General features: G+C 42.9%; 3 protein-coding genes across 4 annotated transcripts; 2 read left to right on the top strand and 1 right to left on the bottom strand.

Moving 5' to 3' along the window:
• Window positions 1-65,243: 65,243 nt before the first annotated feature.
• Window positions 65,244-126,198, bottom strand: LOC147462723 (uncharacterized). 2 transcript variants are annotated; one of them, XM_086485214.1, is made up of 6 exons: window positions 125,521-126,195; window positions 125,169-125,266; window positions 125,072-125,096; window positions 106,982-107,102; window positions 106,765-106,899; window positions 65,244-65,826 (listed from the first exon to the last, which is right to left on the bottom strand). In XM_086485214.1, exons 1-6 carry the CDS (start codon window positions 125,939-125,941, stop codon window positions 65,616-65,618), a joined length of 1,011 nt encoding a protein of 336 aa, XP_086341340.1. In that variant the 5' UTR covers window positions 125,942-126,195; the 3' UTR covers window positions 65,244-65,615. The 2 variants fall into 2 exon arrangements, with proteins under 2 accessions (XP_086341340.1, XP_086341347.1); XM_086485221.1 differs by lacking the exon at window positions 65,244-65,826 and adding an exon at window positions 65,975-67,578 and having other exon boundaries at window positions 125,521-126,198.
• LOC147462725 (uncharacterized) lies at window positions 70,776-72,133 on the top strand. The gene has a single exon (XM_086485202.1). It carries the CDS (start codon window positions 70,787-70,789, stop codon window positions 71,993-71,995), a length of 1,209 nt encoding a protein of 402 aa, XP_086341328.1. The 5' UTR covers window positions 70,776-70,786; the 3' UTR covers window positions 71,996-72,133.
• Window positions 91,899-92,833, top strand: LOC147462724 (uncharacterized). Its single transcript, XM_086527137.1, has one exon. It carries the CDS (start codon window positions 91,899-91,901, stop codon window positions 92,637-92,639), a length of 741 nt encoding a protein of 246 aa, XP_086383263.1. The 3' UTR covers window positions 92,640-92,833.
• Window positions 126,199-144,179: the final 17,981 nt, after the last annotated feature.

The following is a 144,179-nucleotide window of genomic DNA, read 5'->3' as shown; positions in this document are numbered from 1 at the left end:
CTTTTTGTATTTTTGAAGTTTTTCTGCCAAAAATTAGCAAAATTAAAAGGAAAATAGCAAATCAAACCCAGAAAATCCTCAAAAATCATAATAAATCACAAACAGCACCGCAACATATTATATGCACTCACATGCAATTTTTATGGCCAGATTTCTCCATTTTACCAATATTTTGCCTGAAAAATGACTATTTCTACTTATATACACACACCTAGGGGCTTGATTTGGTGTTTGGCCCCATATACCTGTAGATTCATGCTGTATAAGGGCATATGTACTTGGGTTACTCCAGAAAATTTTTCAATCAAACAACGACCCTTAAAATAGTCAAAAATCATGCCCTTTTTTTTGTTGTTTCTGTCATTGGTTCCGCATTTGAGAGTGCCTTTAAAATGCCTCCCCCCCTCCTAGCCGGAGTCCTCCCAGACGACAAGGTTTCGCCTCGGAGTATGTGTCGTGCATAGGTTAAAAAAAATTGTGCTAATGCCTGGTGATTAATGTGGCCCTACTTTATGCATACTCTGTCAATGCATGGGAAAATTAATGTTGTGCAAGAGAAGGGAATAAGCAAGATGCTTATTGGCATTCGCCGTCGAGGTTTCCTGCTTTCTTTGCAAGTAACAGTTGTAACTCTACTGCTCTCTGCTTAATTGTCTTTTTTGCAAAAGGCAATTGCTTTGACGACACTGTTGATGGAGTCGTAGCTGTTTCTAAGGATAGAATTGGCTGGGATGTAATAGCTATGGACCTTATGACCTTGACTTTTCATTGGTATTTTGTTGCTACCGATTTTTGTAGATGGTTTGTCTCTTTCTTGTTTTCCATTGGTTTGTCTTTCATCGGCATCCATATATGTCGGTTTTCCTTTTTGAAATGCCCTTGTCTGCTTTCCATTGTTGCTTGTACTGAAGGTAATTCCTTTGGCTTTTGCTTTGGTATCCAAATGTGAGTGACATTTGGGTTCTAGCTAAGCATTTTCTTTGGGATCCACATCTGTTTTATGACCTTGGTTTGTGGTTTAACCGTCTGCTTTGTTGGAATCCTTTTGTTACATTGTTGTTTGTCTGCCATGTCATTTCTATCTTTCCACATCCATACTTGTTTCCCGGGTTTTGGTAGCCTAGATCTTTGCATTGCGGCCGGTGACTTCATATCTGTAATTAGCATGGTTGGCTTTTACTTGATTGTTTGTCGCGAGTATCATGTTCTTTAATGGCATTTGTGCTTTGGGCTTTGTTTCCAGTGATTGCATGGCTTGCAGTTGATCATGCTTGTATTGCTGAGCAAAAGCTATCACCTGTTGTTCATGTTCATGTTGAATTTTGACCACCTTTGCTTTCCAATCTATCTGCACATTGTATGCTTTTTGCCAAGGTTGCCCCAGCATCATTTGGTGTTGTGTTCTTTCATCTGTCACCACATAGAATTTGTGTGGGTAAATATATTGATGTATCTGTACATGCAATATAGTCCATCCCAATGTTGTCAATGGGTGTGATGTGCTACTTTCCAGTACTTGAGGAGTAGGATGAAGTTGATCTGTGACTTTGAGCTGTTGGTATAATCCATAAGAGATTAAATTTTCTTGAGCACCCGAATCAAGCAATGTTGTTGATTCAACTTGATTGCAGCCCACTTTTACAGTAATTATTGGCTCCACTGTTTCCTCCTCCAACTTCATCAGTCGAATGGAATTTATTCTCAATGGTGGTCCACTTTGTTGTTGTTGTCGCAGAAGCCGTCTTTTTGCAATGCGTTCTTGTGCTTCGGCTTGAGCTTCCTCCCGTATTCGTTGTTTTTCCTTCATTCTTTGTTTTCCTTGATGAATTTGTTGGAGCATCTCCTATGTGAGTGGTAGATGATACCTCCTCAGTCGACATCCACTAATCCAGTTTGGCATTTCTTCACCTGCTAATGTAGCAAGCTTGACAGGTCCACTTTGTGATAGATCACTAATCACAAATGGTCCCATCCCTTGCTTTTTAAGTTTCTTGGCATGTTGCTTCAAGGTATAAACAAGTACGTAATCACCTGTTTTAAACTCTTTGGTACGCACATGTTTGTCAAAAAATTCCTTTTGTCTTCTCTTTTTAGCATAGATTGAAGCGACAGCTCGTAAGCGGAGTTCATCTAGCTTTTCAAGATCATCAATCCTCGAAGAGAGCTCATGCCCTGTCCATTCCAAGCTTTTTGCTAGTCGTAGAGTTGGGATTAAAAACTCTATGGGTAGTATAGCATTTAGGCCAAATACCATGTTGTATGGTGTTGTTCCTATTGATGTTTTGTAAGCTACCCTGTATGCCCATAGTGTTGAGTGTAGTTGCTGATCCCAATCTGTTCTTGATTCTGACACTATTTTAGTGAGAACCGTGCATAGTGTTTTATTTGTGGCCTCAGCTTGCCCATTGGCCTGTGGATGGTATGGTGCGGATTTCCTATGTATGAACATGAATTCCTCTAGTAGATATTCAATGACTTCATTGAGAAATGTGTTCCACGGTCACTGACAATTTCTATTGGTAACCCGTAACGTACAAAAACATTCTCATACAAAAATTGTGTTGTGGTGCGTGCATCAGCTTTTTGTGTTGCTTTGGCTTCGACCCATTTTGTGAGATAGTCCGTAGCCACAATGATATATTGGGTATGGGTGCGATATGCAGGGGGTGATATAGGTCCCACAAAATCAATGCCCCATTTTGCAAATACTCTTGCTCCCATCATTCGCCGTAATGGCATCTCATCTCTTTTTATTGGCATCTTGGTGCGTTGATATGCATCACAAAGCTTTACAAGCTCTTCAGCATCCATGTGCAATGTAGGCCACCAAATTCCTACGGTTAAGAAAATTTTTGCCGTCTTATCGTCCGAAAAATGGTCTCCACTTATTCCGCTATGTGCATGTTCTAGAATCAGCAGGTATTCGCTTTCACTTGCACAGATTCTAAGTTGATTGTCCTTTCCCCACTTATAGATTTGGTTCTCAATTAACTGAAAGTCGCGAGCTTCCATCTCTATAGCTTTTTCCCGTGCTCTTGTGATGTTCTCAGGGAACGTCCTGCTGGTTAAGAAGTCAATGATATATTGACTCCATGCAGGTGTTATGTTTACCTGAAACAAAGTTGCATGATCCACTGGTCGTTTGGCACTACATATCTTACAATTGGTGACATAAGAATGTGTATCCGCATACATAGTTGGCCAGTAAACCCCTAACTGTTTCAGTCTCTGGTGTGTCTTCGCTATTGAACAATGAAATGCACAACCCTGGACATGTGCCTCTTCAAGGTAGCACTCGAATTCTTCCAGATTTATACATAATCATAGGATTAGGTCAGATCCAAGATGATACAGCCGTCCTACTATCAACTGGAAGTTTTTTGTTTGTCGGATTGTTTGTTGTTTGAATCCGTATTCAGTATTATCAAACTCACTTCCAAAGGAAAGAATACTAACAATTTCCTGAGACCATTTGGGTACCATTTCAATTTTGAAAAGATAAGCATCTGGTATGTCATCACCTACTCCTTCAAGAGCTTCCCCGTTGTGTATCCTTGAAAGATGATCCGCTCGTAGATGGGATTTACCCTTTTTGACCACCACTGTGAAGTCAAATTCTAGTAATATAATAAACCAGCGTACGATTCTCCCTGTATTGCAAGGTTTATTTACTAGGTACAAAAGAGCTTGATGATCTGTGAAGAACACAAATTTGTTTGCAAGCAAATAATGCCGAAATTTCTTTACAGCATAAATCATTCCTAACCCTTCCCTCTCGGTGGTTGTGTAGTTCTTTTCTGCAGTGTTTAACATTCAGCTCGCATAGCAAACTGGAAAATCCATTGTTACGTCTCGAGGTTGAGCTAGAATACTTCCAATGGCATATGCTGAAGCATCAATGTGCACATGGAATATCTTTTCCCAATCTGGTGCCTTTAGTACAGGTGTTGATATAAGGTTTTCCTTCAGCTTTTGGAATGAAGTTTCACACTCCTCGGTCCACTCGAAATTGACTAGCAAATGATACAAAGGTTGTGCGATAACCGCATACATGTATATGAATCTTCGATAATATCCGCAGTGTCCCATGAAGGATTGTACTTGTTTCGCATTAGTAGGCCTGGGCAGGTCTACAATGACTTTGACTTTGTCTAGGTCTGTGGTTATGCCATTTCTTGAGACAATGTGTCCTAAGATTCGTCCTTGCTTAACCATGAATACACACTTTTCCGGGTTAAGACAGATTCGATATGTCCTACACTTTTCAAAGACCTTTTGCAAATGGTCCATATGTTCCTCTCGCAGAAGAGAGTGTACACACAGGTCATCCATGTAAATTTCTAAGAATATTCTTAGGTATTCCTTGAATGCGTGAGTCATTAACCTTTGGAAAGTGGCTGGTGCATTAGTTAAGCCAAATGGCATAACTCGATACGCATAAATCCCCCATTCTGTGGCAAACGCTGTTTTGTGTTGATCCTCCCTTGCTATTTTCAGTTGGTTGTATCCTGAAAACCCATCCAGAAAGGAATAAGCCCGTTTCCCGGCCACTTGCTCAAGTACATGTTCTCTAATTGGCAATGGATAATTATCCCTTATGGTTGCAGCATTCACCTTCTTGAGGTTTACACACACGCATAGTTTTCCATTCTTTTTGGAAACTACCACAATTGGTGACACCCAATCTGTATGTTCAATCTCATAGATGAATTCAGCTTCCATCAGTTTATCAATCTCTTCTTTGATTCGTTTAGCAAATGTGTCATTATATGTATAAGGACGTTGTTTGCTAGGTTTTGCATCCAATTTCAAAGGAATTGTATGTTGGCATATCAATGGATCAACTCCTTTGAGGTCTTTATAGGATCAAGTGAACACATCTTTATACTTCTTGAGAAGTTTTGTTAGCTGTGCTTCCTCCTCAGGCTCTAAATCGTCAGCTATATAGACCGGCTGAGGCTTTTCACCTGGTTCTGCGAGGTCTATCTTTTTTGCATTTTCAGGCCCATCGTAAGATTCTTGGTTGGTTCTTTCCCTGACTGGTGGTGTCATGATGATTTTTCTATCCTGGATAGTAAACTTCTGATAGTGTGATGGTACATTCATGTTCCCCTTTTCTGACTCCCCTTTACCATCACTATCTTCTTCCGTAGTCCATATCTCTCTCAAAGACCGTTTCAATTCTTGGTATTTCTGTTTACGCTCCAGTTTGATCCACTCTTGGTCCTTTGTTATTCCTTTTTTTTATTTTTCATATTTTTGTGATTTTGTTTCGGTTTTAGCTTTTCGTACCTGTTTTATTTCCTCTCACGTTCGTTCTATCCGATTTGTTGAGAATTTTCTTGATATTTGATCTTTTACACAATCCTCTGCTTTTACAAGCATCAAATAGTGAGTTTTACCTTTTATCTTGGGCATCAAGTTCTCTCTCGCTTTGTTTCCTGCTCGTTTCTTCCTATAGTGTTCTTGGCGTTGATAGCCGTTTTTCGGCTCTCTGTGATTGCCATAGTGAGTTATCCCCCCCTATCAAATCACTCAAACACTGTGGTTACCCTCACCCTTTCACTGTATATAGGTGCGTGTGAGTTAGGGGACTTTTCCATATCTCCTTACTGAAATAAAAAACCCTCAATTAGCTAGTCATTGGGCTAGTTGAGCCAAAAAAATAAAAAATATAAGTATATTATGGCCCATGCGTATGTAAATATTTCTTTGTATATAGGGCCTAAATAAAATATTTTTTCATAATTATTTTGGTATTTATTTAAATATTTTTACTTAGGTGTGTGTTATTTATGCTCTGTACATTGCCTCACCATTACCACAATTTTTCTTACCATTTTTCAAACTCTTTATTCCATATAGAAATATTTTCATGTAAGCTTCTCTTATATTTGGTGTAACTCCACCCCAACAAAAATCCAAAAAAACTAGTTTTATTTATGTGTATATTTTTTCACTATTGTGATTTTCCCCTTCCTACATCTATTTTGTTTTTTTTTCTAAAAAATTAGAACACCAAAAATATTTATCTTTTTATGGTAGCCTCATAATGAGAGAAATTTATTTTGATCCCTTTATATTTTTTCCACTTATATTATTTATATTTGACATGTACATATTTTTTAGACCCCTCAATATTTGATTTTCTTAGTTGTAGTATTCACTTATATCATGATCTCAACAATATCTTCAATTATAGACCTACCAAATAAGGTCAAGGGTAGGTGGCATGCATACATGCACTATGGAGGGCTCACTCTTGGAAGTATTCAAAAGAATCATCCAAAGAAGGACCCCACAAGGACCTTGTGCAGTGGAAAAAAACGATCGGTTTTGCTGAATTTTTAAAGTTCACTTGCTCTCTGAATTTGAAAAGGTGATACAAACAAAAGTTGTAGCTCATGGGCTGAACTTTTGCCTCAAATTTTTTCATATTTTTTTGAGCTACGAGCTGTGAGCTATGATTTTATTAGTGGACCCCATTTTTCCCATGCTATGCAACCACACTCTCTCATCCACTTTATCATTTTTCTCTTTCACACACACTTCTCCACTCATCATCCCCACCTCTCTCACCACTCCTCTCTGCACCCTACTCACCTTCTCCTCAACCTTGAAGAATAAGAGAAACCATGGTGAACTCATACCTCCCACACATAATTCCATTCCAAAATTGACCACCTAGTCTCATTTTTCCTCCTCCAAATTACCCATATCTATCAAAAAAACCACAAAATTCAGCCTCTTCTCTTAAAAGACAGCATCATGGTGGTTGATTACTCAGCTTCAATTACCTTGTCTCTCAAGGAAGGTCAAGAGTGGAGAAAAAATGTACCGTCAAAGCTAGTGGACCGTCAACAAGCATCAAAATTGGCCCTACTCAAGACACTTGGAGCATCAACTTTGTAAGAAATCCACCTTTTCTTACCTCTTAAGAGTTTTTCTTCCTTATTTGTATCCTACATGGATACTCCCATTGTAAATATCCAATTCCATTTGTAAATTAATACTAAATCTACTAACACTAACCCACTATGAAAAGTCCTATCACCTCCATTTCTCTCCTCTCTCTTTTCCCACCAACTTCTTGATAATTCCAAGCAAAAGAAATTAGATAAGTTGCTGAAAATCTAACCCAACCATGGTTAGAGGAGTAACCCTAGCCTTCAAAATTGCTATAAAAGGAGGGTGTAGCTAGCACAAAAAGGGGGGAGAAGAAAGAGCACTATGCTATAGCTTGAGAAGCCAAGCTCAACCTCTTGAGAAGGAGCTCTTGAGTGGAATCTCATTGGCATTAGGCATATGTATGTGTTGTATTAGGAGTGATTAGCAAGGGAACTCTATGCCATTGTAAGAGAGAGGGATCATTAAATTGAGGGTAGGAAATCTATCATTTCTCCTACTAGTGTAAGCCCAACATTTGCTGAATCAAGGAGGGTGAATTCAGACTAAGCATGGATACCTTGTCTCCCTTCCAACGTGAAGTCATGGACAATAATGATGTGTAAGTGTCTTGGTGTTTTATTTAAGTTCTTGATAGCTTGTCTCCGGGTATTGTTATCAATTTAGCCATAAATCCCACTTGCTGTAAGAGGGCGACAGGGTGGAGAGGACTCCCCTGGCCTTAAGACAGTGATTGGGGTGGCTTTTTTTCTTGTGATGTGTTGTGGTGTAATTTACTCAGGCTATGTTGAACAAATACTAATCTCACTTTGATTGGTCATGACAGATTTGTAAGAAGGCATTAGTGTAACAAGCACCCCCTTCCCCCTTCTCTCTCTTTCTTACATATATATATTTATGTTTGCTTGATCATTAACGATACACTTCAAAGCAGCCCGAGCATCAACTCTCTCTCTCTCTCTCTCTCTCTCTCTCTCTCTCTCTCTCTCTCTCTCTCTCTCTCTCTCTCTCTCTCTCTCTCTCTCGTGTTTTAGTGTGTGAGAGTGTTCCATTGGCTCTCGTGTTTTAGTGTGTGAGAGTGTTCCATTGGTGTTAGGGTTAGTGTAAATTCCTTGCTTGTTTGTGGGTTGCTCTAACGATTCTCCTCTTTTGCGTCCTAGTTCGCTCTTAAACTAGGTGGTGCCCCTTGTGTAGTTGGGATTTGGCTGGGGGTTTGTTGTTTTGGTTTGTGTTGTGTTGTGCCCCAGCCCCATTGAGCAGCACAGGAGCCTTGAAGGGTTTCTAGAGGTTGCTCTTCTTGTTGCCCGCCCCGGACCGCTTCAGCGTCTAGGGTGTTGGTTAGCAAAATCATAAAACTTTATATTCTCGGCTTCCCTTCCACTCTCACTTGAGGTTTCTAAACACTCATTATTTGCATCATCATTTACTTCCAAATGTTCAGAGGAGTTGTAAAACTCTTCTTGTTCTGATGGTTCTATCGTCTCCTTTTCTGGCACAACGCTTACCATGTAATAGGGTAACACATCATACCCATCCTTATCACAAAATTTTGTTGTTGGACTGTCGGTAATGGTACAGACATCCAAAGTTTCTAGTATGTGTTCCCATTTTAGAGGTTCCAAGGCATCTTCAGGGAAAGGTTCCGGAATATACTCCTTGTCCTCAATTGCTCTTTCTAAGACGCATTCCTCTTTTCTTAAGCTTCCACAATGTGAAGCTCCGCACATCTATAGCTCTTTTGGTTGCCCTAACCATGCTGGTAGTTCTGATCCTGCTACTGTAGCTGAATCAAACTCTTCCACAGGTGTTTGGTTCACATCTTTGTAACTATGGTCTTTCAGGTGTATTTTAGTTGTTGTCTCGCCATGTCTGAGGTATATGTGGTCATAACCCCAATCTTGGAACATCTTCAGTTGTCGCATGAATGGTCGTCCCAAGATGATCTCATAATTGTTCTTTTTGTCAAAATCGACTATTGCAAATGTATGCTCATACTCAATTCCGCACGAAGTGACAATCACTTTTTCTAAGAGTCCTAAAGGCTTCTCCATGAACCCATCTGCCAATTGCAGTTTCATTCTGGTAGCCCTCAAAGCTGGTTTTCCCCATTTTTTCTAGATTTCCTTGGTGGCTATTGCAACCCCCGCTCCACTGTCAAGAATAGCCTTGGAAACTACTCATTGGAATTCTACCGGTAGCGTGGTGTTTCCGTCTTCTCCCTCGCAATATTCTCCAACCTTATTCAATGGTACTAGCCTAGTGTTTAGTTGAGGTCTATCTAACTCTCTGATCCCTTCTTGTAGCTTCAAGGTGGGGTCTTTCACTCCAAATTTTTCTAGGCATTTTCCTACTGTGGTCCACATGTTTGGCCTTAACCTTAGGAGTTCTGCTAACGTGATTGTGCATGCCACCAGAGTGGATAACAACTCAATCAATCCTTGCGAATCCATCACCTTGTTAGAAGAAAGTCTTTGAGATGGGATTGCTCTCACTTTTGAATTAGCTTCGTACTCTCCTAGGTAAGAGGGTAAAGTTCTCAAAGAGTCTGGTTGGTTGTACCCCAAACTAATGGATCCTTGGTCTTCCTCTTGTGAATGTATCTCAAAGTTCATCTGAGATCTTGCCTCAAATTCTTCAATAGGAGGTAAGATCACATTCTTTTCTTTTTCATGCTATTGATGTGGTTGCTCATCCTATTAGCCTCGTTGGCGTCACGGATTTGCTTCCACAGATCATCTAGACCGTTACAGTCCTTACCCATTTTTGCCAATATTTTAGGCTGGAACCCGTCACTTGCCCCATCGATGGTATTTGGCACTATGATAGGCTCTCCTCTGGACTCATAGTCATTAGTGAGTCTTTCCTTTGTTTCCTCAGATTTCTCTGGCATTGGTTGGATAGGGGTTGGAGCTAGTGCCTCATGCCAATTTGCAGGTTTACCCAGCGGTTCTTCCATCAATGATTGAGCCGTCTCGATCATCTTTCTACACATATCCAACCTCTGTTTTTCTATTTCTGCATATGGGTAAGTCATCCACCTTTGCTCCTGGGTTTGGTTCTTTTTAAGTCGAGCTTCATAAGCTTTTAGAAGCGCATCCAACTGCTCGTTTACCATGTCTGCCAGTACAGATCCTCCTGATCCTGCACTTTTGGGTTCTGCTATTTCCTTGGGTGCTACGACTGCTGTGGTGTGTGAGCTTAAGCTAGCTAAATCCTCTAACCGCTCCAATCTGTCCTTGGTATGTTTCAACTCCTCGGATAGGGCTGTTTGCTCTCGTTCTTTCCTGGCTTTCCTACGCGCCTTTCTAGCTTTCCAAGTGCTTTTCTGATTTTTTGTTTCTGAACTTTGGGCATCGGTTTTTGGTTCTTCAACTATGGGTTCAGTCGTCCTTCTTTGGGCTTGGGCCCGTGTTACCGCCTGAATAGGTATGATTGTTTTATTTTCCAATCCTCCACTGGAAGGTACTGTTTCTAACATGTTCAAGGTGGTTTTTGCTCCCTTGCTCTGGTTTTTAGGGCAATCGGGAATCAAATGAGTAATTCCACATTCTAGGCAATACGCATTGACTCTAATGATTTCATCATGAGGATAGTCTCTCAGCCAATGGTCTCCTCCACACTTGTAGCAGGGTCCCTTGGGTTGTTGAGGTGATCCTTGAGCTCCTCTTTGTTGGTAAGCATGCCTTTGTCCGCCCATGCCTCCATTGGCTATGAACATCAGTGTTCGTTCATCTAGGCTATATCTTCCTTCCCCCGCGGCCTGTGCAGTAGTTGGGGGTCCTTAATTCCCTATCATGCTCCATGGTTCTGGTGTCGAGGGTTCTTCTAGTGGATAATAGACAAGGTTTTCCGCATATCCATTGGGATCTTCATAATATGCATGCATAGGCACCAAAGCCTTTTCTTCTGATTCAATTACTGTTGGTGTGTATCTTATACCAACTGGTCGTAATCGTGGTAGGGGTGGTTGTTGTCCCAACACCGGTTGTGGTCTTTCTACACCTACAGGTCCTGGTAAGTTTCCTGCTTGATATCTAGGCATCGGTGGAACTTGAGGGGAAGTTACTGGAGCTTGGGGAGCGTAAGGTCTCTCTCTCACATATCCCGTGTTATAATAACATTCCTCGGTCCCATGGTTTGTCCATTTTTGTTCAATAGCACATCACTTGGGCTGTTTAGCCTGGGGTTTGGTGTACAAGTTGATCTTTTTTAGCACTTCATCTACGAGCTGATCTTGGTTTACCGCTACTTCTCCTTTTGGTACTGTCTTAGAAGACTTGCTTCCACTTTGCTGTGAAGATGAATCGTCATCAAGGTCCTTGAACTCCCCTTCCTTGTAATCCGCACAATTGTCCACAAGGTAAAGAGCCTCCTTGGTCAACTCATTCAACGTCGTGCTCCTCTTCATATGTAAGTCTTTTTGGAGATCTGCATTCCTTAGTCCTTGGATGAATATCAGCATAAGTCTGGACTGAGTTGGCAGTTCTTCAACAGGACAGAACTTAACATATCTTTTTAGTCTTAGGGCTACCTTTTGTACAGATTCTCCATCTTTCTGTTTGAATTTATGGATTTGTGAGACGGTATTATGAGCTATTCCCCTTTGAGAGAATTCCTCAATAAACTCGTCAAACACTTCCTCCATCGACTCAAAGTCTCTACGCTCTACAGAGTCAAACCAAGTGGCAGCATCTTCCTCTAGGATTAGTCCAGACCCTGCAAATTGTGTGGGAAAATCTAACACCTCTTCGGCTCTAATTACACGCACAAAGGCTGCTACATGATCTCTTGGGTCTCTGCTTCCAGTGTATTTCTTGTTTACCCATTTGTGCACTTGAGAGGGTCTAATTCTTCGATGGTCTACAAACGTCATCGTTGGATCACCTCGTCCCAGTCGATACACCTCCTTAGGCCTTCTGTAATAGGCTGGTTCCTCTCCCAATGGTGCTCCTAAGCCATAATTTCTAACGGTTCTCGCTAGAAGTGGTTCTTCTCTTCGAACTCGTTCCATTGGTGGTCCTCCAGGCCCATAAGTGTTTCAAGTGTGGGGAGCAAGGACATGGCTATTGTTCTTGCCTAAAGAAGAATACTCGCAATGAGACTCCTAAGGCTTCCACCCTTGAAGCTCCAAAAGAGGATGCTCATTGCAAAGAATCATCACTTTCCTATGCTTGGGAAAAGGTAAGAGAGCATGATGCCTTCATCTTGTTTGACCCTGGCTCTACTCACAACTTCATACCAACGGAGTTGGCCACCAACTTGGGTATTCAAGCTTTCGAGATGGGAGGTATGGTAATGGTTGACACATCTTTCAAGGGACAGCAAGCCTCTGTTACTCCCTTGATTGGGAAGTTGAGGCTTCATGTCCAAAGCTATGTTGACAAAGAAGACTTCTTCACCTCTCCTCTCCAACATGAGGATGCTATCGTAGGGGTGCCATGGTTTGATCACATCGCTGCAAATATGAAGTTCCCTGAAAGGAAAACCTAGTTCACCTATAGGGGAAAGAACATGTATATAGATGCTAGTGAGAGTGCTCGTACTATTCCACCTGTAAATCCTCTTGCTTTTGATAAGTCAATGAAGAGCTCGATTTCTGTGTACATGATTTTTGTCAAAGAGTCTCTAAAAGATCCTAATGTTTCATCAAATGTAAATGATAAGAATCAAGAAGAGCTAGACTTGTCTAATTTTCTAAAAGGATTCCAAGATGTGTTCATCAATCATATCCCTATGGACTTACCTCCAAAACGAGGGGATGATGACCATCGCATTGAGCTCCTTCCAGGAAGCTCACTTCCTAACAAGCCTCCTTATCAAGTCTCCCAAGCTCAAAAAGAGGAGATCATGAGGCAAGTACAGGAATTGGTAGACAAAGGGATGGTGAGGCCTAGTTCCTCTCCCTTTTGTTTTCTAGTTCTTTTAGTGCAAAATAAAGATGGTACATACCATATGTGTGTGGACTATCGAGCACTAAACCATATCAGTATCAAAAACAGATTTCGCATGCCTCGGGTAGAAGATCTATTTGATAATCTACAAGGCTCTACCTACTTTAGTACAATTGACCTTAAGAGTGGCTATCATCAAATAAGGATAGTGGATGAAGTTATCCTAAAGACCGCGTTTTGCACAACATTTGGTCTTTATGAATATCTAGTCATGCCTTTTGGCTTGACTAATGCACTAGCTACGTTCAATTGTCTAATGGAGAAAATTTTTAGACCCTATCATAAATTCACTAGAGTGTTCTTTGATGATATCATCATCTACTCCAAGTCTTTGGAGGAACATAAGCAACATCTCCAAGTGATTTTTCATGCATTGAGGGAGAATAAGTTTTTTCTCAACCAAAAGAAAAGTGAATTTTTCCTTCAAGAGATTCAATACTTAGGTCATATTATCTCTCAAGATGGTATCCGTATGGATCCACCAGAGTTAGAGGTAATAAAAGCATGGCCTAACCCAAGGAATCTACATGAGCTAAGAAGCTTTATTGGTATGTGTGCATACTATAGATGCTTCATAGCAAAATTCTCTCAAGTAGCAGGACTACTACACGACTTAACTAAGAAGAACGTTAAGTATGTATGGACTGCTAAGGAGCAAAATGCCTTTGATAAGCTCAAAGAGAAGCTTACTTCCCAACCAGTCCTCGTACTTCCAGATCTCTCAAAGCCATTTGAGGTCCAATGTGATGCTTGTAGTGATTGCCTTGGAGCAGTTTTGCTTCAAGAAGGGCATGCCATAGCATATGAGAGCCGAAGGCTCAATAGTGATGAACGAGTCTTGGGCATTTATGAGAAAGAGCTTTTAGCTATTCTACATGCCCTAGACACATGGAAGCACTACTTATTGGGGATACCCTTCATTCTACAAACCGATCACCAAAGTCTCAAGTATTTCATGACGCAAACCAAGCTTTCTGACAAACAAATGAGGTGGGAAAAATTTCTTTCGCAATTTAATTTTCATATTGCTCACATTGCTAGTAAGCACAATCAAGTGGCCGATGCACTTTCACGATGACCAAAAGTTAATGCAGTGTCTATAACTACTCACAGTATCTATCATCTACTCACAGTATGCTACTGACCCTGATTATAGAGACATAATGTCAGCTCTTGCTTTGGGGAAGAAAGAGGAACCATTCACCTTGCAGGATGGTTATCTTCTACACGGAAATAGGCTATGTGTTACACATTCCCTTCGTGAGAAAGTTATGTATGTATCCCATGAGCCTCCATATGCGGGGCATAGAGGTATTCAACCTACTCTCTGAGTAGAGCCATATTTCTATTGGCCTACCATGAAAGTGGACATACAAGTGTATGTTTCAAAAAGTGTAGTATGCCGAAAGACCAAATATGATCGAGGGAAACAACCTGGATTACTCCATCCATTGCCTATCCCAAATTCACCATGGGAGAGTATATCCATGGATTTCATCTTTGGATTACCCAAGTCTATCCATGGGAATATGGGAATATGGACAATAGTTGACAGGTTTAGCAAGCAAACACATTTTATTCCTGTCAAAAAGACTATTAAGGCACATCAAATGGCAACTCTCTTCATATCATAGATTTTCAAACACCATGGATTACCCACATCCATTGTGTCAGACAGAGATCCTAGAATGACCAGTAATTTCTGGAAAGGTCTCTTTAAAAATCTAGGAACAAGATTGAATTTCTCTTTGGCCTATCACCGACAAACGGATGGCCAAAGTGAGATACCCAATCTTACAATACTCGATCTACTAAAGAAGGCTTATGTTACACAAGTAGATCAACGCTCACAATGGGAAAAGTAATTACCTCTTGTAGAGTATGACTACAATAATAATGTACATACTTCTAGAGAAAAGCACCTTTTGATATCATTGAGGGAAGACCTAAAAGTCCCTTTCTACTCAAAGTACATGGTAAGATCTTTGCCGCCGATGAGTATAGCCATGACCTACAAGAATCTTTTCAAGAGATTAAGGAGGCTATATCCATCTCTCAACAAAGGCAAAAAGATGCTACCGATAAGCATAGAAGGGACTTAATGTTCAAAGAAAATGATTGGATCTTACTCAAGTTTCCTAAGGCTCAAGTAAGGCAAACGACGGGCAAAATCCTATGGGCCATCAAAAGTATTATGCTAAACTAGCAAAAAGATACTATGGTCCTTTCCAAATCTTGAAGCCCATCAATGAGATGGCTTATCAACTCAAGTTGCCCAACCATTGGCTCATACACAATGCCTTTCATGTAAGCCTACTTAAGCCCTACAAAGGAGAGCCACCAAGTGAACCAATGATTGAAGACCCTCCCGAAGTTGAAGACCAAGAAGAGGTGCTACAACCCAAAGCTTTCCTTCGGCATGAAGACAAGGTACTACGACATGGTAAGATTATCCGATGATATCTTATTAAGTTCATCCTTTTGAAGATGCTATATGGATGCAAGGAATACAACTTAAGGATAGTATGAACCTTGTCAATTCTTACAATGCTACATTAGAGTAAGAAAATGTACAAATTTCTTTTAATTGATTGATGTTTTTGTCTTATAAGACTAGTCCTCTTTTTAATTGTGCACAAATTTAACCAGTATACATGCTTAGAATCATGTTTGTGATGACGACGTCTCTCAAACACCAAGTAGAATTTGTCATTCTACTTTGGGAGAATGAAATAGACCAAAGAGCAGACATGCTTGCGACAGCTAAATCTCCCAAGCACAAAATGGATTAGTCATCCATCTTGGAAAGATGTCGTAGTGTAAAAAGGGACTAAGGCTTTTTCTCTTCGTAGTGTAAAAAGGGACTAAGGCTTTGTCTCTTCTACCTCATAGTCGAGGATGACTATGATTTCAAGAGAGACGTAATGTCTATCTAACCAACCCAAACGATTTTCTCATATTAAACTGATCACTTAATGTGGGAGAATAAACGGGAATAAGGGTTACGATATTGAGATTTGCTTATAGATCTATCTCAACAAGGGGCCAATAGAAAAGGGGCCCAAATGAGAGGTGGTCTATCAAAGAGCAAGGCTAACCAATGGATCATAAGATCTTAGGGTTAGCTTCATTGAAGACCTCCAATAATGTGTGTAAAAGTCCTTTGACCTTAGGTAAGCTAGGGCTGAGCTTGAGGCGGGAACCCAACCCAGCTCGAGGTGCTTGTCCTTCTTATCATGCTTGATGACTAAGGTGCTTGAGGTGATTGAGGTGCTTGAGATGATTGAGGTGCTTGATGATTGAGATGCTTGAGGTGCTTGACATGCTTGAGATGCTAGGGTTGTACTTGAGGTGAAAACCCAACCCAAGCTTAAAGTGCTGAAGGGCCAAGCTTGTGGTGGGAACTGGGCCTATGTATGAGGGGCTTGAGGTGTCAAAAAGTCAAATATTCAATCCCTACAAGGAGGGGGAGAGCCCTACATGGGGGGGATGAGAGAGAACAACCACACACTCACACTAGGCATGCATGGTACAAAGAAAGCAGAAGGGGCACTTGTCAAGTTCCTCCTGATGTTGCCCTCATGGTGTGCCTGAAACTTATTGGTTGGCCACCCAAGGGGTCCAATGATAATTTAGGTGATTTAATTGACTGATTTTACATTTATCAAGTCCTCTCTCTCAAAGGGGAAAGGGGGACACTTGTCTCAAGGCTACCCTTGCTGCTTGTAATGCCTCCTGCTCATGATTGGCTAGGCCTAGAGGGGTCCTATGAGCTTCAAGCATGAGCTACAAGGGGGGGTCGACCCAAGCAAGCTAGGGGGTTGCATAGGGGGTATACTCACCCACACATACTCACAAACACGCTCATTGTGTGCTATGCAAAGTGCAAGAGCTCCCTCTCCTTCTCCAAGCAAGTAGAGGTTGAGAGCCTACACCAACACTCTTGGCTATGGAGTGCAAATCCAACCAAGAGCCATGCTTCAATGCTTAAGCTTGCCATCTCCTTCTTCTTCATTACTATGCTATTATGTATGCTAGCAAGAAAAGTTATGATAAGTGAGGAACTAACTCTTTCTCCTATAAAATGTTTCTTCTTCCTCTTCCCTACCTTCATTCCCTGCTAGCTCTCTCCACCTTCGAAGGTGTTTGTGGTCTTGGGACTGAGGCTTGGGATAGTTAAAGCTTTCTTCAAGTTTATGTTATACTTGTGATGCATGAAGCTTTCCATCTTCATTGCATCACCTAGGTCACAAGGAACACAAAGATTGTATTGTAACAAGTCTCTCTTAATGGGAGAAATCATAATCCAAATGACTATTGGAGGGGGGACCGGCTCCACATAAATCCGGTCCTCAACTGTTGTCATGTCCTCTAAATTCTCTCTCTTGCAAAAGTATTGTTCATGCCAAGTTAACTTATTGCTATGATTATGTTGCTATCTTCAATTATGTTCACCCGCTATGCTCACAAAGTCATTTCTCAAAATTACTCTCATTAATTTCCGCTACTCTCAAGTTAAATAGGCCAATTCCATTACGTTAAACCTACCTCAAGGTGATGAGAATCACCTAGCTTAGTGTTAGAAGCTGGACACACACCCACGGCATCTAACTACTCGGAGGACTATTATTTTTGTAATTATTCATTCATTAAGGAAAACCCAATTTTTCACCTTGTAATTATTGGGACTTACAGAAGTTTCCAGATTGTATCCCAGTTTTGGTAGTTAGATTGAGTAGATGGTTGATTTTGTAACTTTAGGGTTTGAGAAGTTGTAAGGTATATATACCACTTTTTGACCTTAATGAAAAAACAATTTGTCATTTTAAAAACAAGTTGGAAGTCTGTGAGTGAGCGTACTGTGTACGAGAGAGAGAGTGTGAGCTTCGTCTTGACGCTACGTGTGCTCCAGTGGTCGGAATCAAGTGTGGAGAAGTACAGCGTGTTGCCCCTGACTAGAGCTACGCGCCAATACCAACATTGCGCGCGTACGGTCCGGCTTTGCGAGCTCCTTCTACGAGCTTCATCGGTTGTTTGGGTGAGCATACGTTGTCCGATTTTGCATTGCAGCATATCCACGCGTTCACATTGAGTAGAACTACACATTAGGCACTTTAGATTTCGAAAACGAAGACATGCAGATTTTGGTCAGACATCCTACGTGTTCTGCACCTGGTGTTTTGGGTCGGGATTTTGTGTTTTGGGTCGGGATTTTGGTTCATAGACCTTAGGGAGAGTGACCTATTGGTATTAGTAGGGTCTCCTTCAAGTTCTATGGTGTTTCGAGATTGTTTGATAGGTGTTCGACTCTAGAAAGCATTGTAGAAAGTTTCCTCTCTTGCACACTTGAAGGCTGTGACTTAGACAATTGGTAGAGACCTCTGTAGGAATTGGTTAAGGAGTTGGTCGAGTGTAGGTTGACACCTTATGCTTGCTTCCACGCGCCTACGGGTCGAGCTTCGTCCTTAGCTGACATTACATGTTAGGTGAGTTCTCGCTGTGCTGATGTCCGTCGCGGCGTATCCGTCCAACATTGGCGCCGCGGCCGGGGACGAAAACCTTAGGTAGGTGACTGAGACTAATCCTTGAGGATTGGGATTTTTGGCTTGCCAAGAGTCTCGCTTAACATTTAGATAGGATCAGAGGGTGGAGGACTCTCTAGGTCTTAGAGGGAGTCTAGGAAGCGTATGTCTGGCCTAGATCCTTCGACTTAGGTAGACGAGGTTGACTTAGGTAGTTTTAGGTAGTAGTCGATTCCTAGAGTAGGAGTTGGAGTGGTAGAAGCAGTGAGAGGAGAGCTTGAGAGTCCGGAGAGGCCAAAAAGCAACCAAAAACACCATTATCACCATTTCACACGATAGGTAGGAGTAGAGTAAGTAGGACATCATGATTCAGGATCTAGAGCATTTCATGCATTGGTAGAATCACTACAAGTTTGTGAAAGATGCAAAAGTGTGTTTGAAAGCCTAATTGAAGTCCAAAAGTTACCGTGAGTGTTTCTGATAGATCTACAGAGCATCAGGAGCATTCCTGTCAAAAAGAAAACTTTAATTTTAAGCAGGAGACATCCTACACGTAGGATGTCTACAGGCTAATCTGGGAGGAATTTTGGGATTTTGAGTTGACAAGTGTGTTCTAAAGGTAGGGTTTACCCTAATTTCAACTGGAAAGTGGAAATTTGGCCATATCTTGACAGGATAAGGCCAGATTGACTGAAATTGCCAGACATTCTACCCAAATAGTGCCAAAACATTATTTTGGGACCAAAACCATACAATGGCTGCATGAGCATGTCTTGCATGATATATGGAGTGACTGAAAGGGGTTTCACCTCATTTGGGTAAGAAAATTGGGTTCAAAGCAAACTTTAGCACTTTTGACTAAAAAAGCAAAAACAGCTGAAATTTGGGACTTTTGACATCCAAAACAAAATCTAAGCATACCACTGGGGTACTAACATCAAAGGGAAGCTGTGGGACAAATCTGGGGTCAAACAGGCCAAAAAGACATCCTACGCGTAGTATGCCTTTTGAGTGATTTGGGACTCCAAACTGAATTATGAGTGTGCCAAAGTGATTAGCAACTCAAGGGGAGCCTGGGCTTTGAGTTTGAAGCCATAATGATGAAAAAGACATCCTACGCGTAGGATGTATAATACAAGAAATTGAAGCCAGACTTTGACTTTGAGCATAGTAAGGTGTTATATAGCCTAAGGCAAGCCTCCTAGTCAATTTTGGTCCAATTTGGAGTTGATTAGACTGATCAATACCATCAACAGGCCGTCGAAACAGATTTCTGACTCTTTGACCAGCTAATAGGTGTCCAAATCAAAAAGTAAAAGCAGATGTAAGCTCAGCACAACAAGAGGAAACAACAGTGCAAAAATCCAGGCAAAACACAGCAGGAGACATCCTACGCGTAGGATGTCTATTGGGCCATACTGCAAAGAAAATTTGACCTGGCATAGACAATGAGGTTCCATTTGGCTTAAGGGTTCCAAAACTTCTTTCAGAAGTGAATTTGGACCTTGTTTGCCCATTTGACGAAGCAAAAGACTGAATTCAGACTTTTTCGCGTAAATCGACCAACAACGGAGGGTAGTACAGTTTCAGATTAGCAAATCTAATCCAGAACATCAGCAGTGTATAAAATACAGTAGTGGTTGAGATTAACTCTCCAGTTATACCAATCATTACTAAGATAACCTCTAGCAGATAAATGCTTTGATTCGATTGCCGAAATTAAAACGCTTATGAACAGGTATATTCAGCGATCAACAGAGCAAGAAGTTGTGCAGAAACTGACCCATTGCCAGGTGAGTGGTTGAATTTGTGATAAATTGCATTGATAAGTTTGATGAATTTAAGATCAGGAAGATACATTGTTAGAGACCAGAAAGTGGCAGGTGACCAAGGTAGCTTAGTGTCCACAGAAGAGAGTGTAACTCAGGCAAGGCTAGATCCGCTAGCACCGATTATTGAGGAAGGTAGTGATACTGACACTTCGTCAGATAAATCTTTCTTCATGATGGGTAGTCAACAGCTAGGAGGTTTCATCTATGATAGACCTATGCGAGGAGGAAGCACCTCCCAAAATCCTTTGAATGATTCCAAGCTCACGGAGATCTTCTTGGACGGAACAAACTCGAGAGGAGCCCTAGTCTATTCAGACTATCGAGGCCACAAGTGCATTTGTATCGAAGAGAGGCCAGCTCAAAGATTGGAGATAATCCGAGTGTATGATGATGGAGATAGATTCCGAGACGAAAAGGCGGACCACTATTTAATAGTTAGTAACCCTGAAGATTACAACAGATATGGAGATAACGTGGTTAAAGGGAAAATGGTTTCAGAAACTCAAGAACCGCCACCAAACATTGATCGGCCCGGAGCTATATTTATGTATGATAAGAAAACAACCAGGGTTCCAACTTATAATGAGAATGTGGGAATCTACAAACATGAGAGCGAGGGTATAGTCTCTTACTTTCGCAGCAAAGAACCATACGTAAACGAACTAAGCAAAGACAATGTTCTTTACTTATTTTCTTATGAAACTGCTATGGGGAAGGGCATAGTTTTTGTTGATAGATACGGGCGAGAATACCAACGTATTCTCCCAGAGGAAGTAGAGAGAGCAATCGGCCTAGGAGCATCAGCATATGCCCCTGAGGAAGTGCCAAGAGCCACCCACACCCCAAGCAAGTCAATGAATCCTTTTTCAGATGAGTATGACACTACCTCACATTCCACCCGACCGCAAGCATTCAACAACCAAGACCAACCAGCAAACCAGCCATCATTGCAGGCATGGCTTCGACAGAGTGCAACAATGGAACCAGACCGAAACCGAGATGGTTATCAAGCCGCACGAGGGCTCAGGGATTTGCAAGAACCACCAATCTATTCAAGGTATCAGGCAGAGAGTAAGCCAAAGACTCAAGGGTCAAGAGTTTTTTTTTGCCTTTGTAAACTCCCTTCTCCTTGGACCGATTGTTGTTGTTGTTGGTAGTGCCTTGGGAAGAATTTTGAACATTGGTTTTCCCCTTTGCATCATTTTTGTCTTTGTTTTCCATGGGCTTGACATTCCTTCTAGCCCCTTGATGGAAATTGATGCATGAAGCAACCATGGTGTGATGGATTACTTCACTAATAGTACCACGCCGTTGAGAGTTGATGTATTTTGCCATCTGTTTAGGTAATCCCGCACAAAATTTTTGCCTTTGCTCGGTAAAGTCTATCTTTTGAAAGGCAGTAGCCTTGAGATGTAAATCCCAAAACTTGTCTACATACTTGTAGATAGACTCATGAGAAAGAAGCTTCAAGCTGCGCCATTCAATAAGCACTTTGTCCTTTGCATCGCTTGCAAGGAATCGCTTCATGATGGAAACTCGTAGAGTTTTCCATGTCTTTGGGGCTTCACCATTGCCACGAAGGCTAGCCCACCATTGACGAGCTAATTTTTGGAAGTGCATAGCTACATGGCGTAGCTTGGAGGACTTTGTGAAACCCTCGTCTCCAAAGGCCGCATCAAATTGTTGGATGAAGGCCAACACTTTGTCGGTAGCACCAAAGGTGCCATCATAGGTGAGAAAAGAGATACTCTTTCCTCCCTCCTTAAACTTTTTTATCTTTTGTGACATTTTCCATGCAGGAAATGATTTGTGATGTCCTCCCCTCTTGTATTCTCTAGAAGAATAGCCATATCTTTCGTCGAAAGAGGAGGAAGGTGAAGAAGAAGGCCCTTGGAAAATTGATAAAAATTGGTAACATGTGAACCGTGAATGGCTAAGCATCACATAACCAAACCACAATATGCATATATCAAAAGTCTGTACAAAACAAAGCACTAAGAAGCCAAGCACTAACCCAAAACTACTCTCTCTAACCATGCCATAAAATTACTGTATCGATGCAAAATCTGGTGCAAGTTTTGATACCACATCTATTTCCACAGTTGATTGCAAAGAAGTCGATATCAATTTCTACTATTGAATGAAATTTCTTTGCCCTAAAACTAGCTAAACACAAGATGAATATCTCAACTCCACAATCTCGTACATGGCTGAAAATATCCTACTCCAAATCCTATTGTAAGCACACACTAATGCACTCAAATATGTGTGCAATCAAAGGATAGCACTCTGGCTGAATACTCTTCTCCATAAGCACTCAATAATGGTTAAAAATCATCTTTGAATAGTTCACAAAGTAGTGACGATGAAGGTCTCTTGTCAGCAAAACCAATTGGTTGTGATACCACTTGTGAAGCACGCATTCTCGGCATGTTGTGCGAGGAAGGAGAATGTGGAAAGTTTTGGGTGGGGCTCTTACTGAGGATTCTTGATGCCTAGCTAATTCTTATCGATCTATATTACCAATGAAAAGAGATAATTTTAGTGCGGTCAGTAAGATAGGTGTCTGGCAAGTTGGATTGAACCCTAACAACCCAATCCAATATTGTATCCATTTAATATGATAAAATATATACACATCATGATCACAATGACCCTTAATTATCACCTAGCAATCAATAAAACCTAGGTAAAATTTTCCACATGAGGTATGGTTTACATGTGGAATCAAAAATAGATTCAATTATAGACATAAAACCTAATTGAAATACGATTGCAATTTGTGAAAACAAACAACAAAAATCTTCTACCCTGATCAAAATAGTTTCCTGCCAAGCATAAATTGCACTCTACCTTCAGGCCTCACACAAAAAACCACCCAAATTCCCTTCTTTTTCCCCCACAACCTAAGCTTTGCATGGCACTATCTTCTCTACACCCAAATCTTGACAAGAATGCCATTAAAAAACAAGAAGAAGCTCTACTTCCCCTTGCTCACACAAATAATTTGCTACATCCAAAACCTGCTCACAAATTTCTCTGAGAGAGAGAGAGAGAGAGAGAGAGAGAGAGAGAGAGACTCCCTTCCCTTCCTTCCTTCCACCTCGAACATCTTCAGCTCCACTTTGCCCAGACTACCCATGAAAAAACTCCTCTCTTCTCCTTTCTTGAGAGAGGGCATCCATGACAAATTTATCCTCCTCTCCTTGAGGCAGATCCAGAGCGAGCACCAGAAAAAAAAATGAAAGAGATAAATATATCCCTCCCCCCCCCCCCCCCCCCCCCCCCCCCCCAAACTTTAACTTCTTCACCTTCTCTCCCTCATCACACCTTTAAAACCTAGATAAAAACAAGAAACTTCCCTCAAAATTGTTTGAAGCCAAAAAGCCCTTCAAATTTGTCTCTTGTTTTGGTTGTAAAATTCCTTCTTTCCTTCAAAAACGTTATACCTTACCTATTTTTGAATGTAGTAGCCATACAAACATTTTACTAACCATCCTCATGCATTTGCATGCAATCCTCACACAAAGCCCAAGGAAAGGTAGTCACCACATCGTACGTGTGCCTTAGACTCCTTTCATTTGTCTTCCCAACAAGAGTGCCATCAAATAGTGCCATCGATGCGGCCTCCATCCTTGCTAGCTAATTCCAATAGAGAGCACTAACACAACATGTACAACGCCTTGTAGGGATGACATACCACCTACCATAGTTCTAAGCTCGTGGAGCTCCTCCAAGGGGAGACTCCACTTTGTGTAGTCTATGTAGTGTGACCTCATATCCCCCACATGTCTTAGTTGCACCCACGTATGCAGGATTTTTGTCCTAGGTGGTGCCATATGGGATCCATCCCCTAGAGCTCCAAGTTCCTTATGCAAGCACAAAATTAATGATTTTTTGTGCTAAAAAACTCCTCCTATAAGCCCAAAAAGGCTATAATAAAGCTCGTAAACTAGCAAGCCTTCCACAACCCAAGGGTCATCTTTAGTCCACAAATTGGTCAATATTTCCCTCTTTCAACTCTTAAAACCCATGCTATGTCAAGAGATAGAGAAAGAGAGATCTTGAGCTCTTGCAAGCACACACCCACACAAAGATGGAGGTAAAAAATTTTACTTCTTCTTCTTTACAAACTCAAGATCAGAGGTCTACAAAACATAAGGGAAAATACTACATAACAGGGGAACTAGTACAATGGTCTAGTATGAACCGCAAGTGAGTGAGGTGAGTAGACATGTGTGCCATCACTCCGATAGGTAGACTAGCTCGATGTAGTCTAGCTATAGTATCACTTGCAAAGATATGCGTATCCACCAAGGCGTGCCAGTGATGATGACTGTCGATGATAGTCATCCAAGAGTTGTACATGTTGAGATTGACATCTCAACTCTCCCCCTCAAGCTCAATGCCAACTCTTGTATGCCAAGCATCATCCCTCAAAACTATTGTAGCTTCGCCGCTCCAAGGGCCTTCATGAAGATATCTGCAACCTACTCATCCGTCACCACATACTCCAGGTTGATGTCGCCTGCTAAGACCCTCTCTTTGATAAAGTGGTAGTGCACCTCAATGTGCTTTGTCTTGGCATGAAACATTGGGTTTCATGCCAACTGTATGTTTTTGAGGTTGTCACAATAGATGACAACCGGCCTCTATACCTATACTCTAAAGTTCTAAAGTAGCAATCCCAACCATGCTACCTCACATGCCGCCACTGCAACACCCCTGTACTCTGCCTCTATACTTGAAAGAGAAATAGTAGGTTGCTTCTTGCTACTCCATGTGATATCAACACTCCCAAGTGAGAACATGAATCCATTGGTAGATCTACAATGGTATATGTACTACCATCCCAATCCACATTTGTGTAGCCTTTCATGTAACTTGTCATTTGATGGATTCTTACCATGACTTGCACTAGAGGACCCTTGCGGCCCACTCAAAACTTGTGACTACACACTTTTTTTTCTATAGCCACTTACTCTCTTACATCAACCCCAAAATCATCTTTTACATCAACATACCAACTTGCCATTTCATTAAAAAAAACATCCTTGCTCACCCTCACTTTACCTGTGATAGGATTGTAACACTTGTACCCTTTTTGTTAAAGGGAATAGCCAACGAACACACATTTTTGTGCTTTTGGATCAAGCTTACTTATTAGCTCATCCATCAGATTCACATAAGCAATACATGTAAACACTTCAAAATCTAATACATCTAGTTTTTCACCAATTGAACTTTTCTTCGGGTTTTATATCATGTACTGCAATAGTAGGGCTCCTATTCATAATGTAGACACTTGTAGCAACAGCCTCAACCCAATAACAATGAGGAATGTTATTCTCATTCCTTAATCCTCTAGCCACTTTTGAAATGTGATTGTTCTTCTGCTTAGAAACACCAATTTTTTACTAAGTATACCTGCATGAAAACTACCTTTGAATTCCATGCTTTTTCAAGAAACCATTGAATTCCTTGAAGTATTCTCCCCCTCTATCTGGCCTCAAACACTTTACATGTTTCCTAGTCTATTTTTCAACTATAAATTTGAAATTATGAAAATGCATAAACACCCCACTTTTCTACTTCATGAAGTAGACCCATATCTTCCTTGTATGGTCGTCAATGAAACTCACATAGTATCTACATCCACCCATAGATGCAGTCTTTGTCGGACCTCATACATCTGTATGCACTAAATCCAATGCATACATGATTACATTCTTATCATGAGGAAAAGATGTTTTTTTCTACTTTCCAAATTGACAAGCTTCAGATACTTTCTACATTTCAACAACTCAAAACATAGGTAAACATGTAACCATCTCTTTAGTCTGCATCATGTTCAATCTCTACAAATTTACATCATCAATACGTTTGTGCCAAATCTCTATATTTGGAACAACACCTGTACCTCATGTAAACATGATAACATTCACATTGAGCACATTTACATCCAAAGTAAACATTCTGTTCACTTTTTTCCTTGCGCAACCAGCCTTCCATCCTTCTTATGCTCTTCAACAAAGAGACCATCGAAGTTAAACCTAGCCTGTAAACCCTGCTCAACCATTTTCCCAGCAAAAACCAAGTTCTTTGTAATGTTGGGTAGTAGTACATCAGCCAGGTACTTCACTTTACCATCTGTCATAGACAATGACACATTCCTTGTATGCATAATAGGATGTGAGTATCATCTCCAATTTTTACATTAAGGACTTTGCAAAGTTTGCATTTCCTTAGATCATTCACCATGGCTAGTCATGTGATTCGATGCATCAGAATCCACATACCAGATATTATCACTTGATTTTTTCACATTTGCATACATAGTATTCAACATGTGCTGCATCAAAAATAGTCTATAGGGCTCATCTACATTCTTGCTAGTGGTTGCATAATTGTTTTGTTGCCTTCTGTCTAAACCATCACGTTCAAAGTGATCATGTCTTCCACAACCTCTTGGACTCCCCCTGCCTCAAAAGATTCCTTGACCACCATTTGTGTTTTGATCATGATTGTTGTTGTGCTATTGTGCTTGGTGGTTGCCTCTTCCTCACCCTCGTCCGTGACCTGTATCACATCCTCTTCCTCTTCCTCTGTTGTTGAAAAGGACCTGTTCAAATTGTTTCCACACTATGTAAAGGAGTCTTAGGCTCCTTCTCTTCCACAATCAATAAGAACACCATATATGTACACGAGGGAATGTTCTCTCAAACATGGATGCTAGTTATAAATTGTTTGTACTCAATACCCAAACCTCGCAAACATAATTCTACTTTATCATCATCATCGACTGTAACACCAATCGATGCAAGTGACTCATAAATGTTCTTTATTTTCAGCAAATAGTTGTTGATGGACAATTTTTCTTCTTCATAGTATTCAACTCAGTCTTCAACTAACAACTTCCTTGCCTTTGTGTTGGTTACATCCAATGACAACAAAGTGTTGCAAGCCTCCTTAGGAGATTGAGCATCCTATTTTTGCCCATTCATAGTGTCCTGTATACTGACAAAAATCCAATACATGACTTATCAAGCTCCCTGGTTCCAATCTTTAAATGTCTTAATTTGTGCAACAATCGCACCTTCCTCTAGCAGTGATGGTTCTATCTCATGCTCTCCATCAATGTAGTTCCCAATAACCTTTGTCCATAAGGAAATTGGTCATTCTGAACTTCCAAGCATGGAAGTTGTTCTTGTCCAACCTTTCACTGACAACCTAGTTAAGCCCATCATTGTTGGACGACATGTTTCCAACCCTTCACACAGTCTTCAAGCAACCTGCTAAAAATAGTCAGTTATTACCACTTGTAACCACAATCTACGTACATACACTTGTTTCATTGTACTAAACAGTATCTATGCACACTGCAGTCAAACCACATATTTTTGACCCACCTATATGCAGATTTGCAAAATCCCGAACCTTAGAATTTCTGCATGCAAATGAACATTTAATTCCAAAACGAGGGTCAAAATGTATCTTTAATGGAAACCTGGCTGCACACTTTTAGTCTGAAGGATGGACTAAATAAAACTTTGAGATGCAAACTAAAAGTTTTATTCAGTCAGAGATCATTGGTGATGTCTCTGACTGAATACCGAAGCCGCTTCCTAGACTGCTCTCACCTCAATCAGAGATCATTGGCGATGTCTCACAAGAATACCGAAGCCGCTTCCTAGACTGCTCTTGCTTGCTTCTCCAAGCTCCTTGGACACAACTAGGCTACCATGTCAAGAGATAGAGAAGGATAAGGTTTGAGCTCTTGCAAGAACATACACACACAAAGATTGAGTAAAAAAACTACACTTATTCTTCACAAACTCAAGATAAGAGGTCTATAAAACATAAGGGAAAATACTACATAAAAGGGGAACTAGTACAATGGTCTAGTATGAACCGCTAGTGAGTGAGGTGAAGATACAAGTGTACCATCACTTCGGTAGGTAGATCAGCTCGGTGTATTTTAAGTGTAGTATCACTGGTGAAGACATGCGTATCCACTAAGGTGCACTAGTGATGATGACTGTCGGTGATAGTCATCCAAATGTCGCACATGTTGAGCTTGACATCTCAACATGCCAAAATTGAACCATAAGTATTAATTTTTCCCACAAATTACTTGTTTTAAGCCCCAAGTGGGGTGCAATAAAAACTAGAAACCTTGTGATCTTGTCGCCCTCATCCCAAGCTTCTCTTTTAGGCCTATAAAATAAGAAGCCAATCAACTATCACTTTGAAATGGGATGCATGCATGAAATCCATGTAGATGAATGGAATAGAGTCATACAAGGTGTGGCAATATCAATAGTTCCTTATTGTACACTAGTGGAATAATCAGTTAGAACCCCAGTGGTGGCACCTATAAATAGGGCCTATCACTTTCATTTTGGGATCCTTAAGCCCTTACACCTTATGAAACTTGAGCACTTAGACTCTTAGTTAATCATTACAGCTCTTAGGAGCACTTAGACTCTTAGTTAATCATTACAGTTCCTTATTGTACACTAGTGGAATAATCAGTCAGAACCCCAGTGGTGGCACCTATAAATAGGGCCTACCAATTTCATTTTGGGATCCTTAAGCCCGTACACCTTATGAAACTTGAGCACTTAGACTCTTACTTAGTCATTACATCTCTTTCATATCATTGTTTTGTCTCTAATTTCAACTCATTGTTTCTAAAGTCTTCCATCAATGTGTCATTGAATCTAAATTTGAATCATTTATATCTAGTTGCAATCTAAACTACATTCTAAGGTGCCCCTTAATCAATGTTTTTATAATATGAACTAATTCATTCATTTTGGTTCAATCGTTTTATTGAAATCTGGTGCCAATATTATCTAAATCTATTTGTCTAGTAACTGGGTTTATGCTTTGTTTGATTTTATTTCATCCGATCATCTAATATTTGAACTTGATCAACTCATTCAAAACTCAAACTTCTTATGCAATCACTCCAGAGCTAATTTTCGAATAGTTGTCAAGTTCCAATTGATTCCACTTTGGCAATCCTGATGGTGAGATAAATCCCATGATAGAAGTAGTCTCCCAAGTTAGGACTTACAGTTAGTGAGCTATTCATGATTCACAATGCGTGTATAGAGCATAGCTAGAGTGTTCACACTGACAAGAAGAATCACAACAATAATGTATTTGAAGGGTCTAGGTATGAGCCTATTGATCTTCAACCACACTATTAGGGTGAGAATACTAGAGTGGATCTAGGCATTAAAGAAGCTAAAGGCAACCAAGCTGTAGGACTGCTAGACCATTCAAGGAGAAGGCATTCAGAGGGTTCTAAGAGATACTCTCATTAAATAGTTCTAGGCATTCATTTGAGCAAGGTAAAGCTAATGATACCAATGTTGGTAGTGATTGAGGGAGTCACAAACACAAATTTTTGGAATCAATGACAAAACTTCGCAAAAGAAAGAATCCTAAAATAGTAATAGAGATAGACGATGAATATAATGTCAAGCCCATAAGAGAGGGGAAAATTAATGAAATGAACATAGCATTCCCAACATGTTGACCTCAAGCACATTGATGAAGACAAATTGGTCCCTCAGATGATGAAAGATGCCACTAGGATGTGGTATTTCACTATCCAACATGTAAGTTGAGGAGCTACAATAAACCAAATAAAGCCTTTATTTTTAAATATAGAAAGAACAAAGGGGATGAAGAAATCCTTTGTCAGTTAGGGCTGAAAGCAAGGGATGGTGGTACAAAATTGGTTGTCCTTGACACCACCCAGGCTTGGTGGGTTCCTGAGTAGAACAAGAATAAAGTAAAAGAGGGAAAAAGGGAAATAAAGGATAAAATCAAATGCAAAATTCTTGGAGGTTTATTACTTTAGTCTTGTTTTTTTAAACATCCATTAACAGATCGACATGGGTGGGATTCAAATTTGGCGTGTGTGTGTGTGTGTGTGTGTGTGTGTGTGTGTGTGTGTGTGTGTGTGTGTGTGTGTAGCAGTTCTAAATATATATATAAACATATATATACGCAAACGAACACTACAGTTCACAGACCACTAATTCTAGGACAGTACAATGGAATTGTACAATAATCTATTTGCAATTGAAAATAAATTTTGTACAAGGTAGTAAAGATATCAATGTAAATCATGGGGTGAAGCCATCCCCAACTTCGGAGTAATGTAGCTTCAAGTTAAGCGAACATCCATAGTCATCAATAACTTAGAACTGAATGCTTTAAAAGAAGGTAGCCCTCACCTGCACCCATAGCCACAAGAAAACAATTCGTTAGCACGTGACTGTACGCAGGTGATGTTGGGCATCCCAGTTGTTATCCATGTCACTTTTAAAAAAACACAGTTCTTATCTAGTATCTTGTTTAAAATAAAAAAGATCCATGGATTATTGCCAATCCAATACGGAAAGTGAATTCATCATAGTGTAGTTGTTTAATTTTAGGATCTAAAAACTTAAAAAAATTTCAAAACCTTAGTAGGTTTTTTTTGGGCAGATTATCCAAGCCAGACACGAACTACCTTCTTAATCCGACTAGAGAGAACTACAAACTAACTGCCACTAAAGGCCAGATTTCAATTACGGACAGCACCTAATTCGAAATGAGAAGAAAATTTCGACTTTCAGACCAGATCTTAATCCAAAAACTTTCCAAGTATATATATATTCTTTATAAACCAGAGATATTTAACTACTTTTCAGATCTAAGCCCTTTCAAGCTATAATCCAAAATATTATAAAAAACTGCCGCTGTCATTATGCAATGACTGGCAAACTTTTGTCAAAGTTCGTAATAAAACCAGACATCATACAATAGTTTTTTAGATAGGTCAGTCAATAGAGCAAGTCCAGACAATTTCCAAAATATAATCGAAGTAAACGTATCAAGCCAAGAACATCTATAAACTTCCAGTAGTAGATATTGCATACCAGTAGGCCAAGTAAAGTTCACATAAATACGAGATATCGGGCTGTAAACCGAACCTTTAGTTTTACAACTTTATCAGGGAATCCGACAATCTCTGCTCCCAGTTTTGAGCAATACATATTTTATATATATTTTTATAAAACCATCAGCCCGATTCAAATCCATGCAGTAACTGATTCATACTTACCTTCTTCAAGAAATCGGCATCCTCAGCCAGTCAGAACTACCCTTTCCTTAATAGATAGAATGCCTTCCAAACCATAATACAGCCATACAGATATATCAACAAGAGAGCTGTCATTTTTAATCCAACAGAGTCATATTTATCAAATCCCAAAAATACCGTGATTTATAGAACCAGGAATTTGTTCTTTCAAAATGTTTATAAAACGGGAATCTTCAACTTTAGTCTACGAGGCTCATATCTTCCAACAGTCCAGAGGTAAACAAATACCATATTTCCCTGTATCAGATAAATCGGTTCCAGAACAAGGTTTATTATTAAAAAATTAAAACAAGACTACTTACCTTCTGTCCGTATAGTGAGCTAGAGAGAGTAAAAAATCCATATCCATGCTGGTAAATACTCAGAATTCCAAGTACAGAACCAAGCGAGAAGGAGTAAGTCACCCTTGAGCTAACCATTTTTAGGGTTTCTTACCTTTGGTGAGTTACAACAATTCCTAAAAAGTTTCATTTTGGCCTCCAAATTACAACTAGTACGCAACAACCCCGGCAAAAAGCAATGTCAGCAGAAATTTTTTAATGCTTCAAATCAACAACCATTTAATGATATGCATAACTTCAATATCTTCATCCCATTACATCCCATTAGGCTGCCATACAGTAAACTGCTCGAGTCACAGTCATCCGGTAACACTATGCCCCAGCCACAGTTTCCAAAATTCCATCCAGTAACCAGTCCGAACAATTCCTCAAGCACCAGATCAAGTTGAAAGAGCAGTTTAAAATTTACCAATGTTAACTGATATCTCAATCATAATTTTGAAGCATTAATTCCTGTCAAGCAAACAGGCAGCATCCGATTAACAGTATCCCCCCTTTTTTTAAAATTAGAAACCAACAGAAATATAACCTGCAAATTATACCTTAGTAAGCAACAACCCTGGCAAAAAATCCATGTCAGCAGATATTTTCAACCTTTTAAAATTTCTCAGTTTTAAATGCTTTCAAATCCCCAACCATTTAATGATATGCATACCATCAACATCCTCATCACATTACACCCCATTCGGCTGCCCTACAGTAAACTTCTAGAGTCATAATCATCCAGTAGCCAAATGCCCCAGCCATAATTTTCAAAATTCATCCAGTACCCAATCCAAACAATTCCTCAAGCATCAGATCCAAGAGCAGTTACATTTTACCAATGTGCACTAATATATCAATCATAAATTTGAAGCATGACTTCCCGTTAAGCAAACAGGCAGAATCCGATCTACAATATCTCCTCTTTTTTTTAAATTTAGAAACCGACAGAAATATAACCTATAAGTTTGAAGCAAAAGCCTCCATGATAGCTTTATCACTTTTTTTCGGCATGATGAAGTCACACAGCAACGCAGAATTGAAAGCAACACAGAGGTCACAAATCACAGTGCTAAGTGAGCATAGGTGCTCACCTGATGATCCATTTATAGGCGAGCTTATGTCACGCTGCAGACGGGCATGAAAACTGTACGCTTCCCCATCGAGGCCGGCCTTAAAGACCATTCACTCCGGGATCATACTCAGCACAAGATCTGGGAATGAGAAGCCAGAAGAGAGCTCACGAAACGTCTCAGCTCAGCAAATCAAGGGAATTCCTTACAAGCGGCAGAACGCCAGTGCGCGGTACATACAATAGGGTACTACATAGAATACGAAAACCTCATACGGTGAGAGTTATACAAGGAATGTTTTCCCTTTATGTATAAGGCGGTCCCACATTCACAATAACACACTATAACAAACTATCAAACCAATTTATGTGTTAACTTGCAAGTGGCAATAGATAGCAAGTGTATGTAAGCCCATATTTTTAAAAAACCGATATACGGTCTTTATACGAGCTAGTGCTCTCAATCTTGGTTGGATACAAATGCAGTAATCCATAACATCTTATCCCTTCAGACTCTAAGGTACAAGCTCCGTCCATTAGGACAGATTTAGAGACAGAAGCTAAAGCAAAACTAGACGAGGCCTACAAAGTAAAGTGCTTTTCTTCTCGTTAAACACAACCATTGGGTTCAGTCATTAATCAGTCTATATAAGACGAGCATCTCTTTAACAAACCAGTGTATAGCAGTTGTTGAGAGTAGCTGATTGCGAGTTAAAAGTAAACATCTAACATTGTCATCAGGTGTATTCTACATATTTATCTGTTATGGCTCATACTGGGGAACAGGTTTTAGAAATATCTATTGCACATCTTCAGCACTCAAGTGAGTCTACTAAGCGAGCCACACTCCTCCGTTATGAACGGCTTTTATTTCCGTAGTTAGGCACATCTGTGACTCAGACGAAGTGGTGGACATATCAGAACCGAGTGACCAGGGTGACACTTTGGGGTAGAGAACATTTTAGGAATAACATTCGTCTGGCGATGGTAACTGAAGCAATGGGTATAGGGCCACGATACTATTATGTAGAATATTCAATGAAGCGAGGTTTTTCAGAACGATTATATCTGCTAGCGCAGTTTCTTCCATTTCGAAAGATTTTTTTGTATCGCAGTTATGGCCAGCCACTCATAGGGTATTTCAATATCACACCACGAACCTTGGAGTGTGGTGTACTCTTATCTACTCGAATCCTACCTTTGTCAGAACGTCCAAACACCTGTTTCTACTGTGACAGCTGTTTGTGTGATCATGTCATGAATGGTCTACTAGACATGTAAAAGTGAAGAGCAAGGAGGGGGGTTTTTTTGGAAAAAACTAAGTTTCTTTCAAACTAAATAAAGTGGTGACACTTGAGAAACGACTCGTGTAATAGCATGTGTGTGTGTGTGTGTGTGTGTGTGTGTGTGTGTGTGTGTGTGTGTGTGTGTGTGTGTGTGTGTGTGTGTGTGTGTGTGTGTGTGTGTGTGTGTGTGTGTGTGTGTGTGTGTGTGTGTTCTTCTCCCTCCCCCCACCCTCTATTTTTTGTAAAGCACCATATCCCTCTCTCTCTCTCTCTCTCTCTCTCTCTCTCTCTCTCTCTCTCTCTCTCTCTCTCTCTCTCTCTCTCTCTCTCTCTCTCTCTCTCTCTCTCCATGGTAGCTAAGGCCAATACCATATCTACAGAGACGATGTTGGAAGCCGATCGTGATCCTTTCAGGAATCTTGAGTGAGGGATACCTACATTTTTAGAGAATACTGTCATGAACCTGTCAACAACAATGAATTTTTGCAGGGCTATTGGATACAAAAGAAGTGTGACAATGATGCAAGGGGAGTGCAACCCTTCTAAGACAATTGAAATTTTTACAACCAGGTCAAGGAAAAACATATGCAAAGCCATGGCCAGATGTTGGCGTTGGCAGACCCTAGGACTAACAATAGTACAACAACAAGAAATTCTAGACCAGCTCATGCATCAAAATTGGATATGAAAGCGAGCCTTCTTTTTGGAGTTGGCAACACATTGACTCAGTTGAAAGTACCCCACTCTTCAAGTGAACTTTTTGTGAAGAGAACCTCTTTGGTGATGATACTGAACAATGGCAAACATTGGTGAATTAGTCCAAAATTGTTGCTGTCTTGGGTGTTCATTGACGAAACATAGCGGCAACAAATAGTCAATTGGAAATGAAAGATGAGGATGAATAGTTTTCACTTACTGCTTGTCACAGATAATTGCCTCTGCATACAAGTATCACCAGTGAAACTAGAGATTTGTTGACCGCTTTCTAGTAATCCGAGATGAGAGTCTCACCTAGCAAAAAGAATATTTGCAAGCATGGGATCAAGACAAAATGTGTCATCAAACATCCCATACATCTTCTGGATGAATCTCAGGTAATATGTTTTTCCTACAACGCAATTATGGTGGCCTTGGTTTCAGCTTGATTAGTGCTCACAAAATTTGTAGTCTTTAAACAACATTCAAGTTTGAGTGTATAGTACCAAATTGGTAGTTTTTTTGCCAACAATCACTCTAGGCCAAACAATATCAGTTTGATACTTTTTGGGTAACAATAATTGTAGGTATCATTTCCCAGGTGCATAGTACCAATTTGGTGCTTCTTTGGATTTTGCATCATTGCCAAGAGGATGCACAATACAATTTTTTGGTTGCAAGGCCGAAAGGTATGGATGCACATTCTCAATTTGGTACTTTTGATTTCCACCAAACTTGGTAGTGTAATACCGAATGAGGTTTTGGAAACAAATTTGGTGCCTTTCAATATATCCTGCAAAGTACCAAATTAGAGGTTGATGTAGGGGGGAGTGAAAAGAAGAGAAAGGACTTACTTCTGAAAATAATGCAAGTGTTGCCTTTCTTGACCTTATCTACGTACCTCAAAACTATATCATGTAACGTATCTATGGAAAGAGGTCTACAATGTCATCCAAATGCACTATTGCCCAACATATTTGAAGTTAACATGCTCAAGCTATGACCAGTAAAAACATGAAAAAATTGGTGGGACCGTGGCCACAAGCCCATTCTCATTGGTGTAGAGAGTATATTCCAAAAGAATCTTTGACCCTAAAGGGCCCTTTTGGGGTTCACATTTTCCCTAATGAGTGATAATTGTCACTGAAGTTTGAAGATTTCTCAGTGCTCGTCTTCTATCTCATTTGGATACCACATTAACATAGTAGATGCTCTTTATAAGTTGTTGATAAAGAATCAAAAGTTTTAATGGGAAGAAGAGAAAAAAAAAAGCCATGAGGAAGCCAAAGAATCTACTTCTTTCATGAACAACCTTGAGAAAGATAGACTATGCATGTGAAAAACCTATCATTGTGACAATAGACACGAGTCCTACAAGGATAGGATGGGAAATAGGGAAAGATAACGATGAGAGAAAAGGTATGTAGTGAGGTTTGGGGCCAAGTTTCTAAGTTCTTACCAAGGACATTATGTGAAGGCTAAAAAGAAATTATGGAGAGTGGTCACAACATTGAGGTGTGACAAGGAGTACTTGATAGGGGTGTCCATGGTTGTGGAAATTGATTTTTCCCCTCTTCTTAGAACAATTACAAATTGTTCAAGTCCAAATATTGCTATGCTATGAGGGTGAAAGCATGTATTGGTGGTACCAAAAAGGGTGTCTTGGACATTCCTTATCTTCATGTGTTACATGTAAAATAAACTAGCATGTTATATATCAATGGATATATTTTTTCATGAAGAATCTAAAACTATAAAGTACGCCAAGTTTTTTTTTTTGCAAAAATTTTACCGGTCACCACTTTTTTGTAAGTGTACCACTAAAAAGTGCAAAAAGTGGTACCACCTATACATGCTTTCACTCATGATGGATAGCCTGCATAAAGTCCTTGAATCCCGAGTCCAAGCATATTGCAAGAAAGGACAATCCAATGGCAGGGATGTTATCTAGGGCAAGGTATGAACAAGAACATGACATGATTTTTGAAGGAGATGATGTAGGCACAAAGTTTTACAAATTTTTCATGCAAAAAGTAATCATGCATGTTTTGTATCTTTGCTTGAGTCCTTTTTAGAGGAGATGTATGAGAGTGAGTGGCTCTTGATAGGTCACAACTTAAGTATCTTAGTAAAATCGGATGACTGGGCTGAGCAAGAATTTAAGAGGACAAGAAGAAAATCATATGGATACTTCTTAAAGGATGGCTCTTATGGAAGCATCCTAAACGAAGAGATGGAACACCTTGTATGTAGTGTGCGATAAGACTACTCAACAAGAGATTATGAAGGAGTTCCATGAAAATATATGGGCATGACATTGAGGTGTATGGGAAAAAAATTTCAAAGTAAAAGAATGGTTTGGTGGAAAGGAATGTATAAGGATGTGGATGATTTTGTGGAATCTTGTGTGGCACACCAAATGTATTCAAATGTATGGCATCATGATGGGATACATCCTACTTATCCATTGGCCATACATTACAAATGGGTTGTGGACTTGGTCACAATTCCTTGAGACTTTGGCAAATGAGGTATTTGGTGCTTGCAAGAGAAACTTTTTCTAACCAAGTTGAAGGGCATGCATTGAGAACACAGAAGCTGTATGTATATTCCTTCTTGAAGATGTGATATTTCACTATGGATGTGTGGGAAAGATATGTGTAGATAGAGGAGAATCGGATGTTGAAGAAACAAGGGAACTCCTCTCTAGGATGAGAATCAAACTAGCTTTAACTTGTGCTTATAACCCAAAGGGAAATGGCAAGAGTGAAAGAGGGAATCCTCCAATAATTAAAGCTTTGGCTAAGTCTTGTGAAGGTAAGCTTGGAAAGTGTCCAAGGCTATCGCCTTTTGCATTATGGGTTGATTGTATGATACATAGTTCAGTCACTAGCTATTTTCCTATTGAATTGATGTATGGTGAGAAACCTCTGATGCCAATTGAAGATGTAGTTCTTACATGGAATGTATTTACATGGGAAGATGGGATGAGTAGAGAAGACCTTCTTGCATTGCACATACGGAAGTTGGAAAGAAGGCTTGAAGACATTGGAGATTACAAAAGCTCAACTAAGGGATGTAAGGTTGAAAAACAAAGAAAAAATTGACAAGAGACATAGGCCCAGACCAAAATCTATTGAAGAAGGTGATTGGGTATTGATGTATGATAGTGGCCTTGAAAAAAAGCACTCTACAATAAGAAATCTTGCAAAGAGATATGGTGCTTCTGTTGTAAAGCATGTGCATGGAAATGAAACTTACACCTTGCGTGAACTGGGGATGGGACATAAATAAAAGTTTCCATTGCTATAAAAAAGGTTAAATTGTTCAAAAGGAGAGGTAATTCTGATTCATTTTATGCACAACCAAGTGAAGATGATGAGGGATCATACTATATGGAAATTGAGGATGGAAGTGAAGATATAGTGTCTAACCATGAGTTATGATTCTTAACAAATACTATTGTGGCACATACCGCGGGATGTGCAGGCTTTAAAGTGGTGGATGTTTTGCTGTGGCACGTGCATAATAAAAAAATTCACCTCAATTTTGATATTTTTTTTATGCATGGGAATAGAAGAAATAATGTACATATTGTGATATATGTTAAAGCGGTTATTACGGTTGTTGTTATATATATACCTATCTTGGGAGTCATGGACTTGGATGTGGCACCTTCTCATATTTTTCCACTTGATACCATGACTTTTTGGTTTTTACAATGTACATATTCCAAGTATTTCATGGTGGCATCCTAATCTTGCCTACAAAGATTGATGTAGGCACAAATTGCCAAAAAATAGCAGCTAATAGAGGCGTCGTCATAAAATGGAAAGTAACCCAAAATAGAAAAGTGGTGAAAAATGATGAATATCTATGCTTTTTAAGCTTATGTGAGTGATACCACCACAAATTTTGGGATTTCAAAATCTGTTTGGGAATTTTTCCATCAGAGTTGGTCTTTTTTGGTAAAAAATGAGCTAAAAATAACCTAGTTTTGGTCAAAAATATATAAAAGTCCCAAATTTGACACATTAGAACTTTTGGCCATGGAGAAGAGAGAGAGAGCTGCTTCTAATGAGAAAAAAATTGCAATTTTCCTCTTTCTGTAATTCACTTCATGGTTGTTGTATTAGTGTATAGTGCAGTCCCACCTATCTACTGATAGCCGTTTTTTGGCTATTCAAATTGCCATAGTGAGCTACCTCACCCTACCAAAATCACTCAAACACTATGGTTATCCTCACCCTTTCATTGTACATAGGTGTGTGTGAGTTAGGGAAACTTTTCCCATATCTCCTTAAAAAACCCTCAATTAGCTAGTCACTGGGCTAGTTGAGCCAAAAATAAATAAAAAAAGAAAAAAATAAAAGTATATTATGGCCTCTTTGTGTGTAAATATTTCATTGTATATAGGGCCTAAATATAAGGATTTTTTATAATTATTTTGCTATTTATTTAAATATTTCTACCTAGGTGTGCATTATTTATGCTATGTATATTGACTCACCAATACCATAATTTTTCTTACCATTTTGCATACTCTTTATTCCATATAGAAATAATTTCATGCAAGCTTCGCTTATTTTTTGTGTAACTCCATCTCAACAAAAATCCAAAAAAAACTAGTTTTATTTATGTATATATTTTTTCATTATTGTGATTTTTCCCTTCCTACATCTATTCTCTTTTACTCTCATAAATTAGAACACCAAAAGTATTCATCTTTAGCTTCATCTTCAATTACTTTGGCCCCCAAGGAAGGTCAAGAGTGGAGAAAAAAAGGTACCGTCAAAGCTAGTGGACCGTCAACAAGCATTACTCAAGACACTTGGAGCATCAACCTTGTAAAAAATCCATCTTTTCTTACCTCTTTAGAGTTTTTCTTCCTTATTTGTGTCCTACATGGATACTCTCATTGTAAATATCCAATTGCATTTGTAAATTAATAAAAATACTAACTCTACTAATCTATTAACACTAACCCACTATGAAAAGTCCTATCACCTCCATTTCTCTCCTCTCACTTTTATTCATCTATCCCCACCAACTTCTTGATAATTCCAAGCAAAAGAAATTAGATAAAGTGCTGAAAATCTAATCCAACCATGGTTAGAGGAGTAACCCTAGCCCTCAAAATTGGTATACAAGGAGGGTATAGCTAGCACAAAAAGGGGGGGAAGCCATAAGCACGAGTACTATGCTATAGCTTGAGAAGCCAAGCTCAACCTCTTGAGAAGGAGCTCTTGAGTGGAATCTCATTGGCTTATGCATATATATGTGTTGTACTAGGGGTGATTAGCAACGAAGCTATATGCCCTTGTAAGAGAGAGTGATCATTTAATTAAGAGTAGGAAGCCTATCATTTCTCCTACTAGTGTAAGCCCAACATTTGCTGAATCAAGGAGGGTGGATTTGCACTAAGCATGGATACTTTGTCTCTCTTCCAACGTGAAGTCATGGACAACAATGATGTGTAAGTGTCTTGGTGTTTTATTTAAGTTCTTGATAGCTTGTATCCGGGTGTTGTTATCAATTTAGCCATAAAACCCATATGATGTAAGAGGGCGACAGGGTGGAGAGGACTCCACTATCCTTAAGATAGTGATTGAAGTGGCTTTTCTTGTGATGTGTTGCGATGTAGTTTACTCAAGCTATGTTGAACAAATACCAATCTCACTTTGATTGGTCATGACAGATTTGTAAGCAGGTATTAGTGCAACAAGCACCCCCTTCTCCCATTCTCTCTCTTTCTTACGTATATATTCGTGTTTGCTTGAGCACTACCAATACATTTCAAAGCAGTGCGAGCACTCTCTCTCTCTCTCTCTCTCTCTCTCTCTCTCTCTCTCTCTCTCTCTCTCTCTCTCTCTCTTTCTCTCTCTCTCTCTCTCTCTCTCTCTCTCTCTCTCTCTCTCTCTCTCTCTCTCTCTCTCTCTACACGTCCTAGTTCGCATCCAAAACTAGGTGGTGCCCCAGATTTGTGTAGGGTTAGGTTGCGGGTTTGTGCATGTGTGTTTGTTGTTTTTTCCAACCCCAACCCAATTGAGCAGCACGGGAGCCTAGAAGGGTGCTTAGAGGCCACTCTTCTTGTTGCCCCGCCTCACTACTATCTTGTATTTGAGTTTATGAGGAGTGATTTAGGGTTTCCCTTCATCAAAATGGTATGTCGGCTTCAATATGGAATCTCTTATATCTTTTCAAAAATAAAAAAATGGTTTTCTGGAAGGTGCAAGCTTGTAATTCTTTTCGACAGTTTGAAGTTACGACTATGTAATTGGGGGAAAGGCTACAAGATTCCAAGAAAGAGGTTTCGGGTTTTGAATGGGATTTATGCTTGTATGAGAGTTGAGGTTTCATGGATGAAACTTCAGGGTTTTCAATTGATCTTTTTAAGTAAAATTGGTTGTGAATTGGTGATCCTTTCATCACGAACTCGCTTACAAAACCAAGCAGATTCCAAGCAAAATAGGTAATAAAGTTTGTGACTTTTATGTCACAAACACTTTTAGACTTTTAAGCCATCTTTAGGAAGAGGGTCGGTGATTTCCATGAACACTTTTAAGCCACATTTAGGAAAAGGGTTGGTGATTTCCATAAACACATTTTCACAAAGTGTTTGTAACTCTCATCACAAACTCTCAAAGCCAAAGGTTTTGCACCTTCCTAGCTAGACCGTTGTCGTAGAGCTCCACTTCCATGATGGAAAAAAGAGCAAAGAAATGCAATCTAAGCTTCTTTGAAGCCTACACATTTATTAATGCTTAATGTATGCCAGATGCGGCTTTAAAGGGCCATCAGATTTCTTAATGATGTTAAAAAGGAGTATGCTTAAAGTGAGCACAGATGGGAGATTATGATCTAAAACTATAGTGCTTGAAGTGCTCTATCAGCCTAAATATACGGGTCGTTGATTGGAGCTACGACAAGAAATGCAAACTTTACAAAGTCCTGGTAATGTAAAAATTGGAGATGATACTCACATCCTATTATGCATACAAGAAATGTGTCATTGTCTATGACAGATGCTAAAGTGAAGTACCTGGCTGATGTACTACATGTACCCAACATTACAAAGAACTTGGTTTTTGTTGGGCAAATGGTTGAGCAGGGTTTACAGGCTAGGTTTAACTTTGATGGTCTCTTTGTCAAGTCGCATAAGAAGGATGGAAGGCTGGTTGCGCAAGGAAAAAAGTGAACAGAATGTTTACTTTGGATGTAAATGTGCTCGATGTGAATGTTATCATGTTTACATGAGGTGCATGTGTTGTTCCAAATATAGAGATTTGGCACAAACTTATTGGTCATATAAATTTGTAGAGATTAAACATGATGCAGACTAAAGAGATGGTTACATGTTTACCTATGTTTTGAGTTGTTGAAATGTCGGAAGTATGTGAAGCTTGTCAATTTGGAAAGCAGGAAAAAGCATATTTTCCTCATGATAAGAATGTAATCATGTATGCATTGGATTTAGTCAATACAGATGTATGAGGTCCGACAAAGACTGCATCTATGGGTGGATGTAGATACTATGTGAGTTTCATTGACGACCATACAAGGAAGATATGGGTCTACTTCATGAAGTAGAAAAGTGGGGTGTTTATGCATTTTCATAATTTCAAATTTATAGTTGAAAAACAGACTAGGAAACATGTAAAGTATCTGAGGCTAGATAGAGGGGGAGAATACTTGTCAATAAATTCAATGGTTTCTTGAAAAAGCATGGAATTCAAAGGTAGTTTTCATGTAGGTATACTCAGTAAAAAATTGGTGTTGCTAAGCGAAAGAACAGTCACATTTCAAAAGTGGCTAGAGCATTAAGGAATGAGAAGAACATTTCTCATTGTTATTGGGTTGAGGCTGTTGCTACAAGTGTCTACATTATGAACGGGACCCCTGCTGCTGCTGCAGTACGTGATATAAAACCTAAAGAAAAGTTCAATGGTGAAAAACTAGATGTATTACATTTTAAAGTGTTTAGATGTATTGCTTATGTGCATCTGATGGATGAGCTAATAAGTAAGCTTGATCCAAAAGCAAAAAAATGTGTGTTCCTTGGCTATTCCCTTTAGCAAAAAGGGTACAAGTGTTACAATCCTATCACAGGTAAAGTGAGGGTGAGCAAGGATGTTTTTTCTAATGAAATGGCAAGTTGGTATGTTGATGTAAAACATGGTTTTGGGGCTGTTGTAAGAGCGAATGTGGCCACAGAAAAAAAAGTGCGCAGTCACAAGTTTTGAGTGGGCCGCAAGGGTCCTCTAGTGCAATTCATGGTAAGAATCCATCAAATGACAAGTTACGTGAAAGGCTACACAAATATGGATTGGGCTGGTAGTACATATACCATTGTAGATCTACTAATGGATTCATGTTCTCACTTGGGAGTGTTGATATCACATGGAGTAGCAAGAAGCAACCTACTGTTTCTCTTTCAAGTATAGAGACAGAGTACAGGGGTGTTGCAGTGGCGGCATGTGAGGTAGCATGGTTGAGATTGCTACGTCACGACTTTAGAGTATAGGTATAGAGGCCGGTTGTCATCTATTGTGACAACCTCAACAACATACAGTTGGCATGAAACCCAATGTTTCATGCAAACACAAAGCACATTGAGGTGCACTACCACTTTATCAAAGAGAGGTTCTTAGCAGGCGACATCAACCTGGAGTATGTAGTGACAGATGAGCAGGTTGCAGATATCTTCATAAAGGCCCTTGGAGCGGTGAAGCTACAATAGTTTTGAGGGATGATGCTTGGCATACAAGAGTTGGCATTGAGCTTGAGGGGGAGTGTTGAGATGTCAATCTCAACATGTACAACTCCTGGATGACTATCATCGACATTCATCATCACTGGCACGCCTTTGTGGATACGCATATATTTGCAAGTGATACTATAGCTAGACTACATCGAGCTATTCTACCTATCGGAGTGATGCCACACTTGTCTACTCACCTCACTCACTTGCGGTTCATACTAGACCATTGTACTAGTTCCCCTGTTATGTAGTATTTTCCCTTATGTTTTGTAGACCTTTTATCTTGAGTTTGTGAAGAAGAAGAAGTAAAAAATTTTACCTCCATCTTTGTGTGGGTGTGTGGTTGCAAGAGCTCAAGCTCTCTCTATCTCTATCTTTTGACATAGCATGGGTTTTAAGAGTTGAAAGAGGGAAAGATGGACTGATTTGTGGACTAAAGATGATGCTTGGGTTGTGAAAGGCTTGCTAGTTTACGAGATTTATTGCAGCATTTTTGGGCTTATATGAGGAGTTTTTTAGCACAAAAAATCATTAATTTTGTGCTTGCATAAGGAACTTGGAGCTCTAGGGGATGGATCCCATATGGCACCACCTAGGACAAAAATCCTACATATGTGGGTGCAACTAAGACATGTGGGGGATATGAGGTCACACTACATAGACTACACAAAGTGGAGTCTCCCCTTGGGGGAGCTCCACGATCTTAGAAATATGGTAGGTGGTATATCATCCCTGCAAGGCATTGCACATGTTGTGTTAGTGCTCTCTATTGGAATTAGCTAGCAAGGATGGAGGCCGCATCGATGGCACTATTTGACGGCACTCTTGTTGGGAAGACAAATGAAAGGAGTCTAAGGCACAAGTATGATGTGGTGAGTACCTTTCCTTGGGATTTGTGTGAGGATTGCATGCAATGCATGAGGATGGTTAGTAAAATGTTTGTATGGCTACTACATTCAAAAATAGGTAAGTTATAACTTTTTGGAAGGAAGGAAGGAATTTTACAACCAAAACAAGAGACAAATTTGAAGGGCTTTTTGGATTCAAACAATTTTGAGGGAAGTTTGTTGTTTTTATCCAGGTTTTAAAGGTGTAATGAGGGAGAGAAGGTGAAGAAGTTAAAGTTTGGGGGGAGGGAGGGGGGGGAGGGATATATTTATCTCTTTCATTTCTTTTTTTGGTGCTCGCTCTTGATCTGCCTCAAGGAGAGGAGGATAAATTTGTCATGGATGCCCTCACTCAAGAAAGGAGAAGAGAGGAGTTTTTTTATGGGTAGTCTGGGCAAAGTGGAGTTGAAGATGTTCGAGGTGGAAGGAAGGAAGGGAAGGGAGGCCTTTTGATGGCTCTCTCTCTCTCTCTCTCTCTCTCTCTCTCTCTCTCTCTCTCTCTCTCTCTCTCTCTCTCTCTCTCTCAATAGAGAAGAAATTTGTGAGCAGGTTTTGGGTATAGCAAATTATTTGTGTAAGCAAGGGGAAGTAGAGCGTCTTCTTGTTTTTTAATGGCATTCTTGTCAAGATTTGGGTGTAGAGAAGATAGTGCCATGCAAAGCTTAGGGTGTGGGGGAAAAAGAAGGGAATTTGGGTGGTTTTTTGTGCGAGGCCTGAAGGTAGAGTGCAATTTATGCTTGGCATTATTAAGTCTGAAACTCCCGAGGTGTGCACCATATCCCACATGCTGGTCTCAACAAAACCGGTAATAGATCCCAATTCCACTTACCCTAATATAATTAACAACATCAACCATTTATAGGATACTTAAGGACCTCTTTTCTTAAGCAAGAAAAGAGAACAAAATGCTCTAATACCAATGTAATGAAATTGGCCTAGTTAACTTGAGAGTAGCGGAAATTAATGAGAGTAATTTTGAGAAATGACTTTGTGAGCATAGCGGGTGAACATAATAGCAACATAATCATAGCAATTAGTTAACTTGGCATGAACAATACTTTTGCAACAGAGAGAATTTAGAGAACATAACAACAGTTGAGGACAGGATTTATGTGGAGCCGGTCCCCCCTCCTATAGGCATTTGTATTATGATTTCTCCCATTAAGAGAGACTTGTTACAATACAATCTTTGTGTTCCTTGTGACCTGGGTGATGCAATGAAGATGGAAAGCTTCATGCATCACAAGCATAACATAAACTTGAAGAAATCTTTAACTATCCCAAGCCTCAAACACCTTCGAAGGTGGAGAGAGCTAGCAAGGAATGAGGGTAGGGAAGAGGAAGAAGAAACATTTCATAGGAGAAAGAATTAGTTCCTCACTTATCATAACTTTTCTTGCTAGCATACATAATAGCATAGTAATGAAGAAGAAGGAGATGGCAAGCTTAAGCATTGAATCATGGCTCTTGGTTGGATTTGCACTCCATAGCTAAGAGTGTTGGTGTAGGCTCTCAATCTCTACTTGCTTGGACAAGGAGAGGGAGATCTTGCACTTTGCATAGCTCACAATGAGCTAATTTGCACCGTACGTTATACGGTGTACGTATAATATGCCTTAAACGGACGTATTATACGACACCCATTTTTATTCGGCTGTATTATACAGTGCCACATTAGCAAAAACACCGTATCGTATAATTTCTCAGAAATTCGATCGAAATATTATTATGATCAAAATATTAGTTCGATCAAAATGATACTTCGATCGAAATATTAATTGGATCGAAATAAATTTGTTTATATACACTGAAAGAGACTAATTTGCTCATTCCATTGAACTCTCTTCTCTTATCTCACCTATAGGTGAGCCTTACAAAAGGAAGAAAAATCAAAAAATGTGAGTTTAAATATGCATATTTTTTCTAGTGAAAATTTAGAGCTTGTACATATTTATTTTTATAGGCTTTGGAGTTTTGAGTTACCTGCTCTGTGTGAAGTATATCTTAGATTGAGAGGTAATTTAAGTAAGATAGTTAATGATTACTTGCCTTGTGTAGAGGAAACTCACACTTGGAGGTTATTCAAGGTAGTTAAAGTTAGTGCGACTCGGTGGTCAGCAACAACGAGGGACGGAAAGTCTAATTGTACAACCTAAGCCACTCCTTGAAGTGCGACACGTAGGTCAGCAACAGTCAAGGACGAAGCGTCTAAAGTCTAACCCCCTTGCAGTGTGTCACGAGGATCAACGCATCCAAGGACGGGTGTCTAAACCAGCAAACTAACACTGAGGTGTGAGCAAAGCTCCACAGCAACAGCGCTAGCAAAAAACAAAATACAAATTAACACTGAGGTGCAAGCAAAGCTCCACAACAACAGTGTTAACAAATTAACTGCAAAAAAAAACATAAAAGACACTTAAAGAAAATTTACCCGCTCTGTGGTTCGCTCTGGATGTGCTAAGCTTGCTGTCTACTACTCTCTAAAGCTCCACCAAATGTCTCTATCTCTAGCAGTCACTATCGCAGCAGTTCGTTCGAACTGCCACGGTGCCTCTTTTTTTATAAGTATAAATATATTTCGATCGAAGTATATTTCGATCGAAATATACTTCGATCGAACTCCTTTTTATTCGGATATGCGCATATAATACAGATATACAGCATATAAATCCATACTATACGTACAATTTATAATATACGGGCGTATAAATGCAACTTAGACAATGAGTGTTTGTGAGTGTGTGTGGGTGAGTATAACCCCTAATCAACCCCCTAGCTTGCTTGGGTCGTCCTTCCTTGTAGCTCATGCTTGAATCTCATTGGACCCCTCTAGGCCTAGCCAATCACAAGCAGGAAGCATTACAAGAAGCAAGGGTAGACTTAGAACAAGTGTCCCCCTTTCCCCTTTGAGAGAGAGGACTTGATAAATGCAAAATCAATTAATTAAATCTCCTAAATTATCATTGGACCCCTTGGGTGGCCAACCAATAGGCTTCAGGCACACCGTGAGGGCAACATCAGGAGGAACTTGACAAGTGTCCCTTCTGCTTTCTTTGTACCATGCATACCTAGTGTGAGTGTGTGGGTGTTCTCTCTAATCCCCCCTCATGTAGGGCTTGCCCCCTCCTTGTAGGGATTGAACATTTGACATTTTGACACCTCAAGCCTCTCATGCATAGGCCCAGTTCCAACCAGAAGCTTGGCCCTTAAGCACTTTAAGCTTGGGTTGGGTTCTCACCTCAAGTAGAACCCTAGCAACTCAAGAATGTCAAGCACCTCAAGCATCTCAAGCACCTTAGTCATCAATCATGACAAGCAGGACAAGCACCTCGAGCTGGATCGGGTTCCCGCCTCAAGCTCAGCCCTAGCTTACCTAATGTCAAAGGACTTTTACACACATTATTGTAGGTCTTCAATGAAGCTAATCCTAAGGTCTTATGCTCCATTGGTTAGCCTTGCTCTTTGATAGACCATCTCTCATTTGGGCCCCTTTTCTATTGGCCCCGTGTTGAGATAGATCTATAAGCACATCTCAATATCTTAACCCTTGTTCCCGTTTATTCTTCCACATTAAGTGATCAGTTTAATATGAGAAAATCATTTGGATTGGTTAGATATTATTTTTTATGACATGTAATTTGATATGTGAAGTTGCGTATGTGTAATGGTACTAAGTTTATGCTTTGAGATGTTAGAAATGTGCCAAAGCTAGCTAAGAGCTTGGTTTTATCATAACAGCTTGATGATCTTGGATACACTACACTGTTTGAAAATGGTTCTTGGATAATCAATAAAAGACGTAAATTTGTCATGTTCAAAGGCCAAAATTTTGTCTCATTACATTCCTTGTATTCTCTTCTGTGAAAGAACTCTATCTATGTAGTCGAGTTGCCTTCTGCTGAGTTGTGGCATAGTCGATTGGTCATATGAGCCAAAAGGGAATGAAATACTTACAGCGTTTTGGCTATATCCCTATGTTAAACTATTCTAATTTTACTTTGTGTGAGCACTATATATATACAAAAAGTAGACTAGGCTTACCACTTTGCCATAGATTGAAAGTTGAAAAATCCTCTAGATTTGGTTCATACCAATCTTTTTGAGCCTATGCCGCATAAGTCTCTAGGGGGTTATTATATTTCTTGAATTTTTATAGATGACTCTCCTCAAAAGGTGTGGGTCTACCTCTTGAGGAGGAAAGAAAAAGTCTTTAGTGTGCTCCAAAAGTTTCTAGCTATGGTCGAGGAAAGAAGTTGAAGGCTTTCTGCATACCATGGGGGAGAGTACGTCTCCACTGAGTTTAGGGACTTCCATAGAAAATAAGACATTAGGAGGAAGATTAATATGCCATACACACCTGATTAAAATAGAGTTGTTGAGTGCATGAACAGGACTATTTAGGAGAGGGTCACTTCTGTAACATTTCATGGCCTAATATCTTATGTGTAGCGGAAATTAGCATGAACATAGTGGGCATTTTATTAGAATAGATTCCTAATGAGAATTACAAGAGTGCTTGGGAGGAGAGAGCAACAAAAAGCATAACACCTAGTTAGATAGCATCGACAATACTTTCAAAAGAGAGAGAAATTAGGCTATTGACAACAGTTGAGGACCGGATTTGCAAGGAGTCGGTCCCCCCTCCAAAAGGCTTTGTATTATGGTTTCTCCCATCAAGAGAGACATTGTACAATACAATTCCTCGTGCTCCTTCAAGACTAGCTAGTGCAATGAAGATGGAAGCTTCATGCACTAAGCAAAACACTTAATCAAACACAACTTGAATTATCCCCGTTCTCAGACCCAAGACCTCACACACCTTCGAAGATGGTGAGAGCTAGCAGGGTATGAGAGTAGATTGAGAGGAAGAAGGAGTATCTTACGAGAAAGATGTACATCTCCTCACATAATCACTCATATTAGCATAGCTTAGCTTAGTAATTAGCTTGGTAGAGAAGATGAGCATGCATTGAAGCTTGGCTCTTGGTTGGATTTGCATCCACATGCCAAGAGAGTGTTGATGTTGGCTTCTATCTCACAATCTTGGAGTAGGTGATGAGCTCTCCATTAAAGCTTGGGAGGAGATAGAGTATTCTTTCTTCACACATCGTCCAGTGTGAGTGTGTGTGTGTGTGTGTGTGAATTCCAAGCAAAAATCAGCCCCCTCTCTCTCTTGGGCAAGCCCTTCCTGCTAAATTGGTCTGGCTTTTTCCTCATTGGACCTCCCCAAGTCAAGCCAATGGGTGTTAAGCAGCATAAGTGATAGCCTTCTGACATGTGTCCCCCTTTCCCCTTTTGTGAGAGCTTTAGGTAATTAAATAATTAAACTAAACTCTCATTGGACCCCTTTGCCTCTTGGCCAATAGGAATCAGGCAATCCATTGGGCTCCTGAATGCTCATTGGACCCCTTGGGAGACTGCCCAATAGTCTTCTAGGAGACTTAATTCTCATTGGTTTCTTTTATTAAATGTTTTTAAATTAATTAAACTAGATTTACTCTAGCTTAATTCTCATTGGTCCACTTCAAGGGTCTTCCAATAGGAATTGGGCACACCTTGTGGGCATCTGGCCTAGGGAGCTGACATGTGTCCCTAATTCCCTTTGTGTAAAGGGAGCGTGTGTGTGTGTGTGTGGCTTTCTCTCTCATCCCCTACTAAATGGGCTCGCCCCCTCCTTTGTAGGCTTTGAAGAAGACTTTTGTACACACACTAAGCATCCAATTTTCCCTAGGGTTGACCTTTGGACACAACCTTTGAATTTTGGAACCTTAGCATTTTAGAAGTCTTAATGGGCTGAACCTTAGGGTCTTTTTAGCCCATTGTTGCACATGGCTCTTTTGCAGATGGCCCCCCCTTTTTGATCCCTATTTTCCCTCCTTTGGATCCCTAATGTGGCCGGTCTGCTAGCTTAACCAATATTCTAGCTTTTTCTCCCCTGGTACCTCCCCACATTAAATGATCAGTTAATATAAGAAAATCATTTAGGAGAATTAGATATTGATTATTATGACATTACCTCTCTCTTGAAATCATAGTCGTCCTCGAGTATGGTGTAGAGAATATAAAGCATATTCATGAGTCCTTTTCTTAGCGGGTAGAGGATCCCTATGTTACCCTACGACATCATTCCATAATGGATGACTAGTCCATTTGGCGCTTGAACGCCTGAGGCTGCCGCAAGCATGTCTGCACATCAGTCCTATCAGTCTTCCATAGTAGAGTGACAAGCTCTACTTGGTGTTTGGGAGACGTCGTCTCCACAAACTTGATCTAAGCATGCATACTACTTTATTTTTGTGCACAAATAAAGAAAAAGAGAGTCTTATAAGACAAAAACTTTGTTCATTTTTTAACATTTTGTACATTTGCTTACTCTTGGGAAGCATTGCAAGCATTGACAAGGTTTAGGTTATCCTTTAATTGTATGCCTTGCATCCATCTAGCATCTTCAAAAGGGTAATTCTTAAACTTAATAAGATATCGTCGGATAGTCTTTCCGCCTCTTAATACCTTGTCTTCATGTCGGAGAATGGACTCGGGCTGCAGCACCTCCTCTTGGTCCTCGATCTCCGGTGGGTCTTCAATAGTTGGTTCTTGAGGTGGCTCTCCTTTGTAAGGCTTTAATAGGCTCACATGAAAAGCATTGTGTATGAGCCAATGATTGGGCAACTTGAGTTGATAGGCCATCTCATTGATTGGCCTAAGAATCTGAAAGGGACCATAGTACCTTTTTGCTAGTTTAGCATAGTACTTTTGGTGGCCCGTAGGATTCTTGCCCGTCGTGTGCCTCAATCGAGCTTTGGGAAACTTTAACAAGACCCAATCGTTTTCTTTAAAGGCTTGGCCTCTTCTGTGCTTGTCAGCAGCAGCCTTTTGCCTTTGCTGTGAGATAGAGATAGCATCCTTAATCTTTTGGAAAGATTCTTGTAGGTCTCGGCTATACTCATCTGCAGCGAAGATCTTCCCATGTACCTTAAGTAGCAAGGGACTTTTTGATCTTCCCTCAATTACCTCGAAAGGTGCTTTTCCCGTGGAAGTATGTACAGTGTTATTGTAAGCATACTCCACTAAGGGTAAGTACTTCTCCCATTGGGATCTTTGATCTACTTCAGTTACATAGGCTTTTAGTAGATTGAGAATGGTTAGGTTAGCTATTTCACTTTGGCCATCAGTTTGTGGATGATAGGCCGAAGAGAAGTTTAGCCTTGTTCCTAAATTCTCAAAGAGACCCTTCCAGAAATTACTGGTCATTCTAGGATCTCTATCCGACACTATGGACATTGGCAAGCCATGGTATTTGAAAATTTGTGAAATGAAGAGGGTTGCCATTTGATGGGCTTTGATAGTCTTTTTGACAGGTATAAAATGAGCTTGTTTACTAAACCTGTCTACTATCGTCCATATTCCCGTATTCCCATGGATAGACTTAGGCAATCCAAAGATAAAATCCATGGATATGCTCTCCCATGGTGAATTAGGGATTGGCAAGGGTTGAAGCAATCCAAGTTGCTTCCCTCTATCAAATTTTGTCTTTTGGCATACCACACATTTGGAAACATACTCTTGTATGTTCACTTTCATGGTAGGCCAATAGAAATATGTTTCAATTCCCTTTAAGGTAGACTGAATCCCTCTATGCCCCGCATAAGGTGGAGCATGAGATTCATACATTACTTTCTCACGTAGTGAGTTAGTAACGCATAGTCTATTGCCATAGAGAAGATAACCATCTTGTAAAGTAAATGGTTCTTCTTTCTTCCCTAATGCAAGGGCTGAAATCACATCTCTAAAATCGGGATCAATAGCATACTCATCTATCATTGAAGATAGATCATTGTGTGTTGCTATGGAAACCGCATTCACTCTCGGTCGTCTTGAGAGTGCATCAGCTACTTGATTATGCTTGCCAGCAATGTGAGCAATATGAAAATGAAATTGCGAAAGGAAATTTGCCCACCTCATTTTTTTGTTGGAGAGCTTGGTCTGCGTCATGAAGTACTTAAGACTTTGGTGATCCGTTCGCAGAATGAAAGGAGTCCCCAATAAATAGTGCTTCCATGAGCCTAAGGCATGTAGAACTGCAAGGAGTTCCTTTTTGTATATGCCTAGAGCTTGCTCAAGAGGGTCGAGCCTTCGACTCTCATAGCCTATGGCGTGCCCTTCTTGGAGCAAAACAGCTCCAAAGCAATCACCACAGGCATCACATTGGACCTCAAATGGTTTTGAGAGATCCGGTAGTGCAAGCACAGGTTGAGAGATAAGCTTTTCTTTAAGCTTTTCGAAATTATTGTTCTCCTTAGCAGACCGTGTATACCTAACGCTTTTCTTTGTTAGGTCATGTAATGGTCCCGCAATTTGTGAGAACTTTTCTATGAAGCGTCTATAGTATGCACACATACCTATGAAGCTTCTTAGTTCATGAAGATTCCTTGGTTTAGGCCATCCTTTTATTACCTCTAACTTGGATGGATCCATTTGGATGCCATCTTGAGAGATAATGTGACCTAAATACTGAATCACTTGCAAGAAAAATTCACTTTTCTTTCGATTAACATAAAGTTTATTCTCTCTTAAAACTTGAAATATTACCTGGAGGTGTTGCTTGTGTTCGTCTAATGAATTAGAGTAGATGATAATATCATCAAAGAACACTCCAGTGAAGGTTCGATGAGGCCTGAACAACTTCTCCATCAAGCGGTTGAATGTGGCTGGTGCATTGGTCAAGCCAAAAGGCATGACAATGTATTCGTAAAGACCAAATGTAGTATGAAATGCGGTCTTTACAATGTCTTGATCAACTATCCTTATTCGATGATAGCCACTTTTTAGGTCAATCCTACTGAAGTAGGTCGATCCTTGTAGCTTATCAAATAGGTCTTCTACCCGTGGAACGGGAAACCTATTCTTGATAGTGATCCTATTTAGTGCTCTATAGTCGACACACATACGATATGTGCCGTCTTTCTTTTGCACTAATAGCACAGGTGAGCAAAATGGAGATGAGCTTGGCCTAACCATACCCTTCTCAACTAACTCATGCACTTGCCGCATAATCTCCTCTTGTTGAGCTTGAGAAACTCTATAAGGAGGTTTATTAAGCGGTGAACTTCCTGGAAGAAGTTCAATTGCATGGTCATCATTACCTCGTTTAGGAGGTAGCTCACAAGGGATGTCGTCAATAAAAACATCTTGAAACCCCTTGAGAATATTGGATAACTCTAATTCCTTTCTGTTGCTTTTATTTTCTTTTGTTAAAGCATTAGCTTCATTTTGAGAATCTTTAACAAAAATCATGTACACGGAAATAGAGCTCTTTATTGACTTGTTGAAAGCTAGTGTATGTACAATGGGGATGGTGCTACCCATTTCCTTAGCATTTATATACATGTCTTTTTCCCTGAACTTAAAGGAGATTCTCCTTTCAGGAAATTTAACATTGGCAGCCAGGCGATCAAACCATGGTGCCCCTAGGATTACATCCTCATGCTTGAGAGGAGAGATAAAGAAGTCCTCTTTGTCCACATAGCCTTGGACATGAAGCCTCAATTTCCCAATTAAGGGAGTGACTGAAGCTTCTTGCCCCTTGAAGGCACTGTCTACGGGTAGGACATCTCCCATCTCGTAGGATTGTATGCCTAGCTTGGTGGCTAACTCCATAGATATAAAATTGTGAGTAGAACCAGGGTCAAAGAGAATAAAAGCATCATGTTCTCTTACCTTTCCCCAAGCATGGCATAGAGGAGATCCTTTGTGATGAGTTTGGTGAATTTCCTCCTCTTGGATTTCAACCAAGGAAGCTCTAGGAGGATCTTGGCGGTTGTTCTTTTGGGGACAAGCGCGGTACGCATGCCATTGTTCGCCGCACTTGAAACATCGGTTATCCTTATGATAACTCTCAAGCTCTTCAGGAGAGAGTTTATTCTTACCTTTGTAAACTCCCTTCTCTTTAGCTTTGTTGGAGTTTCCCTTAGGAGACTTTTGGACATTGTCCTTCCCCTTAGGCTCATTGTAACCCTTGTTTTCCGGGGGCTTATTATTTCTTTTTGACCCCGTTTGGAAATTGATTTGAGAGGCCACCATAGTGTGGTGTATTACCGCCGATATGGTACGTGGTCTTTGCGAGTTGAAATACTCCGCCATTTCTTTGGTTAAGCCCGCACAAAATTGTTGCTTTTGCTCTCCAAAATCCAACTTTTTGAAGACAGTGTCTTTGAGTTGTAGGTCCCAAAACTTGTCTACATATTTGTGGATGGATTCATTGGGAGAGAGCTTTAAGCTTCGCCATTCGGTGAGTACTTTGTCTTTGGCATCGGTGGCCAAAAACTGCTTCATAATGGAAGCTCTTAAAGCTTTCCATGTTCGTGGAGCTTCACCGTTGGCTCGTAGGCTAGACCACCATTGTCTGGCGGACTTTTGAAAGTGCATAGCTACATGGCGTAGCTTAGAGGATTCCGTGAAGCCCTCATCTCCAAACACCGCATCGAATTGCTGGATAAAGGCCAAGACTTTGTCCGTGGCACCAAAGGTACCATCATAGGTAAGGAAAGAGATGCTCTTCCCTCCCTCTTTGAATTTCTTCAGCTTGGACGACCTCTTCCATGCGGCATAGGATTTCCTATGGCCTCTTCTTTTTGATGGTTCAAAAGTTGCACCATCACTTTCTTCAGAAGGTGAAGAATTTGAAGAAGGTGGAGAAGAGGGTGACCTCTTTCTCGCCTTTTTCTTGTCTTGATCTTTGTCGTCTTCACCATAGCTTTCATAAGAGGAAGAGGATGAAGAAGATGGAGAAGAGGGTGTCCTCTTTCTCGCCTTTTTCTTCTCTTGCTTTTTATCATCCCTCTTTGAATTGTGGTGGGGAGAAGAATATGATGGTCTTCTCCGCTTTGGTGGTGATGGAGAGCGTTTAGCCCGCCGTCTTCGTGGATCCATCTCCGTCGAGGTGGCGGGAGACTCACTTCTTTCTCGTTCCTTCGGTGGAGGCTCTTGAGTTCTCCTTTGGGAAGGAGATGCATCGTCAAGAAGTAAATTCTTGAGCCCTTCATATGGATTCTCTTCTTCTTCCCGAATCGGAGAGAGACCTCTTTTGGTAGTCTCACAAGGAGGCTTCCTAGGTGTTCTCTCGTCATGGTGATTAGCTTGAAGAATCCCGTGACCACGGAGCTGTCGTTGCACTTCACTTTGGAGAGATGGATTGCCCATGGCTTGTTGAAGCCTAGAAACAAGATAGTTAACAAGCATTGAAGCATCATTGGTAGCTTGCTCATGAGCAAAATCAAAGTTATCAACATTAATTTCACTCTCTTTACTATTGTCAGCCATTCTAACAACTTTTAGGTGTAAAATTTTTAGATGTACTTTGGCACTTCAAGCCCTAGTTGCTACTCCTCTTTACCCCTTTAGAAAAAGCACTCAAGCTACTGTACCCGCGGCTCGAATACCATTAATTGCAAGGAATAGAAGAGAGGGTCTTTCAACACCAAAACAGCACCAGCTCCTGTCAAGCTTCTAATAGCTCAATAGTGGTTAAGCCGTAGGCAAGCCCCGTAGGACTCCACTATTAAGACCATAGCTCTCGACGGTGATGCCCCGTTAACTGCACAAAGGCAGGCGCACTGCAAGGCTGAAAAATCCCTATTCTACTTACTCACAGGCAATTAATAATACCAACCATTTGTAGCTAGCTTGAGGACCTCCCTTCTTGAGCAAGAAAAGAGAAACCTTGAGCTCTGATACCAATGTAACATTTAATGGCCTAATAACTTATGTGTAGCGGAAATTACCATCAACATAGTGGTCATTTCATTAGAATAGATTCCCCATGAGAATTACAAGAGTGCTTGGGAGGAGAGAGCAACAAAAAGCATAACACCTAGTTAGATAGCATCGAGAATACTTTCAAAAGAGAGAGAAATTAAGCTATTGACAATAGTTGTGGACCGGATTTGCATGGAGCCGGTCCCCCCTCCAAAAGGCTTTGTATTATGGTTTCTCCCATCAAGAGAGACATTGTACAATACAATTCCTTGTGTTCCTTCAAGACTAGCTAGTGCAATGAAGATGGAAGCTTCATGCACTAAGCAAAACACTTAATCAAACACAACTTGAATTATCCCCGTTCTCAGACCCAAGACCTCACACACCTTCGAAGATGGTGAGAGCTAGCAGGGTATGAGAGTAGATTGAGAGGAAGAAGGAGTATCTTACGAGAAAGATGTACATCTCCTCACATAATCACTCATATTAGCATAGCTTAGCTTAGTAATTATCTTGGTAGAGAAGATGAGCATGCATTGAAGCTTGTCTCTTGGTTGGATTTGCATCCACATGCCAAGAGAGTGTTGATGTTGGCTTCTATCTCACAAGCTTGGAGTAGGTGATGAGCTCTCCATTAAAGCTTGGGAGGAGATAGAGTATTCTTTCTTCACACATCGTCCAATGTGAGTGTGTGTGCGTGTGTGTGAATTCCAAGCAAAAATCAGCCCCCTCTCTCTCTTGGGCGAGCCCTTCCTGCTAAATTGGTCTGGCTTTTGCCTCATTGGACCTCCCCAAGTCAAGCCAATGGGTGTTAAGCAGCATAAGTGATAGCCTTCTGACATGTGTCCCCCTTTCCCCTTTTGTGAGAGCTTTAGGTAATTAAATAATTAAACTAAACTCTCATTGGACCCCTTTGCCTCCTGGCCAATAGGAATCAGGCAAGCCATTGGGCTCCTGAATGCTCATTGGACCCCTTGGGAGACTGCCCAATAGTCTTCTAGGAGACTTAATTCTCATTGGTTTCTTTTATTAAATGTTTTTAAATTAATTAAACTAGATTTACTCTAGCTTAATTCTCATTGGTCCACTTCAAGGGTCTTCCAATAGGAATTGGGCACACCTTGTGGGCATCTGGCCTAGGGAGCTGACATGTGTCCCTAATTCCCTTTGTGTAAAGGGAGCGTGTGTGTGTGTGTGTGGCTTTCTCTCTCATCCCCTACTAAATGGGCTCGCCCCCTCCTTTGTAGGCTTTGAAGAAGACTTTTGTACACACACTAAGCATCCAATTTTCCCTAGGGTTGACCTTTGGACACAACCTTTGAATTTTGGAACCTTAGCATTTTGGAAGTCTTAATGGGCTGAACCTTAGGGTCTTTTTAGCCCATTGTTGCACATGGATCTTTTGCAGATGTCCCCCCCTTTTTGATCCCTATTTTCCCTCCTTTGGATCCCTACTGTGGCCGGTCTGCTAGCTTAACCAATATTCTAGCTTTTTCTCCCCTGGTACCTCCCCACATTAAATGATCAATTTAATATGAGAAAATCATTTAGGAGAATTAGATATTGATTATTATGACAACTTCCATGATGTCTACAAAAAATTTACATCAAGAGTCTTGGGGAGAGGTTGTTATGACAGCAACGCATATAATCAATAGACCGCCTAGTACACCATTGAACTACAAGATTTCACAGGAGATGTGGATAGGCAAGGAGCCAATTATGACAGATTACGTGTGTTTGGGTGTGAGGCATAATTACATGTGCCTAGAGAGCTTAGAAAGAAGTTGGAAACTAGGTCACACAAATGCATCTTCATCGGCTATGGTGCAGATGGAGAGATGGGTTATTGTCTCTTGCACCCAAAATCTTGAAGAGCCATTTGTAGCTTAAAATTGATCTTTAATGAATCAAATATTTACAGACAACCCGTGAAAGATGTTATCACAAAGGGAGATTCAAGGACGTAGCCTCAAGTCTAGCTATGCAAACAATTCAGTCTACTAGTGATGTACCTACCGCTAGTAATGCTCCAAAGAGAGCTAGTGATGCTCCTAAGAGAGTAGAGTCTAGCAGTCATGCAATGATGAGATCTACACGTGTATCTCATTCCCTTGAGCACTTTTAGCCAAGATTAGACTATCTATTGGTCACTGACTACGGAGAGCCTACTACTTGCTATCAAGAGGCTACTGAGATGGAAAATAGCGTAAAGAGAGAGAAAGTAATGCAATCTAAATAGCTCAATTATTAAAGAAGAAACTTGGGAACTAATTGACTTTTTAGAGGGCAAATAAGCTTTTCCTTGCAAATTGGTATATAAGAAAAAGTACATGGCAGAAGATCCCAAGCCTAAGTCTAGATTGGTTTGCTAAGGGATTCAAGAAAAAGAAAGGTGTGTATTTTAATAAGATTTTTCCTCCAATAGTCAAGATAACTATATTGCATCTTGTGCTTGTACTAGTAGCCACCAAGGACATGGAACATGTCCAGATGGATGTGAAGATTGCATTTCTTCATGGGGATCTTGATGAGAATGTCTACATGAAACAGCCAAAGGGTTTTGAAGCCAAACCTAAGAAGCCTACGAGGGCAGAACTTGTGTGTAGATTGTGTAAGGCATTGTATGGCCTAAAACAAGGCTCAAGGTAGTGGTACATGAAGTTTGACAAGTACATGCAGTCACAAGGGTATGAAAGAAGCCAAGAAGATCACTGCTTGTATACCCAAAAGTTGAATGATGGTTCATTATCATCTTGATACTCTATGTTGATGATATGCTCCTTTTCAAAAATTCTAAAGACGAGATTTCCATTTTGAAATAGTCATTTAGCACACAATTTTCTATGAAATATTTGGGAGATGTGAATCACTTTCTTGGTATGCATATCAAGAGGGATAGAAAATATTGGAGATTACTCAAGCAACAAATATCCAAAAGGTCTTGCAACATTTTAAGATGCGAGGGGGGGAAGGCTACATTGACTACCCCATGAAAAAGTTAGCAAGAATGATGCTCCCAAGTCTGATGTTGAGAAAGAAAAGACAACCAAGGTGCCATATTCTTTTGCAGTTGGTTCTCTTATGTACGCCATGGTAGCCACAAGGTTGTGCATTGCTTTTGCAATGGGAGTGGTTAGTTGATTTATGGCAAATCCTAGTAGAAAACACTAGGAAGCAATGAAGCACATCTTGAGAGATTTGAAAGGTACGGTAGATAGTGCTTGAGCTTTGGGAATAGTGATGCCTCCATTGTGGGTTACACGGATGCAGTTTATGCAGGTTCTGTAAATAGTCGAAGATCCACGTCTGGCTATGTTTTTCTATTTGCAAGAGTAGCCATGTCATGAAGATTATGTCTCCAAAACTATACGTCATCTTCCACGAGAGATGCAAAGTGTGTGGTAGTTTCTGATGCTAGCAAGGAAGCTATGTGGTTAGCTTGCCTACTAGGAGATCTTGGCATTACTCATACTCAAGTGTTGCATTGTGATTATCAGAGTTCAATTGCATTAGCACAAATAACCCAAGTCAAAACACATAGAAATCTGTTATCATGTGATACGGGACATATTGGCTAGGAGGCGCATTAATCTAGTCAAGGTTCACACGGATGACAACCCTACAGATGCTCTCATGAAGAGCCTATCCTTAGAGCGGTTCACACATTGCATGGAGATGATGGGTATAGGGTGAATCCACTTGAACCCTTCACATTTCTACAGATGCACATACTTACACATATATCCGCTTGCACCACGTTGGCCTTCAAGTGGGAGACTATTAAGGGTCATGGGCCAATTGGCCATGAGACACCCATCTTGCTGACCATACTAACCTTGTCTCTATTCATTGGTAATATAGATCAATAAGAAGTAGTGAGGCATTAAAATTCCTCATTGAGAGCTCCATCCAAAACTCTCTATGTTCTCCTTCCTTGCATCCACACACACACACTTCACATGGGTCTCTATTGCATTGTTTATTATTGTCTCTGCTCTCTCTATCAACTTTGTCTCATGGCGAGAAATTCGATGCTTTCCCTGTCATACGTAGAGAATTGCCAACTTTAGCAATGTTTGATTAAAAACACATATTTATTTTCCATAAAATAATCTTTTCCATTGTTCATCTGAAAAAATGCTACCCAATTCATTGGGAGGTTTGTCAAAGTAAATTTGTTGTAGCTTTGATACCATGTTGAGACATAGAGGAAGATAAAATGTAGAGACAACCAAGGCGCCATGTGCATTTCAAGAGACCGAGTCATATCCATCACAAGACATGTATATATACATGAGAACTAGTCTAGTTAGGGTGAGATACATATACCTCCACAATAATGCTCTAATCCAACATGATAGACATGAAAGAACAAAAAATTTAAAGTGCATCTTGAATTGTGCCTTGGTCAATAGCTCCAATTACGTCTCAAGGTTTTCTTTGCATTCTTGGTCTAACCCAATTCTTATGGGATTGCAGTACATGAAAATTGATTTTATGAATTGTTATCCCTCGTCATTTGGAGTTGGTTGGTGAAATTTCAAGTGATTGATCATCACTGAGGTGCCCCTTTTCAATTTTGAAAACGTTTAGCACACTTCTAGGTCTTTGTCCTTGTTTTTCTCGAGTTGCAGAGTTCCAATTTCTATAAAACCAACGAGTTTGCCACACAATATGGTGTTGATGAAGTTGATCGTAAATTTTTGGATACTTGGTTGTTGGCAAATGTCAATCAATGGAAACCTTCATCTTCTACCCATGCCAATTGTGTTGTGCCTCCAGCACCTTTCAAAGCCTATGGCTAAGTTATCATGTTGATTTCTACTACAAAGAAACTATTTACCATAAAGGTACATTGTCATGGAAATTGGAATCCTGTAGTAGGATAATTTCTTCCAACTATAATTGATAAGGTGTTTCTACTACATGCTAAGCCCTTTATGATTCATAGCACAAACTTGGATCCCTGTTACTATCATATAATGGACTATGTATAAGTGAATAGTGGTTGTTGTTTTGTATCTAGGGTCTAAAACCTAGATGACCAAAAGGAAAAACCCAAGACATTTTAGAAGAGCATGATCTTGTTTCCATGCTGGTAGCATTGGTTGTAGAGATGTGTGTTGAAAGTTTTTTTGAAGCCATTGTTATAGTTTCTACAAGGATGTCTTCTATTGTGGAACCTACAAGTGGAGGTAATCATTCCAATATTTTACATGATAGAAATAAATCTTTAGAAATTTTTCCTTGGTCATCACTAACTACTTCTCCACTTTCCAAGTTAGTATCAAAATTGATTTTTACTTCCCTACAAAGTAAAGATCATCCGATGTATCTGTTGTCTTGTCATGGATAGAGATTTTCAAGACATCAAGGATGCTTGGTATACCTAGCCATAATCTTCCACAATTGAGCTTTGATTATTGTTGAATTCCTTAGGCCAATTTGAGTGCAACTAGTTGGGCTCCTAGTTTGCTAATCCCACTTGAGAATCCCTCTTAGTCTATGAGCCTCATCATTGAAGGATCCTTAGTCACACAATAAGTTTGTTGGATTTGGAGCTTAAACTCTGTTTTTTTGCCTTGACTTGCAATAAACCTAACTTTGGGACATTGTAGAATAGGTGTTTGACTGCCAATTGTTCACACTCCAACTACAAGTTGAAGGAATAATTTCCTAATGGATTCTCAATGGCACAAAGAAGGAGCATCCTAATGGAGTTAGTTTTACATCAAGGAGTTTATTTTATCAAGTAGGAGGAATTACTAAAAATTGAGAAAAGAAAATTCAAGTAGCATATGTCCGTGAAGAGCTCCCATGGAGAAGGAAACCTGAGAATTGTAAACCACAAAATATTCTCTGAGGGAGATTTGGAATCAATGCTCAACTACATGCTTGAGAAAAGTCCAAGTAAGTTAAAACTCAGATATTTAGGTTCCTTTCATGTTATAGAGGAAATTTTATACTCCACTTAGTTTTGTAGACATGGAAGAAACAATCTTCCTCAAACGGGTAAATAGGTTAATATTAGAACAATTTTTGAAGTGTATCCCTCATTTCCATGAAAAACCACCCCAAAATTCAAACTAAAGTGAAAAATAAGTAGACATTGAGTATGGTGTGTGCTCAAGCACTTTAAATTTTGAAATTACCTCCTCAATAAGAGCATACTTTAACATCCTAATCACCTAGATGCATGTGTGTACAAGGTTGTGTCTCACTCTCTCTCTCTCATGAGCATTACACATGAAAATGGGAAATATCACTCTTGAGATTAGTGACTCCTTCCCATATTTCATCTCTAAAGATTGAAGAACCTGAAGCAATAGTGACAAGAAGGTATGCACGCAAAGGTAAGGCATCCACAACATAGTTAGCCTCCCCACGTGTGCTTATAAAGGAAGAGATATTCACCCCCTACTGATGGTAGTAGAAACACCACTAGTGGACTACCCTTTTGTAGATATGAAGGTAAAAGTGATTTAAGCTACCCTCTACACAGAGATTGATTGAAGATGATAGGGCTTATAGATTCTACTCTTCTTCTCTGGAAACATAGGAAGTGAAACCCCATGGAATCCAACATCCTAACACAAATTTAAGACACTATATGTTATATATTTGGTGGTTATATTCTTTTTTTCACATTGATAAGAAAAATATATATCATACATGTGGAAGAAGATAATGAAGATAATGAGGAAGATATGACATAAGAATTTGGACAAGCTCAGGGCAATAGGAACTATTATCCCATTAAAAAAATGGCTAAACCTTTTAGGTTTCAATAAATAAAGTCATATTTTGAGAGGGTTTGTGTATTGGTGAGATTGGAATACATTTCCAAGGAAAGTTATGTAATCCTACGTGTTTTTAAAAAAAGGGAGAAAATAGGATGGGCTAACCTATTATTCCAAAGGCTGAATATAAAAGAGAAAGGATAGAACCAAAAAGGTCTGTAAATTTCTAATAGCTTTTAAATATCATGCCATGGGAATGAAAACCCTTATACTTAACATTGTAGGTTATAAACCTAGTTTGCACATTAGGCTTAGGTTTCGGGTTAAGGTTGGATTAGGTGTATTTTTAAAGCGGGTAAGATTAGGATTGTCTTTTGCAATCCCAATCCCAAAACAAGAAATGTCTTTTGCAATCCCAAATCCCAAAACAAGAAACATTTGTTCTACTTCAGCACTAGGCTTTTCCCTAGGGAGGAATAAATCACGACTACAACACTAGACTAACATTCTGTTGCTCAAAATGTTTTGGAGCACTTGTTTTGTTTCTAAGATTTGAGATTGCTTTAAGCAAAACGTGCAATTTAAGCAAAACGTGCAATTTTTGGAGCACTTGTTTTGTTTCTAAGATTTGAGATTGCTTTAAGCAAAACGTGCAATTTTGGACCTACAATGGGCCAGTGTGGACTTTTAGATCCCCCCCCCCCCCCCCCCCCTCGGTGACATGTAGATAGACTTGAAGCCTCATTTGGACATGAGTTGCACAAAACAATTGTAAAAAAATCTAGGGTAAAAACTCAAGTTTTTCTAATTAGTGCACACTAAGGCCTTCAGATGCCTAATCTTGCATTTTTTTGCCAAAATCATGGCACAAAATAATATAAGCTCAAATTGTTTTGGAAAATTAGGGGTTTTTGGTTGCATTGTTGTACCTTTTGGGCACTCGTCATAACATCAAAAACCCTAAATTGATAAAAATTGCGAGGTTTGTACAAAATGATCTAAGCCTCTGCCTACTACGTAAAACAATCTTTTTCTCAATGAGTAGGTAACCTCTATGCATGGATTGCCAAAAGCCATATCACTGTGTATAAAAAAGGGAATGCCACACGCAAGCGAAAATTTTGAAAAAAAATCTTATTTACAACTTGTATAAGGTAATTTTGACCCCTCTTTTTATGCTTATACAATTTTTAAATTTAAAAAATAGTGTCCTTGAATCTTTACATAAGATTTGCACTCAAAATGGCCTCACATAAAACATGAATCAAAGAGAAAATCCATTTCCAACACAATCTTGGACCATTTTTTCACAATGGCATGCAAAGCTTCAATGAGACCAGAGCCTAGGTAGATCATCAATAAGCAGGCCAAAAACATTCAGAGTAGGAAAGTACTTGCTTTCAAAGTTTTTTTGCTTGTGTAGAAGATAAAATTGTCTTTCCAATTTCCTAATCGGCAGATTTCCATTGTCGAAATGGTGAAGATGCCATGAACTAAATTTTTGGCTAGGTCTTGTAGAACTTTTAACTTGCCACTTCTGTCTTCTTGTAGAAGGAGCCTTCATTCCAAAGGCAAGGGTTTGAGGTTGCTCTGCATCTTCCTTTCTTTGGGCTCCGACAATAGATGTCTGTGTTGACAAACCAGATGTGCACAGTAAGCATGGGGATTAGGTTGGGGCGCGGGGGCACGGGGGGGGGGGGGGGGGGGGGGGGGGGGGGGGGGGGGGATATTGGTTCTTGGTACCTAGCCATGATGGTTTATCACCTCTCCTTTGAGAGCTAGAAATCGTACAATCCCAAGGAGCTAATAAGTTGAGATTCCAAGGTTACTTGTCTATACAAATAAATTATGTTTTCCTTGAAGAATAAATGATCAAAAGTTTTTAAAAAAAGTACAAGAGCTAGTTGTTATTATATCAAGAAGTCGCCTATTTAACGGGGAATACTAGATCAATGCAAGAATAAACATTGTGGAAGATGAATTTGAAGACTCGATTAAAAAAAAAAATAGTATAGGAATAAAAGAAGGAAAATTATATCAAGCAGAGCGTTGATGATGCCTTCAACATATTAACATGGAGATGGGGGTTTGGGAGAAGCATGTGATTAGAAATTGCAATAGGAAAGGCAGCATTGCAAAGACTCTGGCTTTTTCCCAAGAGCCCATGACTTGCCTTGGGTAACACCACATGCTTTCAAGATACAAGCACATGATTGCACTTCGGGAGAGGCGAGGTATCCTTATAATCAATCAAGTAGAAACAAACCATGAGAAGGTCGAGCAAGTGTATCCACTTAAAGAGCTTAAGTTTAAATGACTTTGAAATTTCCATTAGCCCAAAAAGGTAAAAGCAATGATAAAATGTGTGTATAATCATGGGCCAGCTAACCAAAAGTATCTCAGATATGAAACCTCAAGAATCACCGTGTCCTGTGTGTATACGAATTGAAATAACATTCGTATGAATCCATCATTACAATAAAGGTCTTAACAAATTAGCAGGCTCCAAAACCCCGGTGTGAATGTTGGGGGCTCTGCTTGATGGATTTCATTAGTATCAAAGCAGTTCTGCTTCAGGCAAAAAGGAATGCAAATTATGCTTCTCAATTGTGGGTTATATATAACCTATTTGCCGATCGCAAAAGTCCTTGAAGATAAAGATCGATACCATAGGCATTTGCTTTGAGAGAAATTTAACAAGGGCTAAATGGGGTATCAAGTCTGCGAGCTGCTCGATTTTAACCTTAGTATTCTTTCAACTTCATCCCAGTCATGAACTCTTGTGATTGATGGGTGTTGAGGTTCTTGATTTTTGCTCCACGGATAGCTGTTGTTGAAATCAAAGAGGAGAACTTCCATTCCACTCTTTGCACAATCCAATGCGTACACCGGATTATCATCTATCAAGATGTGAGCACCCACACCCCTGCAGACGAAAACCCCCATTATCAGTGATAACACTTCACTCTTATCAACCAAATTTCAGTTGCTGCATTTAGGCAAACAAAAAATATGAAATAATTCACTCCCCTCTAGAGTACCTGTAAGCCCAATATGTTCATCCAACAGCAAAAAACTAGGTGTAAGCACACAAGCATGCAAGTGAGCAAGCTGCAGGTGGATGAGTGCACTCTCATACTCATAAGGAATCTCTTACCATGCGCCTGTGATTCTTGTCTTGGAGGAGGGTGAGAGGGAGATGAGCCAGGAATTTTGAATCATTGTGTGTGTTCCTTGAGAAAGTGCTCATGACCGGTAGGTGAGGTTTGTTGAGGAGATTGAAGCGGTAGGGATAGACAAGATTCCAAATCTCGAGACAGAGGGAATGGATGAGCGCTTGTCCTCGACCGCGGAGACAATTTGGCAGACTACTATGGGCAGTGCTGGAGATGCAGCTCTCCTATTTGCCTACCTCCTCCCACTCTTGATTGCTATTGTCAGTCATGGCATCATTCAAAGTTCAGCATTTTGATCTTCGCCAACCTGTTCCTGAAAACAACGGCACCCCTGCTATAACGGCTTTCCCACGCCAAAAGTAGGTCTTGACCTTCTCTGATATCACTGTAGAACCAAGGGAACTGGCATGCTACTCTCCTCCCACTTGTAGGACCCTCAGGTGGTCTTTAGGAGAGCCTTAAGCTTACCACTTATCCCTAGACCTAGCCTAGGACCCGGACCCACTAGCTACCCGAGTCTTGGCACTGAGGCATAACCCATGTGTCTAATACATGCTGAAACCCACTGCATAACCAGCCCCAAAGTCTCCCAGTATCTTAAGAAAAAACAGGAGTCAAAACCATCCTCTCCCAGGGAACTCTAGCATGACAGCACCTTCCATGCGTCTAGCCACTCAGACTCAGCTAAAGGCGTCCCAGTCGAAATAACTGCCATATGCGTCTGTATTGCACACGAAGATCAAAAGTTGTGACTGCCTGTTGAATGAAAGCATATTCCAATGGAAGTCAATAGCATCCAAGATCAAACTATTGCCTTTTTGTGAGAGAAAATAGGCGCGCTGAGAAAGCATTGCATCAATCTTTTTTAATGCTCCAATGTAAACTTTCGAGTCTGAGCAAACTGTCTTGATGTCCCTCCCTACCATGCCAAGATAATCGTTTAGTAATTTGTTTCCAATCAGCTATGAAGCTAGAAGTGAAAGAGAAGCTGGAATCTTGGCTTCAAATTCATCAGGAAAGTTTTGAATGTCCTAGAGAGAGTGTGGACATCACATGACAACATAAGTGAGCAAACATAAGCGTCCAAGGCTATTTTTGTCTTGCTAGCATTGATAACACATTCAGTAGCAGTTTCCAGCACTCACCCCAGCGTTTTGGCCTCTCAGTCGAACTCTGGCATCTTTCCCCAGTACTTGCATTTTGCAGGCAAGTACCTTCAGCATCTAGCATAGCACCCCTTGCGTTTTGGCTTGGCTCTTGCCTAGCTCAGCGTTTGGATCATCAGTACCTCCGTACCATCAGCACCCAAGCATTGTAAAGGCACTTCCCGCCTTCAGCCCAGCAGGACCAGCGTTTTGGGCAGCCATCAGTCCCGCGCTGCAAGACAAGCCCATCATACCAGATCAGCCAGCGCTTCAGATTCAGCCCTCTGAATTCAGGCTTCAGCCTTCGTCATTAGTGTTTCCAGCATTCAGCCTTATCATCCCAGCACTACCAAGTACCTGCAACACAAGTACCCCTCATTGTCGTCGCATTACCAAGCATCTTCAATACCAAGTACCATTAGTACCCAGTTCATATCAGCATCTCAGCATCTAGGATCATTGTAGCAGAAAGCAAGTACTTGCTCTAACAATAGAGCAAGGGGGCTCTTTTAGGGTGGTTGGGACCCGATATGCAGTGTCGTCTCTCTTTTCTCTCTTTGTGTCTCTCTCTCCTTCATTGTGTTCAGTTCAGTTTCAGTTCAATTTCTCTTTTCAAGTGAAGTAAAGTAACCTTGTGTTTGTGTGGCGTACTAGATCCGAGCTAAATCATTTCGCTGCACCTGACAAAAACCTCTACTAAAGAGAGTAAAAAAGTGTCCTGGCAAGCTAAATGGAGAGAGGATGGCAATAGCCTCTTATAGATAGGCACTTCGGCCAAAAGCCCATTTAGAAACTGTAAATCAAGAACCAGAGCCACCAAAAGCCACCAGCGGTGAGGATGACAGTGAGCAGCTACAAGAAGCTCGGTGTCGAGCAAAGCCCACCAACTCCTTAAATTGGCAGCAAAAGGTAATGGTGGAACTTAAGGGAGAGAGCAGTCAGGGAAGAAGGCAAGGGTGAAGAGGCAGCTAACATTATCAAGAGACTTCAGCAGGTGGGTAACAAAGCACTACACCGCAGCAAACAAGGAGCTTTCACCCAGAAGAGCGAGCAGTCCACTCCTGAAGGTGGCTCTTGAAGACCATAACTGAAGAGGGAACTCCACGGAGAGTGCAAGAGGCTCTAAAAACTGCGTCCAAGTGAAAACCGTTCGAAGAGCCCTGGGAGAGCGAGGAGAGAGAAAGAAACAAACAAACAAAAAACAAAAACAAAAGCAACAGAAAAGAAAAAATAAAAACACACTCAAAGGACATGCATCCACGCACACGCGCACACACACTCACTCACACCCCCACCCCCACAAAACAAGTCCTCAGAGGGCAACGAAACACACACACACATACTGAAAGATACAATCAAGAAAAACCAAGAAAAGAAGAGAAAAGAAAGAAACAAAAAAGGAGCAAAAAATAAACAAACCCGAAACAAGCAGGGCCCCAATGAAGCAGCTAGACCAGCAAAGAGAGAAACGCACGATCAACTTCCAGGGAGTCTGAAACACCGGGAGGAGGATGGCTAGTGTGCGGCGAGGTTGCGCAAGCAACCTTCTCCAGGCAAAGACAGCGGTCCTGACGGGTTTCATATTGATGGATGATAAGCGTCACCTCCGGAAGCGAGAATGTGACAGAAGAGGAGAGGGGCTCTCTCTCTCTCTCTCTCTCTCTCTCTCTCTCTCTCTCTCTCTCTCTCTCTCTCTCTCTCTCTCTCTCTCTCTCTCTGTGATGGTGCAGCAGCGCGCTGCCTGAGCAGGTCATGTAGGGCTCGCGCAGGAAGTGCAGAGGCAGCAGAGCTAAAGGCTGAGGGCAGAAAGCGCGCAGGTCTGGTGCAGCCATCGCGTAAGGCCTGGTGCAGCCATCGCGTAAGGTGGGGAACTCTCTCTCAGCACGTGGGCAGCCCAGCAGGTCTGCACGTTTGGCACATGTAGATTCTCAGCGCGTGGGCAACCAACTCAATAAGGCAAATTAAAGCAGCACACAATATGTCTGGTGCAGCACCAGATACACACGAGGAGGGTGACCTCTTCACCACTCCACCGAAGGCAAAGCATACCTTCCAACGAACAAGGCAACAAGAAGGTATCCTGTCACCAAGTCTACTGAGAGCAAAAAAGGCTGCCAAGTTCAAAGACGAACACATGTACGAGAAGGTTCAGATCATGATTAGAGCGGAGATGAATGCTCTGAGAGCAAATTTCGAGAAGGAGGTTTATAGTGCTATGGAAGCACACAAGGTCGATTTGTCCAATGCTTTCAAAGCTGAAACACTTTGTGAGAGCTGAAGTACAAACGGTAGAGATTTCTTGGCAAGCGAAACTGGATAAAGCAACAGCCACTTGGGAAGCATGGAAAACCGAGATGCAAAAGTCAATTGGTGAGAAGGATGCAATGATTGAAGAACTACGTAAGGAAATCGCATTTTGTGAAAGCAAACCTACAAATGAGGGAGAAAATCAGCCATGCATGGTGGAGGAGCTGAAAAGCATTAAAGAGCAGGTTAAAACCCTCCAGGAAGAAGAGCATCAAAAGACAAAGGAAGCTTCATCATGGGCCGATATTCTCACTAGAACACAAAAGAAGGCTGAGGAAGCAGAAAAGTGGATTGAAGTGGTAAAGAAAGGAAAAGGGGGAGTACATAGTCTCACACCCCCGTCCACCATCATCAACATGACATTACAAGAAGAACAAAAAAGAAAGACAAGAGCTCTACATGTACGTGTAACCGGGCTCAGAGACGGAGACAAGGTGGAGGAGGAAACCAAGGAGCTCTTGCTCATGATGGGAATCGCAAGCCCTTTGCATACGCGAGCTTGGAGAGTGGGCAAAATAAGTGAAGGAGGGGGAGAATCTTCAAGGGAAAGAGCACTCATTTTACGCTTCCCAACTATGGAGGCAAAGAAAGAATTTTTGAAGAAGAGACCCACTCTCAAGAAGACAGATATCTTCCTTGGAGATGACCTCACGCTAGCACAACTCGCACACATGAAGGAGGTCATGCCAGAGATAAAAGCGGCAAGAGAGAAGGAGAAGATTGCTTTCTATAGAGATGGGAGAGTAGTGATTTTAGAGCGCCGCTCCGCATGACGGTGCGAGACCTATGGGACCACTCTTCATATGGCAGCATGGAACTGCAATGGATCATTTCGGTTGGATGTGGGGGCGTTTCAGGACAGCTATTTTGGGAGAGACATTGTTTTTTACTCAGAGACACACCAGGCTCCGAGACAGCTTATGCCACATGTATCTGGATATAGGTGGGAGACGACATGCAGAGCAGGAACTAGATCTGAGCTTAGAGGACGGGGATCTGGAGGAGTAGCTGTCTTATTCACGGAGGAGCTCCAACCACTCATACACATTGTTCGCAGAGATGAGCAGGCCAGGTATATGTGGGTGAGGCTGAGGGCAGAGACTGACCATTTTCTTTACATTGCCATATGCTACTTTCCTCCTAGTACTTCAGCCTATGCTACGTCCAGAGGACAGTCCCCCTTAGATGATGATATCTCGGGTTCTCTAGAGATGGTGACATTATCTTGTTGGGTGACTTCAATGCTAGGACAGCTCAGATGCAGATAGCTTTCTATGATACTTCAGAGGAGATGATGAGGGAGTTGGAGACCAGCGACTTGGGCTTGTCTAGGGCTTCACAGGACTTGGAGCACACAGAGTACGGGAGATTCTTAGTAGAAATGGGAACTTCACATGGTCTTGCCATTTTGAATGGCTTGCAGAGATTTCCAGAGGCGGGGGGGTTTACTTGCTTCCCACATAGGCATGGCGGCAGTACAGTGGACTATGTTATGACCCAGCCCAGTTTCATATCTTCTATTCATGACTTCACGGTTGGCTCCAGACCTATTGGTATAGCGGTGGACCACGCACTCCTGACTTTCACTATATCATTTCGTTTCAGTTCAGCATCTCTGGCACGGCCACCCACACATGCCCGTTACACCTTTACACGAGAAACTGACTCAGTTTATATGGATGGGATCTACAGGCGTCTATGTACAGAGGAGCCAGGCCGCCCTCTAGACGAGCTCACTCAGATCTTGACAGATACACTACATGCTGCAGCAGTCGAGGCATACCCTCACACCCAGCTTGAGTCCAGACACCGCGCTGGGAGTATGCCCCAGAACAGCTGGTATGATGATGAGTGCAGAGAGATGCGAGCTACACTTCAGAGGGAGGTACTTTTAGGGATTATCACACACAAACAGTCGCAGGTTCTCTTTCGGCGCCTAGTACGGCGAAAGAAGAGAGCTTATCTTGCTCAGCTCGAGGAGGAGTTATATCAGCTTTTCTTGAGCCAGGACTCAGGGGAGGCGTGGAGGCGTTTTCACGAGTATTCTTCTACACTTGCCATTACATCTACAGAGACTTGGGGTACATATGCAACCTCTCTCTACTCGATCCCAAGGCAGCAATCCTTACCTGATCCCCTAGAGCCTTGTCCACAGACTTGCACTTTCTTCACTGCTGAGATGGTAAAGAAAGCCCTTGACAGGATGAAGACTGGGAGAGCTTATGACCATGATGGTCTGGTGGCCGAACACTTTATACATGCTAGAGATATGCTTGCAGACCTGATTGCAGTGATGTTCAACCGAGCCATGTGTGAGGGATTTCCTAGCACTTGGAGCTTATCCACTATTGTGCCTATCTTCAAGCCAGGAGACCCTATGGAGCCAAGGAACTACCATACCATCATGATTGGACACACTTTGGCTAGGTTGTATGCATCTATTATCGAGCATCACCTCAGTAGATAGGCAGAGAGACAAGGCATACGGGCTTTAGGACACGCAAGCTTCAGGAAGGGACTCTCTACTCTTGATCATATACTGACGCTCAGAGCTATCATTGAGGAGGGTAGAGCGCACGGCAAGAGGATCTACTGTAGCTTTGTGGATTTCCGCAAAGCCTTTGACACGGTCCCTAGAGCTAGGTTGATGCACAGATTACGTGAGCTGGGTGTGCCCACAGAGCTGATTTGGGGGATTATGGCCCTGTACAGGACAGTGGTGGGACAGGTACGCACTCCAGAGGGTATGTCTGGTCTAGTTCACTCCACCATTAGGGTGAAACAGGGATGCCCACTCTCCCCTACTCTCTTTGGGATGTACATTGATGAGGTTTCAGACTACATAGAGAGGGACGGTGGAAGCGGAGCACAGTTGGCGAGCACATAGATTTCCTTGCTGTTATATGCGGATGATAGTGTCTTGATTTCTGATTCTCCAGAGGGGATGCAACGTCATCTAGATGCTTTACATAATTTTGCTCACGATAGTGGTATGTCTGTAAACCTTAGCAAGACTAAGGCTATGGTGTTCAATACCACACCACAGTGGGTCAGACGGTCACCTCCTGCATTTACTTATGGCCATCAGCCAGTGGAGTATACAGATGCATACACATACCTGGGGGTGGTCTTTAGCAGCCCAGGGTTTTCTTTGAGGAGAGCAGCAAAGATGAGACTGACAAGAGCACATACAGCTTTGGGGAGATTAGAGAGGATGTGTTCACAGATCCAATTTCAAGAACCTCGTACAAAGCTTTGGCTCTTCGATACCTTAGTGACCTCAGCCATGCTATATGGAGTTCAGATATGGGGCCCTTCTATGGCTCATAGCAGTCGCCCTAGTAGTACTGATGGGTGGAGATGCATGGAGAGACCTCTGGTTTCCATGATTTCGCGGATGATTAGAGCCAAAGCCTCAGTACCACATGAGATTATCCGCGCAGAGCTGGCTGTCCCCCCCCCCCCCCCCCCCCCCCCCTCCCCCCCCCCCCCTCCCCCCCCGCTGGTGGTAGAGGCACTCACTAGATCAGTCTCCTTTTACATAGCATCTCGAAGCTCCCCAGAGACAGGTATGCACGTTTAGCACTGGAGTCTTCTCGGCAGCTGGCTTCACAAGGAGATACAGCATGTTGGTATGCACAGATGACCTCTTGGTTCCAGATTCATGGTTTTAGCATAGACAGGCTACCACCCTTCCAGTATTCGCTGGATGCACCCTCCTTGTCCCTTACTCGGACAGAGGTTAGCAGACTCATCAAACAGGATGTGACTCAGCTGGATACAAGGAGGGGACTTGGATAGAGCCGACCCATGAGCTAGGCACGAAGATGTCTTTCTACAAGGAGCATCTTCTCCAGCTCACAGAGGACGGTTTTGTGACTATGTGACTAGACCTAGCTACATGGACACACACCTGTCATGTGGCTTACGATGTGCCATTGGTCATATACGCACATCTTCTCATCAGCTGGAGATTGAGGTGGGTAGATTTAGCAGAGTACCAGCAGAGGCCAGGATATGTCAATTATACCATTTGGAGCCAGAGACAAAGTTGCACTATATATGCCATTGCCCAGTTTACTATGAGATACGAGGCCGTTTTCATTCCCTCTTTAGGGATGGTTTTGGGCCACTGTCTCGAGTTATGAGGTACCAGGATCAGAGATGCCTTGGGCTATTCTTGCTAGAGCTGCGCAGACACAGAGAGAGCCTCTTGAGGAGATCGGATAGGGGGGGAGAGTCCCAGAGGGAGATCATTGATTTCTTTCGTGTGGAGACGCGCCAGTCAGAGGAGCAGGATCCAGAGCAGCCTCCAGGACCTACCTGCACTAGAGGTATACTCATTGACAGGGCCATGGAGCTTGGGAGATCTAGACGCCCGCAATTGCGAGGATCATCACTGCATCGACGGAGGATTCATCAGAGGATTAGGATCATTCTAGCACGATATGGGAGACGCTCAGCCAGAGTGCTTACTATGGAGGACATTGATGAGATTCGCCAGCGGCCGATGCTGGACATCTTGGGACCCTGATGTGCAGATGCTCCCTCACCCTCAGTTTCTTCATGTGCATGAGTTTGTATCATTGGATTGTTGTACTGGCTAGAGAGTCTCTAGTCAATGCCCCCCCCCCCCTCCCCCAACTTGTCACTACAACTTTCAGTCTAGTTTTTCTTTCATAGTTTTTTCTTCTTTTCAGTTCTACAGACAGTGTATCAGATACACCATTTTGTAACCGTGATGGTCTCATATGTCATTTTGGCCTTTTGTAGACGTAAATATATCATATCATATCATTTCATCTCTCTCTCTCTCTCTCTCTCTCTCTCTCTCTCTCTCTCTCTCTCTCTCTCTCTCTCTTTTTTGGAAAAAGTCAGGATTGTATATTACTGAGTACAATATAATCCCCAACGGATGCCAAAATAGCCTATCACGTGGGGTGTACAAGCTGAATGTAAGGAGGAGTGCCACTATAGTGACTACTCGACTAGAACAATCTCATGGTGGTCGGTGTGAGGAGTGGAGGAGAAACCATTGAGGAGGGACATAATGCCAAGTAATCTGACCACCTGTCACTGTGAAGAAGAGTGGGGATCGAGCCCAACGCCGAAGGAAGGCAAATCGACGAGCCTCGGCTGCTCGAGATGTACCTGAGGAAGAATCCCACTGCCAAATCAGGGTGTGAATGATGTCCAGCCAAATGGCAGTGAGGATATCCTGAAGGAGCTGTGGAGCCGCACTGAGAATGTGAAGACAACGAGCTTTCCAAAACATTCCATAAGTGTAATACTAGTGATGACTGAAAAAACTTCGTCACGTGTCTGAGAATCCCCCTGCCAAGCGATCTGTGGTAGCATAGCCAAAGTCCCTCGCCGATAACCAATCGAGGTAAGCATGAAGGCTGGATCTGTGGCTGAGCCTTCGTAGAAAAGATGCGGGCCGAGCATCGGCATCAACCATGAGACAGATCCCCAATTGAGAAATCCATGCTGAACACCTGTTCTGCTGAGTAGAAAGCAAACTGCAAGCCACACTACATGGGAAGCTGAGCATGACCAAAGACAGTGGGCAGGTGACTCAAGTAGTCGCAAAGGACAGCGAGTACATAACGGATCATGACCCATAGTAGCTAGCCAAGTCCCTCTCTCTCTCTCTCTCTCTCTCTCTCTCTCTCTCTCTCTCTCTCTCTCTCTCTCTCTCTCTCTCTCTCTCTTGTTAGGGAATAAAGGCCTAAGTGCCTTGTATTTACTAACTTATAAGTTAAAAGACTTATAAGTGAGGGGGCCCAAGTGTGAATGGCCCCCTAGTCACTTACTCATATACTCAAAGGTGAAGCCCAAATAACACAATAGCGTGGTTTTTTCCCAAATCCAACGAGCTCTCTCTCTCTCTCTCACGTTTTCTCTGCGCAAGCCTCTTTCTGTGCCAATCTCCTCTCCTCCTTCACCCTCATTGCATAGGACAGCAAGTGGGCTCTCTCTCCTGCTCCCCCACACATGGTATCAGAGCTTTAGGGTTTCCAAGAGAGCCATCTTCGCAACACAGATCAGAATTCTGTTTTTGCTCGCTGCGGGAAGGATATTCAACCGTTTTCGATCAACTCTGTCGCGAAGGGATCCTCTCACCGTGTAGAATCGACCTCCGGTGACAGTTTCCCCAAAATTAGGGTTTCAAAAAACTGGCGAACAGCAGCCTATTTCTGCTGAAATTGACCAATTTCGGAGTCAATTTGATGCAATTTCATTAGGGCAAGTCTCACAGGTCAATCTTACAGGTGTTTCCACCAACGAGGTTCTGAAAATTCAGCAAAACAGGTGTTTACAGGTCTGATTTTTGCCCTAAAACAGGGAATTTCAGCAAGCAAATGATGTATACACCTTGTGGAAACCTTTGGTAAGGGTTTGGCAGTGAATGTACGCCGTTTTGGGGTGATTTCGCGTGAAATTTGCTCGCTGTTTTTCTGTAACAGCAAGCTGTTTATTGCCCGATTGTGCACATTTGGGCGTGTTTAGGTCGGCAAAACAAGGTTTCAGTGTTTGCAATCACTCAGAATGGCTTCTAGCAGTGAAAGTGGCAATTTGTTGCACATTCGCAAGCTTGAAGGTGCCCATAACTTTGCTATATGGAAGAAGCAATGTTATAATGTGATGTTGCAGAAGAAACAGGCGAAACCTATTAAGTTACAGGGTGTGAAACCGGTTGATATGGAGGTTGAAGAATGGGAAGAAGTGGACGAGTTGGCTCGCTCCACGATCATGCTTTCGATGTCTGACAATTTACTCTTCAATGTAGAGAATGAGCAGACAGCATGGGGCATGTGGAAGCGTTTAGACGAGTTGTATGCACAGTAGAGTGTTGCCAGTAAAGTGTATTGGCTTAAGAAGCTTATGGATCTCCGCATGAAGGAGGGCACGCACATGTCAGTGCACCTCAATGAATTCAATTCTATTTTCAGCCAACTGACAGAGCTGAAATTCACGATTGATGAGGAGTTCAAAGCTATTTTTCTGCTATGCACATTGCCCGAGAGTTGGGATGTATTCCGGACAGCTCTTAGTAACTCAAGTGCGTCACTTAAGTATGCAGATGTAGAGAGTTCTCTCTTGATGGAAGAGATGAACAGGAAGAACACCACAGGTGGGTCTTCTAATGCATTGCACTTGAGAGGCAGGTCTCAACAGAGGGAGAAATCTGACAGTAAGGACAGGGCACGCAGCAAATCTCGTAGGAAAGATGTTGTGTGTCATCATTGTGGAAAGAAAGGGCATTATAAACGGGAATGCTATGAGTGGAAGAAAGAGAAGAACAAGGGTGCTGAAACTGATGCAAAGGACAAGGGAAATGCCAAGAAGAGCACTGTGTTGATTGAGGAAATCAATGTTGCTAGTAGTTGTGACAGTGACAGCAGCACTGATATACTCAATGCCTCTTCTGTGGATGCACATACCCTTGCTATGGGTTCTGATGTGGACATGCATACTTGGATTCTTGATTCAGGTGCCTCCTTTCATGTAACACCTCATAGGGATTGGTTTACACAGTACTCAGGTGAGGTGCAGGGCACTGTTTATTTGGGAGACAACTATGCATGTGACATTGCAGGTATTGGCAGTGTCCAGTTTTCCTTTGCTGATGGTATGACTTTTGTTTTGCACAAAGTGCGCCATGTGCCACAACTCAAGAAGAGTTTGATTAGTACAGGGCAGCTAGATGATGCAGGCTATCACACCACTTTTGGTGACAGCAAGTGGAAAATTTGTAAAGGGGCCCGGATTGTAGCCAAGGGTTGTAAATCGGACACTTTGTATCCTTTGCATGTATCTAGTGTGCGTGACCATGTTGTCGCCGTAACCGAGCAGCCAAGTGTTTCTTTGTGGCATGGCCGGTTGGGACACATGAGTAAAAGAGGAATGGAAACTCTGTCTCGTTGTGGTTATTTGCCGTGTTTGAGGTATGCTGATTTTTCTCATTGTGAGCACTGTATTTATGGTAAGCACAGTCAAACACCACACAAAAGGTCTCTTTCTTTGAAGTCTGACAGGTTAGACTTAGTGCATTCCGATGTATGTGAAATGCCACAGTTGTCCTTAGGGGGAAAGAAATATTTTGTCTCGTTTATCGATGATGCTACACATAAGGTGTGGGTGTATCCAATACGTGCTAAAAGCGATGTTTTGGATACTTTCAAGAAGTTTCTTGCGTTTGTTGAGAATCAAACTGACAAGAAGCTTAGGTCTTTGCGCTCAGACAATGGGGGGGAGTATGTATCAAAAGCATTTATTGACTTTTGTGCTACTAAAGGTATTAAAAGAGAGCTCACGGCTCCTTTTAATCCCTCTCAGAATGGAGTTGCAGAGAGGTTGAACCGGACTATCCAAGAGAAAGTTCGGAGTATGCTGTCACATGCTGCATTACCTCATGGTTTTTGGGCAGAAGCTGTGCAAACAGCTATTCACTTGATTAATCGCTCACCTAGCAAGGCTTTGGGTGGAAAGGTGCCTGAGGAGGTGTGGTCTGGCAAGCCACCCTCATATTCACATTTAAGAGTGTTTGGTTGTGAGGCCTATGTTCACATCCGGAGTGAACTGCGCACCAAACTAGAACCAAAGTCTCATAAATGCATTTTCCTAGGATATGGTGAGGATGGTGAAATGGGGTATAGATTATGGGATCCCGCATTACGGAAAATCATACGCAGCAATGATGTCATCTTCAATGAGGATTGCATGCACAAACAGCCCACAAAGGTTGAGGAAGTGCGCCGGGTTGTTTTTCGTGAAGATGTTACATATGGACAGCCAAGAAGGCCCAATGTTCAGCAGCCTTAACATGCTGAAAATGGTGCTGAAAATCAGCCTTTAGTTGCTGAAAATCAGCCCCAACAAGTTGCCATTGATGCACCACAGGTAGGGGAACAGGTTGATGCTCCTAGACCGCCCGTTGTTGCGATGCAACCGGCTGAACAGCCTGCTGTTTTTGATGGTTTACAGGCTGAAAATCCACCTGTTATGGATCATTGGGTGCGTAGGTCTACTCGGGTGACAAGGCCCCCCGATAGATATGAACCGTCTTTGGACTATGTCATGCTTACTGATTGTGGTGAGCCGTCTTGCTATAAAGAGGCTATGCAACGGGAAGACAGTAAGAAATGGTTCAAAGCAATGGTTTCGGAAATGCAGTCTTTGGAGAAAAACCATACATGGGACTTGGTTGATTTGCCTAAAGGGTATAAGGCTCTGCCATGTAAATGGGTTTACAAGACCAAGGTCACATCTGATGCTTCTTTTAAGTACAAAGCACGTTTGGTTGCTAAAGGATACAAGCAAAAGCATGGTGTTGATTTTGATGAGATTTTTTCTCCTGTTGTAAAGCTTGCCACATTACGTCTTGTTTTAGGCCTGGTTGCTTCTGAAGATATGGAGTTAAAGCAAATGGATGTCAAAACAGCGTTTTTGCATGGCGATTTGCTTGAGATGATCTATATGATGCAGCCAGAAGGTTTTGTGTCAAAGGGGCAAGAGAAGAAAGTATGTAGACTCTTGAAGAGCTTGTATGGTTTGAAACAGTCTCCCCGTGCATGGTATCACAAGTTTGATACATTCATGAGGTCTCAAGGATACAAAAGAAGTAAATCTGATCACTGTTTGTATATCAAAACGGCAAGTGATGGATCTCTTCTATTGCTGATTTTGTATGTTGATGACATGCTTATTGCTGGTAACAATGTCACGGAGTTGGATGCATTACAGCAAAGCTTAAAGAATCGCTTTGACATGAAGGATCTTGGTGATGCTAATCATATTTTGGGCATGCGTATCTCTCGAGATAGACTCAACAGGTGTCTGTATCTATCTCAACGAGATTATGTTAATAAGGTGCTACATCGTTTTCATATGGATGGGGGAAAGGCACTTGGTACTCCGCTGCCTCCATATGTAAAACTGACTGCACATGACTGCCCAAACACAGATGATATGCGGGCTGAAATGGCCAAGGTTCCTTATGCATCAGCCGTTGGCAGTTTGATGTATGCTATGGTTGCTACACGTCCGGACATTGCATTTGCGGTGGGAGTGGTAAGCAGGTACATGAGCAATCCTGGCAAAAAGCATTGGGAAGCAGTGAAGTGTATCTTGAGATACTTGAAAGGCACTAAAGACTTGTGCATTTGTTTTGGGAAGAGTGAGACATCTGTGCATGGCTTTACAGATGCAGATTTTGCTGGACATCCAGATTGCAGGAAGTCTACCTCTGGATATGTGTTTACATTCACAGGAGGTGCAGTTTCTTGGATTTCTAGACTGCAAAAATGTGTTGCTTTGTCTACCACTGAGGCTGAGTATGTGGCTGCCACTGAGGCATGCAAAGAAGCTTTGTGGCTCATGCGTTTGGTAGAAGAGCTTGGCATTAAGTCACCGGTTCCTGTGCTACACTGTGATAGTCAGAGTGCTATTATGCTTGCAAGGAATCCTGTTTTTCATGCCAAGACAAAGCACATAGAGGTGAAGTATCATTTTATCAGGAGTGTGCTTGATGACAAGAGCATTACACTTGTCAAGGTGCACACAGATGACAATCCTGCAGATCTTTTGACCAAGAGTCTTCCAGCAGAGCGGTTTGCATATTGCCGACAGATGATGGGTGTTGGATGAGTAAGTGCATGATCAACTGATGTATTATAGTTAGTTGATTCTTTGATCTCCCAAGGTACATTGCCTTTAGGTGGGAGGTTGTTAGGGAATAAAGGCCTAAGTGCCTTGTATTTACTAACTTATAAGTTAAAAGACTTATAAGTGAGAGGGCCCAAGTGTGAATGGCCCCCTAGTCACTTACTCATATACTCAAAGGTGAAGCCCAAATAACACAATAGCGTGGTTTTTTCCCAAATCCAACGAGCTCTCTCTCTCTCTCTCACGTTTTCTCTGCGCAAGCCTCTTTCTGTGCCAATCTCCTCTCCTCCTTCACCCTCATTGCATAGGACAGCAAGTGGGCTCTCTCTCCTGCTCCCCCACATCTCTCTCTCTCTCTCTCTCTCTCTCTCTCTCTCTCTCTCTCTCTCTCTCTCTCTCTCTCTCTCTCTCTCTCTCAGCCTTGCTGTGAGCCGCACAGCAAGGCTGCGCCCTTAGCAAGACAGGTCGCAGGTACGCAGGCAGCAAGCCTTTCCCGTTGTGGGGGCTGTGAGCAAGTGGAGCATCAGGGCCGCGAGCTAACCCTACATGGGGCCACATGCATCTATTTTGCCAGTACAGGGGCAGGGTTGGGAGCAGACCCGGCTGGGTTGCATCTCTTGTTTTGAGCAGTGGGTTATGCTGCGCACCCTGCGGGGTAGCCATTGGATACGCGAGCTTGCTCACTCCTGGTGGGGCTACGCATTGTATGCCGGAGACAGGTGCCCGCAGCGGGTTGATAGTGTATTGCACCCTCAAGGGGTTGTGGTTGGTTGTATCCTCCACCTGGCCTCAGCTAAGCCCGAGTGTCAAGCCATTTTTGAGGATTCAACTGGTCTCTCGAGTGGGACTCGAGCCCACACTTTTGTACACCAGTGGAAGGGTGAGCCGTGGTGCTCCGAACCCCATTGTACTCTTTTTTGGTAGAGCGGTGTTGGCTCCCGAGTTGAGGTGAGTTACCCCTCTCTCGTAGACTATTTACCACTTTGTTACTGGTTGCATAGGCCGCGAGTAAGTGAGCCCGATACATCTCTTGAACAACAAAACATGGAAGCAATCTAACCTGCACAGGACCCGACACAGGACACGGAAGCCGTCAATGTCTCACCTGTTTGCAAGTCGCGTGCAAAGGCAACCTTCATGCTCACAAACAAGCGGATGGTGCAGATGGAGAGGGAAATGAAGGAGTGGAAAACAGAGATGGAAGGATGGTGGAAGGAGAAGGCCAACCTCCTTCAGATAGTCTTCAATGAAGGCGCACAATGGAAGAAGGAGAAAGAGAGCCTTAACACAGAAATACAGACACTCAAAGAAGAAGTCTCAGCCCTCAAACAAGAGAACCCAAACGCCGAGATACGGACACTCAAAAAAGAAGTCTCTGCCCTTAAACAAGAGCTTGCGGATAGAGTAAGCAGTGGACTAGAGGAAGGCGAATTTCAACCCTCGGTAATAGATGAAATCAAGGAAATCAAGTAACAGGTAGGATGATCACACAGGAAGAGAAACTGAGTGTGGCAAAGACATCTTCATGGGCGGAGATAATAACAAGGACACAGAAAAAGGCGAACGAGGCCGAAAAACGGATTCAGATCGCCAAGAAAGGGAAAGGTCAAGAAACCCCTTGTACACCGACGCTTATCAACATGACCCTCAAAGAGGAACAAAGAAGGCGGATGCGAGCACTACATGTGAGAGTGACTGGTCTCAAGGACATAAACAATGTGGAGAAAGAGGTCACAAGCCTTACATCCATGATGGGGATGGAGAAGCCTTTGCACACAAAGGCATGGAGGGTAGTAAGACAAGTGACGGCACGGGAGAGTCTTCAAAGGGGAGAGCTCTCATACTACGCTTCCCCTCGTTGGAAGAGAAGAAGGAATTCTCGAGGAAGAGACCTACTCTCAAAAAGACAGGTATTTTCCTCGGGGATGACCTGACTCTCTCACAGCTCGCACATATGAGAGAGGTAATGCCAAAGATTATAGCGGCAAGGGAGAAGGGAAAGATAGCCTTTTACAGAGATGGACGGGTGGTGATTTTAGAGGGGCACACTCCATGACGGTGCAAGAGCTATGGGACCACACTGAAGATGGCTACCTGGAATAGTAATGGGTCTATGAGGTTGGACGTGGGTGCATTTGAGGACAATTTCAAAGACAAGGATATTGTATTCTTCTCAGAGACTCATCAAGCCCTTGGACAAGTAATGCCACCTGTGATGGGATACAGATGGGAGACAGCTCACAAGACAAATGCGAGATCTGAGCATGGGAGTAGAGGTTCAGGAGGAGTAGCAATGCTATTCAGAGAGGAACTACAACCATTACTGCATATTGTACGAAGAGATGATCATGCTAGATATATGTGGGTGAGACCGAGAGCTGACACAGGTCGATTCCTATATATTGCCATATGTTACTTTCCTCCCAGTACATCCGTGTATGCTGCATCCAGAGGGCAGTCGCCTTTCTCTATTCTAGATGATGACATATGGGAGTTTTCTAGGCATGGTGATATCATTCTCCTAGGGGACTTCAATGCAAGAACGGACAACTCGCAGACAGTCTTCTACGACACTTCAGATGAGATGCTTAGAGAGCTGAATGTGGGTGAGTTGGGACTTGACAGATGCTCAGATGACAGATGCTCAGACGGAGTATGGGAGATACCTCATGGAAATGACGACTACACATGGATTAGCCACACTTAATGGCTTACAGCGATTTCCCGAAGCAGTCGGTTTCACATGCTTTCCACACAGACATGGGGCCAGTACAGTGGATTATGTTATGACACGACCGAGCTTTGTCCCCTGCATTCAGGATTTCACGGTGGGAGCCACACCAGTGGGCAGTAGATCGTGCTCTCTTGACACTGTCCGTTAAATTTCAGTATAGTACAACCCAGACATCAGGAGGCAAGTCATACACCAACTATACATTTACACCAGAGACTGATTTCGTTTATACAGAGGAGATCTAGGACCGTCTATTGGAAGGCACGGCTGGCACAAATGGTACAGGCCTCTCAGTGGAGGAGTGCACCACTCTACTGACTGAGACACTACATGGGGCTGCATCAATGGCATACCCACACACTCAGCCAATTGCCCCAGAATAGTTGGTATGATGAGGAGTGCAGAGAGATGAGAGCCTAGCTTCAGAGGAATCTTCTTTTAGGAGTCATCACTTACAAACAGTCTCGGATTGCTTTCCGACGCCTTGTGCGACAGAAGAAGCGAGCTTACCTGGCTCAGATAGAGCGAGACTTATATCAGATGTTCTTGAGTAGGGACTCAGGAGAGGCATGGCGACTCTTCCATGAGCACTCCCCTCCACCAGTGATTACTTCACCTGATGTGTGGGGCCAATATGCGACATCATTATATACGGTTCCTGGACAGGAACCCCTTCAAGACCCTACCAAGCCTTGCCCAGCTACGAGCACTTTCTTTACACCTGAGATGGTACAAAGGGCCATCGACAGGATGAGGACCGGGAAAGCATATGATCATGACGGTCTAGTAACGGAGCACTTTATACATGCCAGGGATATGTTGATGGAGGTTCTCGCAGTGTTGTTCAATCGTGCCATGTGTGAGGGATTACCTGAGACTTGGAGGTTGTCTAATATTGTGCCCATCTTCAAGGCTGGTGACTCTACAGAGCCTAGGAACTACCGCACTATTATGGTTGGACACACATTGGCACAGTTGTATGCATCTATTCTAGAGCAACACTTGAGTAATTGGGCAGAGGGCGAGGGTGTACGAGCAAAGGGTCAAGCCGGCTTCAAGAGGGGTTTCTCTGCCTTTGATCATATTCTGACACTCAGGGCCATCATTGAGGAGGGCAGAGCACATGGGAGACGGATCTATTGTAGCTTTGTGGATTTTCGCAAAGCATTTGACATGGTACCAAGAGCTCGATTGATGCACAGACTGCAGGAGATGGGGGTGCCCATAGAGGTGATTTGGGGGATTATGGCTTTGTACAGATCAGTGGTGGGACATGTACGCACTTCGAAAGGGGTATCTGATTTAGTTTACTCTACTATTGGAGTGAAACAAGGCTGCCCATTGTCTCCTACTCTATTTGGTATGTATGTTGATGAGGTGTCCGATTACATTGACAGAGAGGGTGACAGGGGTGCCCAGCTGGCAGGGACGTGGATCCCATTGTTGCTATATGCTGATGATATTGTGCTGATATCTGACTCACCAGAAGGTATGCAAAGACATTTGGATGCACTACGCAGTTTTGCAGAGGATAGTGGACTGTATGTAAACCTAGGTAAAACCAAGGTTATGGTATTTAACACCACACCGCAATGGGTCAGGAGATCAGTACCTACTTTCAAATATGGTCAGGAGATTGTGGAGTATACAGATGCATACACCTACCTGGGGGTAGTCTTTACTGGGCCGAGATTTTCTTTGAGAAGAGCAGCAGAGACTAGACTAACTAGAGCTGGTGCGGCTCTGGGAGGAATGGAGAGGATGTGTTCGCAGGTTCAGTTCCAGGAACCTAGGACAAAGTTATGGCTCTTTGATACTTTGGTTGCCTCTACTTTGTTATATAGGGTGCAGGTTTGGGCACCTTCTATAGGCCAGGATGGTTGGAGGCGTATGGAGAAGCCCCTGGTATCTATGATCTCTCGACTGATTAGAGCCAAGGTTTCCGTACCGCATGATATCATTCGACCGGAATTAGCTGCCCCCCTATGGAGATTGAGGCGCTTACCATATCAGTCTCCTTCGTACACAAATTGTGGGATACTACCAGAGACAGATATGCCAGGGTGGCTCTAGAATCCTCCCGACCATTAGCTCTTAATAGGGATACATCATGCTGGTATGCACAGATGGCATCATGGTTTCACCATGGACAGGTTGCCTCCTTTTCAATACTCTCTACAGGCACCCTTGAGGTCTCTAACACAGGTAGAGATTAATAGACTCATTCGTCAGGATCTGATCCAGCTGGACACGAGGAGGACATGGATAGAGCCGTTACAGGAGTTGGGCACGAAGATGGCTTACTATAGAGAGCATCTTCTCCACCTCACGGGGGATGGGTTTGTGATCGACCTAGCTATATGGACACGCATCTTTCGCATGGTTTGCGTTGTGCCATTGGCCAAATACGCACGTCCTCACATCAGCTCGAGATTGAGACTGGCAGATTCAGAGGGACACCAGCAGATAGCAAGATATGCCGCTTATGCCATCTAGAACCAAAGACAGAAGTACATTACATATGTCATTGCACAGTGTACTATGAGATACGAGGCCGTTTTCATTGTCTATTCAGAGAAGGTTTTGGGCCTCTATCTAGGGTCATGAGTTATGAGGATCAAAGATGTCTTGGGCTAATATCTACTTGAGTTACACAGGCATAGAGAAACTTTACTGAGGAGAGCTGAAGAAAGACATCCCCAAAGACAGATCACAGATTTCTTTACACTAGATATTGTACACCCAGAAGAACAGACAGAGGAGCAGCCAACAGTGGAGAGGTCTACCCGCACTACTGGCATTCTCATAGACCGAGCATTGGAGCTAGGGAGATCTAGACGACCCCGATGGAGAAGAGGAGCTACACAGTTTCGAAGATGGCTACAGCAAATGATTCAAGCCATACTCTTTCGTCGTCCAGAGTGCAGATGAAGATGGATCTCTACTCCCCTCCCATATTGTCTTCACATTGTATTGCTTAGTTTAGGGTCCCGCAGTATTTATATTTTGTTATCCTAGTTTAATTTATTTTGTTAATCTGACTTTGTATTAAATACACCGCATTGTAACTTTCTGGTCTCATAGGTCACTTTGGCCTTTTGAAGACGTTAATATAACATTTCATTTCATTTCATTTCTCTCCGCGCCCCTGCTGCTCTTCTACTCGCGCGCCACCCATCCTGCTGCTGGTTCGCGCTCCCCCCCCCCTGCTGCTCTTCTGCTCGCGCGCCACCCACCTGCTGTCTCACCCTCTCAGCCCAACGTGGAGGACTATCAGCCCAGCGTTGACACGCCTTCACATTCAGCACCCAGCGTTTTTTACACGCCATCCAGCAGCAGCTGCAAGCGTTGGCATTTTTGGAGCAAAGCAGGCCAGAGAGGAAGCGGCTAGCCTTCAGCAGACGAGAGCATCAGTCTCACCTCTCCATCGCCTGTCTCTCCTCGCCAGCATTTTCAGCCAAATCAGCCAATGTTTTGCTAAGTCATTGGGTAGATTAGAAAGGATGTGTTCACACGTTCAATTTTAGGAGCCTCGGACAAAGCTCTGGCTCTTTGACACTTTGGTGGCCTCTGCATTGCTTTATGGAGCTGAGATTTAGGGACCTTCACTGGATTATCACAAGAGGACAGGCAGCTGTGATGGATGGGGGGACATGGAGAAGCCTCTGGTCTCTATGATCTCGCGGCTCATTAGAGCCAAGGCTTCAGTACCACGTGCTATTGTACGAGTAGAGCTAGCTGCCCCCCCACTAGTAGTTGAGGCGCTCACCAGATCTGCCTCCTTCATACACCACATGTGGGAACTTCCCGGAGACAGATATGCACGCCTTGCACTTGAGTCCTCTCGACAGTTAGCCATGCAGGGAGATACAGCATGCTGGTATGGGGAGATGACATCATGGTTTCAGGCGCATGGGTTAAGCATAGACAGATTGCCTCCCTTCCAGTACTCACCGGATGCGCCCTCTCTGACTCTTACACAGTCCGAGATCACCATGCTCATTCGCCAGGACTTGACTCAGCTAGACACCAAGAGGACATGGATACAGCCAGCACAGGAGTTGGGCACGAGGATGGCTTTCTACAGAGAACATCTCCTCCAGCTTACAGAGGATGGTTTTGTGACAAGGCCCAGATACATGGACACCCACTTGTCTCATGGGATACGATGTGCTATTGGCCAGATACGCACATCTTCACACCAGCTGCGGATCGAGACTAGGAGATACAACGGAGTACTAGCAGAGGCCAGGACATGCCCCCTGTGTGACATCGAGCCTGAGACAGAGTTGCACTACACATGCCACCGCCCCGTCTACTACGAGATATGAGGCCGCTTCCATTGCTTGTTCAAAGAGGGCTTTGGACCATTCTCTAGAGTCATGCGGTACAAGGATCACAGATGCCTAGGTTTGTTTTTGCTCGAGCTGCACAGACACAAAGAGAGCCTAACGAGAGGAGAGACTAGACAGATCACAAACTTCTTTAGAGCTGCCACTGGACACCCGGAGGAGTTACTACCACAACAGAGCTCGTCGCCTTACACCAGAGACACACTAATCGACCGAGAGACTGAGCTGGGTAGGTCCAGACGCCCACGACTGCGGAGGACTACACAGCATCGACGGAGGCTGCATCAGAGGATTCAGACCACTTTGGCTCGCCATGCGCGACGCCCGGTCAGACTACTGACCATGGAGGAGATTGATGAGATCCGCCAGCGAGACCGATGCTGGATCTCCTGTGATCTAGCTATCCCAACTAGTTGTTTAGCTGCTTAGTTCACACCTAGCAGTTTAGGATTCCATAGTATTTTCTTTTGTCATTTTGTCATTCTGTCATCTTGTTACTCTGACTTTGTATCAGATCCACCACATTGTAACTTTTTGGTCTCATAGGTCACTTTGGCCTTTTGAAGACGTTAATATAACATTTCATTTCATCTCTCTCTCTCTCTCTCTCTCTCTCTCTCTCTCTCTCTCTCTCTCTCTCTCTCTCTCTCTCTCTCTCTCTCTCTCTCTCTCTCTCTCTCTCTCTCTCTCTGTGTGTGTGTGAGTGTGTGTGTGTGTGTGTGTGTGTGTGTGTGTGTGTGTGTGGGCAATGTTTGGAGCGTGCAAGTGGAGAGATTCAAGACATGGCGGCCTGGAAGCAACAAAGGGCAGGTGGCAACTGAAACCCAGCCCGTGGGGCGGTAGGCTTTGGCTTTCACCCGAAATTCTTTACTTTAGACACACACACACACACACAGGGAGAGAGTACTTTGCAAAAGGAACCTACGACGGGAATTAACACTTAAGCACACACACGCTCGGAAGCTAGAATGCTCCGAGCAAACGCCGACAAACTATAGGCCCAAAAATTGGCGCCCCTTCGGTATTTCTTTATATATTAACTGAGGGAATAAAACCTATGAATTCCTACGAGCTGTCCCCCGCATAATCCAAGCTGAAATCCACCTGTTCTTGCCCGATTTCGGTAGCATAACTGTACTAGGACGCTTCACAGACCGTATCCCCACGCAATAGATGACTTTCCCGACGCATACAGACACTTCGCAAAACCTGGCAAGAATCTGCAGCACGCTGAATTCTCTGTTTTCTGCCCCAAAAATGCGCCAGATCACCTCTACAGCCGTCCCCTCGCGTCACCGAACCTCTTGGGGGTATTAGGGACCGTTTAGGGCCGAAACCCTAAACCTGCAAAAATACACAGCAGGCTGTAATTCCTTTTTTTGGGCTCCATTTCTTGAGCCGGTCGCATCCGTAGCGAGTCCTAGAGCTCCCACACCTGTAGGGATACTTGCCCTTTGAATCAGACGAGATTTCTCACGTGAAACCTCTCCGAATTCACCTGTACCTGCGGGGGATTAGCAACTAGCTAATCCAATACCTGTGCAAAAGGCTCTTGCCTCGGCAATCGCGCATGAACCCACACAATTGTACATTAGTCAAATGAAGACCCCTCTTGTGGAGCATCACATAACTGCACGTAGGAGAGAGAGAGAGAGAGAGAGAGAGAGAGAGAGAGAGAGAGAGAGAGAGAGCAATGTGTAGTGTGCAGGTCATCACTCCTATCACCACGCTGTACATAGAGTGGAAAGGAAGCACTGCATAGCTCTCAACCTGTGGCAAGAAACTACAAAATGAGCCTCCTAGCTATAACTTCAACGCTACCTCTTCATCCCTGAGAAAAGTGCATTAAAATGCGCCACTTGGCACGATTACAAGCATTTTCTCCTTTCGGGGTTGCCACCTAAAAATCTCTCGACTGGTAGTAGACTTTGCGGCAGAGTTCTAAAATGTTCCCCTTGTCATTCCGAAGTGCCCAAAATAGCAGTTCCCTAATTTTTAGGAGGAACTTCTGTTGGGCGCCCATGGTCTTCTGACCATCTATCCTCGTTGGGACCGCATCCAAAAGTGCAATGTGACCCAACTGTCAGATACTTTCTGTTGGTAATCCCACCTCGACTTTATGCCTTTATTGAGTTCACTTCCTAGTATCCACCAACTTGCTAAGTGCGACGGTGGGACCTACATGATCTTGCCGTCTGCGGGTGAAACTACCGTTCACATTGGCCATACAATGTCCGACCATTTGCAACTTCAAAAAGAGGGTCTCAAAAATAAAACAAAAATCATTGGAAAGAAACCAACAACTAAGGTTAGCAATTGCCACGTCCTCGTGACATAGTTAACAGTTGCCACGTCCTCGTGACATACCCCCCTCTTGAAATCGCAAATGTCCTTGGTTGCATACCATAAATACACGCCACTGATGATCTTGTGTTGTTAGCACTCTTTTATCATCACATGTATCCGCAAGAAAGGTCGTAACCAGAGTAACAAGGAACGGGCGGAACGGACCCCTCCCGTTCCCGGAACACATTCCCGGCCAACTTGGGTCCCCGAAACGGAAACGGCAACGGAACAGCGTTCCGTTCCTGGGTGTAACCGGAACGGCTGGGCGGAACGGGCAGGGAACGGACGAACCGGAACGGGAACGCGTGAGCGGAATGGAACGGGAACGGCAGATTTCAAATTTTGAAAAAAATGACCGTTTTTTTAAAAAAATAGGGGGCGTTTAGGGACTGTTTTTGAACGTTTGAGGGAGGGGTAGACTCTAACTCCTATATAATGCCTCAAGGGCAAGGTTGAGAGCTCATAGCCTCATCCTTCCCTCAAGGCTCAAGCTCTCTACGTCGGCTCTAGCCTCTTCCAAGTTCCTCAAGCCTCAAGGCTCAACCTTCAAGGCTTCAAGCTCTCTCTCCTTCTCCCTTGGGCCTCAAGGCTTTAAGCCTCAAGGCTCAAGTGAAAGCTCACTCTCCATCTCTCCCTTTTCCTCTCTCTCTCTCACAGCTCGCCATCTCTCCATAATACATATCTCCCTCATCTCTCTCTCCCTATCACTCCATCTCTCCCTCTCCCTCTCCCTATCTCTCCCGAGTCCCTCTCCCTTTCTCTCTCAAGCTCCCTCCCTCTCTCGAGTCTCACATGGCGCAAGCTTCCGCATCAAGTGAACGTGTGCCCTTGGGTGCGAAGAAGAAGGAGGAAGTATCATGGTGGGACGAAGTGCATTCCCGAGTGTTGGGAAAGTCCGGTGGTGCCCGTGCATGGAAGTGCAAACTATGCGGCTTCGAGAGGCAATCCGGCACAACCAAAGTCCGCGCTCACCTCCTTAAGCTAGAGGGACAACAAGTGGCAATATGCAAGGAGGTCAACGAGCATTTGTTGAAGGTCTTTCAAGCCAAGGATGCCGCCATCAAAGCCAACAAGGAAGAGAAGGATGCGGCCAAGCCGAAGCGCCCCGCAATCGACCCCAACGATTTGCTCTTTCCCTCTTCTACACCTTCTTTATCCATCGGTGGTAATAGTAATGCGGCGACGGCGGAGACGGGGGCGACATCATTTCGATCGCCATTCTCAACCCCTAATACTACGCCGGTCTCCACTCCCAAGCCGCACCAACGCACTCTACATGCCACTTGGGATCCGAAAAGGAAGGAGGATGTGGATGCAAGTGTTGCACGCTTCTTCTATCATGACCACATTCCCTTCATAAAGGCTCGGTAAGACATTCCTCCATTTTTGGATTTAGATATATTGACAAGTTTATTAATTTAACTTTGAATCCTAATACCTATGTGTTACCTCTTATGTGTAGGTCGGAGTACTTCAAGACTATGTGCACAAGGATAGCCACCCTCTTCCGAGGCCCTCCGCACTACTCTACTCGATAGAGAGAAGGCCGTTGTGGAGACGGCAACCCTTAACATGAAGAGGCAATGGACCAAGTATGGAGTGACCCTCATTGCGGATGGATGGAGCGACACCAGGAGGAGATCCATTCATGGCATTGTTGCCTATTCCAAAGGGAAAATGTATTTTGCCCACTCCCATGATGCTACAGAAACAGGAAAATCAGCCGATATCCTTGCAGGAGAGTGGGCCTCCCCCATAGAGACCATTGGGTCCGAACTTGTGATAGGGCTAGTCACTGATGGGGAGGCATCGAACAGGGCAGCCGGGGCTATTTTAGAAGGCACATACCCCCACATCACAATGTCCTTTTGTATGGCGCATTGCCTTAACAACCTCCTGAAGGATTTCGGCAAACTACCTTGGATAGAGCCTCTCTTTGCCTCTACAGCCAAAGTGGTTTCTTTTGTCAACAACCACAACGTCCTTCGAGCAGAGTTCTTGAAGCGGTCGGGGGAGAAAGTTCTTCTCAAGTATTGTGAGACCCGCTTTGCCTACAACTTTCTTATGGTAGGCCGATTTGTGGAGTGTCAGAGTGCAGTGCGGCAACTCTTCATCAGTACAGAGTTTGCGCTGAGACTTCCCATGCACGTACAGCAGCAGGGATCATTTGTACAGAGAAGGTAGAGGATCCAGAGTTCTGGGAGTCTCTCAAGACTCTTGACAAAATGGTAAAACCAGTGATTCACTTGCTTAGAGTGATAGATGGTATGCAACCTTGTGTTGGCAAGGTTTATGAAGCAATGGATCGCATCGTGGAGGCGCTTGGAGATCTTGAGAAGGACCCAGATAGGCTTGAAGAAAACAAAGACCTATGCAGCAGCAGGTGGAACTCCTATAGTTCACCTCTTCATGGTGCAGCTTTTGTGTTGGATCCAGAGTTCCAAGGTGCAGGACAGGAGCATGATTCAGAGGTAAATACACATTGGAACACTATTTTGAAGAGGCTTCACCCTGATAGAGACATGCAACGCAAAATCAAGGATCAGCTTGCATTTTACAGGGATATGCGAGGATCATTTGGGACTGCCGATGCCCAAATTGATCGCACCAAGATTTCCTCGGTCTTGTGGTGGCAAGAAAATGGTTCAGATGGTCCCGATCTTCAGCGACTTGCTATCCGCATTCTCAGCCAAGCGGTTAGCTCCTCTTGCTTGGAGCAATTGTGGAGTGTTTACAGCCACATTGCATCTAGAAAGAGGAACCGACTTGGAGTGGAGAAAGCAAATGACCTTGTTTTTGTCAGTGCAAACTTACGAATGCTTTGCAAGTCAGCATCTAAAGTGACAGACCCTTTTCTACAGTGGGAGATGGAGGCAGAGGCAGAGGTGCTTGGAGAGGCGGCAGCATCTACACATGAGGATGAGCCTATGCAGGAGGATTGGGATGATATTCATGAGATCCAGGACACCACTACAGATTGGGAGGCAGGAGGCTCTTCTCAAGCATGACTCATGAGTCATGACTGATTGCTCCTTATATCTTTTTGTAGCGCCTTGGCTGGCCTTGTAAGCCATCGTCATGATCTATCTAGTATCATTGTTTTGCTCCAAGCTTTTGTGTGGAGTCTGGACTCTTTTAATTTTAAGTTAAGTTAATGTCCTTTCTATGAAGAATCAAGATGCTTCTCTGTCATGTGAATGGTGGATTCGTGTCATGAGTCATGACCGCACCTTAAGACTTAAGCATCATTGCAAAGCATGCCTAAATAGGATTCTACTTAGTAATGAGTGTGTGTGGCTCTCTACTAACATATAGGTTGAATCCACCCTAATTTAAGCATAATTCGAGTTTACCGTTCCGGCCCCCGTTCCCGTTCCGCTTTTTCGGGGGGGCCCCGTTCCGGAAACGTTCCGGAGGCCCCCGTTCCCGTTCCCCATTCCCGTTCCGGGTAACTTTGGTCGTAACACATAGATACAAATGACTTAATGAGACCTTCATACTTTTGTCATTTCCATCTATTACACTGAATTCATATGTACATTTGATATGCTAGCTCTATCATTACCCCTCCTTTGCACACGTTGGGTTGGGGCATAGATTGGTTGTAACCCAAAGGCTTCAAGGTAAAGCTGCAATACATTTGGTGACTCTGATAGTTCATGCTCTTCCATCCATTTTGCATCTATAGGCGGATAGTTCTTGAACTTCACTAAATAGCGTCTTGCAACCTGTCCTTAAACTTTTCTGTCTTTATGTGCCAAAACTTGCTCATGTACCAGGATCTCATCAAGTTCCTCAACTTCTGGCAGATCCTCATCTGACATATCTTCTGGCACATCACCCACGAAGGGTCTTAGAAGACTCACGTGAAACGCGTTATGAATCTTCCACGCATCAGGCAATTTCAGCCTCTAAGCCACATCGTTGATCTTGTCAAGCACTTGAAAAGGCCCATAGTAACGCATATTGAGCTTAGGAAACAACCGTTCCTTGCCCTTCGTCTTCTATAACCTTGCCTTTTCGAACCTTAAATTCACCAGGTGATAACAGCAATTCACGACGGTGACAATCAACAGCCTTTTTCTACTTTGCATGAGTCTTCTCCAAGGCAACTTTAATTTTCATATACATTTCATCCATGTTCTCAACATATCGATCTACCTCAAAGATCTTCTCCTTTATATGCAAAATGGGAAGAACCTTTGTGCCGTCTTCAACAATCTCAAAAGGTGGCTTGCCAGTCGATGAATGCACCTTATTGTTGTACGCATACTCAAGCATAGACAAATATTGTTCCCACTTGCCCTTATTATCTGACACATAGCATTTCAGCAGATCTAAGACGGTAGAATTAGCCTCTTCTGACTGTCCATCAGTTTGTGGATGAAAAGAAGACGAGAACTTGAGCGTAGTGCCCATGTTCTCAAACAATCCTCTCCAGAACAAATTGGTCATGCGAGGACCACGATCACTGACAATCGATTGTGGCATACCATGGTACTTAAACACATTGTACATGAACAAGCGTGCCATCTGATCAGATTTTATCCTGCAAATAATGGTCCATATACCATCATTTCCTATTGGCGTTCTTGGAAGATCAAAGATAAAGTCCATAGCAATGCTTTCCCATGGCTTATCCAGAATCGGCAGTGGTTGTAACAGCCTTGGTGCCTTTTGCCTGTCAAACTTTACTTTTTGGCAAATTACGCATGCTCGCACAAAGGCATCCACATCTCTCCTCAAGGTAGGCCAATAGAAGAATGCTCTACCGCTTTAACTGTCGCATCAATACCACGATGCCCCGCATACGGTGGGACGTGACTCTCTTCCATGACCTTATGTCGCAATGGCCTAGTGACACAAAGTCTGCTATGCATCATCATAAAACCATCTCTGAGGTGGCCGGCCGCCGTGTCAGTCGTAGTTTTGAGCTTTCTCGATCTGTCCGTCAGGGATGTCCTTTAGTAGCATATCTGTATCTGTTTGTGGGAGAGACTATGTCCGACTTTTTTCGTGCTCAGAGTCATGCATTTCGTGGCTTGACAATGCCAATACCTACAGCTCCGGACCTTATCCATCAGGAGTTTGCTGATGACACTATGCTAATGTTGCACTATTTGCTAGCTACTCTGGATGCCATGCGGGAGGCCCTAGAGGTTTTTTGCATTGCCAGTGATGCACGCATTAACTGGCATAAATCCTATGGGTTACTGGTTGGCAGTGATGACATACCTACTTGGGGAGTAGCTGATGGTTTCACATGGCTGCAGCCGGGTCAGACATGCAGATATCTGGGCTTTCAGGTAGGATTTGATGTTTCCTCACAGCAATAGTTTGCACCCGTACTACAGTCTATTCGCAGGAAGCTATGCCATTGGTCTTCACGTCATCTGCCGGTGGCTGGCCGTGCATTGGTCGCCAACCAAGTCATTTTGGCTACAGTATGGTATACGGCCTCTTGTTGGATGCTACATTCTGGTGTGATAGCTCAGCTCCGCCGACTAGTGCGGAACTTTTTATGGAGTGGCACAGATGGGACTACTGATACTCGTGCTCGAGTTCGCTGGTCCACGATTATTCGTCCTAGGTCAGAGGGAGGCCTTGGCATTATTGATCCAGAGTTACAGAGCCGTGCCCTTCGTACCAAGCTTATTGTTCGGGGTCTTTTTCCCGGCCAAGAACCTTGGAAGATGCTTCTTCAGGCCGCTCTTTGCACAGTGACTCCACGCCTCGGCACTAGAGATGGTCATACTTGGCATACAGGGTATCGTTTTCTCTTTACGGATGCCCCCTTGTCCACCACCACCCTCTCACCCTTCATTCGATCGCTCCTTCAGATTTGGGTTTCCATGCGACGCGCTATCATATGCTCACCTCCCTCATGTCGTGAGGAGATTGAGCGCCAGCCTCTCATTTGGAATGCTGCAGTTCTTGATTCTTCGGTTAATCCACCCCGTCAGCTTGGAGAGAGGACTCACATTGATTGGGCTGCTTGGAACACTGGCCCTGCTACCTCTATGCGGTTATTTCATGAGACACGTATGTTGGATGCAGATTTTGTGGGAGAACATTATGACATTGGTCGCGGGGTGACAGACAGACTGCTTGAGATTGATTCCGCCGTCCCTTCACAGTGGGATGCAGTCATACGAGGCACGGTTCAGATGCCTCCCCATTGTGGCTAGGAAGGCCTCTTTGCTCAGAGCACTCTCTTATTGGTTCGTTTAGACACCATGCTGTTCACAGTTGATACTGACTACTCTCAGGGGATTCATGCTAGATTGACATATGATGCCACCTCTCCGCATGTTGTCTCCCCCGGCGCTCGATGGGAGGCCATACGAGTAGTTGGCTCCCGCGAGAAGCGTCGTTGTGTTGACCCCCGTTTCGCGTCCGCTGATGCTGCACTTTGGAGGCTTTGGGTGTGGGAGGGTCATGCCCTATCTCAGCTTTATTGGGACCCAGGAGAGTGGCATTGGCCTCACTCTGACCCCACCAGTGCACTTGTATCATTCTTTGAGTACACTGTCAGGATTGGAAGGTTAGCATTGATGAGACAACAACAAGAGCAGCCCACTCGTATGCGTTTCAGGTTACATTCAGGTCTCTCCCATGCCTATCTACAGCAGTTTTGGTCTGCCATCTGGGATTTATATGCGGCTCGTCGTATTTCTTTTTTCATGTGGATGATTGCACATGCAGGACTTCCAGTTGGGACTTGGCTAGCTACTATGGGTCATTATCCGTTATGTACTCGCTGTCCTTTGCAACTACTTGAGTCACCTGCACACTGTCTTTGGTCATGCTCAACTTCCCATGTAGTGTGGCTTGCAGTTTGCTTTTTACTTAGCAGAGCGGGTGTTCAGCATGGATTTCTCACTTGGATATCTGTCTCATGGTTGATGCCGATGCCCGGCCCGCATCTTTTCTACGAGGGCTCAGACACAAATCCAGCCTTTATGCTTACCTCGACTGGTTATCGGCGAGGGCCTTTGGCTATGCTACCACAGATTGCTTGGCAAGGGGATTCCCACACACGTGATGAAGTTTTTTCAGTCATCACTAGTATTACACTATGGAATGTTTGGAGAGCTCGTTGTCTTCACATTCTAAGTGCGGCTCCACAGCTCCTTCAGGATACCCTCACTGCCATTTGGCTGGACATCATTCACACCCTGATATGGCAGTGGGATTCTTCCTCAGGTACATCTCGAGCAGCTGAGGCTCGCCGATTTGCCTTCCTTCGGCGTTGGGCCCGATCCCCACTCTTCTTCACACTTACAGGTGGCCAGATTACGTGGCATTATGCCCCTCCTCGGTGGTTTCTCCTCTACTCATCACACCGACCACCATGAGATTGTTCTAGTCGAGTTGTCACTATAGTGGCTCTCATCCTTACATTCAGCTTGTACACCCCACGTGATAGGCTATTTTATCATCCGTGGGGGATTATATTGTACTTAGTAATATACAGCCCCGACTTTTTCCCAAAAAAAAAAAAAAAAAAGAGCTCATGATGATGCCCCTCTTGCAAGTGTTCAAAGATCCTTGCAAAATCTTCATCAATAGCATATTGTTCCCTCATGTCATCTAACTCATGATGATAAGGAATTGACATGGCTGAAATTTGTGGCTTCCTTGATAACGCATCAGCCACAACATTCTTCTTGCCTTCCACATGCATAATCTAGTAGTGGAACATAGAAAGAATGTTTGCCCATGGCATATACTTTTCGAATAACTTTGACTGTGTCAAGACGTATCGCAAGGTCTGATGGTCTATTTGGACAACAAAATCAGCACCTAAGAGGTAGTGCTTCCGGCTAGAAGCGCATGAATCACAGCCAAGAGCTCTTTCTCATAGACTTGCATAGTCCTCTCAAGCCCTTGCAAAATTCAGCTTTCATAAGCTACTACCCATCCATCTTGCATTAGCACTACTCCGATGCTACTACGACACGCGAAATAGTGGACCACAAATGACTTCCTGATATCTAGCAACAATTACTAGATCCGAAGTCAACTTTTCCTTTAAGAGACTAAAAGCTGAAATCTCGTTTTGCGTCCATCTGAAAGTGACCTCTTTCTTTTGCAAAGCGTGAAGAGGTGATGCTAGACGCGTTTCTTTGCAGCACGTTCGCGAATTTGGCGAGTTCGATCCATCTATTATAGATCGAGTTGTTGCCAATTATAAGTCGTCGGACTCTGACGCTGGCCAACAGGCAGCAATCTTGCAACCCAATAGACGTGTTCACAGGCGCTTTGGTCAAGCAGCATATGTGAGGCCACAAAATGTAGCCTCTGACAGCTCGGGGGATGATCATGCAGACCACATTTCCAACGAGGCAATGTTTGAACCCGAAATTGATGAAATGGTCGAGACAATCATGGATTCAGAAAGGCTTGTCTATGATGATATGAAAAGTGAAGCCGATACGCCATTGTATAATGGAGCACGTGTGTCTAGATTGAAAGCGCTCTTGGTTCTTCTCAACATGCAGACAAAGTTTGGATGTTCCTGGTAAACCTTCTATAGTAGGAGAACCTTTTGACATCGTGCACAATCTTCAAGTCTGGCATGTATTAATAGCTTTGACCTTTGCGGCATCCATTCTGACACCATCCTTCGAGACTATGTGGCCAAAAAGTGGATCTCTTCCAGAAAGAATTCACTTTTCTTAGGATTGACAAGTAGCTTGTGACTGCGCTACTCTTCGAACACAATGGTCAAGTGACGCCTATGCTCCTCTTCATTCTTCGAATAGACTATCATGTCATCGAAGAACATCCCAAAAAACTGTTGATGCGAGCGGAAAATCCGGTCCATCATTCTGTTGAACGTGGCAAGAGCATTTGTTAGCCCAAACGGCATCACTAGAAACTCACAAAGACCAAATCTCGTTCTAAACGCAATCTTGTGCACATCCTCTGGCCTTATACGAATCTGATGGTACCCACTCTTAAGGTCTATTCTGCTGAAAATTGCAGCACCCTCCAAACGATCGAGAATATCATCAATTCTAGGAATAGGAAACCTATTCTTGATGGTATTCTTATTCAACGCATGGTAATCAATACACATGCGCCATGAGCCATCCTTTTTCTGCACTATGAGCACTCGGGAGCAAAAGAGTTCAGCCCCTTCTCTAATAACTCCTCAACCTAGCCCATAATCTATTTTTGTTGCGCCGCGCTAACCCTGTAGGGAGGTCTATTTGGTGGGCTACAACCTGGCACCAAATCTAACCGATGATCCTCAGGTTTCTCTGGCGGCAATTGCGACGATAATGAATCAAAAAAACAGTCACTAAACTTTTGCAGAAATGCTCACCTTTCTTTATCCAACACAAATAAATTTGACTAACAATTATCTGAGACATCACGTACAAAAATCAAGTACACGGAAAGATGATTCTTTATTACATAAGTGACAACGGAAGCAGATACAATAGGGACAGACTCTCCTTTGAGCTTTACATCCAAAACATGAGTTTTGCCCCTATGCTGAAGGGTGATCGTCTTGCCGAAGGCATCCAGCACTCCATGCACTCTGAACATCCAAGAAATTCCAAGTAGCGCATCACACCCTTCCAATGGCATGATATAGAACTCCTCTGGGTCTACATATGATAGAATATGCAAACGCAGCTTTCCAATAATGGGAGTAACACACTCTGAGTGGCCAGAATATGCCAACCCTGCATGTGCCGTGTACCCCATCTCTTCAGCTCTAATGCCCAGCTTCATAGCTAACTCGGGTGAGATAAAGTTTGCTTTGGCACCTGGATCAAAGAAGATGAGTGCCGTCTGATCTCTAACTTTACCCCATGCTCTGCATAACTCGCTGGCATCTGTACTAGGCCTATCACCCACCGTATCTGGCACCAAACCTGCCGTTTACACTTCTTGCCTTTCTGGTCTTCTTTATCATCTCAGTCAGCTGGTCTTTTCCTTTGAGGACAATTGGTAGCAAAGTGACCAGGCCGCTCGCATATAAAGCATTTATTTTCAGCCGTTAGGACCTCCTTTTCCTCGAGCGACTTGCGCACAAAAGGCTTCCTTTTCTGTTTCTTTGCCTACGCTCCATAAGTCCCGGCTGAATCCTTGTCTTTGGTGGCCTTCACTGACCCCTGTGACGCTTCAGGAGCCGTTTTCACCAAGGGCTTCTTCGCTGAATTTTTCTTTTGCTGCCCTCCTTTCTTGTTGCTCGGAAACCCACTGTCCTCTCCTTTCAACAAGGCAAGATCAGTGTTAGCAACTTCCATGAGCTGGGTGAGGGTAGCCACTCTGTTCTTGGTACAATAGTCCCGAAGGCCTTTAGGCAGCCCACAACAATACTTCTCTATCTGCTCTGTCAATAGCACAAATCTATAGGAGGTCACTGAGAGTAACGCTTTACAAAACCTCCGACTGTACTCCAACAAGCTCTTGCATGTAGCCGAAGTAAGCTGGTGCCAATCTGTCATGACGTCGGCTTCAAATTCGTTTGACAGCCAAGCAAATGCAAACGTTTGCTTGAAGTAGACCCAAGTGGCAGGTGCTTGTCCTTGCATTAATAATGTCGTCCACCATGTAAGCGCATTGTCCTTTAAGAAAGTGGCAACTTTCCTGACCTTAGAGGCCTTTATAATTCCCTCCTGCATAAGCTGTATCAAACTGTTGGAGAAAAGTGAGAGCCTTTGCTTTATCCTCGAAGCCGCTGAAAGTGCTGAACTTCACAGCTGCACCACCTTCTTTGTAAGCTTCCGGCTTTTCCAGTGCCCCCAAGTGGTCATAAAGAATGGTTTGCAACATGGGCACTGTAGTAGGCATCATCGGCACATCTTGGCCATTAACATTTTACGTCAGAGCTGCCATATCTCGTTGCTGTCCATAAAAAACAGCCATGCCAAAATGACCCTGTGGCACCCCAAACTGGCCCTGGTTGCACTGAAAACCCTGTTGCATGCCGATGCTACCATACATGAGGTTTGGCATCATGCCTTGCATGCCGCCAAACACTGTTCCTGGCATGTACGACTGACTTCCAGGAGCATAACCAACCATACTCTGGAACACAGATCCACCCCCGAAATACCCAGGATGTACCGTTGTAAGGTACCGCGGAATGAATGTTTGAACTTTGCTCAAGATGAGTGCTCCGAACTGTGCTCAAGGTTCCTTTTACTTAAGGAAGGGAGAGCCTTCCGTTCCTTTAGTGAGAGAGTGCAATGGACACAAAGTGCATGAGACTGAGAGATAGAGAAGAGAATACGACACCAGAGACGTTGAAAAACCCTCCTTCGAAGGCCCCACTCTCTATGGCGAGAGCGGTCTACTTATGATTGCACAAATCTCTACAATGCTTGGACTTGCAGACGATGTCGACGACGATGAGGACGACGACAAGACGGGCCGAAATCTGAAAATGCTAAGGGCTGAAATCTGCAAATCTTTATCTGCTAAATTCTGACTCTATGTCGGAGACGATGTTGATGGCGACGATGTGACGACAACGAGCTGAAAACGCAGATGCTGAAATCTGCGTTTTCTGGGCTGAAACTGTAAACATTCCGGAAACTGACCGTGCGGCAAGGAACTGTTGCGGGAAGGTGAGATCTGCGAGGTTCGGGACTTCTTCTGCGATGTCTAAAGGCTGAAAATTGAAAACGTTGATGCTTCTTGGTGTTCCGCCGTGGTGAATCTGCAAAACGCCGGGGTTGATCTGCAAACCAAAAACGCTAGAGCTGAAAAATGTTCTGCTGTCGCCAAATGTCCTGCAAATGCAAAACGCTAGGCTGATCTGCTGTGTCGTGATGACGTCGGGCTGATCTGCTGTGCACAAAACGCCAAGGTTGGTCTTGTAGATGAAAAACGCTAGGGTTGTCCTGTTGATGCAGAAAACGCTAGGCCTCTTGGGTTCTGCTGAGAAGGTGCCTGTTGAGCGAGTGCTCCTGCTGCCTCTTCTACCAAAAAGTGCTATCGCTACGTTTTTATATATACAAACTTAGCAAAATTGCCCTACCTACTTTCCAACAAAAGTCACTTAAAAATAATAAGTGAAAAATGTCAAAAATAGGGCAAAAAGGCCTATGCATTGTAAAAATGCTACTGATGGGATCTGACTGGAATCTGATGGTCATGCTGTGTGCAACCAGAGGATATGCATCTAATCTAAGTGTCTGGACATGCACGGTTTGCAAACAGACTCACGAAAGTGCCAGATCACTTCCTATTCTAGACTCACTTGACTGAACTGAACCCTCGTCATGATGTAGCTTGTCCTGTTGAGCTTGTGCTCCTGCTGCCTCTTCTGCCAGAAAGTGCTAGCAGGACTCTTCGCCGGCCCACTGATGTGTGGGTCGTGCGGTACTTGAACTTCATAAAGGTCTGCAACGCTTGCTTCTTTGGGCCGCCCCGAAAGATACACAAAGTCTTTTGTGGCTCCTCCGATGCTTCAACTTCTTCTAGAGTCATGCTTCTTCCGTCTTCAAGAATCTCCACAGCTGAAAATTCCTGAAACCACTTCCAACACAAAACCATGAACATACCTATTCCATGTAAAGTGACTGGAAAAAATCTTGTCTTCCTCAAAGGCTGTGCATGCAATGTAGATGAACAAAGAGACGGAGTGTCAAACCGTTCACCACACAGACGCAAACAATGAGATCGAATCTTGTCGTGCTGATCTAAATCAATCAACTTTGGGTCAACTCTGGGTCAACTCTGGCAAATCATAACGGAAATGCCCATGCTTGGTGCTCATACTTTCATGTGCTCTTTCTACAAATGTGTCATGCCAAGGAAGGGACATGGAATGTGACTTCCTAAAATGCATACTTTTCAGCTTTTCATGAACAATCAGCATACATTCGTGCTCATTCATGAGTGAAACGTGCTAACATACAATATGTCATGCCTAGGAAAAGGGATCACAAAAAGACGTTGACGAAAATACAATAAACGATCACAAATAAAACACTCCTACAATGCGTGCTCATGCGAACACATAATACTTCCTGTGAGGGTTCTTTGGACCAAGGCTCGAGAGCCAAGACCGGTTCTTCCTGATTGGTCGAATCTTCCTGTGGGGGTTCTTTGGACCTAGGTCGAGAGCCAAGATCGGTGCTTCGTGATTGATTGTCCCTGCAATGAGGTTAGCTGCACTAGAGAAAGTATCAACTAACACATCATCCTTGTGAACACTCACATTATCTTCATGCAAATCATCATGCTTGTGCAAAATTACATCTTGATCATCATGCAAATCATCATGCTTGTCATTGTCATCCAAATCATCATGCTCATCATTATTATCATCCAAATCATCATGCTTATCATCATGCAAATCCTGTGTGTCATGCTTTGGAGAAGAAGAGACTGAGAGAGTCTCCTTTTCCCGAATCTGTGCAAACTGCGCCTGCACAATAGAAAAGAGTCACAAGAATTCTTTCATGTGTTGGTCGCTCTGTTCTTGTCTTGCTTTGGTCTCGCGATCAAATGTTGCTTGTCTTTCGTTGTTCTCGCGCTCCAATTTGGCTTGACTTCCAAGTCGTACTTACGCTTTATGGCTGCCACGCTTTCTTCGTAGTTACGATCTATGGCTGCCATTGTTTCTTAGGCCTTTCTTTCTGCTTCTCTTTCTTCACGTTCTAACTTTCTTTCCATAAACAATTGCCTCAACTCCTCCATAGGAGTTAGTGCAATCCTTGGCGTAGATTGGGAAGAGGGAGCGTCTCCTGGTGGGGAAAATTCTTCTTCGCCTTTCTCATGTTCATCACCTCCAAGCGAAGTATCCATTCCGCTTCGAGTGATGACCATCCACTGAAGTCGTGGATTCTTGTGGGTTCTTGTGGTCTTGGGTTCTTAAGTTCACGAGGAACTTGGGTTCTTGTGGGTCTTCGGTTCTTGTGGGTCTTGGGTTCTTGAGGGTCTTGAGGTTCTTGGGTTCTTGCAGTTCTTCTTTCGCTTGCAATCTATGTTAGAGAAGGATCTTCTCTTCACCCGAGTTCTGCTCTTTTCCGCGGGCGCACCCCTTGGCAGCCTTGCGCTCACACCAAGGTTGCTTTTTCCCACCTCACGTCGATTGGCCGGCCGCTAAGTGCGCGGTTTGCTCTCAATGAGTGAAAAGAGAACCAAGGGGAGGCTGGACAAGCCCTTCTTTCTTGGGATTCCTGTCACTCTTCAAAAACACAATTAGGAATCGACACGCCCAAGAGGACTTGGGTTAGTGCGACCTCAACAAGCAAAAGAAAATTATGTGGTTCTTGTGGTTCTTTCCTTGAGTGATACACAACACCGCCCAAGCTCTGATACCAATGTAAGGTGCCGCGGAATGAATGTTTGAATTTGCTTAAGATGAGTGCTCAGAACTGTGCTCAAGGTTCCTTTTACTTACGGAAGGGAGAGCCTTCCGTTCCTTTAGTGAGAGAGTGCAATGGACACAAACAAAGTGAATGGACACTGTGAATGGAAGTGCATGAGACTGAGAGATAGAGAAGAGAATACGACACCAAAGACGTTGTAAAGCCCTCCTCCGAAGGCCCCACTCTCTATGGCGAGAGCGGGCTACTTATGATTGCACAAATCTCTACAATTCTTGGACTTGCCGACAATGTCGACAACGATGAGGACAACGATGAGACGGGCCAAAATCTGAAAATGCTAAGGGCTGAAATCTGCAAATCTTTACCTGCTGAATTCTGACTCTATGTCGGGACGATGCAACGACGACGCGTTGAAAACGTAGATGCTGAAATCTGCGTTTTCTGAGCTGAAACTGTAAACCTTGCGGAAACTGACCGTGCGGCAAGGAACTGCTGCGGGAAGGTGAGATCTGCGAGGTTCGGGACTTCTTCTGCGATGTCTAAAGGCTGAAAACTGAAAACGCTGATGCTTCTTGGTGTTCCGTCGCGGTGAATCTGCAAAATGCCGGGGTTGATCTGCAAACCAAAAACGCTAGAGCTGAAAAATGTTTTGACCACTCTGTCCCACGCTTCAAGGAGCGACTTGTGATCATGAGATGTAGATGTAGAAGATCCACCACTTCTCGCATCCAAAGCAGGCACGTAATTTCTTGAAACAGGCGAAACACGAGGCTTAACTGGCTTCTTTGAAGTTTGCCAACCATAAATAGAATCTGTCATTTTGGCTTTACCTTTGGTATCTGCCTTTGCAACAGGATGCACATTAGGCATTCTTTTATTTTGATCTTTTTCCTGTTTGGCCTGCATGCTTCCATTAGCATCCCCCGTTTCAACAAAGATTCTTGGGATTCAGAGTGCATATGGCCAAATTTTCCACAACTGAAACATGCACCTGCAAATTTTTCCCATTTGAGTTTAAACGGCCTTTTGCCTACCATTGGATCACCAGAGTCTACCGTTATTCCTGACGGCATCGGCGTATCGGTATCCCACAACACACAAAATCTATTGGAATTAGTATCCAAGTTTGGGGGGCATATCACTTTGCCCAACTGAACAGCTAGGAGACGCAAAAAATGCTTCCAAGTTCGTGGAAATCCAACTATTTCCACCCAAATTGGGCACCTATGTCGTATCAAGCTCTGATAGTCTTTAACAAGCGCCCAAGGCAATACATGTGTCATTTGCATATTGAAAAACAAGGGCGACATTTCCAAAAATTGCGAGCGAGCTTCCATGTCTGCCAGTAACACCTCATAAAAACCACGGGCACCAAAATACACTCCTCGGACAGCTTGTCTTTTCAACAGCAAATCAACCCATTGACCTATATCTTGTGCCGAGGACATCTTGAGAGGGAAGAACAAAATGACCGCATTCAACACATACTGTACAACCGTATCCATAAGCTGCTAAGCCGGAATAACCACTTTGGTAGCTGGCTCCTGACCTTCCCAAGCATTCCGAGCATCAACAAAATCCTCTAACAAACACTCCTTGATGATATTTGCAGCATCCATCGAGGAAAGACCGCCTATTTCCTACGCTTATATACAGCTTCTTCTGCCATATCCCATCAACACTGCACTTTCTAGAGTAGACACTGGACTAGCACCCACTTTATTTTATTTATTTTATTTTATTTTATTTTGCAAGCTTTCTAGGATTACTCTGTTGAACACAACGACAAAAAGAACCTCCTGCTGAAAGGAAATACACAGACACACCCACGGTCACTCAAACCAAACCTGACAGAAGGGCCGCGTGCAGGTGAAAATTATCTTCGACCACCGGCGTGCTAAAAAGGGCCTTCGCAATGTAGGAGAAGGATTCACTACACCCAAAACCAACCGCCATTGCTTTACACACCCACACACGCACACACACATAGGAAGGAGGCGAAATCCGTACCAGGCCAAAGCGGGTGCACATAGGCGAACGTACGCTCCACATACACCGACACACGCACACACAAACACTAACAGACACAAAGTCGCCAAAGGCCAAGTGTCCCTGCCAAGGTTCGCCCGCTGTAAAGCTGGCTTGCGCGCGCAAATCTGCTGGCTGATGCTGAAAGCCCCTGCTGAATCTCGCCCGCTGTTGTAGCTCGCGTCAGCTCTTCTCTCTCACACACACACAAGCACACCCACCCACACAGACCCATACATACACGCGTGCACGCACACAGAATACAACAAGCGCAAGGCACACCTGTTGCGCGCAATGTCGGACGGTGACTACCATGCCATAAGCTGATATTCCTCTCTCTCTCTCTCTCTCTCTCTCTCTCTCTCTCTCTCTCTCTCTCTCTCTCTCACACACACACACACACACACGCACGCACGCACGCACGCAGCACACAGAGCAATCTACAAATCCATCTTTATCAGTTTTGCCTATCCAGATTTAAAGATCTATCTTTCCAGCTACACACATCTCTCTCTACACTAATTTGGGGAAAGAACCATCCTTAATGTAAAGGAACATAAGGATTGTGATGTATGATTGCTAGATCTTCTCTATACTCTTTGCACTGCACCATCTAACATATTATGTTTATAAGGCATTGAGCCTATCGTGAGGATGGTTTCATCAAATCCTATCTATATCGTAACCAGGTTTTAAAAACAAATTTTGTAAGCTCCAATGCTAGAAAAAATTTGATAAATTGGCAAGGACGGTAAATGGAACAATTACACTTAAAACTACACAGCCAAGTACTTACCTGCAAATGTCTGATTTTGTGCGAGCCTCACCCTCAAGAGCAAAATGATTTCCAAAGTGCACTTCGCTGAAAATTCCTGAATAATGTCTCTCGATCCAAGCAAGGGTTTCTTCTTTTATTATATTCTGTCGGGAGCTGCATGATGGTAGAGCAATGAAAATGATAAATTTTTTGGATGAAAATAAACCTCATGAATAGATGTTTGTTCAAGACTCACGTTACAACACAAAGGTTACAAAAGGATGCTATCTGTAGCAGTGCCTTGTGAGCCCCAGGGATTGGAAGTATTCCTTTATCAAAATGCTTGGATTTGAAAAAGGAATGGACACGAAGATCAGCTGCAAAATCAAGACTGTTTACATTTAATTCCATGAAGGTATGCAAAAAAAATTGAATTATAATAAGGATCAATCGTGGACTTCATACCATTAATCAAACAAGTAATTTCTACCCTAAAACAAAAACCCAAAACTCAACCCTGATTTCTGAAAAATACATTTCACCCATGAGGCTCTGTTACAAGTGTTATCCTTGCAAGCGAGCTATATTATTAAGAGTAGACTAAAAACTGCCAACACCAACAGTCACCTTTCCACCTCATAGTTCGATCCATATATAATTTCTATACGATGCAAGAACAAAGAATCAAACATGCAAGTTTATTTTAGGTCAGCCCGTGTGGTGTGAGATCCCTAGCCCTTGACATACCTTGTTTGATATGTCTGGCAGTCAAATCGGAAATGCATGAAGTTTGAAAGAAAAGAATCTATGCCTAAGATCCATGAGTGAAGGAAACTTCATAATGCCTAAGCACTTCAAAGTTGCTACTCTATCGGCTGCAAATCGAAAAAAACTTGAACTCCGTGCTGCATAAGTGCTTGCTTACAGAACTCTTACCTAATGGAGAGGATCGTAAATGAAAAGTGCACATATCCTCAAACAAGTGATTGTCTTAGAAACGTCAGAAACCCATCATTCAAAACATCAGTGACTAATGATCATTTACAGTTCTCCCCTAAACTAAAATGACTAATAGAAACTCCCAAATGAAGTTCAGAGTGCTAAGTTTCTGTCATGACTCCGGAGATCAAGGGCAAACTCAGCCATAATGAAGCCTAGCACTAAAACAAAGGCATTAAATCGAAAAAATTAGCACAAAAATGAGGTAGTTGATAGGGCATACGCACCATAAAAGGTGGAAAGAATTAGCGCAATATCAATTGGTCGTAACTCAGACGAAAACTTCACAATGTGAAGTCTGCATGTCCGCTATACGACTAAAAAATATACCTAGATGAATCCAGGATATACCTAGATGAATCCAGGATAAGCCCAAATTCACCCTTAAAGGAAAGTGTAGGGTATAGCCTCACGGTAGTCACCCACAAGACAATATAACCATCAGCTCCATCATGCATAGTATTGACTAAATACCACGACATCCCCAACAACGTCGTCAGTGCCCAACAATGGGCTTAGAACTAGGTACTAACATATGCTCCCAACAAAACACACATCACACTCACACACACATGAGCATACATCAACACAAAGGTCAGTGTCCTGAGTTTCTATCATGACTCCGGAGATCATGGGCAGACTCAGCCATAATGAAGCCTAGCACTAAAAAAGGCATTAAATCGGAAAATTTAGCACAAAAAAGAGGTAGTTGATAGGGCATACGCACCACAAAAGATAGAAAGAATTAGCACAATAACAGCTTTTGAAAAGACAATCATGTCATCAAAGCATGTACCACGAACTTCGAAGTTTCTATGTGGTCAAAGAATGCAATTAAATGATTCCTATGCTTCCCTTCAGACTTTGAAAAGACAATCATGTCATCAAAGAATGTACCCACGAAGTTTCTGTGTGCTCTTGATATTTTGTCCATCATTCTATTGAACATGGCACGAGCATTTGTGAGACAAAATAGCATGACAAGAAACTCATAAAGACCAGACGTTGTCCTGAAAGTAGCCTTATGGACACCTTCTGACCTAATGTGTATCACGCTCCCGCTCCCTCAAGACGTTCAAGAATATCATCTATCCTTGGTATGGGGAACATGTTCTTCATGGTATTCTTATTTAAAGCTCGGCAGTCGATGCACATGCGCCATGAACCATGCTTCTTCTACACTAGGAGTATGGGAAAACAAAAAGGGAAATGAACTAGGCTGAATCAGCCCCTTCTCTAAACGCTTATTGACCTGACACGTGATCTCTTTCTGTTGGGCTGCACTAACCTTGTATGGTGGCCTATTCGGTGGACTAGCAACCTGGCACAAGATCTATGCTATGATCGTCACGTCTCTCAGGAGGGAACTCCCCTGGCAAAGAGTCCAAAAAAACATCATAGAAACCACTCAAAAAAGTTGTCCTATAGCAAATAAATTATATACAACTTCATGTACTTCTTTGCAAAGATAGAGTACACAGAAAGATAATTCTGTATTACAGATGAAATGGAAGAAGCGAAAAACAACTAGAACACACTCGCCTTTAAGCTTTACATCAGGGACATGAGTCTTTCCTCTATGTACAAGGGTAATCTTTTTATATACCTTCATAAGTTCAGAATAGTCTGAACTCACGAATTATAAGAGGGAATAAAGCACTCATAAAACTATAAAAGCAAGGGACACACGAAAAGAAAAGAAAAACAAAAACAAACAAACTAACTAACTAAATCACTTTGATTGCTTCGAAACAAAACTAGATAAAACAAAACATTATTAACTTAAAAATGTTTTCAGAAAAGGCATGTGTAAAATAAGTTGACGCAACTTACTTGGCTTAAAACAAGTACTCAACTTTAAGCAAAAAAAAAAAGGATAAGACATCTTAAAAACTTAATCCTAGAAATCAAACTTCACACAACAACCTATAACGGAACACATTCTTAAGTCCTCAGGTAAGCTAAATATGAAATCGAAAAATGAATACTACTACAAACCTACGAAGAGCAAAGAACCAAACTTGACAATATGTGATCTCAACTTCACTGCTTGTCCAAACGGGAAGAATAAGATTATCACCTTTATCATGCATAGCTTGGACAACAGCTATGACATCCCTACTCACGTCGTCAGTGCCCAAGAGTAGGTGCAGGTTTATATAGAGGTCATTCATGCTTTGAACGTACTCTACAAAACCAACGAGCTGAGTTTCTATCACCCTCCGGAGGTGATGGGCATACTCAGCCATGATAAAGGCTAGCAATTGTCAAGCTATAGTGAAAATACTAGAAGCGCTAAAGATCAAAACAACAACATAAGGTGTTATTAAGTCAAACAATAAGTGGGCTTTTTAGCTCCCCACTTCTATTGAATTTACTACTGATTATCTTGAACATTCCAAAGGAAGAAACACTAAAAATAAACTTACTACGATGCAAAAATGAACAAACTTTTTTCATAATTCTTTTGAATGAGTATCCTTTTTCAACTAGTAAAGAAATAAGATGGCAAGATTGAACAACAAAAGTAGATTTACTAGAACAAAGACGAGAAAATCTAAATAGTTGAGAGCAAATGACACCGTACTTAGCTAAAAGAGAAATGTTCGAAGAAATGTGAGGCATGCGGATGATTTTTAGATTGGCATATTCTAGTTCAAGGCGCTTATCATAGATATCTACTTCTAATCCCAAGGGAGTCTGAAAATCCTTAAGGTCTAAAAAGGCACAACAATCACTATTTGTGGTACAGTTAAGTTCACAAAACTCCTTGGGATAAATCCCTCCGCCTACAGAACTCGAATTCAAGTACATAAAATCTTGAAAAGAAGGAACGTCAAGGACAAAAAGATCATCTACAAAGCGTCTTACATTGCATAACTTGTGCAAAAATATTGGGCAAGTGTTAGCAAGGACAAGACGCTCCATAAAATCAAACTCATAAGTAAAAAGATAGAAATTAGCAAGAAAAACAGCACAATTGGTGCCCATAGGGATACCAATTGTTTGCTTGAAAAGAGAGTCACCGATGGTTATATATAAATTGTCCAAAAGAAAATCTAACCAAGATATGATGTCAATGTCATCTACAATCCTGGTGAATCTCTTTCTTCCTTTGTCTACATCTACATTCTTATTTTTCAGCCATAAGAAGTCAAAGTTCAAGGCTGACTTTTCTACTAGCAATGCCTTGTACCTATCCTTCTCAAGCTTGTAGGCAAAAACTTTTGAAATAAGAGACTTGACTCTAAATTTAAGGTCCTCCAAATTTAGCTTCGTGTATAGCGTTGTAAAGTCAAAATTTTGGAGACATAAAGGAGAAGATTTCTCCTTAAGGCTTCTTGAAGAGTTCAAAAACTTTAAAACAGGAATCACACCTACTGAATCATTTAAAATCCAACTTGAATCGGTAGGTACGTCTGCTTCCTTTAGCATATTATTCCACGATTCATTTATGCTAGGTAAAATGGCTTTGAAACAATAACTAAGCCATTTGGAAACCTCGATCAAAGAAGTGTTACAAGAAGCAGCTATAAATCTAGGCTTTATAGGGTTCTTGTGGAACTTCCAAACGGTATATAAAAAAGGTAATTTAGGCTGGCACTTGAAACCAAAAGACTTACAAAAGTCTTGATGTTTCAAGATAACCTCTTGCATTGAAAGATCACAATCACTGTAAGTCTGAGAATTTACTTCACCTAACAAGCATTCTAAATAGAACTTTTTGCACGTAACAACAAAGTTATTAGAGCACTTATCTACATAAGAGATTACAAAATCACGATGAAATTTCCTAAGAGCATCACGATCAGAAGAAGATAAGTTGTTCCTTCCTGAAGAAACGTTCCGAGAGCAAGATGCTAATTTCAAAGAAGCTTTCTTGAGAATTACAGACTTCCAATGGGTAAAAATACCTTGGACTCCTAAAGACTCCTCAAACTTTACTACGAAACTAGAAATTCCTTTTTCTATGGCTTTGAGAAGGCAAGAGTCGTTTGAGGAAGGGAGCCTACATTTAGTACCTCTTGAGAAAAGGTCTTTCAAGGAATCCGAAGGAAGGATAGAACAATCGGCAATAACTACATGACCCAAAGCTCCATTTACGTAAGAAGAAAAGTCAGTTTTACTACAAGGGCAATCAATACTTGAGATTGCAAGCCTCTCTTGCTTTTTAAGATTACGTCCTATGTCACTATAGTTGAAAGCTTTTTGTCCTAAAGTTTTCACATATTTGAAAGCTACGACAGGATGGTTCCATACCTTTCTCACACAAGAAGGGAGAGCATCCAAAGCTTCTTGAGATCTCAAAATAGAGCTTAATCCAATCTTGTCTAAGTCAGGGGAGGTAAAGATAGTTATCAACAAATCTTTCTTTCCAACCAAGGGATTTTTCAGACTAGGACATTTGGACTTCAGAAATTTGCCTAACAGTACTCGAAGTTGAGTACTATGAGACTCTCTTAGCTCCAAATCTTCATAAGAGTAGTTCTCAAGGGTATACAAGAGCTTAAATAGGATCCTTATATTATACCTTTCAAATATTTTATAAGAAAAAGAACCCAATTCCATGGCTCTAGATAGGTAAATCAATCTCCGTTTGAAATCTCTATAAGCAAAAATTCTATGGTTAGAAGGGTCATCACTCTCAATTCTAGAGATTGAAGCCCTAGGGAGACCTTGTACTCTACTAGAAATAGTGTTGTGCAAAACAACTGGATTGATTTCAGGGATAGAAGGCGGATCTGAACGAGAACCTTTAGGAATCCAAATTCGTTTAAACTGACTTGAAGGGAGAACTAACTCGGGTTTAGGATACCCAATCACACATCACAACCCTAAAGTGGCATAATATGAAACTCTTCCGCATCCCACATAACTCTAAACGTGTAGACGAACCTTCCCCAAAATGGGAGTAACAAGCTCTGAATGGCCTAGACATGCCAAACCTGCTTCACCCGCCATACCCATCGTCTCTGCACGAATGCCCAACTTTGATGCCAATTCTAGTGATATGAAATTTGCACGGGCTCCTAGATCATAGAAAACCAATATTGTTTGGTCCCTAACTTTGCCCCAATCTCTGCACAATTTCGTGGCACTTGTGTTTGATTGATCACCAACCAAATCTCATACAAGTCCTCCATTGGGCTTTGGCTTCTTTCCTTTATACAAATCTCATACAAGTCCTCCATTGGGCTTTGGCTTCTTTCCTTTATACTCCATGGACACGACTGGTTGCTCAATCACATGGGCTTTCCCTCGAGCATCAAGACCCCCCCCACCCCCCACATGAGAAATCGCCTTTTCCTACAACGGCTCACACATACCCTATGTCGAAGCCTGTATATCCTATGTAGGAACCTGCAAGAATTCCTGCATCCTTGGATTCTTGACCAGCTCCTAAAAATTCAATACAGCTAAGTAGTTGAGCTTTAAACAACCTGCCCTCTTCTTGAAGAGTTGTAAGAGCTTGCTTTGTGCCATGTGAGGAAGTCCGAAGATCCCTCTTCAGTTATCTCGTCTCTCTTCTCTGCCATAATGATATGCTCTGGGTTGCTTACACCCACAACAATCCAGGTTGCACTCTTTGAAAAAAAGTGACTATCCCATTGATGGAGCCATAAAACCAGCCATTACAAACTAGAGGATGGTACTTATTCAATTCCCTCTTAATTTCACACAGAGGATTGAGAAGAAGAGAGAACACAGATGCATCCAACAACTAAATTGTCACTACGCACACAAGGACCGAAACCTTGTAGGCCCCAAAGATTGGCCCCCCTTTCGGTATTTCTTTATTCAATTGAAAACAAACGATCCGAACACTTAAACCAAACTCCCACCAGGCTGTCCAAACCTGTCAGGGCTGAAATTGCAGATTTTCGACCCAATTTCGGAAACATAACGGCACCAAAATCTCTCTAAATCAAAAGTCGAGTCTAGGACGGATTCCCTTGCAGTTTAGAAGTTTTGTTTTGTTTTATTTTACAGTTTTAGGAGTCAAGAATGGGTACCCTTTGTCGTCTCCCGTCTCCCCAAAACAAAATGGAAAAAGATACATACAAATTAAATACAAAAGAGAAAGAGACGACAAAGGCTTCAATTGAACCCATACTCCTAGGGCATACGCTTTTGTCACTAGTTTCGCCTAGTCTACGTGAGGACTCCTAGGGCATACGCTTTTGTCACTAGTTTCGCCTAGTCTACGTGAGGACTCGTCTCCCCAAGAGGCTAGGCTTATCTACTCTCTTAAAGCAGAGCCCTTGAGAGACCCATATCGCTAAAAAGTTATGGACGTGACAACAATCAAGTACCTCACATCAAAGGCCCACATACTACAGGAATTGCTTCGACCTTTCCTTTGGAGTTTCTTCTACCAGGTAGCTTATCGGTCACCATGCTAAACAGCCCTTGAAACCCGATGGTTCTCCCAAAGGAAATGCCCTACCCGCTTGGAAGGGTATCGACTCACAAGTGGCGTCCGCTGGGATTGGTGGTGCCTCCCTTCCACCTCCCAATCCCATTTTGGCGAGGCTAGCTCCCCCGCGTGGACAAGGTACTTGAATGGCTCTAAGCAATCATTTGTCGTCGCTTTGGGAGGATAAAGTCATTTCCCTCAAGAGCAATCAGAATACAAGTTTAAACATGGAAAGGAAGGCATTATCCCTCCATCCACCTATGCGAAGCACTCCAAGTACCGGGGCACAACCTCACCAAGCGGTTCCATTCCTGGAGTGTGGATCACAACGTACCCACGAGGGTATCCGCTTCCTGCGAGCTCCCCACCAAGGAGGATAATGATCATCTCATCAGGATATAACGGCAGGTCGATGTCGTTAAAGGTGGAGTTGGATTGGTTTAGCCATCACCCCCTAGGACCATGAAGCGCCCAGCAATTCATCATCAAAGGCGAAAGCAATCGACCATCTAACTTGGAGCATAGTGGACAGACACTGTGTTTGGACCTCCAACTACCGGCCAATTTGAGCCACCTATCCTTGCGAGAACCAACGCTCTCTCATTACGCCTATCTACTACAGTGCTCCTATTGAGCGAAAGCAAGTATCTATCAGTCTGTTCATAGCAGGTTGTCTTATAGGGTTCCAACAATAGGCACGAGTGTCTCTCATCCCACTTGCCCCACGCATGGTAGCGTACTGAGCTAAAGTTAACCGCAGAAATATATTTATTCATCCAATTCTCAATTCGGGTCGTCCAAGTCCATTCCCTGAACAGTTGGTTCTTAGGCTTCTTGTAAGATGCAGCGGAATGAATGTTTGAACTTTGCTCAAGATGAGTGCTCCGAACTATGCTCAAGGTTCCTTTTACTTACTGAAGGGAGAGCCTTCCGTTCCTTTAGTGAGAGAGTGCAATGGACACAAACAAAGTGAATGGACACGGTGAATGGAAGTGCATGAGACTGAGAGATAGAGAAGAGAATACGACACCAGAGATGTTGTAAAACCCTCCTCCGAAGGCCCCACTCTCTATGGCGAGAGCGGTCTACTTATGATTGAACAAATCTCTACAATGCTTGGACTTGCCGACGATGAGGACGACGACGAGATGGCTGAAATCTGAAACTGCTAAGGGCTGAAATCTGCAAATCTTTATCTGCTGAATTCTGACTCTATGTCGATGACGATGTCTATGGCGACGATGCAACGACGACGCGCTGAAAACGCAGATGCTGAAATCTGCGTTTTCCGGGCTGAAACAGTAAACTTTGCGGGATCTGACCATGCGGCAAGGAACTGCTGCGGGAAGGTGAGATTTGCAAGGTTTGGGACTTCTTCTGCGATGTCTGACTGCTGAAAACTGAAAACTCTGATGTTTAAGTCCGTCGCGGAGAATCTGCAAAACGCTAGGGTTGGATGCAGATGCAAAAACACTAGGGCTGAAAATCTGGAATCTGTCGCCATTTGTCTGGCAAATGCAAAACGCTAGGCTGGTCTGATGTTCTGCTGTCGCCGGAATCTACAAGTGCAAATCGCTGGCTGATCTGGTGTTCAAAACGCTAGGTACTGGATCTGCTCCAAAAACGCTAAGTCTCTTGGGGGGTTCTGCTGAGAAGGTGTCTGTTGAGCGTGTGCTCCTGTTGCCTCTTCTGCTAATTAGTGCTAGTCTAAGTTTGCTTATATACAAACTTACTCAATTTGCCCTACCTACTTTCCAACAAAAGTCACTTAAAAATAATAAGTGAAAAAATGTCAAAAATAGGGAAAATAGGCTAAATGCACTGGAAAATTCCCCTAAATGATTTTGATGGGAATGCTTATGATCATGCTGTGTGCAACCAGAGGATATACATCTACACTAAGTGACTGGGCATGCACGGTCTACGAATAGACTCACAAAAGTGCCAGATCACTTCTAAATCTAGACTGACTGAACCCTTGTCGTGCTGTAGCTTGTCCACGGACACATAGGGTTGGATGTGTCACGTGACATCCCCTCCTTTTCAAAGTGAGGTATTGGCACCGAACTGTATGGAGTCGAGGGAGATCGCCAATAGCATCTGGAATCCTAGAAGGGACTCATCACTGGCCCACTCTGATGTGTACGTCGTGCAAGGTCTGCAACGCTTGCTTCTTTGGGCCGGGCCGAAAGCGACAAAGTCTTATGTGGCTCCTCGATGCTTCAACTTCGTCTAGAGTCATGCTTCTTCCGTCTTCAAGAATCTCCACAGCTGAAAATTCCTGAAACCACTTCCAACCCAAAAACATGAACATACCCATTCCATGTAAAGTGAGTGGAAAAAATCTTGTCTTCCTCAAAGACTATGCATGCAATGTAGATGAACAAAGCGACGGACTGCCAAACCATTCACCACATACACGCAAACAATGAGATCGAATCATGTTTTTCTGATCGAAGTCAATCAATTGTGGCAAATCATAACGGAAATGCCCATGCTTGGTGCTCATACTTTCATGTGCTCTTTCTACAAATGTGTCATGCCAAGGAAGAGACATGGAATGTGACTTCCTTGAATGCATACTTTTCAGCTTTACATGAATAATCCGCATACATCCGTGCTCATTCATGAGTGAAACGTGCTCAACATACAATATGCCATGCCTAGGGAAAGAGATCACATAAAGACGCTGACTAGAGTACAGGAAACGATCACGAATGAAACACTCGAACAATGCGTGCTTACTAATCATGCAAACACATAGTACTTCATGTAAGGGTTCTTTGGACCTAGGCACGAGAGCCAAGATCGATCCTTCGTGATTGATCGAACCTGCAATAAGGTTAGCTTCGCTAGAAAAAGCGTCAACTAACTGATCCTCCTTGTCAACAATCATGTTATCTTCATGCAAATCATCATGCTTATGAGAAAAAATCACATCTTGATCATGCAAATCATCATGCTTGTCAGTGTCATCCAAATCATCATACTCATCATTATCATTCAAATCATCATGCGTATCATCATGCAAATCCTATGTGTCATGCTTTGGAGAAGAAGAGACTGAGAGAGTCTCCTTGTCCTGAATCTCTTGCATTTGTTGTAAGGTGCAGCGGAATGAATGTTGCATTTTCTCAAGATTAGTGATCTTTATTGCTCAAGGTTCCTTTTAGTTCTTTAGGGAAAGAGAGCTTTCCGTCTTATGGAGAAGTGCTATGATCACGAACAAAGTGAGTGGATGTTGTGCGTGCAAATGAATGAGACAGAGAAGGAGAGAGAATAGATACGACACCGAGAGGTTTGTAAAACCCTTCTCCGAAGGCCCCACTCTCGTCGGCAAGAGTGGTCTACTTTGATTGCACAAAGGTGTACAATGCGTATGCAATGACTGATGCAATGGGACTATGCCGATGACGACGACGGTGGTGACGACGACGACTTGATGGCTGAAATCTGGGATCTTCTAATCGCTGAATTCGGGGACTGTTTCGGTGGCTGAAAATGACTGTTTTGGCTGCGTTTTCTTGGGCTAGACTTGGGGGATCATCTGCAACTGAATGGGGCTAATCTGCTACTGTGCATAGGCTGAAAACTGCGTTTCTTCAAGGCTGATTTGCTGCTGCAAAAACGCTACCAAAATTTGAGATCTGCTGGCGTTTTTGGTTGAAGTCGCTAGGGCTTTGCTGAGGTTGGAAATGCTGGAAAAGCTGAGGTGTCCAAGCTGTGGGAAACGCTGGAATAGGCAGCAGATAAGGCTGAAAACAAAACGCTGGTGCTGCCTTTCTATTGCCAAAAACGCTGGGTCAGATGCTACAAAACGCTAATGGCATGCTTGTGAAAAACGCTAGCACAGATGAGGTCCCCTGCGATGGTGAGGATCTGCAATGATCTGCTAACGCCTGTGGTTGATGGCGAAGACTTCGAGAGAGGAAAACGCCAATGGTGGGGATCTGGCCCGGCGAGGATAAACTCCAAAATGTTGGGTGTGCAGGGGGGGTACTGCTGAGAAGTTGCCTGTTGAGCGGGAAGCTCCTACTGCCTCTTCTGCAAGAAAGTGCTAACTTGGGTTTGCTTATATATTAACTTAGCAAAATTGCCCTACCTACTTTTGTTGGAAAGTCACTTAAAAATAATAAGTGAAAATACCAATACATAGGAAAATAGGCTAAATGCACTGGAAAATTCCCCTAACTGATGCTAATGGATTCTGATGGGAATTCCGATGATCATGCTGTGTGCAACCGGAGGATATGCATCTAAGCTAAGTGACTGGGCATGCACGGTCTACGAATAGACTCACAAAAGTGCCAACTCAATGCTAATCTAATCTGACTGGACTGACTGAACCCTACTGTGGTGTAGCTTGTCCACGGACACATAGGGTTGGGATGTGTCACGTGACATTTGTGCCTGCACTTGAGAAAAGAGTCGCAAGAACACTTTCATGTGTTGGCCGCTCTTTTCTTTGATGGCGGCTGCCATTCTTTCTTAGTGTTTGCGCTACATTCCTGCTCTTCTTTCTGCGTGTCTACGATCCATTTCTGCATTTCTTACTTCGCGTTCTAACTTCCTTTCCATAAACATCTGCTCCAACTCCTCCATAGGAGTTAATGCAATCCTTGGGGTAGATGGGGAAGAGGGAGGGTCGAAAAAACCTCCTGGTGGGGAAAATTCTTCTTCGCCTCTCTCATGCTCATCACCTCCAAACGAAGTATCCATTCCGCTTCGAGTGATGACCATTCTGAAGTCGTGTGTTCGTGTGGGTTTTTGTGGTCTTGGGTTCTTAAGTTCACAAGGAACTTGGGTTCTTGTGGGTCTTGGGTTCTTGTGGGTCTTAGGTTCTTAGGAGTCTTGAGGTTCTTGGGTTCTTGAGGTTCTTGAGTTCTTGAGGTTCTTCTTTAGCTCTTGTGGTTCTTCTTTAGCTTGCAATCTGTGTTCGAGAAGGATCTTCTCTTCACCCGAGTTTTGCTTTTTTCCACGTGCGCACCCCTTGGCGGCCTTGAGCTCACACCAAGGTTGCTTTTTCCCACCTCACGTCAATTGGCCGGCCGCTAAGTGCACGGTCCGCTCTCAATGACTGAAAAGAGGCACAAGGGGAGGTTGGACAAGCCCTTCTTTCTTGGGTTTCCTGTCACTCTTCAAAAACAAGAGTAGGAATCGACACGCCCAAGCAAACTTGGGTTCGCGCGACCTCACCAAGCAAAAAAAATTATGTGGTTCTTGTGGTTCTTTCCTTGAGTGATACAGAACAGTCAAAGCTCTGATACCAATTGAAGGTGCAACGGAATGAATGTTTGAACTTTGCTCAAGATGAGTGCTCCGAACTGTGCTCAAGGTTCCTTTTACTTACTGAAGGGAGAGCCTTCCGTTCCTTTAGTGAGAGAGCGCAATGGACACAACACAAAGTGAATGGACACAATGAATGGAAGTGCATCAGACTGAGAGATAGAGAAGAGAATACGACACCAGAGACGACGTTAAACCCTCCTCCGAAGGCCCCACTCTCTATGGCAGGATCGGTCTACTTATGATTGCACAAATCTCCACAATGCTTGGACTTGCCGACGATGTCGACGACGATGAGGACGACGACGAGACGGCTGAAATCTGAAACTGCTAAGGGCTGAAATCTGCAAATCTTTATCTGCTGAATTCCGACTCTATGTCGATGGCGACGATGCGACGACGACGCGCTGAAAACGCAGATGCTGAAACTGCATTTTCCGGGCTGAAACTATAAACTTTGTGGGATCTGACCGTGCAGCAAGAAACTGCTAGGGGAAGGTGAGATTTGCGAGGTTCGAGACTTCTTCTGCGATGTCTGACTGCTGAAAACTGAAAACGCAGATGTTCCTTGAGTTTCCGTCGCAGAGATTCTGCAAAACGCTAGGGTTGGATGCAAATGCAAAAACGCTAGGGCTGAAAATCTGGAATCTGTCACCGTTTGTCTTGCAAATGCAAAACGCTAGGCTGGTCTCATGTTCTCCGTCGCCGGAATCTGCAAGTGCAAATCGTTGGCTGATCTGGTGTTGAAAACGCTAGGTACTGGATCTGCTCCAAGAACGCTAGGTCTCTTGGAGGGTTTTGCTGAGAAGGTGTCTGTTGAGCGTGTGCTCTTGCTGGCTCTTCTGCCAATTAGTGCTAGTCTAGGTTTGCTTATATACAAACTTACTCAATTTGCCCTACCTACTTTCCAACAAAAGTCACTTAAAAATAATAAGTGAAAATGTCAAAAATAGGGAAAATAGGCTAAATGCAATGGAAAATTCCCTTGAAGGATTCTAATGGATTCTGATGGGATGCTTATGATCATGCTGTGTGCAACCAGAGGATATGCATCTACACTAAGTGATTGGGCATGCACGGTCTATGAATAGACTCACAAAAGTGGAAGATCACTTCTAAATCTAGACTAACTGGACTGACTAAACCCTTGTCGTGTTGTAGCTTGTCCACGGACACATAGGGTTGGATGTGTCACGTGACACTTCTTTGTTTACCAAGGAGCATATCCAAGTGAATGAAACCGAGCAATACTTGTCAAAAAGCCCTAGCTTGTTGTCCCCCCCAGAATGCAGGTAAGGGAGGGGTGTTAAATTCGTGATGGAGGGTCGCAATCCCCACGAAGGTCAGCCTCGCTCCTTAACATTTGCATCTCAGTGGCGACAAGGCGCTGCAAAGAATGGAGCACACGCTGATCGTGGGCCCCCATAATCTCCGCTTACGTGCACATTTAACCCTATGTGCATGTGGACAAGCTAACTCCTATTTCTAGGGTTTGAGACAACCTAGAAAGTGTCTTGGCACCCTTGTGAGCCTGTACGCACGCCTTGCATGCCGAAGAGTTGCATATCCTCTAATTGCACATGAGCATAGCAAGTGTCTGCTACGTGTAGGCACTAAGGAGTATTCCCATACATTTGCATTAGTACCCAACCTAGGTATTTATCTGTATGTGAAGCACCTCTTCTAAGTAAGTTTATCAACTCTTTAATAAGTAACAAGTTTTAAGATCGTGGGACTTTTATTGGCATTGAAGGACCTAGCCTTAATCTCATATATATGTGACCCTAGGGGTGGGTCACTTCTCAAGGATAAGTCAGTACCCTCAATACCAGCACCAAGTACCCGCACTTCCTCAGCACCTCTTGCTCGCAATACCACCACCAACATACTCAGCCCACCAGCGTTTTTAGACTACAGTAGCACACTTGCATCGCCGTCAGTTTTCAACCCTAGCGTTTTCAAAGGTTGTAGATTTCAGCCGTAGTCTCAGTGTTTCTAGATTCAGCCGTCAGATCAACCAGTGTTTTTCAATTTTCAGCCCAAAGCCTTGTTAGCACTCGCAGATCCCATTAGTTCCACCCGCATTTCTGCATTTCAACCCTTAGCCTTGCAGATCCAAGCATCTACAACAAGATCCCATCAGCATCTCAGCATCAAGGACCATTGTATCAGCATTCGAGCAATCCAAAGCAAATACCTCTCTAGCGATAGAGAGGGGGGCCCTTAGAGGGGGGTTTGGAACCCCATCTAGTGTTATACCTCTCTCTCTCTCTCTCTCTCTCTCTCTCTCTCTCTCTCTCTCTCTCTCTCTCTCTCACACACACACACACACACACTCAGAACCTTACCATTCTCTCTTCTCTCTAGTCTTTGCACATCTCTCATGAAGTAAAAAGAACCTAAAGTACACACTGAGCATTCATCGTAAATCACTTCCGCTGCACATTACATCCGTGCCATAACAGATCACTGGATATACACATGCCTTAAAGAAAGTTTGTCGAGACTAAATGGGGATGGCCCACTTAGCCACTATGTGTTGGCATGAGAATAGGCTCTTCCTACCTTTGTCCGCTGTCGAGGATATGTGTTCGAGAGGTGAGCCGGGAAGGCACGGTGCCTCTGGCTATGAGAGATGTGAGAGAGAAAACAGCACACACATAGCTCTAACAATCACCATGATGGTAAATAAACCTTGAGTAAAGCTTAATCAATAGCCAAAGCCGACCGTTAACAACACCGTTACTTTGATGATTAATGAGTTTCAACTCCTTACAAGAGTCCGAGCGAACTTATAACTACGAATAATAGAACAAAAGCTTCTAGCTCTCCTTTCCTCTCTAGAGCTCCTGTTCCTTCTCAAAAAAAAAAAGATCCTTATTCATTAAAAAAAAAAGCAGGCCCTTATGGGCGTGTGTGGCCCTTCTATTTTTATCGATCTCTATATCCCGCTTGCTTTGCATGTGAGCCACATCCACACTATTCCCGAATGCCTCGAGGCCCAAGTCCCACATGTGAGCCACCCTATAGGGCACACCGCGTCGCCATACCACGTCATCGCCTTCTTCGCAAGCCACCGACGTCGTCCTTCTGCCAGCGTGCACGGAGGCATCGCCACGCGTAGCACCTACCCACAGACGCTATCACTTGGAGCTCCACGAGCTCTCTCACCCACTTGGATACCCTTAGAGGTGCTCTCCTTTGATATATATACCCCCACAATCCTAGTTGCCGCAGTCCATATGGGTTCTTAAGTGCCACGTGGCACTGCGTTGTTGATTTCCCCCTCCAAAGATTCAAATTTCACCAAAAAATTGTGGGCATAAAACTTTGTTTCCCCTTCCAACTTCAATCCCTTATCACAATTTGTCCACTCATCCAATCCACAAGCTACAAAAACCCGGTAAAATTTCCATTTCCCAACTTTGACTCGGGCAAACCCCGCCGCATCTCGACTCTGCCAAGGCCTCGAACAACGCACCCCAAATGCCAAAAAATTATCCGACGCCCTCTTGCTCGCAATTGATGCCGACCTCAAACTTCAATATCTTGCCGGTCCGAGCTCCGATTGACGTGCCGTAACTTCCTATGGTCTTCACACGCCGCATAGTTTCCATACAAAACCTCGCGAGGATGCAAAAACCCCAAATGGCACACTGACCAAGGCAACGAGGCACAGAACTGGCCCCCGGTGAAACTTCAACTAACCAAATCTGAGCCCTTTAAACTCCAAATGCCGCTCTGAAAAGACCGATGTGCACCTTATGCTCTAAATTCTCTGTCTGCACCTCCCACCTTGGCTCGTTTCGCGTCGAGTTCACCAAAGATGTAGGGGGATATGGGTTCGCGAGGTGAGCCGGGAAGGCACGGGGCCTCTGGCTGTGAGAGATGGAAGAGAGAGAAAACAACAGACACAGATAGATGAATGCCAATAAAAATCCAACAGGAGTGACATGTCATTAAAACCGGGATAAATTGTATAAGATGTGGTCTAATCGACCTCTAACTATCAGCACGGTGGTAAAAAAAACTCTGAGTTAAGTTTAATCAACAGCTCTAGCATTGACAATCAATCAAAACCGCTGCTTGGCTCCCAATCGATCATGATATCGGAGTCTTCTTAATGCATGTCCAAGCCCTCATAGCCGCATGTACTCAAGCCCCTTAATGAACATAGACTAGCCCTACTCCAAACCTTGGTAACTGCCTATCTGCTGCAGAGCTCACCCTTACATTCCCAAAGCCTCACTTTCTTCTCTGTCTTTAGTACTCCTGCACCCTATAACCTGGAAATTGCTCTTCAATCCTTTTGCTTCTTTGAACATACAACCCTAGCTTAAATCCTTTGCAACTTTATGCCCTTGCATCTCCCAAGTATGATTGAAAGAGATTATCATCTCCCCTTCTTGCCCTACTACTCATCATGCCATAAAAACTCCTCCTTCGCTATGCCCTTCCTTCAATGCCGTCGGGAAAGAAAGAGAGCCAGAGAAAGCGAGCTTTTCTCTTGCTTCGTTCTGTTGCTTTATATCACCTTTACCACACAGGCTTTCCCCGATCATCATGTCATCCTTGATGCTTCCTTCAATATTGAGAGAGAACTTAGTCGCGAGAGAGAGCGAACGAGGTTGCTTGTCATCGAACTCCCTGCTCCACTTCATATCCTTTGCTTCTCCAAATAGAGAGAGAGAGAGAGAGTACCTGCAATCGCGCCCCTCCACCTTGTATCCTTGTATCTTATCTCTCCCAACAATACTCCCCTTCTCTTGCTTCTTTCAATTGAGAGAGAGCGAGGGAGCTCGAGTCCAAGCCTTGCTCATGCGATCCTTGTCTTCATGCCGAGAGAGAGATTATTGAGCTTCTCTCCTCCCTCTGCGTTTCTTTGTCGTCGTTCCACCTCCTATTCCTCCTCGATCATGCATCCAAAAAACCCCATTTCCTCCCACTTTTTTTCCCTATTTTCAAGCTATATCCCTTTGGTTTTCACGCCACCATGACAAGGCGCGTGAAGCCCAGGCAATGAGGTGGCAGATCAGCATGATGAGTAGCACAAAATTCGTCAGGAATGCTCCCAAATAAGTTTGCCCAGCCTGCTAATGAGTTTTCGTTTCATGCTCGCCGGCATCCGAGCATCATACAAGCCGCTACGAGCTCCGTTCTCTCGAGTCTCTCCCCTGCGCCCTCCTCGCTGCCTGCGCGCTCCTCCATCCTTTTTTGTTTTCCCCCTTCACACATCAACACTTATGTTTATTAAACGAGCGGCCACCCATTCCCTTGGGAGGCCACTTTTGTGGCGAGCAGCCTCCCTAGGCTTCATAAGGACACCACATTTGATTACATATTGACCAAAGCATCGCCAACCAGAACACATTTGGCATACATCTTGGCCAAAGCATTGATGATCATCACATCAGGCTTACATATCAACCACCGAGTGTTGAGCACAACAAGAAGAGACAAGACCAAGACTTTAATAATACACAAATAAAGACCAAAGTGACATCCCTTGCCAAAAATATTTAAATGAGATAAAAACTTCATGTCACTGAAGGCATAGGAAGAATAAGCAAATTATAACAACACACCACTACATTAAATAAAGAGCAAAGAATAAAGCAAGCAAATATCTCATAAAAGACAAACCTTCTGCTCGAGTGCACTGCCAAACCTGCAGTGATTAACTCAAATGAGTGCCTGCTCGGATAAAATATGCAAGTGTCTTAAGACCAGAAAAAATTACCTTTGTGAAGTCGTAAACATGGAACTCAGAAATATTGTGCTCGCACAGATACTGTTCTGCTATAAATGTGTTCAAGGCCAGCAGAAAGCTGCCTAGTACTGAAATGTAAAAATGAAGTGCCAGTCAAAACACGGGACTCCCATCATGCATGTACAGGCATCATGCCTTGATGTAATCATGATAATTGTGTCAGCGTACACACTGTAAATATTCACAAAATCCTCCATGCATGCATTTAGTTTTCTCAAGCCTAGAACGCAAGTATAATACATGCAAACGATTTTTAAGATGTACAAATGTGATGGTCCCATACACATATTACAGAAACATAGATTATGCAAGAGCTCTAGACCTTCATCGATATCCACAGCCACAGTGAGAGAAGGTTGCTTGAGTCTGTTCTCTGGGCGAACAACAAGGCCACTCCACTCTTCGTTGAACCGCCTTGAAGGAGATTCCTTGCTTGAATGCACAAAACGAGTGCCATGTGACATAAAGGCTTTCCATAAGGTTGCCTTCTTTTGACCCAAATGACACTCTCCTACACTCGTAGTCATAGAGCTAAAGTAGTGCATTCGAGAGCTGGATCTAGAGTAAAGATTCAGCTTACAATGTGGATAACCGCAGCTAAAGCACCTCTGAGGAGACAAGGAGGTAGGGTCTGAACTAAGCATGTAATGTCGCTCCGCATGCAGAGGAAGCAAGCTGCTAGAGCCCAGTTTGTGTAGAGAGGACATTAAGCCTCTACTGAGAAAATGTAAGTCGCATATCATTTTTGGCGGCTCATCAGTGGATGGCCGAGAGCGTCAAACGCACACTCAGAAAACACAGACTCACCTAGGCTAAAGCTCCACTTCTTTTCTGGCGGTTGCCCGATTTCGTATTCCTGATTGTTCTTAACCTCGGCCTCTTGATTGATCGTTTGCTAGCCTCTAGGTGGACATAAGTGGTTGAAACTAGAGGTTGTCTCAGCGGCCGTTCGTCGATTTGTCCTTAACTAGTATGTGACGCACGCGCTGCTGCAGCCAAGAAAAGCATCGAAATTGGCTCTCTCTCTCTCTCTCTCTCTCTCTCTCTCTCTCTAACCTAATCCGGGCTAAAGAGTTACTTCATGTCAATAGTTTCTCTGTCTCTCTTTCTCCCTCTCTCTCTCTCCTAGTTTTCTCTCTCTCTCTCTCTCTCTCTCTCTCTCTCTCTCTCTCTCTCTCACAAACCCTAAGCCTCCCGAGTCTGCATCAAGCGTGTCTCCCCCTGGGCGAGGGCGGCCCTGTGGGGGACGTTGAGGCTCAAGCTTTGCCCCTCTGCCCTAGCTCGACACACGAAGAGGCCCTTGAGTCTAGCATTATACACGCGTTGTAGTGTCCCTACATGACGAGGTTCGTGTGTGAGTTGCCGCCGAAGGCAGACGAGGGCAAACGCATTGTAGCGGCACCTGTTTGACAAGGTTCCCTGCGTGAGCTGCTGTCGAATACAAACGAAGTCTCTGCATGAGCTTCTGCCGAACACACTCTCTTGGGATAGTTTCATATGATGTTAGAACTCTCTTCTTCTTCTTCTTCTTCTTTTCTCTCTCTCTCTCTCTCTCTCTCTCTCTCTCTCTCTCTCTCTCTCTCTCTCTCTCAAAGCAAGTGATCCTACAGAGCTTGGGAATTACCGCACAATTATACACATTGGCCCGGTTGTATGCATCCATTCTTGGGGATTTCCAATCAATGAGCAAAGAAAATCGAGCGAAGCCAATTTTAGAGCAACTATGAGCTATACCCTTTGACAAATTGATGCACAAGCAATGTATATTGAAGACAATAATCATGTCATGATGTACTGGATTTAGCCAACAAAAAGGGTCATACATCTAAAATTGCCACAAAGCAGCGGAGGCTTCAAAAGCTCAAACCTCCTTATATGTTGAAGCCCTAACAAGATCCCAAGTCATAGAAGTACATATAACGCAGTTAATTATGGATATGTCAAAAACACCAAAAAAGGTTAGAACTTATAAACTTCCAGTAAGTCTATGAGGCCACTCAAGAAGTAGACATAGAATTCTTGGAGTAATGAGAATCCTCATGATCTATAACATAAAGATTCTCTCCGATATCTTTTTAGTAAAAAACGTGCATATCGACCAACAAAAGCCGTTGCATGTTATAACCTTATAAAAGTACAAAGGCTTTATGGCTTGACATGATGGGCCTTTTTTTTTTTGCTAATGGGCATGTCAACTTCCTTTACCTCTTTCTGGGCTTGCAAATTGAAACTTTAATGTACTTTTTGTACATGTAAGCACACCCATATATATATATATATACTCTCTCTCTCTCTCTCTCTCTCTCTATATATATATATATATATATAGAGAGAGAGAGAGAGAGAGAGAGAGTTATATTCCCTTGCTATCATAGTGAGACTCATCGTCGATCCTCCTTACTGTCCTACAATAAGCATGCCAAGCCTGCTATAAATCCTCTACTATGGCAAGGTATCCCAATTTCACGGTCGGAGGCTCTACACTTGCTCAAACCATGCCTCACTCTTCCATTAAGATACATGCCCTTCTTTCATGTAGATTTCCTCCTCAACATGCCATGTTGTAGATGCCAATAGTGATGGTGATGCAACCATCATTGAGGTCTTTTGAGGGCACTTGACTGTTGCAAAACTTGTTGTGGACACTCAACCTACCCAAGCCCTACCCTTTTAAGAGCTGCCCACCTATCATGCCATGCTCTTGCTACTACCAATCATGATATTGGTGAAGCGGCTTGCATGCCTCCAAGCTCTCAAATGTATGAGTCATACGTCTTCCCTAATACTAAAGCTGGTCTGAGGCTATTTGAAACTTAAGTTTTTGATGACTTTGGTCCCAACCATAAGCTATCTTCTCCTCTAGCTTTTGCTACTACTACTTCCTTCCTGTGCAAAAGCCACACCAATAGTCCTACTTATAAGGTACATGGCCTCCACATTTAAGTATCATTACATGTTGTGCATGTATTGCTGAATCTTTAACTAACTTTCTGTGCGGCAATACGTCAGTTAAGTTTTCTCCATTCAAAGGTATTTCCTTTGTATGGTATTTTCAGCGCGGCCATACATTGATCGTGTTTTCTCCATCAGTGCTCGAAAAAAAACTTTGTTTAGAATACTTGGCAAACCTACTTGTGATAATTTTAGTGATACACCAATTTGAGGTGGAATTACACAAGGTTTTTTAAAAGCGTTGTGAATCTCCATTCAAAGTACATCGATATTCCCTTCTGGATATCGCACGTGGGGATATTGAGGCACAGCTGACGATGAAGAGCGCAAACTAAAGGTCACGAAAAGTCAGAGCACCTCCACAACGGTTATTAGAAGGCTCTCTCAAGCTTTTGTGCGACGGTCGCTCCTCCTCTCTCTCTCCCTCTTTCGTTTGACAGTAGTAGCAGGAGCTTGCTTGTCTTTGATCGAGCCTGATTGTTGGCATCAGCAAGCAAGTGTTTTGGCAAAGACCCAGCTGGAGGTGCATGAGGGTTTGCTTGCCTTATGCGAGAGAGAGAGAGAGAGAGAGAGAGAGAGAGAGAGAGAGAGAGAGAGAGTTTAAGGCTCGGCGTTTACGTGATGCATGGTGGTTTGCGTATCCGCTAACGGGTGATGGAGTAGACGGCAAGAAGAAAAGAGGAAGAGAGGGGTTAAAATTACTACACAAACGCTGTCTGAGCTGTTATGAAACCTGTCGAAACCGGTCTGCATCGACGCGGACTGGTTCCAGCAGGTTTAGCATGGTATTTAATTTACTTTCTCAGCTCCTTTTTTTTTGCTTTTTTATTAAAATCGACGTTATGGACGCATACACGAACTCAAAATTGCGGGACTCTGAGCCGTTATTAAACTTGTCGAAACCAATCCGCGCCGGCGCGGACTGGTTCGAGCAGGTGTAACATGATACATGATTTACTTTCGAGAAAATTACTAAAATATCCATATTTGTGAAAATTGTCGAAATACCCTCCAAATAAGTGGCAAAGGCACATAAAATTACCAAAATGCCCTTCAAATTTTCCAAAAGTCCCTAAATAAACCTGATTGTGAGTGTAAATATCCAAAGATAAATTTTTTTGTAGCTTTTCATAAGAAGACTAAATGTCTACCAATACAAGACGCTAAAACTAGAATTTCAGTTGATTATAGAGGCTTTGGAGATGAATTGCTTCATTATTTTTAAACATAATTGCCTTTTTTGCGAGGTAATTAGCGACAAATTTACCTGCTAAGCACTCAAAAATTGGTGGTCTCATTTGTCAAAAAAGAGTAAAGATTAGAAATTATTGAACAATCCAACTAAAATAGATAAAAGGGTATTTTGGGAATTTTCACAAATTAGAGGGGTATTTTGGCAATTTTCTTTAACATCCTCTTTTTTTTTGCTTTTTCAGTAAAATCGGATCCAGCAAGCTTCACGAGCATACAGCCTTGGTCAAGGCTAGAAAAACACATTTTGCCTAACCAAAATAAACTTAAATTCTCCCTTTTTTAGATCACAATTTGAAGCTTTGTTGGGTAATTACTCTAAAGGTTGTGAATAATTCCTAGTTTTCTTCAAGGCAAGCTCAAAACCTAACCAAGATTTTAGGATTTCACCCTATTAGAATACATTGTAAACCCGGTATTTTCTAACGTTGGCCATCGTGAAACTGGTCCAAACCAATCCATGCAGGCCTAGACTAATTTCAAGATGGGGCGGGCACCATCGCTAGTGCCACTAGTGGCAGTGGATTCGGGCAGTGCTGCGATGGGACACCGACGGGTGGTGTTGCGACAGATTGTAATTTGTGTTTTTTTTAATTGTCTTCTTGGTTAAACTAGATCGCATTTACATGTAAAAAAGCCCCTGGGCATGTTGGAGAAGCTGGATAGCTATCAAAACTATGGGTTGTATTAGATTCTAAAAGCCCTCCTATGACCTCGATTCAAAACAATTCAAAATATTCCTTGGCCTCTCCTTGCTAAAACTTTGGTCCTAAAAGTGAAATCGATGATAATGCAGTTGAAGGGAGAGAGTTGCACTATGTTTGCAATAAATTATCCATAGTTCCGTAGATCACCTACCTTTATTGTCCTACCTTGCATTCGTGCAATCCAACAATACTAAATCCTAGGCATGACACTCTTTGTAAACGCATTGGTATTTCATATGGATCTAATTAGTAGTCTTATTGTAACTAAACTGACTCACAATTGTTATTAGGCTGACTCACAATTGGTTCATCCTTTATATGTTATAGAAATTTATGAGCACTTTTCATGTTTCTACGAAATTCACATAACTTCAAATGTTTACATGCCATCTAACATTGTACAGTAACTCTAGCTTGTTGTATAAACTGCAAAAAAGTGTGTGTGTGTGTGTGTGTGTGTGTGTGTGTGTGTGTGTGTGTGTGTGTTTGTGTTTGTGTTTTCTTCGCTCGGAATAGTCCTCCGCTCGGAAATAGTCGCTCGCCTTACAGTAAGACTCCCATTCTTGAGCAGCAGTTGAGTAATTGGGCAGAGGGTGAGGGTGTACGAGTAAAGGGCCATGCCAATTTCAAGAGGGGTTTCTCCCCTCTTGATCATATTCTGACACTCAGAGCCATCATTGAGGAGGGCAGGTCACATGGGAGACAAATTTATTGTAGCTTTGTGGATTTCCGCAAAGCATTTGACATGGTACCGAGAGCTCGATTGATGCGCAGACTGCAGGACATGGGGGTGCCCATAGTATTGATTTGGGGGATTATGTCTCTATACAGATAAGTGGTGGGACGTGTACGCACTCCGGAGGGGAATCTGATTTAGTTCACTCCACCATTGGGGTGCAACAGGGTTGCCCATTATCTGCTACTCTATTTGGTATGTATGTTGATGAGGTGTCTGATTACATTGACAGAGAGGGTGATAGAGGTGCCCAGCTGGCAGGGACGTGGATCCCATTGTTGTTATATGCTGATGATATTGGGTTGATCTCTAACTCACCAGAGGATAAGCAGTGACAGTTGGATGCATTACATAAATGTGCAGAGGATAGTGGATTGTATGTAAACCTTGGTAAAACCAAGGTTATGGTGTTTCACACCACACCACAGTGGATAAGGATATCAACACCGACTTTCATATATGGTCAAGAGATTGTAGAGTATACAGATGCATACACTTACCTTGGGGTTGTCTTCACTGGGCCAAGGTTTTCTTTGGGGAGAGCAGCAGAGACTAGACTGACTAGAGCTTTTGCGGCCTTGGGAGGCTTGGAGAGGATGTGTTCGCAGGTTCAGTTCCAGGAACCTCGGACAAAGTTATGGCTCTTTGATACCTTAGTAGCCTCAGCTATGTTGTATGGGGTGCAGACATGGGGACCTTCTGTAGGCCAGGATGGTTGGAGACGTATGGAGAGGCCCTTGGTATCTATGATTTCTTGACTGATCAAAGCCAAGGCCTCCGTACCCCACGCTATCATTCAAGTAGAGGTAGCTACCCCTCCTATGGAGATTGAGGCGCTTACCAGATCAATCTCCTTTGTGCACAGATTGTGGGATACTACTAGAGACAAATATGCTAGACTGGCCCTTGAGTCTTCCAGACAATTAGCTCTTCAAGGGACACTTCATGCTGGTATGCACAGATGACATCATGGTTTCAGATGCATGGTTTCACCATGGATAGGCTTCCCCCTTTTCAGTACTCTCTTCAGGCACCCTCGATGTCTCTTACACGGGTGGAGATTATGAGACTCATTCATCAGGACCTGATCCAGTTGGATACCAGGAGGACATGGATAGAGCCGCCACAGGAGTTGGGCACGAAGATGGCTTTCTATAGAGAGCATCTTCTCCACCTCACAGGAGATGGGTTTGTGATTCGATCCAGCTACATGGACACACATATGTCTCATGGTTTGCGGTGTGCCATTGGTCAGATACGCACATCCTCACATCAGCTGGAGATTCAGGCTGGTATATTTAGAGGGATACCAGCAGACAACAGGATATGCCGCTTATGTCAGTTAGAGCCAGAGACAGAGCTACATTACATATGTCATTGCATAGTGTACTATGAGATACGGGGTTGTTTCCATTGCTTATTCAGAGAGGGTTTCGGTCCTTTCTCTAGGGTCAGGAGTTATGAGGATCATAGATGTATTGGGCTATATCTCCTTGAGTTACACAGATATAGAGACACTTTACTGGGGAGAGATAGAGAGACAGTCCCAGAGACAGATTACAGATTTCTTTTCACTAGATATGGGACAGTCAAAGGAGTAGTCATCATTGCAGAGCTCGGCCCACACTCATTCGACCACTACTGGCACTCTCATCGACTGAGCACTGGAGCTACAGAGATCCAGACAGCCACGATTGAGGAGAGGGGCTACACAGCATCGACGGAGACTACAGCAAAGGATTCGAGCCATACTCTCTCGATATCCAGAGTGCTGATGAGGATGGATTCTAGTAGTAGTATCTAGTTCTTTTGTACCCAGACATGGTATTAGATTCACCATTTTGTAAGAGATTGGTTTCAAAGGTCATTTTGGCCTTTTGAAGATGTTAATATAACATTTCATTTCATTTTATTTCTCTCTCTCTCTCTCTCTCTCTCTCTCTCTCTCTCTCTCTCTCTCTCTCTCTCTCTCTCTCTCTCTCTCTCTCTCTCTCTCTCTCCCCCAAGATCTGCCCGGGGCATGCTCGTTTAGTGCCTCTTTGCAGTAAGTAGAAGATGTTTGCTACAGTAACCAGAAGATGCAAGCATTTTTGAAGGTTTGCAGTAAGCTTTACACTAAAGGGTGTTTATTGAGCCCTTGATCTCACCACACAGTTGATCTATATAGGCATTCAACCCAACAAGGACAGCTTTTGAGAAAACTTTGGCATCAATGGATTCCTTTGGCACTTCCATTTCCCGGAAGAGTTTTCTTGCAGTGGCAGCGACACCAAGGAAAGATCTCGTTGCCCGCCAAGAAGTGAGAATTACAGCCCTCGAAGCTTAAATCCATGAACTCATTAAAGAGAACGATCGATAAGCTCAGTGACACTCTTCAACCTATCCACATCAAGTCCGAAGCGGTCTCTTGGATCAATGACACACATAAACATGTGCCACCCGAGCATTGCATCCTCACTTTCAAGGACAAAGAAGAGCGGATAAAGTTTCTACGCTAATCTCGACTTCTCAAGGGTAAAAGCTTATGGATCGGTGAGGAACTGACCACAAATCAGCTCGAGAGTAAAGCAAGTGAGCTCAAGAAGATGCATGATGCGCAGAAGCAAGGCAAATGGGTAGTATATCGAGGTGGCAAAGCCATCATCCAAGAGTTTTGAACCCCCAAAACGGCCCTTCTCTCAGTTGACCCTCCTTAGGTTTTGATTTTTCCTTTCTTTCTACCCCTCGAATGGACCCTCAGTCCCTAACTAATATGTATCATGATCACCTTCACGTAGAAGGAATTGTTGTAATGTTTTGCTTGGGTCCCATGGGTCATATATGACCTCCGTGGACGATAATTCAATCTCTCTCTCTCTCTCTCTCTCTCTCTCTCTCTCTCTCTCTCTCTCTCTCTCTCTCTCTCTCTCTCTCTCTCTCTCTCTCTCTCTCTCTGTCTCTCTGTCACACACACACACACACAAGTGCACAAGGGGAAGCCAAAGGGCGTGAGGAGGGGCACATGGAAGAGCAGTAGGAGTTTGCCTTACATCACGCGCACGGGAACTCAAAGGGAGTAAACGCATCCCTACGCGTCCTGAGATAAAATCTTTTTTTCAACTCTCCCTCTGCTATGCTCTATGGTTGTAGCAGGGCTACAGTGTCCTTCACGGTATAGTGTCTTTCATAGGACAGGTCTAGGCTGGTTCACACTGGACGGACACTAGACGGACCCTCTGGGCTGGGGAGTGACACGTGGCAGGGTACCGACGGTGGTCTAGTGGACCTCGTGGCCATGTCACCACATGGATGACATTTATGAGCTGTTGGTGGCTCTTTATGGTGGTACATATGAGTAGTAGCGGTTGGTTATTCGATTATCTTCTTCCCTTTGAGCTTGTACATAGTGGTCTAGAGTGAGTGGGTCTTTACACAGAGCACGTCTTCACCATCCCTGCACATATGAGCCTCGACACCCCCATTGTACCTGTGAGTCTTGGGCTAGAGCTGAGTGTGCTGCCATGCCAGAGTCTGTATCAGTCTTTGAGATTGTCGAGTCATATGTTCTGGTCTGTTGTTGTGAGCTCTGTTGATGTCTATGGTTTCCTTTTCTGTTCAGTTTGTTTGAGTGAGATTGTCACACACATTGCACTGAGGACCACCCACTGTAGAGAGAACGACACATTATCTGCGCTACAATGGCACGCACAAGGCAAACAAAAGTTTGTAAACGCATCGACGCGCGTCTTGGGGACAAAAATCTATATTTCTAGTGGAGTCTGCTAAGATAGATCCATTTATGAATGAGGAGGGCGATGACTATCGGACCCCACCCAAGACGACGGCCACCTTCCAGCGAAAGATGCGAGATAGTGTGCTATCACCGAACTCTACGAGAGCAGGCAAGCTCAACAAGATCAAGTATGAAACCGTGTATGAAAAGGTTCAAATGATGATTCACGTTGAACTCAATCTCATGAGAGTAGACATGGAAAAAGAACTTGCCAAAGCCAAGGAGGCATGCAAAGTCTAATGGTATAACGAACTAATAGCAGAAATGCAGAAAAGGATGAGGACAGAAATAGAGGTAGCATAAGTCCTTTGGAGAAAGCAATTGGATGCAGCAACCACCACCTTTGCGGTTTGGAAATCAAAGATGGAGAAGCATATGAATGAAAAGGATGCCATGATTGAAGAACTCAAGAGAGAATTGCATAGTGTAGAAGTAAATCAGAAAAAGCTAAAGATGATCATCCCAAAGAGATCGAGGAATTGAACAATATCAAAGAACAGGTAAAAACTCTTAAGGAGGAGGAGCAACAAAAAACACAGAAAGCTTCCTCGTGGGCAGATAGGCTCTTCCAAACATAGAAGTAGTGACACGTACATGAAGAGCTCTCGTCTTTCTCTTTTGCTCCTCCTCCAAGGTCAAGTTAATGATGGTAGATGGGGGTGTGGTAGTAGACATTCCACCTTTTCCTTTCTTTGCAATCTCAATCCGGTCTCAAAGACACTAACAATGTGGAAGAAGAAGTTAAGGAACTTCTGAAACGAATGAACATCCCCAAGCCTACTCACACAAGGGCTTGGAGAGTGGGGAAGAAAGGGAAGGATGGGACACTTAGCTCCAAAGAAAGAGCACTCATTATGCGCTTTCCTACCATGGAGGCTAGGAAGGAGTTTTTGAAGAAAAGACCAGCACTCAAGAAGACCGATATTTTCTTGGGGGATGATCTGAGTCTAGCATAGATAGCGCGCATGCAAGAGAAGATGCCGGAGATCAAGGCAGTCAGAGCAAAAGGAAGAATTGCTTTTTACAGAGGAGGGAGAGTAGTGATTTTGGAAAAAAGCACCACATGACGGTGCGAGACCTATGAGATAAGCCTACAACTAGCAGCATGGAATTGTAATGGCTCACTGAAATGGGTGCATTTGAGGATAGCTTCAGAGGAAGAGACGTTATTTTCTACTCACAGACACACTTGACTTCTGGTGGCACGTTACCTAGAGTGTCGGGGTATTGTTGGGAGACTACTTGTAGACGAGAGGTGAGATCAGATTATAAAGGATAGGGGTCGGGAGGTGTGGCTGTCTTTTTTAGGGAGGAGTTGTTGTCCATTTGTATTTTCCGTAGAGATGAGTATGCCAGGTATATGTGGGTCAAGGTGAGAGTAGAGATTGGGAGGCCACTTTACATCGCAATATGCTATTTTCCACCAAGCACATCTCACTATGCATTCCCCAAGGGACAATCACTCTATATGATTCTGGATGAGGATATATGGGAGTTCTCAAGAGATAGGGATGTTATGCTTCTAGGGGACTTCAATGTCAGGACGGGCCACTCTCAGACAGTCTTCTACGATACCTCAGAGGAGATGTTGAGAGAATTGGATGTCAGTGATTTGGGTTTGGCCAGGTGTACTCAGGATGAGGAGAACACTGGTTATGGGGGATATTTTATAGACATGGGGACTGCACATGGACTGGCCATTTTGAATGGTCTACAGAGATTTCCAGCATCGAGTGGGTTCGCTTGTTTTCCTCACAGACATGGGGCTAGCACAGTGGATTATGTTTTGGCTCAGCCTAGCTTTATACCCTCTATTTAGGATTTTACAGTAGGGCCCAGGCCTATCGGTGTAGCGGTAGATCATTCCCTTCTCATGTTTACTGTCTCTTTTCAATTCAGCACAGCTTGATTGACACAAACATCCACACATACCCAATACAGTTTCACATCAGAAACTGATTCTGTCTACATAGAAGGCATATCTAGATGCTTAGCTATTGAGGAGCCGGGACTTTCACTATAGGAGCTTACCCAGAAACTGACAGAGACATTACATGATGCAGAAGTAGAGGCATACCCACACAGCCATCCTGAGTACATACGCTATCCATAGAGCTCGATTGATGCCCAAGTTACAAGAGATGGGTGTACCCACAAAGCTTATTTGGGGGATCACGGACCTGTATAGGACAATTGTGGGTCATGTCTGCACTCTTGAGGGGGTGTCTGAGCTTTTCCATTCCACTATTGGGGTGAAACAGGGTTGTCCACTCTCCCCTACTTTATTTGGCATTTATGGGGATGAGGTTTTTGAATACCTTGAGACGAGAGGCGACAGAGGAGCACAATTAGCAGGGACTTGGATCTCAACACCACACCACAGTGGGTCAGGCGATCTGCACCTACCTTTGCATATGGTCAAGAGACGGTGGAGTATACAGATGCATACACTTACCTAGGTGTGGTCTTTAGTGGCCTAGTGTTTTCTTTGAGGAGAGCAGCAGAGACTAGACTCACAAGAGCTTATGTGGCTTTAGGAAAAATGGAGAGGATGTGTTTGCAGGTTCAATTTCAAGAACCTTGAACAAAACTATGGCTTTTCGACACTTTGGTCACATCTGCTATGCTTTATGGGGTGCAAATTTGGGGGCCATCCGTGGACCCCGCCAAAGTCGGGCTAGCAGTACTGATGGATGGAAGTGCATGGAGAGGCCTCTAGTCTCTATGATTTCTCAAATGATTAGGGCCAAGCCCTCTGTACCACATGAGATTATCCGTGCAAAGCTTGCTCCTCCACCACTGGTCATCAAGGCACTCACCAGATCCGTTTCTTTCATACACAGTATCTGGGATCTCCCTAGAGATAGATATGCCCGTCTAGCTTTGGAGTCTTCTCGACAGCTTGCCTCACAAGGAGACACCTCTTGTCGGTATGCACAGATGACAACTTGATTCAAGCTGCATTGTTTTGAGTATTCATTGGGCGCACCCTCCTTGTCTCTCACACAGACCAAGATCACTCAGCTCATCAGAAAGGACTTGATTCAATTAGACACTAGGAGGACATGGATACATCTGATCGGTGTGCTTGGCACAAAGATGGCTTTCTACGGAGAGCATCTCCTTGAGCTTACAGAGGATGGTTTTGTGATTAGAATCGCCTACATGGACACTCATCTATGCCATGGATTACGATGTGCTATTGGATAGATGTGCACATCATCACATCAGTTAGAGATTGGGACTGGTAGATTCAGAGGAGTACCAGCAGAGGCCAAGATTTGTTAGCTATGCCAAATATAGCCAGAGACAGAGTTACATCACATGTGTCACTACCCATTCTACTATAAGATATGAGGTCGTTTCCACTGCCTATTTAGAGAGGGTTTTGGACCACTGGCCAAAGTTATGAGATATCGAGATCAGAGATGCCTTGGGCCATTTTTATTGGAGTTGCGCAGACATAGGGAGAGTCTCTTGAGGAGACCAAACAATAGGAGACACTCACAGAGGGAGATCACTCATTATTTAAGGCGACATGCGCGACATTCAGATGAGTAGGCATCACAACAGACTTCAAAGTCCAACTATACCAGAGGTACACTGACTGACAGGGCCACTGAACTTGGGAGATCCAGACAACCACGATTGTGAGGCTCATCGAGATATCGATGGAAGCTGCATCAGAGGGTCCGGACTATTCTAGCAATACATGGGAGACGCCTAGTCAGAGTACTGGTGACTGAGGAGGACAGTGATGAGCTCCGCCAAAGACCGATGCTAGATCATAAGATAAAATCTTGATTCCAGCATCTTAGCCTTTCATTTCATTTCATCCCATTCCATTTCGCTTTAGCTCAGTTCAGTTTTTCAAGGTGTCAGTCTTTTACACAGACATTGTATTAGATTCACCATTTGTAAACTCTTTTGTCTCATATGTCAATTTGGCCTTTTGAAGACATTAATATATCATTTCATCTCTCTCTCTCTCTCTCTCTCTCTCTCTCTCTCTCTCTCTCTCTCTCTCTCTCTCTCTCTCTCTCTTAATGAGCACATGGAGTGTTTTTAGCTAATTGGTTGTGATCGACTCATCCTTCACACAACTTCTAATAAAATCGAACTGCACATATCTCCCTACTCGTCAACCAATGGCAATGTACCATATTTCTACCAGCTTGGTATTGTTGCGCCATGCTATCAAAACTATGACTTGTTAATAGACGGGCTTTTCACAACCCTCAGTTGGTTCGAGCAAGACAATTTTTTGTTGGTGTCATGCTCTGGGGTCACTTTTGGAGGGCTACCAGGTTGCCAAGGAAAGGCTCTCTCTCTCTCTCTCTCTCTCTCTCTCTCTCTCTCTCTCTCTCTCTCTCTCTCTCTCTCTCTCTCTCTCACACACACACACACACACACACACACACACATACCATCTTGGGTTCAAGACTTTCTCGCTTGATTTTCAATGTCTATTTGGATTGCTCCCATGATGTTAAAAATTATGTTCTCTCTCTCTCTCTCTCTCTCTCTCTCACACACACACACACACACACGCCTTGGGATAGATGTAAAACATCTATAGCTTCTCCAAATATGTATAGCTGAAGTAGTTGGAGGTAGTGGCTCCCAAAAGATAAAACAACAATGATAGCCATAGAAGAAGCCCAAATGCATCTAATGATAAGACGCTTTGCATCCTTGCATCCCCAATTAAGGTCTTTTCATATTCGTCATTGCAAGAAAAGGACCCATTTTGGCTTTTTGCTTCAATTGTTGCATCACTACCATAACTTGTTGATAAATATATCTAAGCACGTCGGCTCGCACAACACTCTAATATAGGGAAGTGCCATCACTGATGATGGGAGGGTGGGAGAGTACATGTGCGCCAAAGTTTGGACATGCGAATGGTCTCCTGCATCTCTCTCTCTCTCTCTCTCTCTCTCTCTCTCACACACACACACACACACACACACAAACACACACACACACACACTCTGCGGTACTTAAGTTATAGGTTTTGGGTTTTTTTTCACCTCCTCACCATGGGACTAGGCCCGTATCTATTATCTACAAATAAGGTTTCACTTAAAGAGTTTACTACCCTACTACCATCTACTTGCCGTGAGCGCAGTGGCTCTCTCTGCAAAACGTAGGCGGCCTCACCATTGCGTAATACTGTCGGTTCACTCATGGCGATTGTACTCATGACCAGGATCTGGGGGGCCGACTCCATCCTTCCTCTATATAAAGAGGTGAGGACACTTCTCAGGCCCTCACTTAGCTTTGCTTGGTTGTTACTGTGCCTAGAGTAATCTCTATTGTGTCTTGACATTGAAGCATGGAACTCACCGCTTCTAATACACAGGCCTGCTCTCTTGGCCATTTTGGTTTTCATTGTAGGTTCTAGAAAAAAAGGGGGGAGCATTATTTTGAGGTCACTACTGTTGAGGAGGTTTTTGTTTTTTTTTATTTTAAATAAAGCATCTTGCTCTATTATGTTACTCCTTGTTGAGAACCATATAGAGCTAAAACATACCATGCCATGGTGACTATGGTCATTTGCGGATCTGCTGAGGATACAATTGTTTACTAATAAGCCTATTACCTGAGGTTGTTCTGTCTTTTTTTGTTGGGGGCTCCTTTCTGATGCTCTGTTGAACCGGACATTACTGGTGCTTACTATTCATTAATATGCTTTGAGGTTGGCTTGATACTGTTGTTTATTGCATGGACTATCGATCTTAGTCATGCATAGCTTGGTTAGGCCTTGTGTTTTGGATGGATATGAGACCTTGAAAGGGGTGGTGTTTTCCCAGATAGTGCTCACTGTTATTGAGTGTTTTTTAAGGATGGTTGGGCCCGGAGGCACGCTCTCTTGTTGTATCTGGTCATCTCTTTTTGGTCGGGTTAAGGGCAATACATTGCATTATCTACTTACTCACTAGCGGGTGTTGCTCCCTTTGTTGCTTGTTAAAATTTGGTATACTGCCTACCACTGCTTAGGTTGGTAATGTGAATATAAAGGGGCTGAACTGGTTGCACATTTTTTTCATTGGTAAGAGAGGATGCCCTGACTGCATTCCATGACGTTACTGGTTTTGTTCCCCGACTTTGGTGAAATGCTGCAATGGTATTTACATTGGCACTAGCGGTTTTTTGTTTATGGTGAAACAGGGCTTGGCCCAGCTGCATACGGTTGTTAGATGTTTTTTCGGCCCGACTACTTACATTTATTGGATATATTACTAAATCATCATGATTAAAGTATTACTAGGATCGTTTTTCATAAGGAATTGGTAACTTAAAAACATAATTCCTCTAAAAATTCATGGTTAGACTCGTGATCTAGCTTGATACAACAAGGGCTCCTTGCCACATGGTTGGCCAAAATGATGTGTAAGGTAAGTAACATACAAACTGGTGGATTTGGATTCCATGTACCATGATGGAAGTAAACTATACCCGACTTTAAACAAACTTTAACTAGCTTAAGGCTTGATTGGAACTATAAAAGGAATTTTTTGTAAACCTCATATGATGGTGCTTTCATTGATCTAGGAAGATAAACTGAGATAATAAAAGGGGGGGATTCAGAGACTTGGATTAGAAGGGGTAATGGCCTTTTAATCATAATGATATAATTTTTTTGCTTAAAACTTTGGGTTCTTGTAAAAAAGAGAAAAAAACATTTGTCTACATAAATACTATGGACTTAGCTTGTAAGGTTTAAAAAAAGTTTGTAAGATGGACACGGATAACAACTGTATAGTCCATTGATACCTGTAAAACAATCCAAGGCTAACTGAATTCTTGTGTTGTTTGGATGGATGCAGGTGACTCTATCTTATCTTGGAAGGTTTTTTTTTACTTGGCAAGCTGACCTACACTGGATGGAACACTCACTTATGATTTGGGAAGTTCTTTTACTATATGTATACCGGAAGGGGACCTCTTCCCTACAAACATTATACTTAAATGATTCTAATACTGAGTTGTTTATGTACTTATCTATTCTTTGTTCCATTGCTAGATATCTTTTGAATGTAAAAGTTCAATTATGTCTTATTATCTAAGATTAAACAGCTACACACACATCCTATACATAAGGTTTTTCTTTCTAGAGAAACCGGGATGTTGGCTTTGGAAATTATCTTCGAAATAGAGTTTTAGGTTGGACCCACAGTCTGTAATCCCTTGACTCGTTGACTGGTGTTAGGTGGTCCTTCTTAGACTCTATTTCTGGTCCCTTGCTCACGGCTACTATAGTCTTTGACTTTGCCAGTTTAAGGTTGGGCCCAAAACTATAGTTACCGTTTCTACTTTTATTTATGTTTTTACTGTTCCTTTTTCAGGACTGCATACCCTATAAAAAGACAGCCCGCATGAGCACTAAACACAACCCTGAGAATCATGCAAAGATTCTCGAACAGATTAAGCTATACCTTAAGGACCATAAACCAAAGAATGCTTTGACAGTTAGAACTAGACCCTTCCTTTCTAGGAAAGCCAAAGATTGTATTACTTACTATAGTAAGGTAAAGTAAACCTCACCACACTTTTTTTAAATATTGCAGACTCTTGCTCTATCACAAGGATTGGAATTGACCTCAAAGCCCCTCTCAGTGGGCACATCTCTTGTACTCAGATGTATTATCAGCTTGGATGCTTCTCAACTAATATATGACTCGGCTCTTACCTCTGACAAGAGATTGTATGTCTTACATATGCTGTCTTTTAATGATTGGGTCAAGATTTTGGCTACTCTGGATAAAGACTCCATGGAAGGGGTGAATTTAATTTCCCAATACATAGCCCAACTTCCCTTACTATCCTCACAATACCAACAAGAGCATGCCCTATTTTCTTCCTCTGGTGCTGATCTGGCTAACTTTCTAAGAAAGTTGTGCGGTTTCTATCCATCCTTTGTCTGTACATCGGCTACTCCAACTATTCCACAAGCTGGTGGTATCTTTTTTGGAGATAGTGCAGCCCTTGAAGCAGTCAAGGAATTTCAGAGTAATCTTTGTTCCCTCAATGACTCTAACCTCTTGGAGATGGTGCCTAAGATATCCAAAGTTTTTCCTGTCTTACCTGCTAGACAAACTGTACCAAAGGAAACACGGAATTTGCCAAGAGTAACCCGGATTTCTACACTGAATCCATCTGGAATGTCTTTCAACCTTATGTAAAATGTGCCTGCAGATTTCTTGACCCTAAAGCCTCTTTTGAATCCAGCATCATGTAGTTCGATCATACCATTTGGTTTATTCTCAACCATTTGGACCTACTCTTCCCAGAAAAACCTGTGGATTTTCACCTCTCCCTCATTTGCTCTTGGTTAGGTGGCCAAGCTAAACAAATTGTAATTGTGCAGATTGCCTTTAACATCTTCCGAGGACTTATACTGGATATCCTGAAGGAGTTAAAATCTGATGAACATGGGATCTACTTGTTGGAATTAGGGTTGCAGAGAAACACACACGGCTTGGAGAAGACGAAGGAAGCTCAAGGCACACAATAGAGAGTGTGTTACTTAGTGTGCAATGGAAACATAGATAGCCCTAGAGTGATGGACGTATATACAATGCACGGGGGAAAAAACCTCCTAAAGAGGGAAAAAATGCCCCGGCGGTCCTAGTGTGTTCACACACATCACTACCACATGTATATGGTAACAAATCCCCCCTGGAGTGATGCGGTGAACGAGAGCTAGCACATGAGTAAAGGGAAGTGCCATGCCCTGAGGATAGGATCAGTCCACAAAGGGGAGTAAGCCCAAAGCTTTGCGGAAAGCTTCAAGCTTCTCACGAGACAATGCCTTTGTGAAAAGATCTGCAAGGTTGTCCTGTGTTGGCACATAAGCCAAGCTGATCTCTCCTGCTGAGAGCCTCTCCCTGACATAGTGGTAATGCACCTCAATGTGCTTTGTGCGAGCATGAAAAACTGGGTTCCTCAAAACTGCCAATGCGCTCTGACTGTCAGTGTAGATAGTGTTGGCAATGTCCCGTCCAACACCCAAATCAGCCATAAGGTGTCTGAGCCATACACACTCAACCGTAGCTGTGAAGACTACCCTGTACTCAGCCTCACAACACGAAGTGGCCACAGTAGGTTGCTTCTTGCTCAACCACGATATACATGAACTGCCAAGCATGAAACAAAAACCACTTGTGGACACTCGCGTGTCAAAACAACCAGCCCAATCTGAGTCCGAAAAAGCATGTAAGTCTGGCGGCAATGATGCCCCCTTGGGATAAAACAAGCCAAGATGTAAAGTGCCACTAAGGTAGCGGAAAATCCTCTTGACAGCCTGCCAATGCTTAGACCCTGGCCTATGCATAAATCTGCTGACATGTGAGACTGCAAACTGAATATCCAGCCTCGTGTTGCATACATAAATGAGGCAGCCAATAGCAGTTTGGTAAAGAGTGACATCAGCAGGATCACCAGCATCATGTAGACTCAACTTCAAACCTGTTTCTATGGGAGTGGCAATAGGTTTGCAATCCTCAAGTCCAAACTTACATAGCAATGTCTCTATGTAACTTTTCTGACACAAGGCA

The sequence above is a fragment of the Adiantum capillus-veneris genome, chromosome 2, assembly GCF_014529385.1.
Source record: "Adiantum capillus-veneris isolate H3 chromosome 2, ASM1452938v2, whole genome shotgun sequence".
NCBI lineage: Eukaryota > Viridiplantae > Streptophyta > Polypodiopsida > Polypodiales > Pteridaceae > Adiantum > Adiantum capillus-veneris.
Note: the sequence above shows the minus strand (reverse complement) of the source record. Positions and strands in the feature narration are given on the sequence as shown.

Coding starts and splice junctions, on each gene's coding strand:
- LOC147462723 (XM_086485214.1), bottom strand. CDS start 125,941: ATGATATGCGACTTACATTTTCTCAGTAGAGGCTTAATGTCCTCTCTA. Junction 106,900..106,981: donor TGTAACCTTTGTGTTGTAAC/GTGAGTCTTGAA, acceptor ACCATCATGCAG/CTCCCGACAGAATATAATAA. Junction 65,827..106,764: donor ACAAAATCAGACATTTGCAG/GTAAGTACTTGG, acceptor TTTCGTCTGCAG/GGGTGTGGGTGCTCACATCT.
- LOC147462725 (XM_086485202.1), top strand. CDS start 70,787: ATGCAGATAGCTTTCTATGATACTTCAGAGGAGATGATGAGGGAGTTG.
- LOC147462724 (XM_086527137.1), top strand. CDS start 91,899: ATGCAACCTTGTGTTGGCAAGGTTTATGAAGCAATGGATCGCATCGTG.